General features: G+C 37.7%; 2 protein-coding genes across 8 annotated transcripts; both read right to left on the reverse strand.

The window, feature by feature from the left end:
• Positions 1 to 22,495: 22,495 nt before the first annotated feature.
• Positions 22,496 to 70,318, reverse strand: NDUFS4 (NADH:ubiquinone oxidoreductase subunit S4). Its single transcript, XM_026687391.2, has 5 exons — positions 70,133 to 70,318; positions 56,972 to 57,050; positions 35,130 to 35,302; positions 25,516 to 25,589; positions 22,496 to 22,710 (listed from the first exon to the last, which is right to left on the reverse strand). The coding sequence occupies exons 1-5, from the start codon at positions 70,255 to 70,257 to the stop codon at positions 22,607 to 22,609; spliced, it is 555 nt and encodes a 184-aa protein (XP_026543176.1). The 5' UTR covers positions 70,258 to 70,318; the 3' UTR covers positions 22,496 to 22,606.
• A 16,366-nt stretch (positions 70,319 to 86,684) lies between these two features.
• Positions 86,685 to 106,657, reverse strand: FST (follistatin). 7 transcript variants are annotated; one of them, XM_087958439.1, is made up of 6 exons: positions 106,205 to 106,495; positions 103,976 to 104,167; positions 101,351 to 101,569; positions 99,679 to 99,903; positions 91,959 to 92,189; positions 86,685 to 87,837 (listed from the first exon to the last, which is right to left on the reverse strand). In XM_087958439.1, exons 1-6 carry the CDS (start codon positions 106,284 to 106,286, stop codon positions 87,758 to 87,760), a joined length of 1,029 nt encoding a protein of 342 aa, XP_087814565.1. In that variant the 5' UTR covers positions 106,287 to 106,495; the 3' UTR covers positions 86,685 to 87,757. The 7 variants fall into 7 exon arrangements, with proteins under 7 accessions (XP_087814565.1, XP_087814569.1, XP_087814566.1 ...); XM_087958443.1 differs by having other exon boundaries at positions 92,034 to 92,189; positions 106,205 to 106,434; XM_087958440.1 differs by lacking the exon at positions 86,685 to 87,837 and adding an exon at positions 90,025 to 91,178 and having other exon boundaries at positions 106,205 to 106,657.
• Between the last annotated feature and the right edge of the window lie 21,041 nt (positions 106,658 to 127,698).

Genomic DNA, 127,698 nt, shown 5'->3' on the forward strand with positions numbered 1-127,698 from the left:
CACTCAGCTGAAATAAAATAGTACTAGCAATGGAAGGTTTATTTTAAAAGAGCAGGAAAAGAGGAAGCAAAACATTCCCATATGTTATTTTTATTTGCTTTTTCCCAGTGCTAAACTGATAATAATTCAAAGCTACAAAACAGTTGGCTGAAAGGGTACCCATTTCATGAATTATTTGCTACGGAATCCATTTCCTCATGAAATAAAAATTCTATTAGTGATCCCTGACATTTTATCACTGAAAAGAAGAACATATTTCAGTTGTTTCAGTTTATTCTTATACTGACAATATTTTATTTCTCATTGGATACCTTGGCTTGAAATTTGGGAATCTTTCTTTCAGTTTTCTAGCTTGATTTTTTTTTTTTTGTCTAAAACTTAGTTCGGCATGAGGCATGCAAAAATTTAACTCATATCCCCAAATGTTGGGTCCTGGAAGAACTATACATAGAAGATATACAGTCCAGTCTATTCTCCTTAAGCACAGTGAAGCGAGAAATTTCATTTTTCCTTGCTGAAGGCCTCAATGAAGAGCCACATCTTCACAGTTCTTTGAAACAACAGTGGAGTGGCAGCCATTTTCTGCCCATTGACAAGATCCTGCCTATCACTACATCCTCTGCCACATGCAACACCAAAAACAAGATGGTTTCTTTTCTTCTTCTTCTTCTTCTTCTTCTTCTTCTTCTTCTTCTTCTTCTTCTTCTTCTTCTTCTTCTTCTTCTTCTTCTTCTTCTTCTTCTTCTTCTTCTTCTTCTTCTTCTTCTTCTTCTTCTTCTTCTTCTTCTTCCTCTTCCTCTTCCTCTTCCTCTTCCTCTTCCTCTTCCTCTTCCTCTTCTTCCTCTTCTTCCTCTTCCTCTTCCTCACTTTGAAAGGAACCCATGTCTTCTAACTCCACAGTAGCAGGGATTCAAATAATCAGTTCTCAAAGGAAAAATATAATGCAGATTACAACTTAATAACAGTTGTTACTATCTTATTCTACCAAACAGCCCAGGTAATATTTATTGCTCTGCCTCATTAGCAAAATTGTACAGGTGTCCACCTCATCAAATGGGATATGTATTTCATGATAAAACTACAGCTTAATCTGTATCCATCCTAATTAATCAAATTAAAAATGTAACTAGGTGGTGTCTGCAGTGGTGCATTAATTTACAAATGCGTACTTAGTGCATAAATTCACAAATGTTTGTTTTGTTTGTTTAAACAAAAGAGGTGTCCAAATTCCAGTGTCTTTGAAGTTGCCCAGCCAAAATGTATTCAAAACATCAGGGGTTGGCTGCAGCTTTGCTGAAAGAGACACAACTAGCTAGAAGAACAGCTGGTTGGTTAAAAATAGGAAGATATCTAGAAATACTTGCAGAAGACAGAGAAGAAAGAAACAGGTCTGTGGTGCTAACATTGAGGTGATCTATCATTCAAATGACAGATGTTCTCTTTCTACCCAAGATATGTTTACTATAAGAATGGAAATCTTCTTAGTGGGCCCTTTTTCATTGAGATGTTTGGCCACCTAAACCTTAGTAATGAATCAAAGCTGCTTCACTTCTGTGCCTTCATTTTAGGTTTCTTTCTTACTCGCAAAAGTTAACTAGGTGCTTTTATTTTCCTGGTGACATGGACAACTATTGTTAAAATATTAGACTTGGAATGAAGACATACAGGTTCAAATCCAGCAATAGCAATAGTATTTATGCTATTGCCCCAACAATCTATTGCCCCATCATTAGCCATGAAAACCCACAGGGTGTTTTTTGGTCACCCCCTTTCACTTTAATCAATAGGGTTGCTATTACTGGAAATAAAATAATGTGAGTTGTCCATGGAATGTGCCTTAAGCTATTGATGAAACTGCATGATAGAAATCTAATAAATCTGAACTGCAAGCCACTAAACAGTGCAACAATGCAATAATAATGCACACCATGTCTAAATACATTCTTATTTCTTAGAGGGAATTAACAGTCAACCCAAAGCTCAGGAAACCCTAGAACAATGTTTTCCTCTTGTTTGGCAAGTTTAAGGTATGTGGAGTTCAACTCTAAGACGTTCCAACAAGTACTGAAGTCTACACACTTTAAACTTGCCAAATTTGAAAAGCACTGCTCTAAACCAGGGGACTCCAACCTTGGCAACTTTAAGACTTGTGGACTTCAACTCCCAGAGTTCCTCAGCCAGCTTTGAAGTCCGCAAGTCTTAAAGTTGCCAAGGTTGGAGAACTATAGGCAAGCATCTCAAAGTTACCAACTGTAAAACCAGGTTAAAGCAACAAATTTGGCAAGATGAGTTATAAACCTAACGACGGATACATAAAAATAGATATTTATGTATTTCCCATTATGGATAAACTCTGTGTTTACGGTGATCCCCTTTTCAATCTATGCATATGACACTATGTGTTTGCAGTTACAACTATTGTACGTGATTTAGAAGTGACTTGTGACTTGAACATTGTTGTAAAAAGGTTATATAATGGAAGCTTAAATATAGCAGATAATTGAAAACCCCTAAAGTTTATAGCAATTGCAACAGAAAAAAAAAGTAGCTTAAAAGGTGAAATGAAATTATTAAAGCATCGGTCCCCAACCTTTGAGGCTTGGTGGCCCGACTAGGTGGCGGAAGAAGAAAACCAGGCTGCTTGAGTAACAGGCCAGCATGCATGTGTGCATGTGCAGCTCAGCTTGTGTGAGTGGTGGGCCTGTATGTATGCACATGCTTGCGTAGCTTAACTTGCATAAATTGAGAAGTGCATGGATGCACATGCATGCCACTCTGCTGCTCATATGAGTTGAGCTATGCACATATGTGTGCACAACAGTCCACCGCTCATGCAGCCCAGTTGTGAATAGGCCACAGCCTGGTAGTGGGCCACGGCGTAGAGATTGGGGGCCCCTGTATTCAAGAACAGTCTGCTATAACTGTTGCATGGAAAACTTGACATAATTTGTTCAACATACTTGTGTGTGAGAGAGAGAGCATTTGTTTCATCCAAATTTTAATAAGGTTTTTATTTAGATAATAGCAATAGCACTTAGACTTATATACCACATTATAGTGCTTTACAGCCCACTCTAAGCGGTTTACAGAGTCAGCCTATTGCCCCCAACAATCTGGGTCCTCATTTTACCCACCTCGGAAGAATGGAAGACTGAGTCAACCTTGAGCCTGGTGGGATTTGAACTGCCAAACTGTAGGCAACTGGCTGCAGAAGTAGCTTGCAGTACTGCACTCTAACCACTGCGCCACAGAGGCTCTTATGAACATAATACTATGTTCATAGATTTAGAAATTCTGTTTCTTTAGAAAAAGAAAGAAACAAAGATCTACTGCTGAATACTCCATGTATTAACACTGGATGATTTTGGCAGATTTTTCTCTGGAGAAAGGAACAAGCCATTTCTTCCTGAAATGGTCTTAAGAGCTTTAGAGACAAAATTCAGTAATTTATAGATTAAATCTTCTGAGTATATCCAAATAATTGAAAGAGAAAGAAAAGTAGCTGTGATGCTGGTTCAGACATGTTTTATGTGAAAGTTCACAGTGTGTGATATTGTCAGTTAGGTAAAGTTCATGGACTTCTGCCCATAGAAAAGAAATTGTGCAAGTTATTGCACAAATGAAACAACCACATTAGATTTAAAGTCCCTTGTCTTGTAAAGTTTCTAAGCAAATTCTGACTCACAGTATCACAAATTATAAAGGTTAACTTTGTTACATCTTGCATAAGTTTCCTACAGAGAGAAAGAGTGTTTTTTCCCCTTAACCCTAGGAAGACTTTTGATCCCAAAAATGTTTTCTACTGGCTAAATAAGGGGAAAGGCAAGGTTTGCAGTTTTCAATTTTCCAGTGACTCTCAGAAACCAGTTGTAAGAGTGGGAGTGGTAGAGCTAAGGTCTGCAGAGGGAAGGAGAATTAGAAAAAGAAAAGAAAGAGAAAATGGATTTTGCAACCCTGATTGCCAATGGGGAATTTTGCTTGGACAGTTTTTAACTGTGGGAACAAAACATTGTCTCGAACTCATTGTGTTTTGCCCTGTTTCATCATAAAGTTTTAGAGTTCATCTGCCAGCTTTAATTCGAGAAAAACAGTTCATATGTGAGTAAATAACCAGTTAAACAATGTTGTATGTTTGAGAGATGCTTTTAAGAAAAGATTAGCGAAATATACTATTCACCTAGATGTTGTCATCTGATATGTCTCTTTCTCTAATAACATGCCACCAAAAAACAAAAAAAAATTCACAGTATCTGCCAGAAAAACTACATCTATTTTTATAAATTGGGACTAATCAATAATTAGACAATCTGAATTACTGTAACTTGCTAATCTCTTCATTTGAAATCCTGATAAAGTTCATTCATCAGAGTTTTAGGGATATTCCCAAGCTTCAAGGAGATATGAAATAATACTCATGCTATGCAAGAAAGTGTTAGAACTTTCTGGATCCAGGCTAACTTTTGGAAATCTGGGAAGAGGATGCCATTGCCTCCTACTATTTAAGGGGCACATTCTAGATAGTTTCTTTGGTAGGAGCTACTAATTATTTTGTTGTTAGAAATTGCTCTATAAAAGGCATCCGAGAGCAATTCATAGCTGTTTCCTTTTATCTGCCTTACCAATTGATGTCTATACAGAGCAAGCGAGGCTCCCTAAACACATCAGTCTGCCTCAAACACACAAGATTAAGTAGCAAGTGACATTCAGGACCAACCAGCCCACCCAGGAGAAGAGAAACCAGCGGAAAAGCTGTCAGATTCCCCCTTTTCTCCATTAATCTTGAAGCTTTTCAGTGCTGCCGGGTTGCATCTCCGTCAAACAGACTAGAAAGAGTGTTGGGGTGTTTTCTTTCTGCTCGCTCTCTCTTCTTATCATACTCTTCCAGTAACCCCTTTTATGCTTAACCCCTTTTGTTGTTAGAGAGCTCCCAGGCTTCCAAATTGCCTTTATTAATGAAGGACAGATTGTAATCAACGTGGACATCAAGACTGCAGAAAGTCAGTTCAGAAGAGAGTCTAGGAGGTTATTTGTGACATACCTATCTAGATGTGAAACAAAATGTGAGTCTCTACACATCAAGTTTTTTAGATTGTTTAGTTTTCATTTCTGATTGGATAATCCTATTCAGCTATTTCCGCCCCCCCCCCCCCAAGTCTTATTATGATTAAAACCTCAGTTCCATGGTTTGTTCCTTAACAGGAAAGAGAAAATAAAGATTGTTGTTCATTTAAAGAATTATTTAAATAATAATTTCCCCCTTTTAAAACAAGGAAATACTTCATTTGTGTTAATATTTTAATCTTTTGAAAGGAGGTGGTTTATATTGATAGTTAAGGGAATATTACAGATATGTGGAAATAGTAGTTGTGGATGTTGTTTATGGAAACTGAGATTCCAGTAAGATAAACACCTCCCTTCATGATCTCATTACGAGTACAAACTATCCCTAATTGGCTCTCATTAGATTTTATGTTCCACAGGCAATGAATGATGTGTGACTGAGGAGGCTGACATTGTGTTGCACCGAAAGGGAAAGGACTGCTGTGTATTCGACATGCATGGAAGGCAGCCTGTCACTGTGGTTATTTTACCCAGCAATAAAGAACAAAACATTAGGTTAATAGTTCAGATCAAAGAGTCTAACCCTACCCCTACCCCTAACCTAGTACAGAATTCCTGAAAAATCCCAAGTTAAACAAATCCTCATACTCATAGACATCGTCAATGCTTTCATTAGGCAAAGAAGCTCATATGGAAAGCAATAAGATTAGTTTCTAAGAAAGACAGCTGGTCATTGCACTCAAGGGATGGGATTAATGCCTTTCTGTTCAGGATCATTTGTGATCGCTACTATTGCATATAAGATAGTGAACATCAAACATAAAAATTTCAAACCCAGGCAGAATTTTAGAAGTACAGGAAAAGAAAATAGATGACTGCAAAAACAATTGACCTGGAAGCTCTGGGTCCTATAGAGTTCAACAATATATAGAGGCATGGCAATATTCTGATCTGGAAATATAATAGATGTTTGAAAAGCTAGAGCCGTGTTTCTCAGTCTTGGCAACTTTAAGATATATTGATTTTGACTCCCAGAATTCTTCAGTCAGTCTGGGGAATTTGGAAAGTTGAAGTCCACACATCTTAAAGTTGCCAAGATTGAGAAACTCTGAGTTAGAAAATAGAGCACTGTTCTTCTGCAAGAGCCACCAGCTCAACTTAAATTGACAGAGTCATATGAAGGTAGACGAATGATGGGGTTAGGTGGCAATCTGACATCTCAGCCACAATAGGAAATGCTGTAAGAACCTGGGTGGAAATGGTCCTGATAACATCAAATGCTTCAAAAAGCATTCTAGATCAGGAGCCCCCAACCTGTGGGCCATGGCCCACTCCCAGGCCATGGCCTGTTGACCATCAGGCCTGTAAGTAGCTGACAAGTGCACACTAGCGTTGTCATGAGAGCTGTGCAGCCATTACCTTTGCTGTGAGTGCCGCATGACCACTACTATCACCACAAGCATCATACATGCACTCATGGTCCAGTTTGCATGCACCATGTGTGCGTAAAGGCACCTGGCCCCCCTCCAGGCTACCACCCCAGAAAGGTTGGGGAACTCTGCTCTAGATAGTGATGTTTAATACCAATTAATTTCCTAGATTTTAAAATTGATTTGAAATCTCTGTATATTGAAAGCTCTATATATATTGAGAGCCAGTTTGGATGTAGTAGTTAAGTTGCCAGGCAGGAAAGTCAGACACTGTGCGTTCTAGTCCCATCTTAGTCAAACTCTCTCAGCCCAACACACGTCACAGGGTTGTTGTTATGGGAAAATAGGAGGGAAAAGGTGCATCGGATATGTTCACCACCCTGAGCTATTTGTTAAAAAATAATAAAGGTAGGATATAAACAAGCAAATAAATATTAACAGTTCCTAAGATACAAAAACTGAAAGCAAACATTGATTGTACTAGGAAATGTGCTACGACTCATGGACCATGGCTTGTTGCCAAGGCTTTCTGTATTCAATGGAACTCAAGGTATCCAGACAGTCCTGAAGCACTGTCTGGTAAATAGAACTCCAGGTACCATGGCTGAAATTTTATGTCAACGCTTACCTGAAGTTACTCAAGGCCAATCTTGATATTGTAAGAAATAAACTTTCATTAACTTGATGGCTCACAAGAATCGTCTTGTTTGAACCTCTTACAAGGCGAGCAGAAGACAGAGGTTCAAGCCTGCCAATTTTTTATAGTTTCCTGCTCAGGCACCCACATTCCACAGCGCCTGCTTCTAGTGTTCATGAGCCCATGCTCCATAGCACCTGTCCATGTCACCCACCCACCCTGCAGCTCTTACCCACAGCTCTTACCCAGTGGCCTGCTTGCTTTAATTTCCTGCTTCTTCCCATTTTGTGGTCATGTGAAGTCCTTGGTTAGTTACCTGTGCCATTTTAAGTTTACAACAGAAGCCAGGATTGCTGTCACTAAATGATGTGGTCACATGATATCATGCTTTATGACCGCATCAAGTAAGAACAGAAATTTTGGTCTCAATTGCTGTTGAAACCCAAGGACTACCTGAAAAGCAACTGCTGAAACATAGAATGAATGGGGTGCTTTTTTCAGAGCATTGAAATGGTTGGTAGGGAAAGGTTGGTTTGCATCCATTTTTAATAAGCATTCACAAAACATTTCCAAAATGAAATGGCTATGTGAAATTTACTTTATGTGAAAGATAATTACTAGAGTACATGACTGCATTTCATGAGTAACGGTTGCATTTTTAGTACCACGTATCTGTCAATCTGTGAATTTCATGGTTCCACAATTTAGAAAAATTGGAGGTCATAGGGATTGAAGAACAGACAACCCACAAAGTTAGTGATTACATTATTACTTTCAAGTCCATAGACCTGATGGGTTGGGTGAGTGAAGGAAACATTCATTTCTGATAATGAATTATAATTTGGAATTGAAAATTAGGGTAGCTTGACATGTTAATACCTTAGTCCAGGGTGTCAAACTGGATTTTTTTGAGGGCTGGATCAGCATTATAGTTCTTCTCTGTGGGCCAGCAGGAGATGGGGAGTAGTGGGGGAGATGAGATGGACGCCTCCCACAGAACCCTACCAGCCAAAATGCACCCCCCACCAGTTCTGGCTCGAATGGCTTTCTGCAGCACTTTGCTGGCCAAAACAGGCCATGTGGGACCTCACGGGGCCTCCATACAGCCCATTTTTGGCTGGCAGAGTGCTTCTGGAAGCTGGGGAGGCCAAAAACAGGCCGCACGGAGGCCTTACAAAGCCTCCGTGTGGCCTGTTTTGGCCAGCAGAGGCACTGCAGGCCAGTCCTTTGATTCTTCCAGGCCAGCCCCAAGGGCCAGATTTAAGTACCTGGCGGGCCAGATCCGGCCTGCGGGCCTTGAGTTTGACAACCTGCCCTAGTCGATGTTTTCTGAAATCATGTCAGACATTTGAATGTGTACGTTCTTTCAAATCACATGATGTTTCACGTCCCATTCACACTAAGGGTTAACTGTAAAGACAACATTTTGCAACAATCATTTTGTCCCCTGAGCTCTTTTGGTTGCTGCTTTTTAATGCAACAGAAAAAGGCTCAACAAAGGGAGTTTTGTAGCTTACATACCCTCATCATTTTATTATGGCCTTTGTTTCAGATGTGAAGATTCAAATTGCCTACAGGCTTTACAAGAGTACATGTGTGGAGCAGAACAGCAAGTTTATTCATCTTGAAGGGAATGTTTAACAATGGTGGGAGACTTCATTACCAAATAAAACAGATCTGCAAGAATCCTCCACCTTCATTAATTTTAATGTATTTTATTTCATTCAAATAATTACTCAATCCACAATTATAATGAATTTTAGAAAATTCTGAAGCAGTACTTCTATTTTTTTGGAAAGAAAATGTTGGTTGTTTTATATATGTTTCTTAGTTCCAGTTGCACTTTCCTTGATAACACTTTCAAACATTATAAAAAAAACAGGAATAATCCCAATACAGGAATGTCTGCATTGGGGGTGGTGGATGAGGGGGGGGGGGGGAGAAGTAAAACAAAAACAAAATGGCACCATGACCACATGATCAAAGCTCCACCTCTTTTTTGCAAGTTTTCAGAAATATATTGGATACAGCCAATAAAGATTCAAGAGAGTTTTGTGTAGGCAAACAGCTGACAGCTTCTCTATTGTCAGCGAAAGGACCCATCTGCTAACCAGACCCCAGGATCGTCATTTGAGAAAGAAAAGAAAGAAGTATCCACTGTAATGTATGTAAGGATACAATATGTTGGTTCTAAATAGCCAATAGTTTGGTAGCTGAAATTTTGTAACTCCATTCCTTTCTGTTCCATAAATCTTTTGGAAGAGGTATAAATTGTCTTTGGAAGAATCAAGGAGTTTGAATAGTTGACAGGCCTTTGTCAACTTTTGAGATTTTTTTTAAAAAAATTTCCTCTCTCTTCTACAAATTTAAAGATGGTTAAACAGGATGAATGAACAGTTTCTGGACAGTGAGTGATTCGAAAATATAGAAATCCTTTTTGCTACCACATGATGAGTGATAGCATATTTTCAGCTGTTTTGGGTAGCCCATGTGATGTATTAAGTGCATCCTCCTATCCTTTTACATTGACTGGTACTGTTTTTTATCCTTGATTTCCTGAACATGGGGTCTTCTAGATAGTTGGACTAGTTTCAGGAATCCTCCAGCAATATTGTTATCAAGCCAGAAACACTTATTTAAACAAAAAGCTGTTGCTATGTTTGTCTTGTGCAACCCTTATGCGGTTAGCTTTTTAACAGCACGAAGCCTAAGTAAGATATGATTTTGTGCCTATAATCTGTCAAATGTATCTAAATTGTATTGTTCATGTATATAGCTTGAATATATATATATATCTTATAGAAAAATTATAAGAAAAATCCATTATAATGTGAGTTTTGCGATTTTATACATAGGGCCTTGCATATCAAGGGGCCTCTGTTGAGAAAAACTGGATATTATGGAACAAAGAGATGACTGCCCAATATCTTTGGCTTGTGTATATATTTATATAAAATAAAGCCCTGAAGGTTTAGTTAAATATCAGTTCTACTTTTAGGCAATCCTTGGAAATGGGTGATTCAACCAACACCAACACCCCAAAATTGAAAATTTCAAAATCCGTTGTCTGATTTATAATGAGTTTTCGACAAATGAAACTTGGCTGAAATCAAGGGTGGGATTCAACTGGTGTTACTTCCAATTCAGTGACTACGTTTTGCGCGCGCATGCAAAAAACCTTAAGCTGTGCCACCTGGACAGCTGAAAAGCACTATGCGCGGGTGCACAGCATTTGAAAAGCCACTTTTTTCCTGCTTTTTCAACCTCAGCTGTGCTGCGCAGAGCAGCTGAGGTTGAAAAAGCAGGAAATAAAGGACAGGTAAGAGCCCGGGCAGGCAGGTGGGCCAAACAGCAGCAAACACAGAAACGTTTCGGTGTCTGCTGCTCTTCAGAGCTACCGGTTCTACAGAGCTGGGCAGAACCGGTAGCATCCCACCCCTGGCTGAAATGACAAAAGTAATGTATCCATATTAAAGTTGCAGGTTTTGTTTTATATCTAGATTTCTATGAATTGTATGTCTAGATATAGATTCATATTACCATGCTGAGATCATATTTTTGGTAATTCTTAGAGGCTTGGCCATAATTGTTAAGGAGCTCTGTAAAAGGGTCCTGTTCATGGCTTTTGTGTCAAAATCTATATTACAAGGAAGAAGTGCAAATTCTGAAATAATTTCTTTCTTGAAACTCCTCGTACGTGCTGGATGGTGGGAGTAACTTTTCATTAAGTAACTTTTAAAGAAAGTGTTGCTAGCAAATGAAGGGTAAGAAGTCACTATTCTTCTCTGTGGTCAGCTGTTAAACTGATAGTTCAATGGAGCCCTGTCTTGCTGAGTGAGACCCTATTTGCATAGACAAGGCTTCTTCAAGCTGGCAAAGCAGGGACAATCTGTTTGTGTTTCCTTTGTTTGTACAGTTGCAATTGATAGATATTCCTGCCACCTATGGCCTGGGCTTCTGACAGATTGCTTCCCTTTCTCTTTCATCCATTGGGTTGGTAATTACACACAAATAATAGTCAGATTAGCAAGCTGTATTGAAATGCTTGGCACCATCTTTCAGCTGGATGGAATGTAAACAATGCTGGCATAAGTCTCACCAGGAGAACGTTGTTCTCAGAAGATGGGGCAGAGAAGGGGGAAGAAGCCAGATCTGCTGTTACCTTGACCATTTGCTGCAATCTGTGTTTCCCTGGAAACTTACAAGGATTCAAAGAAATATCTTCAAGGCTTTTCCTTGGTTCACGAGACTGCTTGGCTCAAGTAAAGATAAATGTTTATTTTTGTGTGATATAGCAAATATCTATCACTACCTTGACCGGTTACTGAAATTTGTGTTTCCCTAGAAATTTACAAGAATTCAAAGAAATATCATCAAGGTTTTTCCTTGGTTAGTAAAGCTGCTTGGCTCAGGAGCACAGATATACACATATTTTTGTGCGATATAACAAGCGTATCACTAAGATTGGAAGATTGAAATTTAAAAGGATGCCACTTAGTGAAACTGGTTGAGATTAGAGCATAAAGATTTAAACCCTTCTGGATTGGGACATGGCCCATCAGAGATTAGCTTTTTCTTTTCTCACCAGAACTGCCAGCAGAATATAAATAACCCCTTTGCACAATTTTCTCCAGCATCTGATAATTGAAGGCACATTGCGCAAAAACTGAAGGTAAAGCTGGCTTTTCAAGACCAGGAGTTCTCCATGAACCTATCCTCTCTTTTTAAAGCCATCAGGTTAATGGCCACCATCATGTCTTCTGGTAATGAATTTCACAGGTTAACATGCAATGTGGGAAGATCTGCCACTTTCCATCTGTTTTAAATTTTCTTCCAATCAACTTCACTGGGTGGCCTCAACCCAAATGTTTTGAGAGAGAGAAAGAAAAACTTGTGTACTTTTTTCATGGCATGTCTCACCTCATTCACCATTTCCCAAGAAAAAGTTAATACTGGTGGGATGAAAATATCACCTTAAGTCCATTTATCTATTCCAGGAAAATATCTGATACAGGTAAGCCATATCTGAACTCCAAAGAAACCAGACTAAAAAGTTGAACTATAGATTTGTGACCAAAATGAAACTCCGCCTTAACAGGAAAGGTGAATTACCTCCATTCTTGCATTTTTTTGCTACTATTTAGATGTACAGCATCTTTGTACTTCCCACATGATTATCAAATGATACCCATACTTTGTCATGTGAAGTAATTAAAATGGCAAAACAGTTACTCTTTACTATAGCAAGCAAATATAGTCTCAGGAAAATGTTGAATTGCTACCCATAGCAGTCATACTACCCCAGGATACACAGTGGAAATAGATTTTGATTGTTCAGGTAGCTGCCTGTCACATTTCCACATTGCAAATATATACCCTCTCTCTATAATACACACACCCACACACGCTCAGGGGTGGGATGCTGCTGGTATAACAACCGGTTTGGTGATCACGCACCTGACGCGCACTGTGTGCCTGTGAACAACCTGCAAAAATCCTTACCTGCTGTGTTACCTCGAGGGAGTAATACAGCTAAGGAGTGGCAATCCGTTCTTCTGCGCTGACCAGCTGAGACGATAAAGGTCAGTACAGCACAGGAGTGTGTGGGCGGGCCCACATGATCATCGGAGCTAACCGGTTTGCTCCCAGCTTATCTTCGGAGCTAGGGGTTCACCCGAACTGGTCTGGACTGGCAGAATCCAACTCCTGCACACATTTCACTCTTTATAATTTCATGAATATAACATTTCTTTGAAACAATTTGGAAGTGATCCGCAATTGTCTTTGGGGATTTTAAAAACAAATCTAATCTAAGTACATGTCTATGTCAATGTGTGCCATTCCATTCTAATACTAACTAGGTCTGAATCTGCTCAGCTGTTGAACATCAGCGAAGGCCATCTAAGTGCTGTCACCTAGCTGGATTTAGACAGGTAACCGTTTGCTTATTAACTATTCCCCACAATATTTAAGAACAATAAATGCAATGAAATTTCAGTTCTGCAATTGCAAAAGAACAGTAAAAGATAATTCAACAGTTACTTCTGCATTTGTAGTATTAATCATGCTTACCTGATGGACAGCACCCCCAGAGGTTTCCTATTCCCATGCTTAATTTTATTTAATCCCAAATAGTAATAATAATAATAATCCAAAAATGTGCCTTTGACGATAGCTCCATGGCACTGAATGGCGTTCCATGGCACTTCAGAAGAGCAGAGGCCCAAACTTTGGATCCTTAGGAAACAGGCACATTCCAGGTGAACTCAACCAAAGTTTTTCAAACTCTGCTCTAGCATGGAATGCTAGTGGAACTCTAGCATTCCATGGAAATGTGATGGGGTTTGGTGAATAATTAAAAGAGTTCACTTGAATCCAACCATTTTCTATCACTAGAACTTTGTCTCTTGATTAGAGGTTTTAGGAACTGTTTTGAAAACAGTTTCTGTGTCTAGAAAAGATTGGAAAGCCCTTTTTGTAGACTACAATTCCTAGATTGGTTAATTGTTCACATTGACTGAACTTTTAACAGCCAGAAAGCACCAGGGGGAGGAAGCCTGTAGATTCATTGAGGCTAATTTAAGAACATTAAATTCATTTTTCACAGCAAAAGAGACATAAGATAAATTACAAGTGTGTTTGTTACTTCATCACTAGAGCCCATTGTAACTACATAGCCAAAAAGACATTAAGAGTTGTTAACCTAATCTTACGTAGCTTTTTCTCTGGTAATATTACACTAATAACAAATAATAATAATAATAATAATAATAATAATAATAATAATAATAATAATAATAATAATAATAATAATAATACACTATTATTATATTACATTAATATTAATATTACACTATGAATAATATTACACTATTACCACAAATAATAATAATATTACACTAATAAGCATACAAAACATTTGCTAGACCTATACTCGAATACAGCTCATCAGTCTGGAACCCACATTACGTATCTGATAACACAGTTGAGAAAGTCCAGAAATATTTCACAAAAAGAGTTCTCCACTCCTCTACTCGTTGCAGAATACCTTATGTCACCAGACTCAAAATTCTAGACCTAGAAAACCTAGAACAACACTACCTTCGGTCCGATCTAAATATAGTATATAAAATCATACATTGCAATGTCCTACCTGTCAATGAATACTTCAGCTTCAACCATAACAACACAAGAGCACACAATAGATACAAACTCAAAGTTAATCGCATCAAACTTGATTGCAGGAAATACGACTTCAGCAACAGAGTGGTCAATGTCTGGAATACTCTGCCTGACTCTGTGGTTTTTCCCCCCAAACCCCAAATACTTTAACCTTAGACTGTCTAATATTGACCTCACCCCTTTCCTAAGAGGTCTGTAGGGGGCGTGCATAAGCGCACCAACGTGCCTACCGTCCCTGTCCTATTGTTTCTTTTATATATTTTATATTTTTTATTTTTCTTATATGTATCCATGTATTCATAACTATGTTTTTTTACTTATACCTATTATCTTGTAAGCAATTGACAAATAAAAATAAATAAATAAATAAAAATAAATCATAGTGTGGCCAGTGTCCTAAATGAGCTATCTTTTCAATTTCTTACAGATTAACTAGTTACAGTGCCTTTTAACCTTTTTTTTAGTATTCAAAATAATAGCTGATTGTAAGAGCTCTGCTGAATCTGAGTTGTAAGCTTGCATCAGATTCTGAGTAATGGGCAACCAGAAGCCATGAGAAGCCTTCAAGAGGGATCAGCTATGGTATTTGTTTCTCTCCCTGTTGCTCTTTAGCAGATGTTCTGCAACAGAATGCTAACTTTGGGCCTGGAGGTTGCATGTCTTTATTTTGGCTAGCCTCTGTTAATAGATTTGTCCTTCATAAATTTGAGTAATCCCTACAAAACTATCCAAATTGGTAACCATTACCACATCTTCTGACTGCAAATGTTGAAGTTTAGTATTACAGCCTGACCGCAAAATGATTTAAAGTTTCGCCTCAAAAGGGAAGAAAGCCTTCTCCACGCTCTAAATATTGAAGTGGTTGTGTTCTTTCTTCTTGTCTCATATAGCAATTCCAGTAGCAGCCCCCCACCCCAGAAAAAGGCTTTTGTGTCTACTTCCAGATGGGCAAGATGGCCCAAAGCATCCCAGCCATGGGAATTGCAGCCTTCTCTCCTCTGCAAGTAGAATTTCTTGCCTTCCTGGCATGAAACTTCCTGTTGAGTTGGCCTTAAGATGTACTATCCAGTGGTGGATTTCAAATTTTGTTACCACTGGTTCTGTGGGCGTGGCTTGGTGGGCATGTTTTGCAGGCACACGAGTGCTTTGCGCATGCGCAGAGGGTTGCCTACTAACCTTCTCCAGCAATCCTGCACTCTCCCTGTGTCTTCAACGGCTGACGCATGGCAATCCGCTGTGCCGTGCGAAGCAGCTGAGGTTGAAAAGCAGGAAATAAAGATCAGGATAGAGCTGGTGCAGGTGAGAGGGCCCAGCAGCTGATTGTCAGAGTGAACCAATTTGCTCGCAGATGATCGTCGGAGCTACCTGTTTGGCCGAACTAGTAGAATACCACCGCTGGTACTATCATCTTAGAAATTGGATCTAAAACTCAGAAACTCTCTATAATTTAAGCGTATATGATGCTGTGCAGTTTGTAGAAGAGAATCTAAATAATTCTGTCAACCCTGAAGCGATCCTGGGTGAGGCCATCTTTGGAGCTTCATGGTTGTCACACAGCGGCAGGGGAGAAAGGGAGTGGGGGACTTTAAATAGCTCGGCTTTGTCATCAAAATAGAAAGTTTTTCTGTAGGAACCAAGGTCATTCCCACAGGTGGCTGAGAAGAGGAGGAGTGACGTTACCAGACAACCTTCTAGCAACACTATTGGACAATATGACCTGTGGGGAAGGGGAAAGTTCACTTTTTAATTAGGTGAAAACCGTGGGAACTTTAATAGTCGGTTTTCACTAGTTGTGCCAATATGATGTATCCAATAAATTGTTCTTTGAGGACTCTAGCTGCCTTGGAGCTCTGCTTTCAATAGGTGCATTACTTGGAACACTGACAACCATTCCTTATTGCGGTGTGCATAAAAGACTGTGACTTTTCTTTTAGACTATTACCAAATGCTCAGATATTCTCTTTATATTTATATGACCAGCCTGGGAATTTTAGAAATAGACACCTGTATACTAATGTATAAATTCTTATAGTGAAACATGGATTTATTGCTTTTTTTTTTTACTTCATAATGAAATAGATAATTGAAAGAAGCAGCAATGATCCACTTATACCAAGTTATATAACTTCAGTGGGATGTATTCAGCCTTACACATAGAAATAAGGCATGTGCAACCTTAAGGGTGTCAATAATGATGCAGCTTTATCTAACTCTGGATTACTAAAATATTTTATTTGTAAATTTAGACATCCAGCACTTATCTTCTTCTTGAAATAATAGAAATTTCTTCTATTTCTTCTAGGGATACCTAGAAATTAATTTTTTTGTAATTTTATCAGTGACATCTACGAATGAATGTGCTATTTCCACAACATTCCTCTCTTTCTTCTCTAAAGCTGCACCTTTACAAATTATTGGACATATCACAAGGGCATAAAGTATTTTTGGATCTAACCTCTTAAGCTTCCTCATCCCCAGCTAATATTTCTCCAACATTTACAAGCCAGAAATATTTTGGATGAGTTTGGATCAATACTTGGGTCCAAATTCCTCCTATACTTGCAATATGCTTTAGAACAGCGCTCGCCAACCAGTGGGCCACGCCCCACATGGTCTGCGGGAACCCTCCTCACTCACTCACTCCTTACCCAGCAAACTTGCCTGCTAAATTGCTCTTTTTCCAACCATCATCTGTTCTGCTGTGCTGGGAGATTTAGATTAGCTAGGAAGCAGGAAATGGTTGGATTTCTTGCTTTCTAGCTAGTCTTTAGATCTTTGGCTCTGCTTTTAAGCACAGCCAAACCCCCTTAGGACTGAAGGTTCTATTATTCAGTGCACACTCATGGCAAGCAAATTTTATGAGTTTGCTTGCAAGCAAATTTTATGTGACAGACTGAGCTAGCCAATGGCAGATAGATAGATTTCTGAATGAATCTGTGTTTCTGTGAGCAATTCAATCTACCTGCCTGCTTTTCCTGTTTTTGGGTAAAAGTTGCTCTTTTTTAAATAAAAAACTCAATATTTATATAAATACTTATAATATTTATACACAAGCCATGCCCAGCCAGTCACATGACCACCAAGCCACACCCACAAATTAGGCCACACCCACAGAACCAGTTAGTGGTCCCTGATATTTAAAATTATGAGTTTGGTGGTCCCTGAAGTCCAAAAGGTTGGCGACCCCTGCCCTAGAACAGTGTTTTTCAAGCTTGGGAATTTATAAAATTATTTGAAGGATAAGATCAGTTTGTAAACCATGTTTCTTCACTGGCATTCCTACCAGCTCCTGGGAGGATGATAGCTAAATAACATGATTTGTGGAAGAAAGATCAGTCGAGGGAAAGTCCTGTTCTCTTCACTTGTTGCACTGTTGAGTTTGCTATTTATCAAGGACTACACAATTTACACAATTTATACATTGTGCATTAGATCTTCTGTAACATCCAAGCTTCATTCATGCAGGGAAGAGAATGAGAAGTGCTATTTAATAACTGTACTTCATATTTGTCTTCTAACTGATTTCCAGCATTTCTTAAACCTTGCATATTGCAATCAACAGATAAATTTTAATCTACCTAAATAAATTAGAATAGAATAGAATAGAATAGAATAGAATAGAATAGAATAGAATAGAATAGAATACTTTATTGGCCAAGTGTGACTGGACACACAAGGAATTTGTCTTGGTGGAAATACTCTCAGTATACATAAAATAAAAGATACATTAATTAAGAATCAAGAATCATAAGGTACAACACTTAATGATAGTCATAGGGTACAATCAGCAATCAAATCATACTAGGAAACAGTCAATATAAATCATAAGGATACAAGCGACAAAGTTACAGTCCTACAATCACAAGTGGGAGGGGATGGGTGATAAGGAGTGATGAGAAGATTAACAGTAATAGTATTGCAGACTTTGTAATAGTTAATCAGTGTTGAGGGAATTATTTGTTTAGCAGAATGATGGCTTTCGGGAAAAAACTGTTCTTGTGTCTAGTTGTTCTGGCGTGCAGTGCTCTATAGCATCATTTTGAGGGAAGGAGTTGAAACAGTTTATGTCTGGGATGTGAGGGGTCTGTAAATATTTTCACAGCCCTCTTTTTGACTCATGCAGTATACAGGTCCTCAATTGAAGGCAGATGGGTAGTAATTGTTTTTTCTGCAGTCCTAATTATCTTCTGAAGTCTGTGTCTGTCCTGTTGGGTTGCAGAACCAAACCAGACAGTTATAGAGGTGCAGATGATAGACTCAATAATTCCTCTGTAGAACTGGATCAGCAGCTCCTTGGGCAGTTTGAGCTTTCTGAGTTGGTGCAGAAAGAACATTCTTTGTTGTGCTTTTTTGATGACGTTTTGGATGTTTTAGGTCATGTGATATAGTAGAACCTAGAAATTTGAAGGTCTCTACTGTTGATACTGTGTTGTCTAGTATTGTAAGAGTGGTAGTGTGGGAGGGTTTCTTCTAAAGTCTACCACCATTTATACGGTTTTGAGTGTGTTCAGTTCCAGATTGTTCCGGTTACACCACGAGGCAAGTTGTATAACCTCCAGTCTGTATGCAGATTCGTCATTGTCTTGAATGAGACCAATCACTGTTGTGTCATCAGCAAACTTCAATATTTTAACAGATGGATTGTTTGAGATGCAGTCATTGGTATATAGGGAGGAGAAAGCACACAGCCTTGGGGGGGCCCTTTGCTGATTGTACAGGTATCGGATGTGATTCTGCCTAGCTTCACCTGCTGTTTCCTGTCTGTTAGGAAGCTTACAAGTGTGTTCAGGTACCACTAGTTGGTTTAATTTATTTAGAAGAGTGTCTGGAATGATGGTATTGAATGCTGAACTGAAGTCTACAAAGAGGACCCTTGCGTAGGTATTTGGAGATTCAAGGTGTTGTAGGATGTAATGCAGAGCAATATTAACAGCATCATCTGTCAATCTATTTGCTCAGTATGCAAACTGCATGGGATCTAACAGCAGATCCGTGATGGTTTTCAGGTGGGACAACACAAGCCTTTCAAAGATTTTCATAACTACAGATGTTGGAGCAACTGGCCTGTAGTCATTCAGTTTCTTGATGGAGGGCTTCTTTGGCACTGGGATGATGGTAGAGCATTTGAAGCAGGAAGGAACATAGCACACCTCTAGTGATCTAATGAAGATTCGGGTGAAGATGGGGGCCAATTGGTCAGCACAGACTTTTAAGCAAGAAGGAGTTATCTTGTCTGGCCCTGGTGCTTTTCCTGGTTTCTGTCTGTGTAATAGATCTTGCACTTCTTTTTCTGTGATCACCAGAGGTTGTGAACCCAATGAGTTGGGGCCAGTTGTAGGAGGCTTGGCTGTTGTTGGTGTGTTTGAGATGTGGGTTGTAGAGATAGGTGACCTTCATTGAAAAGCTAACAAGCTTACATTGGTATTTGGCTGTAATCTAAAGATGTTTAGATTAAAAGTGCTTTTCTATATTTTATTTAGGAAAGGGTGTGTAAATCTATTCAGTTTATTTTAATAAACAATGAGGTAACATACTTCTTTAGATGAATATACTGTAGACAGATCTCTGTCAGATGTGGCAGGTTTTGGCTTTATTAAGTTGGACATGATTTCAGTGACAACAGAAGTCTAAATAGTTTATCAAATGACTCAAAGCTTAGAAACATTTGAACCACTCATGGAAGTGGAGCAACAGATGGAGCCACACATTTATTGTATTCCAAAACTAGATTCAACAGGAAATAATTTTGAAAATTCCAAGATTAGTGATTAATAATTTTAATGATTAAAATAGCTTTATCATCCTTGGTTCCTTCTTTGTTACTCTGACTAGTTTAGAGAAGTGCTTTGTTTTGTATGAAGAGACATGGTGGCACAGTGGTTAGAATGCAGTACTGCAGGCTACTTCTGTTGACTGCCGGCTGCCTGAAGTTTGGCAATTCGATTCTCACCAGCTCAAGATTGACTCAGCCTTCCATCCTTTCGAGGTCAGTGAAATGAGGACTCAGATTGTTGAGGGCAATAGGCTGACTATGTAAACTGCTTAAAGAGGGCTGCAAAGCACTGTGAAGCGGTATAAATGCTATTGCTATTTCAAAGTAAATAGGTTGATAATTTTTAGCTGATAGTAAATTTTGGTAGGTTGATATGCAACCAATATCTCATTTCTAATAATGCCACATAGTTCCACAAATATTTCATATCAAGCAATTCCTATAAAGAAATTAAAGGAAAGAACTTGATGTGACGGATCTAGCATGTGCAAGTGATGTTGTTACCTAACATTTAGGATGTTATCTAGTTTGGGTAATGAAACATTTGCAAGAAAACAACCAAGCTCAGAGAGGATCCTTCACTTCAACTCTGAGCTACAAATATTCTCCTTTATTTGAACTTGATGTTCATCTAAATTTGGATTTTTTTTTCTTCCCTATACCAATACCTTGAAGAAATTTCATTTGCAATTTCATTGAAAAGGTAGAGTTGTCTAAAATTGCTCATTAATACCTGAAATGTAATTATAATAATGCCATAAAGCTGCAAACCTTTAGATGATATGATTTAAATAGCTTTCAAAATTCAGAACCTTAAAAGAAGGAAATCTGCTTTTTCTCTAAGTTTGTCAATAGCACACAAGGAGTCTTATGGGAATTTTTTTCCTCTTGCAAATCAAGTTTGTTTAAATCTTTAACTTGACAAATGTAGAAACCATACCCGGTGTGTGATTCTTTCCAGTTTGAGACTGATGTGGATCACATGTGAGCTATTTACAACAGTTCATTTAGTGACCATGCAAAGTTACAATGGTACTGGAAAAAGTGACTTATGATGATTTTTCAGTTATGACTTTTGCAGCATCCAAGGTTGACTCAGCCTTCCTCAAGATTGACTCAGCCTTCTGTCCTTCCGAGGTCAGTGAAATGAGGACCCAGATTGTTGGGGGCAATAGGCTGACTCTGTAAACTGCTTAGAAAGAGCTGTAAAACACTGTGAAGCGGTATAAAAATGTAAGTGCTGTTGCTATCCCCATAATCACATGATCAAAATTCAGATACTTGGCAATTTATGACTGTTGCTGTGTCTCAAGGTCATGTAATCAACTTTTGTAATTTTCTGACAAGTCAAGTCAATGGGGAAATCGGATTCACTTAACAACTATGTTACTAACGTATCAACAGCAGTTATTCACTTAACAACTGTGGCAAGAAAGGTTGTAAAATGGGACAAAATTCACTTAACAAATGTCTCACTTAACAAGAGAAATCTAGGGCTCTATTGTGGTCATTAAATTGAGGACTACCTGTATTTGTAAATATTCAGCTGAATTCATTAGGCTTGCAAGTAAGTTGGCTGCCTTTGTATTACAAAAGTTTTTATTACAGACTTTATTACAGATGTGATTTGATTTTAGGGATTACAAGAGGCACTGCCTTCTTCCTGGTGTTCAGCATGACGACTAAGGCTTTGGCCCCAATTTTGAGGAGGAGCAGGAAAAGTCATAACTAATTTCCCCAAATCCCTTCTTCCAGATTTGAAGTGCCAGAAGGCTGCAGTGGCACTTACTCCTTGAGAAAGAAGCTGCTGAGTTTTACAAAAGCCATTTGTTGCAATTCTGTAAATGTCATGGTCTTGTATTTTGGTGCCTGCCTTGATGCTACACTGAGAAGCAACACTGGCCACTGTCTCTCTGAGAAGTGCTGGAATAAAGCAGTGATATTTTTGACTTAGTTGCAGAGAACTTTCCAAAACACCCTTAGCAATTCTTGACTGGAAAAGATGTCGCAATATTCACAACAGGGTGGTAGGATGTATCCTTTCCTCTTGTACTAATGGAACACAGAATTTTACTTGGATCCTGATAGGTTTTCACACTTACATATGCCTTCAAGTTCTGAATATAAAATCTTTCATCATTTTAAGGTAGAATGGCCAGAAGAATGTAAATTTGGGGGTGTGTATGTATGTATATATATGAATAGATATTGAATTATAAAATTATTCAAAAGCCAAGGCTTGGTCTTTAATGCTATGGCTCATTTCAAACATTCCTTTTAATGAATTCCACGTACAGCAATTTCCTAGAGGTATGAACACCCCAAATCTCCTCTCTAAATATAGGGAAGTTTGTAACAGGTTCAATTGGAGACATCAAAAACATTTTAAATAGACACCACAAGATGCATGAGTAGTTTAAAGGTCAAATTTATTAGGAGATTAAGAGATGTATTATACATGGACTATAAATACAGCACAGCTGACTTTATTCACAGTCAGATGCAGAGACAACCAATGCCAACCTATTTTGTGGACACCCTTGTTCTTTTGTTCCAAGAAAAGTTTGCGCCATAAGACTTGGATTTAGGTTTTGGAATCCTCTGCTCTTGAACATCATAGCTCCAGCCTAGGAAAAAACATGTTGAGAATTCTAAACAACACACATATAGCTGATAATACTGAGCAAGTGCAACACAAACAAAAGCAAGTTCAAGCTTTTAAGAGCTAACAGAGAAGAAATACCAACATATTTGATATACAATATGCAATTACTAGTTTATTCTATTGCAAAAGGCAGTGAACAATAATCCTTTAAGACAGATATGTCTTAAATGTGACCTACACCTGTTCCCAGGTTTGTCAGATCTCAGGCACTGTATGTTCCAACTTTCACCACTCCTGTTGATGGACCAGGACTGACAGTTGACACATGAAGGTCTGTAATCTTATGCATTCACACCTCTCTATCAGATGTCAAGCCAAGTTTTGGAAATATGCCTGGTAGCAGAGTACCCCAATGCCACAAGGAAGCAAGAAGGACAAAGAGGTGAGCTTTGGAGAATTTAGAATGTGATCCTGAATTCAGAATCAGCTGCTTCACATAACAGGAATCTTGCTAATTTTTCCATAGCTTCACATTTAAAACAAATGAAATTGCCTGATATAATGACTTTTAAAGAGTTGTTTTCCAGCTATAAACCTTATTCCGAATATATTTCTTTGTCACATTCAGAAAATGGATTTGCATGATGATAGCCATACAGAGGCAGAAAGGAATGGGCAGTCTGAGACAGAGACATGGGATCAAGGAAGGATAAATTGTGATTAATAGACTATTCACATCCCAGTAAAAGTGCAATACTGACACTCTGCATTCGTTTCTGAGAAAGCCACCTTTCTCAGGGAATGGGAATGAGAGAGGATATGATATCAATCTTTTTTTTTTTTATTCTCTTTTATATGCAAGACATAACCTAGAGAAGCTTCACAGTTTCAGACCTATATTTTTTGAGGAACAGCTAACTCCTTTCTATGAAAAACAAACAAAAACAGTCTTGAGTCAGAAGAAAGTATTTCAGAATATATCAACATGACAACTGTTTAATATGATTATTAATTGTATGCATAAAATATCTCCTACTTGGATCTCTTTAAATCTTTTGGCCTATATACTGTCAACATTATGTGCTATTAGGAATAATTTAAAGAAAATTTGTTCTGAAGTAAATATATATTAAACAAGAAGGCAAACCTAGGTTAGGCGCCTAGGGATAATTTCAACTTTTGACTCTAATTCAGGAATGAAACTGAATTTAATAACTGCATGTTTGCAGAGTGTTAGAAACAAGCACATAAAGAATCACAGGGTTTGGCATCATTTGATCTGCCTGAGAATCTCTGCACTCATGGGGCCTAATCATGGAATAAGTGAGACTTGTAAACCTAGATAAAGATGCCCTGGCACAGGCAGATGGTAAAACATCTCTCACTTGCATTCACTGGAATTAGGCCAATGTTCTTAGTTCTCACTTTAGCAAACTGATTTTCTTGTCAAATATTTGTAGGAAATGAGATAAAGTAAAATGTAGAGATTTAGTTTAACACCAACATTTATGGGATATGAATGCTTTATAAGAAGTACTCCCTAAAAGTTCTCAGTCTATTTAAGATGTCAGGCGTAACATATTCAATGTGTTTTAGTTAAGAGAATTGCTAAATCAACATTTTGGGTCCTGTAAAATGGAGGCAGATGACCCCCAGTTTAGATTTTGATCCAATGGCTGATCTTCTCACTAAAAGCAACAATATTTATTACAAATATTTATTATGCACAGATCAAATTACTTATTAAGTATTTGTTTCTTGGTGCTGGTTTTAATCTCTAAAGCCAAAATGGCTTTCTACCTGCAGGACCATTTAGTACCGATGGATCCTACCATACCCAGACACACCCCTTCCCCATGACCTCATTAGGGACACTAAGGCTCCTCCCTCCAAAGATGTAGGGCCAGTAAGAAATGTGTTTCTCAATACTAGCACTATGGCACAGCCATCCTGCCTATCTTGGTAAAATTGTGTCATAATTTGATGAAGACAATGTTGGATACAAAACCCCCATGATACCGAGCACCACAGCTTGGTATCAATAAAGGTAAAGATTTCCCTTTTCCAGTTGTGTCTAATTTTATGGGGTGCTCATCTCCATTTCTTAAGTGTTTTTCCAGACATTTCTATGATCATGTGGACAGCATGACTATACACCAAGGGGGCACAGAACACTGTTACCTCCCACTGAAGTGATACCGATTGATCTACTCACATTTGAAAGCATTTGTATGCTTTCAAACTGCTAAGTGTGCAGGGGCTGGGCAAGTAATGGGAGCTCACCCTGTCATGTGGCATTCAGGTTCAAACCTGGGCTGTCAGCTTTCCAGATGACAAACTCAGCATTTTTAACCACTGAACCACCACACCCTCTTTTGGTATCAATATTCCAGGATAAATCATATACAAGTGAAAAATCTGCCTAGGATGTTTGCAAGGTAAGACACCAATCACTCTTTGCCAAGTTAGCCAACCAGAGTAAGGATGGTTAAGAAAACGGGAGTGACATGAGTCTAGGAAGGGACACCTGAATAATTTTTACTATTGATGAGGTTCAATATTTTTTTATTATTAACGATATCTAGTGTTCATCCTAATTTCAATTTCAAACAATATAAGATAATGTTAATATTTGAATGTTCTATAGCAGTTCCTGTTGTGCATCACTATTTATACTAGTACTGCTACCCACTCAACAGAACACATCTGCCAAGATGAAATTTCAGTCCCATGCCACTGTCATTTTTTTCTGCTAGTAGCTCAAACTCCCCCTCTCATTCAATAAGCATGCACTCATCAATTGTACTCTGATTGCTGCTGTACATACCATTTTTTTCAGCAAATGCAATAGCATCTTCTTTTGTAGAGAAAGTTAGTTGCATATTGGATAGAGGATCCGCTCTGTAAGTAATAAAACATTATGGAAATTACATAATTACATAATGGAAATTGCAGGTAAAACATTTAAAAGTTGCACTATGATTTCAGAAAAACTATTAAGATCCATCTGTTTCTTCTAGTGCCAAAGTGGCACAGTCATGGCTCTGGCCTAAAGGAAATCCTCTTCCTATAAATTATCTTTGTATCTCTGAGAGAAAAGGCACACAAAGGTGCTTCTCTAAAAAACAACTGGACCAAAGATTCAAGACCTGAAGAAGCTTCTTGGATGAGAAGCGAAACGTTTTCAAGGAAAAAAAAACAAGAAAGTCCAACTGCCTTTCGAAAAAGCACTTTTGGTACAACCATGACCTGGATGACTGAGAATCTCCATAGAAAGTTTCAACAGAGATTCTTAATGGACAGACACAATAGTAAGATGCCACGTAGGGCTTTAATGAACACTCTGAATGGAGTTGGGAAATCAATGGGCAAACCTTCTGCTTCTGAAACTGAGTGGTAAAATTCACCAGTAAAATTCTAACAACCATATTCTATACTCTTTGAAGCCTCACAATATATTGCAATAATGCTGATGGATAGTTCTTAAACATCTCAATATCTAGATCAGGTAAGTCAAACTCATGGCCTATATGTCAGATGCATCATGCGCTGGCCACGCCCACCCCTGGTTTAGCGAAGGGGGAAAAAGTCACGATAAATCACATGACAACAATGTGACGCCACGAGCTTGACACCCCTGATCTAGACCATTAAGAAATAGCAAAAATGGGCAAAAGTATTTGGGTCTGTAATAACAGTACTAATGCTGACATACTGGGACCTTGAAGACAATCCTGTCCAGAATAGAAGTATTATCAACTCCACAAATACAAAAACTGTTAGCTCACAGCACTGTCATCTTCTTAGAGTTCAGTTTCTGTTTATTTGCTACCATCTAGCTCATTGTCAAATCAGCAGCTTCACGGCCTCACCTGACTCATAAGGCAAGGGGAAAGTGTCATCATATGCTGATCACATTTAACTCCAAATCCCTGGATGACCACATCCAGTAGTTTTGGAGAGTTGCTAAAGAAAAACAACAGATGGTACAGAATAGAATGGAAGCTTGTGGGCACAATACAAGCGTGCCTCAGCCCTGGCTGGAAATCCCAGAGATTTTTAAAACACAGATCTGGCTAGAACAACCACACAACCTTGCATGCATTCTTTTATCTATTTAAATTTAAATCATATTCTCTCTCCAAGAATTGAGACAAATTGCTAGTGCCTGCTTCTAATTCTGAAGTTTCACTACATCTTATGGTGGGTTAGAAATGCAATTTATTACACCAGAAAAAAAAAGAAACAAAAATAATCTAATTTTTCTGTGTGCATTCTGATTTTTGATTTCTAAGGAGGAGGAGGAGGCTGAACCACAAAAGGGCCAAGAATTCTTAGCCTTCCATTTTCTGAGTAAGCCAAACATCCAAACCCACAGTCCAGCCTGAAATGTTAAACATGTGCTTACTTAATTTTTCAGAATATCTCTTTCATGAATAACATCACCACAGTCACTAAAATAGAACATCTAGTACTACCAAGGGAAGCATGATGAATTCTCAGAATTTATGAGACTAAATCTGTTACAGCAGCTCTGAAATTATATAAAATGTGTCTCAAGGTCATAAAAGTGTGCAATTGCTTCCTCGCAAAAAGTCCTTTCCATCTGCAACTAAATCTTCATAAAATCTGCAGTACTTTCTTCACTGATGGAGAACTAACTTTCTGACTTTAGAAAGCAAGGAGATAGGTGACAGACAAAGACAGATTGTAAACCGAACAGCGTCTTTCATTGAGCCTTTGATATAAAATTTAATGAATTATTAAAGCACTATGGAGATACTATCACATGGTATTATGCAACAAAAATGCATCCACTCTCACACTGAGGTAATTTTGAGCTAAGAATCTAGGCAGTTATAATACAAGTGGGAAACTTTTGTTTTTTACCGATGTCCAAAATCCCTTTCCGCTGCACTAAGGGAAATCAAGATTGATTTGTTTTCTTAAGGAAGACACAAATCTACCTAATAAAGGAAAATAAGGTAAACCAAGAATGTTCCCAAAGAATTTGCTTCAGCCAGTATCTAAAGTGGCATAGTCCCCAAAGAAGAGGCAGCCTAATTCTAAAAGTAAAAGAGTCAAGGAACCTGGGCAATTACTTTAAGAACCTAGCTCAAATATTACCTAAGCTGGAAGCATCCCTACAGATACATATCGGCTTGTCACATCTGTTTGCAACTTTTAGCAATGCTTTCACTGGAATGCATGCTCTATCTGACTGAATTTATAAGATGAGGGGGGTTTATCATGTTTATCCAGTCTACAGATAAACCAAAAATTTGCTGGAGTATAAGGATTGTTTCACAGACATTGCTTTGTCAAATGCAAATCAGATCCTGCAAATTACCACATAATCAGTGCTTTATCTATAATTAGTAAATTATTATCTTTCATTGTAATTTATTTAATTGTTGTGAATTGTCCAGTTTCTGGGCTAAGATTCATTAGGCTATAGTAAATAAAGATGACTGTTTTGGCCTCTCATTTCTTTATCAGTAAAATTTAATCTAGCTTTTTTTTTTTTCCTTTCTGAAGCATTTTCTCATAGGTGCAGAGTCTGCTTTTTCAAATCAACTGAGTGTTGATCAATTGATTGGACAGGAACTGACGCACCAGGTTGTGGCTGGAGCCTGATGTCACGGGCTGAGAGAGAGAGGGCGTTGGTACTTACCCGACACACCCGTTCTTTTTGAGCTGTGAAGAGCATCCAGTAGTGGGAGGTGCTTCAGTCTCTGCATGTCTAGGCTGGGCTTAATTTGTGGAACGCTCCTCCTCCTCCACGGTACTCCTCCCCAGCGTTCCCCAGTTTTGGTGAAGACGAGAGAAAAAACTGCCCTCGTCCTCAATGCCCTAACAACTCGTTGGCCGAAACAGGACCCCACCAGATGGAAAAAAGGGTGGGGCTGGATGCTCTTCACAGCTCAAAGAGAACGTGTGTGTCAGGTAAGTACCAACGCCCTTTCTCCCATGAGCTGTTCAGAGCATCCAGTAGTGGGACATACCAAAGCTTGGCCTGTCCTACGGGAAGGACTCCGTCTGGTCTGGAATCTCCTCCTGGTCCCTGTGGACCCGTTGCAGAACTCTTCTGCCAAAGGAGGCCTCAGCGGATGCAAACACATCTATTTTATAATGCCTAATGAATGGTGATGGAGAGGCCCAGGTTGTGGCTCGACAAATTTCAGTTATTGGTGCCTGTGTGGCCCATGCTGCCGATGTTGCGGCGCTCCTTGTTGAATGAGCTGTTATGCCCCTGGGCACCTGCAGGGATTGAGTCTGATACGTTTTCGCTATCACGGCCCATAGCCAACGGCCTATTGTAGAAGGTGAGACCTTGCATCCCTGAGTGTTGGGCTGAAAAAACTTCCGATAAGGCCTCCGTTTTTCTGAAAGCCACTGTGCGGTTGATATATATTTGCAATGCTCGCCTCACATCAAGCCTATGCCATTGTAGTTCCAACCCTTGGGATGGTCTGGGACAAAAATTAGGAAGTATCAGCTCTTGTGCCCTATGAAAAACCGAGTTAATTTTGGGTATAAATGTAGGATCAGGACGAAGGACCACCCGGTCAGAATGGAAAACACAAAGATCTTGTCTGATAGACAAAGCTGCAATCTCCGAAATATGATGAGCAGAAGTGATCACTACAAGGAAAACTACTTTATACGTCAGAAATTGGAGACTTGACGATTTCAAGGGTTCGAAAGGGTCCTTAGTGAGTGCGACGAGGACCTTGTTAAGGTCCCAGGTGGGATAACAGTGTACCGCTGAAGGGCATAAATTTGTGGCTCCTCAAAGGAAACTCCGTATGCATGGATGATGGGAAAGAGATAGTAGACCTTCACAAGTGAGAACTGACGCCAAGGCCGCCACCTGTCTTTTCAACGTATTAGGTGATATTCCCTTGTCAAGTCCCTCTTGCAAGAACTCTAGGATTTGAGCCACAGATGGAGATATGGGATCAATTCGAGACTCGGTACACCATTTACAGAAACTGGACCATGTGGCATTGTAAATGCGAGTTGTTCAGGGGCGTCTGGCGGCTTGGATAGTGGTGATAACTCTGTTGGAAAACTTTTCACTCTTCAGACAACTCCGCTCAACATCCAGACGGTCAGGTGCAACCATTGAGGGTCCAGATGTTGAAGGGGTCCCTGGGTTAGCGAGACCTTGGCTGGCGGAATTCTCCATGGTGTTGATACGGATAGACTGCGAAGGTCTGCAAACCACGGCCATCTGGGCCAGTAAGGAGCTACTAGAAGTAGTTCTGCCCTCTCGTCTAGCAGTTTCTGGATGACCTTGGGAACCAGTGGAAGTGGCAGGAATGCATACAGAAGTCCTGGGGGCCAACGACAGCGGACTGAATTGAAGTTCTCTGCTCCTTGCGAGGGGTACCTGGAAAAAAATCTCAGGAGCTGAGCGTTGGGGGGGAAGCGAACAGGTCCATCACCGGCTGTCCAAATGTCCTGACCGCCTCTTGAAACAGGGTCGGATGGAGGCACCGCTCCGATTGATTGATCGTGGCCCTGCTTAGCCAGTCTGCCTGTGTATTCAACAGACCCGAAATGTGCTCTGCTCTGATGGAAAGTAGGTTGCTCTCCGCCCAACGATACAAGCGCTCCGCTTCTCGCATGAGATGTTTCGATTGTGTGCCCCCGTTTGTTTATGTGAGCTGATTGCGTACCTGTGGAATGAAGCTGCGGAGAGCCAGGTGTACTGCTTGAAGCTCCAGCCAATTTATGCTGCACGACTGTTCTATGGCGGACCAGTGGCCTTGGGTTGTGAGCAATTGAACGTGCGCTCCCCATCCAAACAGGCTGGCATCGGTGGTGATGGTAAGTCTGTGTGGCTCTTTGAAGAGGCAGCCTTTGTTGATGACTGGTCTAGTCCACCAGAGGAGAGATATGAGGACCTTTGATGGTACCCTGACCTTGTATTTGGAGTTGCTTCGGCCAGAGCGCTGGTACGGGAGCAGGAACCACTGGAGGGATCTAGTGTGGAGCCAGTCCCAAGGGATGATAGAGATACATGAGATCATCTTGCCTAACAATTTTGATAGTTCCGCTAGGGACACCCTCTTAAGATCCCTGATCTCCTTGATTAATTGCTGAATGCTATTTAGTCTATCTGGTGACAGGTAAACTTTGCCTTCCACCATATCTATGACTGCCCCCAGATGGGTTAACCAAGTCGATGGTGTTAAATGACTCTTTTTCCAATTTATTGAGAACCCGTGTTGTTGTAGGGATTGTAATGTGTTCTGAGTATCTTTGACTGCTTGATGAGCGGAAGATAACAAAATCAAGATGTCATCAAGATAACAATGGAGTCATACGGGGATATCACGGAGATGAGCAGCTAGCACTGCGAGAACCTTCAGGGAGGTCCTGGGGGCAGAAGCTAGTCCAAAAGGAAGGTCCACATATTCAAAATGGTGGTTATTATAACAGAATCTCAGAAATTTATAGTGAGAAGGCCGAATAGCAATATGTAGGTACGCCTCTGTCAGGTCTATGGACGTGAGGACGTCACCCTTTCTGATTCCAAGTAAGATAGATTGCAGGGTATGCATTTTAAACTTGCAATATATTAAGAAACAGTTGAGACGTTTCAGATCCAATATTGCTCTCCACCCCCCTGAACTTTTGGGAACAACAAAAAGATGTGAATAGAAACCTTGCCCTCGTTGGTTGGTGGCTACTGGCTGGATGGCTCGTATGTCCAGTAGGTGTTGGATAGCTGCTTCCATGAGATTACGTTTAACTGGATCTCTGGAGAGAGGGCATGACATGAAAAAATCTGGGGGAGTGGATTGAAACTCCAGCGCAAGTCCAAATCTAATCATGTCTCTGACCCAGGAATCGGAGGTTGAGAAGTCCCATTGGTCCGCGAATAATTTAAGGCATCCGCCAATGGGGGTCAGGTCCAGGGAGTTATCTTGGACACTGAAAGGACCTGTTTCCTGTCCCCGAAAGGATCTCTTGGATTGACCACCCCTTCTGCTCCTATCCCCGAAGTCGGACCTGTCTGGCTGCTGCCCTGGTCTGAATGATGGACGTCTCTGGTATCTGGGTGAAAAGGATCCCTGGTAAAAGGGCCAAAAGGATCCCCTCCAAAAGGACTGAGGGTTTCTAGAATCTGACTTCCGAAAAATGGAAGGAAGAATTTTCTTTTTGTTTCGGGTTTCAATTAGTAGCAGATCAAGGGAAGGGCCAAACAGCCTGTCTTCCACAATTGGGGATGAAGCCAGCTTGCATTTATGCTTAAAGTCAGCTTGCCAATGTTTTAACCATAGTAAGCGTCGCGCTGTGACACGTGAAGTGATGGCCCTGGCTGAAAACTTGACTGCATGATAAGTTGCGTCAGCTGAGAATTCAGCAGCTGCTATAAGATTAGCAATATCTTGGTGTGCTCTAAGGTTGGAATTAGGGACATGTTCCCGTAAGAGGCGGAGCCATCTGAGAGAAGAACAGGTGAAGAAGGAGGCGGCCATGGCTGCTCTGATGGCCCACGTGTCAGACTGATGGGCTCTACGTAGGGCTAGCTCGGCCTGTCTTTCCTCCAGCTTTAATGCCTCCAGCGCATCACTGGGAATGGAGGAGGACGCTAATCCCACTATAGGTTGATTTACCTCGGGAGTATTCAATAATTTTGAGAAATCAGGGGCCAAATTGAAATATTTCCTGTCATATCCTGTGGGGGCTGGGTACACCGTTGCAGAGGCCCACTGTTTCTGTACCAGGTCCAAAAACATGGGAGGAACTGGGATCACCTCTGCTTCGACTACTGGTTGGTTGAAAATTAGATCTTCTGGTCCTTCTTCCGAACGAGTTGGAATGGTAGAAGGGGTCGACTTGTTTAGGCATGCAATATTTTTTGCCTTAAACAAGAGAGATCTGAAAAGTTGTGGGCGGAATAAGCCTGTAAAAACAGGTTGGTCAGGAACAAGGCCCTCATCCTCAGACATTCCCCTTTCTAAGGGGTCTGCTTCTGACAGGGGCTTGCTGTCATGTATTGATCCTGATTCAATCTCTTCCATTTGATCAATTTGATCCACTTCTTCCTCCTCCTCCTCCTCCTCAGTCGGCCCTTGGAGGGGGACCTCCCTTTGTAAATGTACCTGGGTATAGTGCTGCTCCGACCTGGTCAATGACCTCAGCAATTGTGAATCATGATCGGCGATCACAGGATATTCCCTGGTCATAACTGCATGTTGAAGACCTGCTGCGATTCCCTGGCAGATTGCCAGCTCCATCCAGGCCTTCATCCTCTCTGGAACTTCCTCTGGAAGAATGTCGTCCTGACGAAGACTGGCAGCCGTCGGAGTGAATGTAACTTCAGGAGCCCTTCACGTGGTCGGTGGGCCTTGGGGAGCCAAGCTGCGCCAGGATGAGAGGGAAAGATCTAGGGGAGGAGGAGGGCGGGAAGAGGTAGATGGACCTGGACTGGAGGAGGGGAAGTCCTGTGAGACCTTGTGCGCCTCCCGTGTGCACTTATCTATCTGTTTTTGTAAAGCTTTATGGCACCTGATGGCATCCCTTTCTGAAGTTTTAGAATTCCCTTTAGCTTGCTTAGGTTTGTGCTGAGATTTGGCTTTGACTTTCAAGGATGAGGTCTGAGAGCTGCTACTGTCTGCCATTTCGATTGAAGTTGGAATTGCAGTATGCTTGTTATACAATGCAATACTGTGAAGGCGGTTGGCACGCCCAGGGGCCTGATCTGAGGACAGACCAGTTGCCCTGATGATGTTTTTATTGCCCCCTTTCCTCTTTTTTTTTTGAATAATACCTATCTATAATGAGTCATATCTCAGTAATAATATTTTATTAATATTAAAATATTATACCGAAGAGAAAATAATAATAATAATAATAATAATAATAATAATAATAATAATAATAATAATAATAAATTAATTAATTAATTATAATTATAATTATAATTGTATTATTATATAACCATATATATATATATATATATATATATATATATATATATATATACACACACACACACACACACACACACACACACACATATATGGCAATATGTATATGAATATTAATTAAGTGGCACGATGTTACATGCTGAGAAACCAAACAGCCAAATTGAGAACGCCTGAAGGCCCAGATTGATAAGGGTAGAGGCCTTCAACAGCTTCCCTGCACAGGCGGACACAGGCCTAGGTGCTCGCTGTTGTGCCGCTGGGTTGATTGGGCTGTGAGGGTTAAGCCAACAATTTAACTGTAAGGATAGCCTCAAATGTAGAAAAAAACCAAGACGAGGGTATAATGGTCCCCAGTGTTCCTGAAGGGAACCTCTGCTCAGAACAGAGTTACCTCACACAGCACGAAATGGAATACAGGAGCACGGCCACAAGGTCTTGTAAGAAAAGATGGCCTCCGGCTGTTAATCTTTTGGCGCGTTCCCCAGCAGCAAACTCCCGCCGTGTGAAGGAATAGCCTCCGATGGCTTTTCCTATAAGGCTAAACGGCGGGAAGGGTGGAAGGCACTAAGCATTTGAATCCTCCACCCCAAGTGGCCTTCAGAGGGGGAAGGAAGGTGATACGACTCTGTTGGGAGCAAAGAGCTCACGCCGCTGTTCGGGTAAAAGAAACCTTGCGGCAATCTGTTGGAATGGCAGGGGTAGAAAGATCGGTTGTGGGGAGGGGGCGCGGAACAGCACCAAAGGCTCCCGCCGCTTTGGGGCACGAATTGCGCTTCCTTGTAATGCGAGCGATCTCTGTAATGCGAGCCAACGTCAAGAGATCGCAATGCAATTAGAAGGCTAAAGGATTCTAAAGACAAGCTGATTAACTTTCAAACCTGCTTGCAAGGAAAGAATTTTTCCTGTTTCGGCCAAGGAAGAATCACAAGCACTGCCTATCTCTCACGAGGCTGAGCCAAAACGGGAACGCTGGGGAGGAGTACCGTGGAGGAGGAGGAGCGTTCCACAAATTAAGCCCAGCCTAGACATGCAGAGACTGAAGCACCTCCCACTACTGGATGCTCTGAACAGCTCATGGGAGAATGACTGGTCCTAAGTTACCCAGTTGGCTTTCATGCCTAAAGCGGGACTAGAACTCACAGTTTCCTGGTTTCTAGCCTGATGCTTTAATCACTGGACAAAACTGATTCTTATGTAATGGAGCTAATAACAACAATTTGATCTTGTCTGACTCTTAGAATTTTCATGGCCCACTTACTGCAACTCCACATGGTCATTTCTGCATTCGACCACCAGAGACTCTGTTTCTCGAGTGTGAGAATCACTCCAATTTCACACTTAGAAGTTAATTAAAAATTCTTAAATAAAAAAAAATCATCCCTGGCAAAAACATAATTTTATTAGCACTTTTAAAATCTAACCATGTTTGGTAAATGTCTGTATTAGTTGATCAAATAATAAACTTTGAACATGCTAACTATTTTATACTTACGAAGATGCCCAACCCATCAATGGGTTTTCCCAGCGCTCTCTTGTATCAAATTCCATTTTCCATTTTTTTGTGTTATTAACACCAGCTTGCATGGCATTACGGGCTGGAACAAAAATGTACGCTTTTCTTGTTTTAATATGCTCCTCTGGAACACCAGTTAGAGGGGTAATGTCCTATGAAAACAAGAAAGAAGACATAAACGAGTACATTTTTTTAAATGCCAATGATCTATACTTTGGAGAAAGTCAGTTTTCATTGAGAAAATTCATTCATTGAGAGGAATGAAATACGGCGTTTCCAAATCTATTCATCATTCATGTATAGGTTAATTCAAAAATCTTTTATGCATCTTACATAATCTTTCTGGAATTACAAATTTTCACTAAACAGAAAATATTTAAACCTCAGGCATGCTGTGGTACCTTTGCAATGCACTGCTGTAAACATTTCTTCTGTAGTGTTTAGGCTAAAACATATAGCTCTGTGTGGCGCCCCAGAAGTCTTAATGAAGCTTAACACCATGCATTTATCTCAGTGCCATGACTAAGCAGTTTTGCATTACATGTAGTCCTTGTTCCACCACCTTGTTGTGGCTGTTCACAATTACAATTGTGATGACTCCAAATTCTATATTTTGCCTCCAAGTTCTACACCATACTTGACTTATATTTTGAATCTACAGCTTTTGGTACCACCCAGTTGAATGAAGAATTCTGGAAAGCAAAAAAGCTTGCACATTTTTGTGCAATTTTGCTGATTGGATTGGAAGTATCAACTAACGTTTGGAGGTTAGTTTTAGTTCTTATAGGCCAACACAACTATTTCTGGTTTTAGCCAGTAATATACTGCATGAATGGAACTGCAGTGATATGATTAAAGCTCAATAAGCCAGACGTTTTGCATAGGTTTGAAGCAAGCCCTTGGTGATACAAAAGGTATTCTGTATAATTTGAATCCTAATCTTCTAACATCTGTTGACAAAAGCTCAGATTATCAAATGCTTCCTCCCAAAATGACCACATTAACCTAGCAGGGTAATTCAAAACTACCACCTACTTTAGATTTTTGCCTGCACAATGCCAATGGGAATGGCTTGGACTTCTTTCTTCTGCCTGTCTCCAAAACAAAGGCTGATCTGATCCAAGTCCAACTCTTGGCAGACAGAGGTAATCCAAACCAGTGATGACATGACTTAAATTTAAGGAGGCAAACAAATTTAAATAGCACACTGGGATTTTAAAAAATAAGCCTCCAGCTACCAACCTCAGTGTATCTGCTGTCAAAGACTTTAAAAGCTGCTCTCAGCAGACCATTCCTGGAAAAGGGGAGGCATGTCTTCCACTCCCCCCTCCCCTTTTTGTTTCACTTTATAAAATCAACTCCGAGAGATCAGTCACAATAGCCAAGTGTGAAATGTTTGTCTTGCATTTAGAACTAAGGGGGGGGGGGGACCCACAGGAAATTACAACAACGCATAAAAGCTGAGCTCAGACTACCTAAAGCAAACTGTCAAAATATTTTAACAATTTAATCATAAATGTTTTCTTTGAGTACAAATAGTGTTTATATTAAATTCCAGACTAGTCAAAATATGAAGACTCACCAATTATTTAGTCAAAACGTTGCAACACACAAAACTACACTCTCTTCCGACTGACGGGCATTTATTTGATTGCTTAAAAAGAAATATCACAAAGGTTGTTTGATTGGACAATCAATTGTAGTACTTCACACAATTGGTTTCCCCTATGGTATAAATAAGACGAGGCTTAACTGTTGCAGCTTGTCTGTTTATAAAAATCAACTGGCAATTTATTCACATTCACACAGATACATTCTTAAAGTTAGGATTTGTGTGTCTCTGAATAAATACGTAACTGACAAGAAAGTAGTTTCTACTGATTCTAAAAGGGATGCCACAAATATCCATTAAGGAAAAATGACAGAAAGTAACAAAAATAGAAGTATCTAACCTTCATACTATTTACTTTTGGAATTATGTTATGCAAAGTGTAGAAAAGTATTAAGAAATTGTAAAGAAAACAAAACCTAAACATGAGATGAGAAAAAGAAAATTAGTTAAATTTAGTTTACACCAACACTATTCACAATATTTCCCCACATTTTTCATTCTTCCAGAATGCCCTTGTACCACTTCATACTCTGCTTTTTTTAAACTTCTCATGCCCTTCTTTTGAAGGACCTCATCAACTCCATCCAATCACCACTTTCAAGTGGGAAGTAATTAAGGCATGAGTGACAGTGACCATGCCCATTTATCACTTCATATGTTGCTCTTTTGCTCTTTTAAATTTACCTCATTTTTATAAGATTAATCAGCTCCATCCCCCTATAACTTTTTGGTTCTTTCTGTTCTCTTCACTTATTCACTCTGCTTCCAGGTATTTGGTTTTATGATTCAGTCCTCATGCATTCTCTCTATATGACCAAAATTATGTCTTTGAATTAGTCACTCACTTTTCCTTCCTTCCTCCCTCCCTCCCTCCTTCCAAATTCATGTACTTTCTGTGGAAGTCAGTTAAATTGTCACTCTTTTTTTGAACTATTACCATCTGGCAGACAGTACAGGATAATAAAAACAAGAATAAATAGGCTGAAAAACAGCTTCTATCCCAGGGCAGTAATTATTTCAAATTCTATTTTACAGTGCAATATTAATGCAATATCGGGTTTTCAATTCAGTTGTATAGAATGTGAAGGATGTGTGTTTGTGTTTTATTATTATAGTTATAATGTACACTGAAGATGGTATTTAATTTTGTTATACAAGGTGCAATGACAATAAAGTAAACTAAACTAATTACTGTTGCTAGTCTTCATTCTCCTGTCAAAGCAACTATCTTGATCATTCATACATAATTTTCATACCGTACATTGCATCATATAATCTAACATTTCCTGCAAACACTTCAGATTCTCAGCCAACAATTCAGGATTCTCCACATACAGGTAGTACTGTCCATCCTACCAATCATAAAATACATAAAATATGCTTGGGATGCAATAGCCATAGATGTGTTCTTGGAAATAATGTGCAGCTGCAGCCCAGTGCATTTTTTTTAAACAGCCACATGCATCTTAAAACAATGAAAAGAAGAAAAATAAAGTTGTGGTGGTGAAGGCAGCTGCAAGATGGGGCTAGGAGCGGCTTCTCCCATTTGCCATCTGGTTAATGAGATTTTTATGAATGGCCACAGTGACAATGATTTTGCACATGTATAAGCCTCCTCGCGACAGAGTTGTTAAGAATTCCCATGGTATGATTCCAGATTCCAAATGTGTTTCCCAGCCTTCAAAAGCTAGTCCTTGAGACAGATTTGACAAAATGGGGAAACTTACAATTATCACTGATTGGGAGAATATCTACAATTAAGATGAATGTATTGCCTATAATTTTATATTTATTCCACACAATTCCAATCCAACTAGGGAAAGAGTTTTTTGAAGACTTAAATAGAATTGTGTTGAAATATATTTGGCAGGGCAAAAAAGCAAGAATAAAATTAAAACTGTTACAAGATGCAAGAATAAGAGGAGGGTTTACCTTGCCTAACTGGGAGTTGTATTACCAAGCGACAAATTTGATGTGGGTAAAGGAATGGATAACATTATGGAACAATAGACTATTGACCTTAGAAGGGCATGACTTGCTGTTGGGATGGCATGCCTTCCTTTGGTATAAGGGAACTAAAACACAGCGGTATTTTAGAAGACATTATATTCGAGAGGCATTGTTTTTGAACTGGGAGAAGATAAAAAGACAATATTATTTAAAAATTCCATTATGGATATCTACCATTGAAGCCTTTTCTTATCCAATAATATATAAAAAGGAACAAACAGTTAGATATGGTGAGATATTGAATGAAAAGGGTGAACTTAAATCTATGCAAGCATTGGAAGAAGAAGGTGTAAAAATGAACTGGTTTTCATATTTGCAAATACAATCTAGATTTGATAAAGATGTTAAAACAGAAGGTATTTATGAGAAGTTGACTGATTTAGATAAAGTTTTGATGGGTACTGATGAAAAGGTAATTAAAAAACGTTATGGACACTTATTAGAATTTAAATTGGAAGAGGAACAAGTTAAAGAAATGATTGCTTGGGGGAAAATTTTTGGATATGGGATTGATTTAGAAAAATGGCAAAAATTGTGGTCACAAAATTATAAAATGACAATGTCAACTGCATATAAAGAAAATCTGTATAAGATGTTTTACAGGTGGCATCTACCCCCGATGAGACTTGCGAGAATGTTTAAGAATAAATCGGATAAATGTTGGAAATGTCATCAGATACCTGGTTCATATTACCATATGTGGTGGACATGCTTGGACGCAAAGAAATATTGGACTAAAATCCACACAAGGTTGGAAAAAATGATAAAACAACATATAGACTTTAAACCAGAGATCTTTTTATTGGGAATTATACTGGACATATACAACAAAGACTTGAAATATTTGATTGTAAATGTATTAACAGCGGCTAGGATTGTATTTGCTAAGAATTGGAAAAACAATAAAATACCTATGCTGGGGGAAGTTATTAAGAAAATTATGGACTGTGCTGAAATGAGTAAATTGACATTTGAAATTAAAGAACAAGAAGATAAACAATTTTATATGATATGGGATTTGTTTTATCAATGATTGGACAAAAGACATGGTAATGCAATAGACTAGATAATTCTGTGATAGAAACTTAATAGATTGATATAAAACATAATATAGACATATATAACCATTGGTTGAAAGCATAACATAAATTTTAAGATAAAATTTGGAATATCTCGTATAAAATGATGGAATAAATAGTTTAGTCATGGATGATTAATAACTGATAAATATACAAGCATATGTTAGTTTGACAATGTGAAAATTGATATAAACTGTGAGTAAATGACTATAAAAGGATAGCACAAAAGATTTGTAACCAACTGACACGCTGTACGTATGTAAAATGGAAGATGGTTTTTATGTTTTTATGTCCTGTATGTGTATGTTTGTTTAAATAAAAATAAAAATTCTTTTATTAGAAAAAAGCTACTCCTGCAAAAATCTCAGTTCTTTATTGACTCCAGAGATATATTTGGACAAATGGGATAAGCCATCAAGGAGCAATTGCAACTTCATTTTACATATTTCTGAATTTTCTTCCTGAACCAGAAGGAGAATATTTTATAAGTAAATGTAGCTCATTTAGGATATATGAAAAGTGTAATTCAATGAGAATATCTCATTAAAGGAAACTAGACCCCTACTTGAAATAAACAAGGAATGTATTAGGCTGTTTTACCTCCATGGTCTATCCATATACTTGGGTAATAACGGGTTCAATCCACAATTTCCCTGAATTTGTGTCCAATGGATGTTATGAGGAAATAAGACCATTTTGACTAAAATAGACACAATGAGGGAAAACAATCATTCCCTATATTTATTTATTTCTTTATTCATTCACTTAATGAAATCTTTTCTGTTTTTTTCAGATATCATCAGGACACATTTTCCACAGGGCTTCACCCAGGACACTTACAAAGAAAACACTGAAAACAAGTATTATAGGATATATGCCTTACAAAAATGCTAGCCTTAGCAAATTATTTTTCAATCTCAGTTTTCACTCCACTAAATCAATTTGCACAATGGATGCAAATTTAAACATAGTGGACCACAATGTTAAGACACTTAGGCCTATAGGTTATGCTTTGCCAAATAGCAACCATGAAGAAGTATACATTAGAAACTGCAATTTAGCAGAAAAAAACAAATGTGAGCCACCATTTCTTCCATGGGAAAAAAAGAACATAAAGACCTATTTTGCAAGGCTGGAGGGACTAATCTGCTTAATTACCGTAATGTGTGTCACTCAGGAGCATTTCATGACCAAAAGCCAGACATATGAACATTATTAGCCTGCTGGAATAATTTTCATCTTTTAACATAATAAATACACTTAACTTTTAAATAAATATTAATCATGCTCTTGTATTATTTGACAAATCACTAATAATAATCTTTTCTTCCATTAGAAAATTCTATTGATCTTGAATACCGAGAAACATGTTGAATGGACATGTTCATTTTCCTTTAATTATTGGCAACACAGAATGTGTGGGAATTCTTTGATACACACGGATGTATATGTATATTTCAAGATGTTTAATGAAGAAATGGGAAAAGATAAACTGGGAAAACTATATATAAAATGAATTAGTATGGCACATAATTCTTTCTATTTTGAAGCTTACTCTTGGATGTAGTGATATAAAGGAGAAATTTTAAATATTTCTTTTTGTCTTCTTTATTAAAGAGTTAAATATTCTATAATAGAATTCTTGGAGATTTAAAAACTTGTATATGGAGTTCAAGTCTTTCTACCATATACTTCTCCAAAGGAAGGGGGAAACCAATGGAATTACTGACTAAAAAACAAACAAACCAACAGTGGAATAATAATGTCCATTAGTATGATCTTGCTTTAGTTCTCAAGTAGCTTTGGCCAACTTATTATGGCACACAAATTCACAAGGTGAAGTATTATGTAACATGACAGAAGTAAAAAATAAGGCAGAATAAAATTTTGTTTCTGTCCCAAGTTATTTATGAACATTTAAGTGTCAGCAGTTTGTGTTTCAAGAGACAGAAATATATCCAAAATTTCCATCTGCACAATCCCAAAGAGACTATATAGCATCCATGTGAGCAAGTAGCTGTTTAACATTTTCCTCCTCTCCAAATAAAGGAAGCTGGGAACAAGTGATGGGAAGTTGATGTCAAAATGCAGAAAACCTCCCAGCAAGCTCCCAGCAGCCACCCAAGATTCTGAAACTTGCTAGCTGCCCTCTTTTCAATGCCAGAATTTCACACATTTCAATGACCATTATGACTTCAAAGAATCAAATTTTCATCATTGTCCATCATCTGCCAGTTGATTTGTATAAAAAAAATTCTGCATGCACTCAAGACAAAAGGTTCCTTCCTTCCATGCCTATGTATCAAGTTTAAAAGTACTGTTTGTGACAGTTGTTTCTGTGGTAAATTGGGATAACACTGAAGAAGTGCAGCTGCTCTGCAGGAGTCTCCTTTTTGGCTGCATTTCAGTTAAATAAAAAAGGAATAATTAGTCCCTGCTTTTATTAAACTGAAAAAATGCCAGTGACCTTCATAATTACTTCCGGTTCCCTAGCCTACTTCAACTCCACAATAGATCCTTGGATTAAAAAGAAGAGGGATTAAAGATCAACAACCTCCCATATTTTTTGACAAAGAGTAGTCCAAATATACAAAAATAAAACTGAGACCACAAAGGTGATACAAGTTCACTTTGCTAGGATGGATACCTGAACAAAGTGAACATTAAACAAAATAATATAAACATTTTTATCTGTCGAGCTTCAAAAATACTAATGTGAAAATTTGGGCTGCATTAGTTTAGTTGCTTTTCCCATTACATTGCAGCCTTCTCCTACCCTTGATAGATCTCCATCATTTCCAGCTAGGATGGTCCTGTTGCACTTAAATTTAACTATAGACTTGCTGGTTAAAAGCAGAGGAAACTACAGGCTCTCAAGACCTGGCTACAGGCCTGGTGCTCCCAGCAAGCAGGTAACTTGCTCAGATGGCTTCACTGTTCAGGTATTCATTGTTATCCTCCCTGTCCTGGTTTTGTTTTTATATTTGTGAACATGGATTTTTATTTTGTTGTTTTTATTTGTTGTTTTTTGTGTGATTTATTTAGCTTTATCATCTCTGCCCTGTACTCCCTTCACTGGCACTATAACTAAACTATAAAAACACTCTTAGAACATGTATCCTCTGAAGCATTTCGATACAGACCAATTTCTTCTTCACATTAATTCACTATTTGTGCATTTATCCACAAGTGCATTAAATTCCACTAATAAATTTCATAGAATCTTAGGGAGGGAAGAGATCTTGGCGGTCTTCTAATCAAGCACCCTGCTCAGGGCAGGAGTCTTATACCATCCCAGTCAAATAGCTGTCCAGTCTATTTTTGAAAATCTGCAGTGATGGAACACCCACAACCCCAGGAGGCAAGCTGCTCCATTGAACCTTACATTTTCACTTAAAAATATACCGACTTGGATCAAACTGATTGAGAATTTACAACTGTAAGAAAGTTTTTTTTTTTAAAAAAAACCTTTCAAGGAACTGCAATGCTCCAACGTATCTTTCATATTGGGTTTTAAATCAGCCAAAAACTGCTGGGTGAAGATATCATGAGATTCGGACTGAAGTTGCATCCGTGATACCCAAGTATCTCTCATTAAATCCAGATGATCTCAATTAAAGCTTGAAGAAAGGCTAAGAAACTAAAATCCAATATATGTAACATGAAAAAACTGTTTGCAGATGGTTTGCCTATCCAATTAAATTGTACTTAACCTAGTTATGTTCCTAGAATAAAATAAAAAAATCCCATCCCAAATCTTATTTCCTTTGGAACTCTTATAAAATTTGTAAGATGTTTATTTGCTGCTAAATTTTGTTGGCAAATCATGCTACTAGCATTTGACAGCAAATGGCAGAGAGCTCTGCCTACTGCAAATAGGCCTTAACACATCAATATATTACACCAATATTTATGATATCATTAAACGTATTTATTTAGTTACTGGATACTGGACACACAGTGTATACAGTACACACAGTCACTCATGCCCTTGTGACCTCTCCTCTGGATTACTGCAACACATTCTGCCCTTGAAGATATTTGCTTCAACTGGGGCAGAATGTAGCTGCACTGATAGTAAAATGGGATCAGATATTCAACACATCTAACACCACTGCCATGTGGACCTCATTGGCTGCCAGTGTGCATCCAGGTGCAATTCAAGGTGCTGGTTATTACATTTAAATATTATCATGGCTTGCAGCTTACTTAAGGAACTATCTTCTCCCAGTCATTTCTAGCCATCCAATTTGGTTTGGCATGTTTCAGGTCCTATCAGCGAAGGAATGTTGGATATTGCAGATCAGGAGATATGCCCTCTGGAATATTCTCCTGTCAGAAATTAGTATGACCTAAATCCATTGGCCTTTTGAAAGCTGGGGAATTCTGGGAGTTGAAACTGAGACATCTTAAAATCGCCAATTTCAAAAGTCAGGTGTTTAAGCATGTAATTTGTTACAGATAAAGGGATTTGAATATGAATTTATTTCTATAATTACAACAAATAGGTAGGTTCAAGACCCTGATTAGATAGTCTTCATATAAATAGGGGCAACAAAAAAGAATGCCTACTGTTGCTCACCTTTATTTATTCCTTCTATACACATATTTGCTCAAGAAAAATAGAGAAATAGGCTATGGCAGAGAAGGAACATCTCCCGATCTGCAATGTATAAAAATTGTATATTAATTTATTTGTAGATACATGTTTATAAATGTAAAAAAAATGTGAAAGCTGCCAAATATGTCATTTGTTCAATTAAATAATGTCAGGTTATATGCTTAGAAGTTGATAAGCCTTCTTAATATTCTATTAATACTGGAATGTTCTCTTAATACTGGAAAATTATAAGAACAACTTCAAGAAATTACGGTACTTGCCACTCTTTTGCAAAATGTTATATCAGAAGATAAGTTTTTTTATTTGTGATGTTAGGGAATAGGGAATGTTATTTTTAGTCCTGTCATGATCCAATCATTCTCTAGCCTTAGAGTTCTCTGTAGCTGCTTTTCACCACAGGAAGTTGGGGCCTATTAAATTGCTCCACCCTGGGAGTCAATAGATCCTGTTGATTTCTGAGGGAATTTGGGGTTATCATCCCTGAGGCTCTGATGTGCTGGTTGCCTGAGGCCTCAGATATGAGGACTCCTTTTACATGTGGAACCAAAGAGCCCTTTGGTTTTCTAAGGATTTCCGCAAGATGAAGTGGCATCAGATATGCTTAAGCACTGCTGGAGGAAAATGAATATCAAATCTGATCAAACAAAAGCAAAATTTTCTATTAAGGTTTCCTTCATGGCGATAAGAACAGTAAAACTTATTTTTCCAATCACACTACAGATAGCCAACCAGTAGCTTGTTAATGGTACTGTAGATCTGATATTTCCTGAGGAGAAAGTAGGGAAAAATCTACAAGATTGCTGTAAAGAATATTTTTAAAAAGCATTTATAGAGCCATCAATCTTATAACCAACTCTGGACAGCTCTCAATCAATATTCTCAGCCTCTGTAAAGAAAATTCACTGAGATCTGTTTGATTTGGTTATCTTTTGGGTTTTGATCCTTGGCTCTTTTCCAATTGCTTGAACATTGCCTTTAAAAGTTGCAATTAATCAGTTCAATACAAGTAGTTCTTAACTTACGATCATAATTGAGCCCAAAAATTCTGTTGCTAAATGAGACATTTGTTAAAATGAATTTTGCCCCATTTTACAACTTTGCTTACCACAGTTAAGTGAATCACTGCAATTGTTCAGTTAGTAACATGATTGTTAAATGAATCTGGCTTCTTCACTTTTCTTGTCAGAAGGTTGCAAAAGGGATTACATGACTCTGGGACTCTGCAACCATCATAAATATGAGATTTGCCAAGCTTCTCGATTTTGATTACATGACCATGGGAATACTGCAACAGATGTAACTGTGAAAAATGGTCATAAATCACTTTTTTTTAGTACCATCGTAACTTTGGTCACTAAATGAACTATTGTAAGTCTAGGACTACCCATACAAGAGTGCAAATAGGAGGAATTCATAAAATCAGTAAAGGAAGTTGAATTGAATATGCTTAGTAAAATGAACTTTCACAAGTACAAATTTAGTTTCAAATGAATCAAACCCAATTATTCCTTCATTTAATTATTATAATTAAAACATCTGAATAACATATCACTATTTCTATTTAATAGGAAGACAATCTAAAAAAGCTTTAAACTAAAAAAGCAGTAAACATGACAAATTCTGTTGAAATACTTTAAATACATTTTGCCAGACATCCTCATCGAAAAGTTGACTGACTTGAATTTCCCTTCTCTCACCTGTGATTAGATTAAAGACTTTCTGATGGACCGGCCACAAACAGTGAAAGCTGGATCTTTCACATCCTCCTCCCTGAAGCTCAGCACTGCTCTTCTCAGGGCTGAGTGTTCAGCCCCTCCCTGTACTCGTTGTACACATATGACTGCATATCTTCTAATCCATCTAACGTGATAATAAAGTTTACAGATGATACTACCGTACTGGGTCTTATTACAGGAGACAAATTAGCATACAGGGAAGGAGTCCAGAAATTATCCACATGGTGCGCAGAAAACAACTTGCATCTAAACACCAGCAAGACAAAGGAGATGGTGCTAGGCTTCCGGAAACAGAGAGAGGAACCTGCCCCACTCTACATCAAGGGGGTCTTGTGGAGAGGGTCTCCTCTTTCAAATTTCTGGGAGTCCACCTTAGCCAAGATCTCACCTGGAAAAACAATACAATCCAGGTGGTCAGGAAGGCTCAACAGAGGCTCCATTTCCTTAGGGTCTTGCAGAAATATCAGGTGGAATAACGACTGATGACTTCCTTTTACTGGTCTACAATAGAAAGCGTATTACATATTGTATTACGGTATGGTATGCTGGTTTGACAGCTGCGGACAAAAAGGTATTACAGAGGGTGATGAGCACAGCACAAAAATTATTGGCTGTCCCCTGACACCACTGGATGAAATCGCCAGGACCCACTGCCTCAGCAGAGTGACGAAAATCCTCAGGGATGATTCACACCCTGGTCAGCACTTCTTTACTCTCCTACCATAGGGCAAAGAGATATAGAAGCATAGCCAGTGCAACGAATAGGCTGAAAAATAGCTTTTATCTGTGCTGTCAGACTTCTGAATGCAACATAAACACCACAATTAGGTTTAATATGATAGACTTGCAGGGTCAGCACCAAGGAGGCTCATTTCAATTTCATTGTACATATGTTGTGCATTCACAATAAAAGTTTGATCTGATTTAAAAAATTTTTTGTCTAACATAGAATTTTTAAAATTTCTCTTTAAAATCTAATCAAGCAAATAACCAGAAATGGATTCTGAAAATAACTCACAAGAACACCATGATCTTTTCAAACTGTGTTGATAGGCCTACAAACAAATTAGTAGATATTTACAGATTCAACAGTAAGCTAGTTTACTTGGTTTAAAGTTTTGGGACATTGTAATATCTTTTATTATGCTTGATTTTGGTTAAATATGAAAAGTTTTCTTAGCATATACATCAATGCAATATAAAGAATCTGATTATTGTTATTGTTAGTTACTAGTTTGTTACCATAACATAATTTAAAATAAACACATTTCAATGAATGAGTGATATTTAAGTGGGAGAAATGATTCCAGATGAAAAAGTGACACAAAGAACTCTGAAATAACTTACTATAAAGGATATGTATATCCTAATTTGTTCATAATTTATCTGCTAAATTAACATTTTTCTTAACTTATCTGTAAATCTTATGCTTGATGAAATTGCATTGTTTAAATATTTAGAAACACATTTGTGTTTATACAGTACACACACACACACCTACATTTGTTTGTACATTCTCAATTTTTATTTGGTTATTTTTATATATATACTGGCTTATTTTTTTCTTTTAGTTTTATGTTTTAAAAAAAAGATACGTTGTGTTTTTCTTTTAAAAAATCATCAGAATTCCCTCTTCCTATAACTCCTAAATAGAGTATGTGTCATTATCAGGCATTGTTCTTCAAATGTAACCCTACTGTGAAAGGCTGCAGATTGCAGATAACAGAAAGAGGCCCCTTTTTGGGGATAGCAGTCTTGTGGGGAAAATGCCCTTCCTAGATAGGATCTATCTGAATTTTCTTTACTACCAGGTAAAAACTACTGCTTTTTAGTATGAATTTTGAGGTCATGGCTTCTTAAAATGTTAGACTTAGTTGTATTTAATTTTACTGCTTAAACACCTTTACAGATACTGTGTTTTATATTATAATAGAATCTTTATTGCTAACTTTTAATTGTATTAATACTTAATTTTCCACAAGTTATGGATTATCACAGAAATATTTATAAATAGCAAAGTAAAACACAAAAAGTAACAGACGTCTTGCAAAATACATATTTCATATTGAACAATATTAAGAACTAAACATATGTATTCAACATTAAACATTTAAAAGCCTGCTCTGAACTGCCATCACACAGTACTGTCTGAGTTATTCTTTGATGTAAAGCAAAGAAACTCATGAATTAAAAAAGACTCCAGTCTGCCCTTCAAAGAGAAATATCCTTTGACCCAGTGCTCCAGACTAAAGCCTTGAAATATCTGCACAAGAACCTTCTATGAGAAAAATCCAGACAAAACAGACACTTGAGGGTGATTTTTTTTTTAAAAAAGCTCAAATTTAATTTGTTCCTATACCCCAAGAGATAGCAGGGCCAATGTGAAATTGAACAGGCAAAATCAAACTTCTGTTCACTTTGCAAACCAAATGCAAATATAGTATGCACGAAAAATGTCAAGTTAGTAATTCAAAATAATAGTTGTATCTTCTGAAAAATCTGTCAGATTAGTTTTTTCAATGGAGAAGAAAATGTGCATTTCTTTTATCACATTTTCAATTAAAATGTATTCCTTTGAAACAATAAAACTCTCTCTCTCTCTCTCTCTCTCTCTCTCTCTCTCTCTATATATATATATATATATATATATATAAATTTTGTTATTTGAACTGCGACAGTTACAGATATAGTCTGTCGTCTAGCAGAATACTCGCCGCCTGCAGTCATTTTACAGAAAGCTCTGTATCACTAGCCAGTTAGCTGAGCTAGCTAACACTGCCACATGTTTAATCACAGTAATTACTTACAAAAGCAAGTGGCAGCAAGCACCGGAGGCTGAATTGAGATATGTTATTCTAATTAAAGAGGGAATTAATTGACAAGTAATGAATTGCAATGAATTAGCGATCTTTTTTTTAAGTGAATATATTTATCCAGATATAAATATGCATGCATTGGTTTAAAGGATGGCTTTAATACCTGCATAATTATCATGTTTGTTTTTCTTTTCTTAATGTTACTTTGCAGTGTTTTCTGCAATAGACAAACATTTGCAAGTTACAAGCAAGCTGAAAGAAGTGTACATTATGTCAAAAGGTAGTATTCTGATAATTGCAATTGTTTTAATATCCATTTTAAGACTACGCTTGAAAATTCATGACAGACAAAAACCATGTGAAATATTGTACTACTTCTACTAATAAAATGTTTGGTAAACATACCTAAATAACTATGCCCCTAAATGATAGGTGATATCATCGAAAAGATAAACAGAAAAACAGCTATAACTAGTCCTTGCTTACTGACCATTAGTTCAGAAACTATCTGAAGTTGTGATGGCGCTGAACAAGTATACTTACAACTGGTCCTCAAAGTTCCAGCTGTTGCATGTGATTGCAATTTGAGTGCTTGGCAATAGACTTGCACTTATGATAGTTGCAACAACCCACAGTCATGTGACTGCTATTTGTGACCTCTCCTCCTGGCTTCCCACAACCAAAGTCAATCAATCAGAATAGAGCTAGAATTGACCTTGGAAGTCCTCTAATCCTGCTCATGCAGGAGACCATACCATTTCAGACAAGTAACTGACCATACTTTCCTTAAAAATCTTCAGTGATGAAGCACCCACAACTTCTGAAGGCAAGCTGTTCCACTGGTTAATTGTCCCCATTGTTAAGAAGTTTCTCCTTAATTCCAGGTTGCTTCTTTCCTTGATTAGCTTCCATTCATTGTTTTTTGTCCTGCCCTCAATGGGGAAGCCAACAGGGAAGGTTGCAAGTTGCTTGGGTAAAACTTCCCCACCTGGCAGCAGCCACCGTTAGGATTGAAAACATTTAACCATGCCATTACAACCACCTGATGGCAGCCAGTTATCTGACTGCCAACCTGATTGCAAGCCACCTGGGACTTACAACTTCTCGCCAGCTTCCCCACTAACATTATTTGTTGGAAGCTGTACAAAGTTGTGAGAAGGTCCTCCCTTAATGATCTGCAATTCTCACTTAAAAAGGGCAACCGAGACTATGTTGTTGCTAAATGATGTCACCTGACATTGTGCTTTGCCATGGCATAACTTAGTAATGAAAATTCCAGTTACAATTACTATCATTAACTGAAGATTACCTGCGTTAACAGAGCCTTATTTGTAAATAAATTTTACTTCCACCTTTCTGTCTTTGGTTTCTTTTCTGCAATTATTGTTACAGCAGAGATAAAGCCAGTTCCTGGTCACTCAATGATTCAGTCTTGATGGGATTCAACTTCTGTTTTGTTTTTCCTATCCCAAGTCTTAAAGCCTCCAGGCATCAGGTCTTTTATTGCATCTATGTCTCAAGTAAGTATACTGAGAGATCATGAGTTGATATCTAACTGTACACTGAAAGATGGCTTAGCTTTTAGCTATGGATCAGTTGGGTGATTAAAAGATTAGAGCAGATGAGATCTATATTCAAAGCCTGAATTTTGTCTCATTATTAGCAGGGCATTATTCTTATCATATAAGGTCTTCTATCCAAAATGAATGAAGATCTTGCAACTACTTTTGATCTAATTTGTTTCTTTTTCTTTTTTTCTCCAAGAATTCTTTTTTTAAAGAAACTTAACTAATCAGTATCTTATGACGGACACCCTCACAATCCAGTACACAGATTAGGTCTAAAACAGTGATTAGCACTAAGCAAGAATAGCAATATTCTTGATAGCTCAAATGCTATCAAATAAACCAGTATGTCTCTAGAGATTGTTAGTCATCCAGGTCATGGTTGTCCTTAAGGTGCTTTTTCAAAAGGCAACTGGACTTTGCTTTTCCTTGAAGATGTTTCGCTTCTCATCCAAGAAGCTTCTTTAGTTCTGAAGAAAACTGAAATAGTTTCTTGGATGAGAAGTGATATGTCTTCAAGGGAAAACAAAGTCTAGTTGCTTTTTGAAAAAGCATCTTTGGGACAAATAAACCAGTAACTTTAAGAATCTTGCAAAAGAATGACTGTTGCTGCAGGAAACTTGAAATCAAGTAGCAGGAAACAAAGGTAGCCAATAATTTTTGAAGATTAAAAATTAGGCAATCTCACAAGCATAACAAACGTTTACAAATATTCCAAGAACCGAGATAGAGAAATTGTTAGGAATAAGGATTTATGATTGTTAATTCCAGCTATTTGACTACATCTTTGAAATGTATTTATAAGTAATGCTTCTCAAACCACTTCCATTCCAGATTGTTCTACTTCTAATAATTTAACACTGATATTTCTTTGTTTTGTAACCGGATTTACAAATTCTGTTTCTGGCTGTCAACACTGTCATGACACTTAGCTGTCATGAAACTGGGGGTGGTGGGGGGTGGTAATTCCGGATTATTCAAGATTAAATGAGACACAGAGAAATGGTATAAAAATTATGTAACTACACAAGAATCCAGGAACTTCTGATGCTGATTTTGTTAATACAAAAAAGCTAGGAAACTATTATGAAAGAATTGCAGCAACTGTTCATTATCAAGTTCTATTTTCTAATTAAAAAATTGGGGGAAGGGGTTGTACCTTTTTCTTGTCTTTTTGCAATAAAGAGTAATTCTCTTTTAGATAGGATTTTCAGTTTCTACCCACCCACCCACCCACCTTTTTTTTTTTTTTTTTTGGTAAAAGACAGATCTAGTATCAGGTTTACTTGAGAACTATGGTAACTTTCATTGGAAGACAGACATAATTCTTAATTAAATTTCTCAGATTCAACTCATTCAGAAGACAGAAAACATTCAGAAATTTCCCATTGTATGTGTGTGTGAGAGCGAATACCCATATTTATGCACTGTATTTATATTAGAAAAATGGGGAGACAGAGAGAGAGAGAAAGGGGGGGGGGGACAGACAGACTGACTGACTGACTTACACAGACATTCCATAAAATTGGCCAGAATAGAAAAATATTGTTAATAAAGTGTGGCAAAAATGCAAAACTTGTTTGAACTTCCTTATGTAAATATAAGAATTACGTTGAAATAAAACAATAGAAATAAAAATAATTTAAAAGTTCTTTGAAAATAACCAAAGTTGCACTCTCATTTGCCAATTTATTTCACAAAGACTACACTTTTTTCTATATATTTTTTCAGTAAATCTTTGTCAGAGACAAAGAAGAAAAGACTCTTTTGTCAATGACACAACCTTCAATTTAAATGCAAAGCTTTGGTCATAAGGTTATAATAATCTTTCCACTGCCTGTGTCCAAGGTACAGCTGTCCTCAACTATGCTTTGAACTGGTACAAGCTACAAAAATATATTTGGATGGACACAGAACAGTAAAACAAATCTTCAGTAGCTAAAAAGGGAAAGCAAACAGAACTCTTCATAACATAAATTAAGCAACAACAATATTGTTCTTGGCTACGCAAGGTACTCTTGAGGAGTGTTATTCAGTATAGGGATGAGTAGCAAGCAACAGCATTACAGCATATGTAGTTGGATTGAACTGGACAGTCCATTTGAGATAAATCTTCAGTAATATGAGTGGCTTGGCTTGCACTACTGGAAGTAAAGTAGTAGTACAAAAGTCTGTGGCCTGTTCCATATTTAGACTGTTAGGTATCATCAAATGCAATCTATTTGTTTCCTATCCATGTGTCTACATTTTTGTAATTCTGCTACTTCACATCACATATCTGATGGCACAACATAAGTTAATTTGCATACTGTATTGTTTCCAAGGATATTTAAGGAATAACATGACTCCAAGAATTTCATTGACGTATTTGATTTGTCCCACACTGGGGATGGAGAGGTGGAGTGTTCATTTGTTTTACAAGATTTCTAAAGTTCTCTAATAAACGTCATATGCAAAAGCCATAATGTAGTTTTTCAAGAACAGAATGTTTTCTGAATATGTTCTGATTTTGAGTCAGAAGAAAATAAAGCCCCAAATTCTAAATCATAAAAACCCATTCCAATTTACTTATCCTTTTCATTTGATAAGCTTAATTTACAACCTTTGACAATTGGTAGCAAGTTGGTCCTTACTCCTTCAATTTCCTAATGGTAAATTGGTCCAGTTTATGTTATCCTTGCCTTTTTCAAGGTTATCAGTGTGGATTTTTTACCAAGAAATCCACAACCATTAAACTTAAAACAACGAACACATTTTATTACATTATCATGTCACTAAGCTCTAGAACATTTACTGAAGTCTACAAGAAATTCCCAAACAAAAGTCACGATGAACTTTCTTTTTGGGCCTCTAAACAAAACCAACCCAAGATAAAGACAAATATTTCAACTGGCAATATACATTCATCTGCAGGCTGAGGTCAAGCAGATCAAAGAAGCAAGGCTTTCAGGACCCCCACAGGAAGAGAGACCATGAAAAATAGTCTTGCATTGCTGGTCCTCACTAACCACTATGGGTGGACAAACCATAGATTAGAAGAGAATAAAATTTGTCTTCTCCATTCTATGAATAAAAGCTGAACTGAACTTAGTCATCGTCTAAGATAACTTGAGCTGAGTTAGTTTAGCAAAGGTAGCCTAGACTGTCTGAGACTGAACTACACAGATGGTATACAAGTGCTAGTATCTATTATGAAGTATTATAATATCCTTCCTTTTATACACTAGATCCATGATGGCGAACCTATGGCACACGTGCCACAGGTGGCACGCAGAGCCATTTGTGACAGCACGCGAGCCGCAGGCAAACTTACCTCACTGCACATGTGCCTACCTCTCAGCTGATTTTTGGCTGGTTTGAGGCCTTTTTCGGCCTCCCAGGCTTTCATCACTTCCTCTATTTCTGGAAATACCAGAAGTGACAAAACGGGCCTATTTTTCAGGCTACAGAGGCTTTCCTCAATCCTGGGACATCAAAAATTAGCTGGGAGGTGCAGTGCAGGTAAGGGGGTGGATTGTGCGCATGTGCCTTCTGGATGTTGGCACTTGAGCGTGCACAATTTTTGGCACAGGAGCTCAAAAAGGTTAGCCACCACTGCACTAGATCATACATTGTTGTGATTAACTGGTCAAATCTACATCAGAATATTTTCTGACTGAAGTCCATAATGTTAGAAAATGTTTTCTCTCTTTTTTCCTTGTGGAAAAGTAGAGCATTAGGGAAACTAGCATGTTAAGAATTCCACTTTCAATATTATATGAAGATTTATCTAACACAATAATTTACAATCATATTTATGATGTAATAATAATTTTAGTAATAATTATACACTAATATTATTAAGAACAATCTCATAGTACCTACTACATACATGTTATTTTAGAATAAAACTGAATAAAGACAGCTACTTCTATACGTTTCTGGTTTTAAATGGAAAATAGTGAGATAATACTACCAACAAATTCAAAATTTCAGCTGAATTAAAAGACCTACTGACATGGTGACTCAGGCCAAAAGTCTGCAGAAACAGTTGAAGGAAAACCATATGTAACACACAAGGAGAAACATAATTTATACAACAGCATTGGAACTACTTTTGTTTCATATGTGAGACAATAAATAATTTTAAGCTTCACTGAGGGAGATCACCACTGAAATCTCACATCAGTAACAGGGTAATTTCCCCAAACAGAGAAACCTTACAGGAGCCACCTGTAAGTCTCAAAAGATAAGATCAAATAACTTTCAGCCACATCTCAGATCTCTAGAACTCCAATTGATGGTTTAGATAAAGCTTGCTGTTAAGTAGTATGAAATGAGAATGCTATGTAGGATGGTACTATATTAGAACTCTTCCACTTTAGCTTCCTAGACATACATACATAAACACAGGGAGGGAGGGGGAGGGGAGGGAGGGAGGGAGGAAGGGAGAGAGAGAGAGAGAGAAATGCAATCTGTGGATTAGCAAGTTATTAGAATGTTTAAAACACTCCAACTTAAAATGTCTATGGAGATTCTTAATCATACATTTCATGGTTTTGCCAAAGGTGCTTTTACAAAAGACAAATGGACTTTCTTGGGTTTTTTCCTTGAAAATGTTTCGCTTCTCATCTAAGAAGCTTTTTCATTTCCTCGACCTTTGGTCTAAATTAAAAGATATGCAGAATTTCATAGCAAAATAATTTTCTACCAGACATAGAATTCTATTATTTAAATTGAATGAAAGCATCCAACAGAAAATATCATTGGCAAAATAGAGTCAGTCGACATTTTGATTCATAATCTAGCAGTTATTACAAAATGTTGCCTCATTTACTAATTCTAAGAATTACTACTATACAGAAGAAAATAGGAAAAAATATTAGTTACAGCTAGTAAATAATTCAATTAAAGTTATAAAATACATTGGCTTCAACTTGAAAAGTTGAGACTGCAATTGTTAAAATATTTGAGAAAAAAATAAAATTTAACTGAAGTATACATTATTAAAGAGATATGTTATATATTTAATTAAACTGGCACCTCTTTTTTATTTAATGCCCAAAAGATGAATAGGAAAAATTTGTCTACATCAATTATAACAGTGATAAATTCACACAAAGAAATAAACTTCCCTTAATGTTAACTATTTTCCTTACTTTCGTGCAACTCAATCCAGCCATCCTAATAAGATGAAAAAATAAGAACACTTCCTTCTGCTTTTAACTTTAAATTTATGGAATGGCAGTTGCAAATAATCACCCCTGCCAATAAAAATTAGATACAGTCCTGAACTTGCATTGTGTCAAAATAGTAGTTGAAAGTGACAAAATTATCCCTGCCAAAAGCTCCATTATTATTGTAAGCTTTTAAAACTCGTTTTTTAAAAAAGAAGTAAAGTTATACAGATCTATTCTAAGTGTGTTTTGTATTTGCCTCGATAGAGATTTGTTACTATTTTTCACCTCCAAAAATAAAACACAATAATGTCAATGGAGATTATTATGAAAGCCATGATACATCAAGTACCTACAATGCTTTACAAAAAAAAATCCAATTAATGAATAATATAAGCATAAATATTAAAGCATCACTGTTTTGGCAATAGGCCACACATTGTAATATACTGGAACTTAAAAACTGCCAAAATTATGAACTGGTAATGATTAACAAAAGAATGCTTTACAGTTGTTTTTAATTGTGATCCTTCATGCACATTTTGACAGAATATATGAGATTTTACAATCAATTTATAAGGTTCATTTTTATTACATTTCTTTAAAGAGGGTCAATCTAACAATAGTTATTTTAATAACTATTATTGAATCATATATGACTTTATAATTTCATTCAGAGAAGTATTTCAAATGACACATTGCATATTAAAACATTGCTTCCTAAACATAATGTAGGTATAGTGGTATGTCAGTACTCAACTGCTTTGAAACTCATTGAATTTGGTACTTGACACATTTTGACATGAAAATGTTGTTCCAATACTCATTTGTTTGATACTCAACGAGCAAACTAGAACTTGTCGGTTGCCTCATGACTAATACATTATTCCTTATGGAAAAAAATTGTTTGGTATTTGTTTTTTCTGGTCCTTGTCATGCTTCCCGGAACTAATTAATAACAAGACCTGAAGTACCATTGTACTTATAATGCTTAATTTCATAACATATGATTAAATAAATGGAGTCCACATATTAAGCCTCCATGTACCCTTATGACCATTTTTTAACTTGAACACTTTTTGATAAGTTACCACACTATGTTTTACTTGAAGAACTTTGATATCTGGCAATTGCACTTACATTGATTCTCAACTCCAGTATACAATTTGTAGAACCTGATACACAGAAATATCTTCAAGGGAGTATATGCATCAGAAAAGCCTTACCAATTTTTGATCAACTGTGATAAGTTGTGTATCTTGGGTTTGGTCCTGTGCCAGCTGCCAAGTGGAAGTTTTCAAAGGCCTGCAGTGCAAGATTTAGAGTGAAAAATTGGTTTGTCCAATGAAAAAACAGAGTCAGACAAATGCAGTATTATATATTTTGTTTCTCTGTGGCATCCTTGATATATACCATGACCTCCTGTTACATGTTTTTCACCTGTGTGCCCCTTTCAAATGCCCTGGGGTTCTAAGGAGGCCATATGACTCACAATTGAGAATTGCTGACCTAGAGCAGTACTGAAGCAAGATGAAGAACAAATCCTACTGGGCACAGATAAACATCTACATTAGGAATTATTTTTGGTAATAAAAATAGTGAAATGGGCTTAAATCTCCGTTCTAATGAATCTGATGGTAGTGATCTGTAGTCTTATTTCATATGATCAGATCCCTTTTGGGTACAAGAAAGGCTAGGGAGTCCTTACTGGGTCACTGTGTGGACTACTAATCTGTTAGCTAAAATTTCTCAGATTCACTCTGAGTTGAACTCTGGCTGGTTCTATAGAGGTGACTGATGTCTGATTTTGTTCCATTATCTGGGACAAGTTCCTGCTTGTTATTCCTGAAAAAATAGATAAGAGTCCTTGACATTATGATCTCTACCACCTGAGTTCTGGATTTATGTCCTGCCTGGTCAAGGCCTCCAGAACAGTGTCATGCAGTTGGTTCCAAATGGCGGTTAATACCTCTTTGTAAAAGGGGTTTGCTCCACTTGTTTTGAAGTAGGCAGTGGTCAACCCCTCCTTAAAAAACAGTGTTTGAAAACTGCTATTCAATCTCTTTAGAATTTCCTTTTTAAAATAAAATTGTTTAGAGGCGCTAGATGCTCAGTTCAACAAGTCCTGAAGGAAGCAGTTATCTAGAGTCTTCAGCCAGGGTTTAGGCTGGATCATAGAGCCATAACCATACTGGCCACATTTGCGGATGACTGTTTATGGAGATTCTCAATCAACCAGGTCATGGTTGTCCCAAAGGTACTTTTCAAAAGGCAACTGGACTTTCTTCAGTTTTTCCTTGAAAATGTTTCATTTCTCATAGAAGACAACCCCCCCCCCGGTTGCCTTTATAGTCCAAAAAACTAGGGAGGGTACCTTCTGAGATGTTTGCCATGCCCACATACCTTCTGCAGGCTAAACTCTACCACCTGTCTCCCAATGTCATTGCCCTGTACCATTACAACTCTCTTCATCCAAATTTAACATCTACCAGTAGGCAAGGTTATTTATTGGCACAGGAAAATTCATCATCAAAATTATTATCAAACACTCAGCTGTACATTTTTAAACCAAGGGACTCTGTTGAGAAATTTATCCAGTCTGCAGAATTTCAAAACCTAAAAAGGGACAAGCAGACCATGACTCAACCATAGCAGGTGGGAGTAGTCTTCGGGTCCCCTGAATCTGCGGGTTTTTCATTTCAACACTAGATTGGATTTGTAAGTCCTCCTTTTACTTGAAGAACAGGCGGCAACTAAAGTTTGAAGGGGGGGGGGGGAGGCTGCACAAGGAAGCAATTCATTTTGTGTGCAAATTACCCAGTTTGTGGGCTGGGAAGTCCTGCCCACAATTATTCATACCCCAGGGACTTTCCAATTGGATTGCTGTTATGCATTCTACAGGGAGCTGTTCTTTACAAACACACACAGGTGTTCTGGTAAATGATATGCATGTTTCAGGGGTGTTCTCAGTCAGACCTTGGCAGCACGATTGGTTGCTCTTATTTATTTAAATTGTTGTCAACTGCTTGCAGTCACTCACTCCTATAAGTCTTTCAAATTAATTAAATAACTAAAATCAGCCTGTAGATGAAACGGCTTAAACGTATGAGATTGTCTCTTTCCACTGAAAGGAAATCTTGCCCAATTGAGAGCAATAATAAAACCATAACTTGATCTTATCATCCAGTGGAAATCCAATCATAGCTTGTACTATAAGAATCCCTTGGCAATTAATTACATTCTGTGAGGCTCTATATGGTAATAAAGCTCCCTCATTGATGCAGTTTTCTTGGTAAGGATATGAAGTGATTTGTCTTTTTATGGGGATTAAAAAACAACAACTTCCCAGTCTAGCCTATAGCCTTCAGGTTACCGGAGGGTAGGTCCTCCAGGTAATAATCAAGATTGCCCTGCCTTGCTTTCTTTACCTACATGTATGTAAAAAGTGCAAGACATTTCGAGGGTGCATGTATTGTATTCAATGTACCTTTTCACTCTGAATTGCTTAAACTTTACTGAACATCCAATGCTTCACTATTATTCCTGACCAAAGCACCATTATTTCATGATGACATGAAAAAAGTTGACATCTAGTTCTTGATGCTGCAAGTTTTAACTGTAATTTAGTTTTCCTAAATTACATTAGGAAATGTGATGCACACTGTCCAGAATCATGATCATACAAGTTGGACAGTAATATAAAACTTCTAAATAAATAAACAAAGAAACATTTAAAATTGCTTTAATATATCTGAATAATGAGCAGATTATATTTTTCAATAATTACTGCTTGGAATCTTGCTCACTGGAATTCTGAAAAAAATGGTGACAGTTTCAGCTGAAGTTGATGAAAAATTACTAAAATGACTAAGGCTTAATGAGGTTCAGTAAAACCTCAAAAATTATTTCAGAGAAGACCATAATATGAACCATATAAATGCATTAAATCACAGAATGTGAATCACATTTTCAGATTTCTATTAGCATTGTTGAAGTTGGGTGTATGAGAGCGAAAAAGGAGCCATTTTAAATTAGAAGAAAAGAATTTCTGGTTAATTCTTATTTTAATGTCAAAATATATTTTCTGTGGCTCTCTCCAAAACTCCTATCAAACATATAGACACCTACTACTAGCATTTAAAATTAACCATGGTTCAAATCTCAAATAACAGATTTTCAGTGCCAATTACACTAACTGAAGTTACAGAACTGTTTTTAAAACCTATCCCATCTAGAAACAATTACAATAGTTTAATCTAGAAGTTTCTAAAGCATGGACAATTGACATCAAAATTATCTTTTCCAGCCATAGCAGATAAAAACCATCACCTACAGAACACTGAAAAGGGCAAAAACCACAAAGATACTGGAGTGGAATAGAAAGCATCTATACCGGAAGAGATTTTTTTCAACTGAACATTTTCAAAGAACATGAATAACTGCTCTGAAAGTCGCCATGGGCGAATAGGCGGCAATATAAATTAAATAAATAAATAAATTTCTGGTGTATTTCTGAGTTCTATTCTACCTCCACCATTTTTAATTTCACAATAAGGCATTTATCAACTGCTCTATTTATCAGATCAAAAGTGTTTTGTGGTATTAAATATTTAAATTTAGATTTAAATCATTACCAGGAAGACTTCGTTTAATGATTTAAACACTCATAATCATATTTTGCAACAGTATATATTTTTTCATTTGATATAACATCAATATTATATTATTCAGTATTCTAGATGTAGACTTTTTAGAGGGTATATATCATATATAGTAATCATTCACAAAATGCTTTCAAATTAATTTTTATCAAAACTTGGAATAATCAAAGAAATAATTAACACATCCCATTTTAAAGTTAACTTACCAATATTGTATTTTATACAAATGATCAGACTCTTCCAACTTCCTTTTCCAAATATGTGAAAGATTAAGAGAAGAATATCTATGCAAATTACTATACTATACCTACACTGTATGAACTATGTAAGCATTTGGAAGTGAAGCATTCCTCCATTCATTAGCTATACTGATGATATCTTGTTCATTCCAATGTGCAAAAGCAAAAAGAAAACAAAATATTAATTCAGGCAACCTTCCCTTGACACCTATCACATGATCTATCTTAATATTTGGTATACAATTCAATTCCTTTTGACTTCACTGATTTCTCCATAAAATTTTATTATAATAAGATAGAAATAGTTTCTTTTTCCAGGATATTTTTTTTTATTTCTCAGTCTAGTCTACAACTATAGTATCCGATGGAGTCTGCCATCCAAACACCAACCAAACCTAATCTCACAGTTTCTCAACTCAGTTTCCCAACTAATTTGCATGTTGCCTCCTGCTAAAAGGTTTTTTTTTCTCTTCTAGAGTTAAAAAAAAGTGAAGTGTTTTGAAGGAAAATTGGATTAAAACCATGGACTTGAAAAATAGTCATATATTGAACTAGGTAATACCGAGTATTTAACACTCTCTTTTTCGTCCTCTCATACACATACCCCAAACAACACGAACAGAAGAATCCTCTACAGTCACCTTTTAAGACAACATTAGATTGAAAAATATGCAGCTGCTGCTTTTCCGAGATGTAAATAAATACAATAAAATAAACCTAATTTTAACATTGGCTGTCAAAGGTGAAGAACATACATGGTCTCATATATCAAAGCCAATTAGTATAGAAAGCTCACCTGTCTTTTGTAATTGAACTCATGACCCCTCAAGTACTAAATACATTATTAAGAAAGCACACTATTAAAAGACATTCAACTGGATATTACAAAAAACTTCATAAAATTTAAAACTTAAGCTTTTCAATAGAATAGATGCCATTAAAGAGGTTTAATTCTTCCCTAGTATCAGATGTCTAAATAATTCACCATCAATAGTCTTTATGCATATACTTACTTATAAAAAGAAACACAGTACTTAAGAAAAAGCTACTTGCTAATATCAGACCAAGAAGCAGCTTTCCTAACTGGATTAAGAGGCTGTGGCCTCAGTTCCAAACTTTCTTTAGCCAGAATATGGAAAGAATAGAATTCATATGGTAAACAAATTAAAGAGAACAATTATTGTGCTCATTAAACAATTTCTTAACTACTGACTAGTGCTGGATTTCTGTAATTGTGGGCTGACTGCTGGAAACAGTGAGAAGAATGAGGGTGGAAGTGTTATTTGCAGAACACCACAGGTGATCCCATGCTTTGCCCTGAATGTTTTCTGAAATGTCAAATGTCTCCCCACAAATATATTCAGATCATACCAAGTGTGCATTAATTATCATAACATAAATCAAAGTTAATAAATTATTTAATTCTAGAAGTGTAAGGAATGAAAAGCTAATGTTCTACAACCCACCTCACATTGGAAAAGGCTATGTCCTTTCACTGTTCAGTGCTTTAAAACTGCTACACTTTGTTATTTATTTTAAGTAATCTGCCAATTATGAAAGATATATTCATCTTTTAAAACGTGAATGCTAGATACCAAACTAACCTTAAGCCAGATGTTCCAGTTGGTAATTGCTGATCAACTGTAGGCACTATCAAATGGGAATGATTTTCAGGATCTATTTTAGATTGGCTTCAGGACTGTTTTACAGGATAAACTGTTTTACTTGTCATGTGGGGTAACCTATGCTGGAAGCATGATTGGTTAGACATCTTAGATTAAGTTAAATGGTATTCCACTTATGGGTAGAAATTATGATATCCTGAATTATTCATTACTGAAGGCATGAATGAACTGAATGGGTCAAGCTGACCTAGACATAAAGTCATAAACAATTCTCATATTTCAATATTTTTAATTTATTTCTAAATATAATATATAAGGCTCCTTGTAACAGTACCTAGCAGGTATTGGTTGACTTTGATAAAAGCTGTAAAGAGTCTAGCCTGATTAGAATTTCGATGGAAGACTGCCAGAAAATTGTTAAGACTCAGACTAGATTGGGAAATTTAAAAAAAGAATGATGAAGTGGTGATAAAAAATATCTGATTTCCCTATAATAAAGAAAGTTATTATGAATATGTTCAGGTAACCACAGACTCCCCCACCCCCACCCCCTTGTGGTAATATCTCATCATAATGGGTGTGGTGGTGGAGATAGGTGTTCCTAGGGGGGATGAGCAAAAAATCCAGGGAGTGTTTGACAAGATAATATATTCCCAGCAGGATCATTCAAGGTTTGAAGATTATTTTGGCTACCCAGCTAAAGCAAGCAAGCACAGCAATGTAAGGAGATGCTGAAGCAGATTATCATTTTAATAAAAAAAACATTAATTCATACTGTGCGGAAAAAAAGCAATGGTAAACCTCTCTTGTATTTTTATTAGGAAAATCACATAGATAGAAAATATACGATTGACAATATAGGGCCACATGATAGGCCCTTTCAGTTCTATCATTAGACTAGGAGCCAACCTGTGAAGTCAAATTTAAAAGAACCTCTTTTTCCACACTGAAATCAGTTTATACACTTTAGGGATTAGGCCACCTTGAGTTGTACAAATTAAAATTGTGGGATATAAATCAAATAATTAAATATGTAAATTGGGACAGATAGGTTGATAAGTGGAACTATTAAAAACAAATTATGCCACTTAAAAATTATTGGATGTTGAATGCTTATGAAGTCAACTCAAATTATTACTTACTTGTTTATCAGAAAGAAAGTTTGTCCTCCATTAAAATACTCAGAATATATGAATCATCCCTACTAGGGTCCCAAATTAATGACAGGGCCTGGATATTTACAAGTGAAAGGGTCTTTTCAATTATAGTCTTCTGTCCCTAGAATTCCTTCTACTAAAAAAAACATGAAGCCTATGTTTTGATTTTTCAATACCTACCCTTTTATTTTCATATGCATTTGAAGAATAAATTATTTGATATCAAATTATTTGATTTAGAATTGGGATGTTGGAGGGGGGGAATCAAGAAACCATCAAACCACTTCAAAAATGCCATGGATATGTCCATGAATCATCAGGAATCAAAGTCAAATTGAAGAAGACTTTAAATTTAATCTGGATTTACTCATTAGTTCACAACAATTGATGGAAAATTTACAATAAGTAAAGCTAAGTATCATTCGAATATTGTTTTGTTTCAAGGTTCCTTAGACTGATGGCTCTTTTGAATAAACAGTTTGTGTAAATTATTCCTAATATTGTTAACTTATAACTTATATACCTAATATTTCAATGCTTTTAGCAAGCCACTGAATGAAATGCACTTGATCCATTTTAAGTGCTACATTGAAAGACAATTATTATTCTGAATAACAGAATGGTGAGAAGAGTTCATGGATCAAGTGAATTTTATAAAATATAAGCTCGAGTTAGCAATAGCTGGCTGGGCATTTGTAGTTTGATCTAAAATAATTACATTTTAATGTAAAAGTTCAAAAACTATGTAAATATAATTAAGTTTATTTCCTACTTTCAAAAATATCTGTGTTATCATCAAGCTTACTGACTGAAAAACTAATTTCAAATACTGTTTGAAAATACCAGTTATTTTTGGATACAAAGATGTTAAAGCTGGGGTTTCTCATACCAACAATCAAATATGTGTTTTGATATGAATAACATTCTTGGAATGTCAATGACTGGTTGAGATATAACGACTGGTTTAAAAAACCAGATTGGTCAAAGAGGACTCTTTGCTGCAGAACAATACTGTCACAACTATAAGAATAAAGAAATAACACTTTGTAGAATTTGGACTGCAAATTAATTATATCCATGATATATTCTTCATAATATGTTCTTCTGCATTTTGATTTAATGGATACTTGGCAGAAATTAGGGATATACTACCATCTTAGATTTGAAAATGAGCATTCTATCTTGCAAAATGATGAACTAGCTTTTAATTAAGAATAGCCACCCCTGAAAGGACCTAATGGTAAAGACTGCAACGACGACACCATTAAAGCCAACATCTTTAACACATTCTTCGGCTCAGTATTTGTAAACAGCAATGGATCATGCCCAGTATTTCCTAGTCGAACCACAGACAACTACAATGATATAATACATATCGATTTTACAGAAGACAATGTTGAAAAAGCACTACGCAATCTAAAACCATCTCTATCTATTGGACCGGATGAAATATGTGCCTACTTCTTAAAAAAGCTATCCACTGCCATAGCCGAACCTCTTAACATAATCTTTGAAAAATCTTTCAGGACCAGCTCCTTGCCAAACCTATGGTCACAAGCCACAGTCATCCCCATCTTCAAAAAGGGAGACCCAAGCCTAGTTGAAAATTACAGACCAATCTCCTTATGCTGCGTCACCTGTAAAGTCATGGAATCAATTATTAACCAATCCATCATCCTCCACTTAGAGACAAACAACCTACTCTCCAATAAACAATTTGGTTTCAGAAAAAAACTATCCTGTAATGTGCAACTCTTACACTGCAAAAACATATGGACAACACAACTCGACCAGGGCAAAGCAATAGACGCAATCTACATAGACTTCTGTAAAGCCTTTGATTCAGTGCTACACGACAAACTACTCCTAAAAATAAAATCCTATGGTATCTCTGGACAACTGAATAACTGGATAGAAGCATTCCTGGCAAACAGACAACAAATGGTCAAAATTGGGAGCGTCCTATCAAATTCTGTACCTGTCAACAGTGGTGTCCCTCAAGGCAGTGTTCTAGGACCAACTCTCTTCATACTCTACATAAATGACCCCTGTAATCATATTAAGAGCAACTGCGTTCTCTTTGCTGATGATGTAAAGCTATTCAACACCACAGACAATACTGCTACCCTTCAAAAAGATCTTGACTATGTATCAGAATGGTCAATCAAATGGCAACTTCAAATCTCAACAAATAAATGCTCTGTCTTACATATTGGCAAAAAAAATCAGAAAATAAAATACAAGCTGAATAGTCAAGACCTTGTTGATGATCCAAACTCTGTCAAGGACCTTGGAATACTCATCTCTAATTGCTAGAGCCCACTGTAACTACATAGCCAAAAAGGCATTAAAAGTTAACCTAATCCTACATAGCTTTTTCTCTGGTAATATAACTAACCAGAGCATACAAAACATTTGCTACACCAATACTTGAATAGAGCTCATCAGTCTGGAACCTGCATTACGTATCTGATGTTAACACAGTTGAGAAAGTCCAGAAATATTTCACAAGAAGAATTCTCTACTCCTCTACTCGTTGCAGAATACCTTATGCCATCAAACTTGAAATTCTAGACCTAGAAAACCTAGAACTACGCCGCCTTCGGTCCAATCTAAGTATAGTATATAAAATCATACATTGCAATGTCCTACCTTCAGCTTCAATCATAACAATACAAGAGCACACAATAGATACAAACTCAAGGTAAACCGCACCAAACTTGATTGCAGGAAATACGACTTCAGCAACAGAGTGCTCAATGTCTGGAATACTCTACTTGACTCTGTGGTTTCTTCCCTAAACCCCAAAACTTTAACCTTAGACTGTCTACTATTGACCTCACCCCTTTCCTAAGAGTTCTGTAGGGGGCGTGCATAAGCATACCAACGTGCCTACCGTCCCTGTCCTATTGTTTCTTTTTATTTTTCTTATATGTATCCATTTCATGTATTCATAATTATGTTTATACTTATACCTATTATCTTATAAGTGATTGACAAATCAAATAAATAAATAAATAAAAAGTATGCTTCTAATGTCTGATTTTATACTACTTAAGAGATGTTAAAGAATATTACACAAACAACCACACCAAATGCTTCTCTTGCAAGGAATTGCTTAGCTTTTTAGCAATGGAATGAAACATAATGTACAATTTGCATTATGAAAGACATCTCTTTCATTAATGTAAAGCAGGGGTGTCAAACTCGCATTGTCATGGCATCATGTAACGTATCATGACTTTTTACCCTTCGCTAAACCGGGTGTGAGTGTGGCCAGTGTGTGACGCATTCAGCCCGTGGGCCACGCTATTGTAAAGTATCATATTGTATGCAGGCATATACAATTAGGGTGTTTTTACAACTTTCCAAATAACACTGGGATATACATCATGTTGTGTACTAATTTTCAGTAATAGAATACTTGGAGCTAATTGGATTTTGGCTATAAATTCTTCAACATTGTTTTCAATGGTCTAACATTTCTGAAAACTTTCATTTGGGAAAGTTAAGAAAAATAGTTTTACACTCTGGGTGGAGAGAATTTTATTGCTAATTGTATCTAATTTTTATGTTGAAATAAAAAGATCATGAGTCAGTTTGATGTAAAGTTTAAAGCATCGGACTAGAAACTGGGAAATGGTGAGTTCTAGTCCCACCTTAAACACAAATCCAGATGGGTAACTTTGGGCCAGTCAATTTCTTTCAGCCCTAGGAAGGGGTCAATGGCAAACCACTTCTGAAAAGCCTTGCCAGGGAAAAGGCAGGAACTTGCCCAGAAGTCTTGGAGAGAATTGGAAATGACGGAATGGAAGACAAAATCATGAACAATATTGTTCTAGAGAAAAAAAACAATGGTCTATCTATCATAGCATCAGAAGCATAAAACTTCTTGTCTACTCAAAAACTCATTTCTAAATACCCAAACTTTTGCAGTATACTGTCCATAAATAACAGACCAGCTATTTATGTGAAATAATTGATAAGCTTTTTATATATGCATTTTACTTTCTCTATATATATTTCTCTATATATATATTCTGAACAAAAATCTAAATCTATCTAAAGAGAGGCCTGATGCCTTAGAAACTTAACCATGATAAAAATTATTAATACCCCTTATATGTTTTGAAATTTTAAGAGTATCATTTCTGCAGATGAAACTTGATTCAATTGACTATTTTATTAAATTGTTATGTTACCCATCTCCCCTATAAGGTGACTCTGAGTGGATAGTTATTACATCTAGGTAGTTGTCACTTTTTCATACACTCTGGAATCTAAAAAAGAAAGGGATCTGCAAATTTCTGTAGATAAAACTTGATTCAGTTGGCTATTTACTAGAAAGAATAACATTTTATTACATTTTTATGCCGCCCATCTCTCCTACAAGGTGACTCTGAATGGATAGTTATTACTTTCAGATAGTGCTCACTTTTTTCACAAGCCCTGGAATCTAAAAAAGAAAAGGAACTGCAAAAGTCTGCACTACTATTAATCTTCTCATCACTCCTTATCACCCATCCCCTCCCACTTGTGACTGTAGGACTGTAACATTGTTGCTTGCAACCGCACAATTTATATTGACTGTTTCTTGGTATGATTTGATTGCTTATTGTACCCTATGACTATTATTAAGTGTTGTACCTGATGATTCTTGACTCTTGACAAAAGTATTTTTTCTTATGTACACTGAGAGCATATGCACCAAGACAAATTCCTTGTGTGCCCAATTACACTTGGCCAATAAAGAATTTTTTATGTATATGTATGTATGTATGTATGTATGTATGTATGTATGTATGTTATTCAGCTTTGTTTGGGTATTTTCCCACGTCATTATAGTTGTGCTTTTAAAGTTGTAGCGATGTTTCGGCAGGATCTCATCTGCCATCATCAGGCTTCTGTATTGTGTTCGTCTGTGAGTCAGACCCTTACAGTTGTTTCAGTTTTAAATTTGGGGCTAGCCTACTGCTGTGCCAGAATGGTTTTTTTCTTCATCCTGATTGGTTGGGAGTCTTGGTCTGTGTTTATTGGTCTTGGAGTTTGCTGTGTTCTGCTTGATTGGTGTTTCTAATATCTTCTGTCTGTTTTGTGGCTTTTTTTTTTTTGTCTTGATTGGCTGGCAACATTGTGTTCCTGTATTGGAGGCTTTTAGTGCAGCTTAGCTCCGAGTAAATGGACGGCTATTATTTATTAGGAAGCTAGGTTTCATCTGTGTGCCTGGTTGGGTGTGTTTGAGCTGGAGGTATCAGGGGGGATCTGTTTGTGCGCAGGTGTTTGCCTGGCTTGTTGTGTGGAGATTTTTTTTGTTTGTGAGTGCAGGCTTCCAAATAATTGACAGTCTGGTGGAATCATCTCTTCTATTCATGCTTTCAGGTCTTTTTTCAATCTCTATGGCTTCTCTGATGATTCTGTGGCTGGGGTTTTCTATAGTGGCTAGGGTTTGGGTGCCATTGAAGTTGATGCTATGACCTGTGGCTTCCATGTGTTGGACTAGTGAGGAAGTGTGTTCCAGCTTTTTGACTGCATTTTTGTGTTCATCCAGGCGGGTGCTTATTCTTCTATTGGTCTGTCCAATGTATGTGGCCGGGCATGATGCACAGGGGACTTCGTATATGCCTTGGTTTTCCAGGTCAATTTTGTCTTTGGGGTTTCTGAGGATGGCTGCTATTTTTCTGTCTGTTTTGAAGGCAGTCTTGATGTGGTGTCTGTATAGTATCTTACTAATTTTGTCTGTAGTGCCTCTTATGTAGGGCAGGACAGCTGTTCCATGGGTCTGTTCATCTTCTGGGTCTCTATTATGTACATATACATAATATATACATATATATACATACATACATACATATATATTATACACACACACACACACACACACATATATATATATATATACACACACATACATATATATACATATATACATATATATATATATTATTCAGCTTTGTTCGGGTATTTTCCCACGTCATTGTGGTTGTGCTTTTAAAGTTGTAGCAACGTTTCGGCAGAATCTCATCTGCCATCATCAGGCTTCTGTACTGTGTCTGTCTGTACAGAATACAGAAGCCTGATGATGGCAGATGAGATTCTGCCAAAACATTGCTACAACTTTAAAAGTACAACTACAATGATGTGGGAAAATACCCGAACAAAGCTGAATACCATACATGTAAGTACCCGCGAAAACTTAAGTTTTCATTTTTTTCTCCTTCTGCAGAGAATCAGACAAGGTAGCACTATCAGAATGACTGCTGTGACCATCCGATTTGGACTGATGACGACACAGCCCTATAGCCTCCATTGCGTAGATTTCAAGGTTCCCTGTTTCAGCCTGCAACCACGTGTAGTAGGAATCCGATCAACACGCAAAACGTTTCACGCACGCCTGAGAAATTCTACTATTTAGGAGCATCCCCGCCTGGTTTCTACTCATGATGCCGCATCGTCCGCTTTCTTTTGACAGCCTGCCTTCCGCTACCCCTCCCTCCAATCTCAGAGGTGGCAGAGGGCGGGATAAAGTCCGCTTCGCCGGGGGCTCCTGAGGGGATTCCAAATGGGGAACGCAGCTTTTACAGCCGGAGAAACGTTGCCGGTGCGGCTAAACGCCTTCACCTCTCCGACTTTCGCGGGGCAGGCAAAGATGCGATGGGGGGGGGGGATCCGCTTACCCAAGGAGCCACCCTCCCCTTCTATAGATACCTGGCTCCAATGGCGAGGACAGCTTCGCTCCTTCTTCCTCCTCCTCCTCCTCCCCCGCGCAGCAGGTGTCTCGCCGCAGCCGTTGTCATTGAGGTCTCCCGCAGCAGCAGCAGCACCGCCGCCATGATGGTGCGAACAGCTGCTTCCGGGAAGGAGTGCCGCTAGGGACAAACTATCTCCGTCCTCGTCAAGAACGCGAAGCGAGGTCACTGAAATCTCCGGCGCTGGCCGAGCAGACGAAGAAGGCGGGTTTGGAGGGTGGTTACGGCCAATGCAAAATAAAGGGCGGGCTGATGGCGGGCTGGGCGATGTATGAGGACAATACTTCGGGGGTAATATAGCCTTGGGTAGAAGGCGAAGCTTTAGGAAGTGGTTTCAGAAGTCGGGGAATTAAATCATTACCCACGATTCTTGCAGCGCCCCCGAAAAGAAGCAAGTTCGTTTTAGGCGTTCTGGGTGTTCATAATAATCTTCCTGTTATGTCGGTTTACAGACGAATAAACACTTGCATTTTATGGGACCTCTTCCATGGAAGACGCGTATAGAATTGCAACTAGGGTAGCTAGATAGGTACCTCAATTATTTTTGAAGGAAATGCATCAGGAAAATATCATTTGGCATAAAACGTGCATACTGTCTACCACGAAATGGTGATGCATGTTGCTAGGAACAGAAATGTGTATTTTGTCGTAGGGAGAAAACTGACTTTCCTGTACCTGATCCATTCCCTGCCTAGGAGGAATGGTTCCTTATATTTCGATTTGATTGCACTGCACTTCTGCATGTGTTTATTATTTTAACTGCATCCATATTTTATGAAATAATTCTGCAGCTCCTGGGTGGTTTTCTGAATGGTGAGGTCAGAAGAAGAGAAGATAGGTTTGAGGCTATTCCGTTTAATTACCTGGTACAACTGGATGATTTTAAACCCAGATCTTGAAGAAATTGAGATGCAATGTAATCCTTCAACTGAGGAGCACTTAATATTTATTCCCTCTAAATATCAGTCATTATTTTATAGCTGCTTTCTGATTCAGCAAATAAATAAAACTTTTTGTCATGAGTGATAACATAGATCAGACATTGACATTTTATGCCCCTCTCCCTGCCACATTTGCCACTTTGACTTTCCCTAACTGGCCCACAAGGTTCAATCGAAAATGAAAAATCAAATGTAAATAACTACACCATGTGTGTATTCCTGTTGGTTCAGCCCTGTACAACAGTCCAGTTTCTCATGTGGCCCTTTGGGAAAATTAATTGCCAATCCCTGATATAGATTAATACTCACAATATTGCAATTTAACATTTTAATTCATAAAATTGAGTTTCTTGTGTGTGTGTGTGTATTATAAATATAGAGGGAGAAGTATATATAATTTATATGCCTACTTAAGGCTATGAACCACTTTGACCTTCCCAGAAAAGGACACAGTATTTTAAAACTAAAATACTAAAAGGAGCATCTGTAACCACGCACTCTGCATCCCTACTCAGCTACTCCTGTGTTATTAAAATTATAAGAAAGGATGCTGTAGAAATAATTAAACATTGTGGTCTGCTTGTTGGTGTGATGCATGAACACGATCACCCTGGCTATTTAGTAAATAAGTAGCTTTGGTTGAAACATTAAATTAGCAAATCATTCACTTTGTTTCCCTGCCTCTCGACAGCATACAATGCTATATTTCTTACTTTTAGGTTAGATTACACACCACACCACGTGTGAATATAGCCATTTTGGTTTGTAACACATACCCTAGTAGCATATCCAGATGTGGTTTGGATTACACTCCAAAAAGAGGAATAAAGCAAGGATAGAATCTAAAATTGGTTTTGTTTCACTACATTTAGTGTTGATTGAAACTAAACCAGTTAGTACTGTATAATTAGTATCCAAATTAATAATTTTCCTATCATATTGCATTTTTTAAATTCATATTTTTGGAGGCTGTCTCCCAGTTATGACAGGCCCTCAGACTGGGAACTTCTGATTTACTGTGTTATGTAAATACAGTCCTGTTCTCTGCATGTACTGGCAGAATTGGGCTGCCAGTCCTTCCTATATGCCTTTGTACTACAACACATACTTTATCAAAAGAAGATAATATTTACGCTGAAGATGTTACCAGGTTGGGTAATGAAATGTCTGCAAGAAAACAACCAAGCTCAAGGATCACCTAAGACGCCATATACTGTATCATTTGCCCCTTTTTCTTTCCTACTCCAGATGTCCATGCTAAATGCTGCTTGAAGAGACAATGCAGGTAATCAAATACTATTCTTAGGACCACTTCTGAACTCGCAGTGTGCTCCCAGTTCATAACAGTTCTAGCAGGCCTAAAATTCATAGAAATAGAGAAAACACCATTTAATTCCTCAAATTAAGGCAACAGGATAAGACATCTCTCCAGCTTGTGAGAAGCCAGAGACCTCTGGTTTAAACATTGTGACAAACAAACTATTGAATTAAGATGACTCTTGGGCTGATTCAGCAGAGTTATTTGTATGTCCTTAGCCAGCGAAAGGGAGTTCACTGCTGAATACATCCAGTGAAGGGGCCCTAACTACCTCTCTGGGTAATTGTTTCTGCTGTCAAATTGCTCTACTCTTAGGAAGCTTTTTGGAGTATACGTTGCTACAGATCAAACTGTTGCACAAGATTTGAGAGAAAAAATTGGCCACTGTCCCTGGCATGTTGACAGTAATTCACTATGATATTTCATGAGCTGATTGATGAAAGTTATGCAATAATGAAATGTTTAGTCTTGAAAGATTTGGTGTGAACTTTATTTAAATAGCACTGGACTAGTTTGCTGCATATTTAATGAAAGTTCAACTGAATTCTGTAAATATTTTCCCCAGTATCTTCTAAACAGTATGTGCATATGTACCTGCTGCATTTATTTTTTAGAGTAAGCCTCAATATGATTAACTGGAGCTGTTCCCAACTAAGCACCTTTAGGAAGGATGGATGGATGAAAGGCAGATGATAGATAGATAGTTAGATAGACAGACAGACAGACAGACAGATGCATACACATACAGACATAGATATAAATTGTACACATAGACACAAACAAAGCAAGAGCTAGAAACCAGGAGCCTGTGACTTCTAGTTTTACCTTGGGCATGAAAGCCAGTTAGCTCTTTTAGCTCATGATGTCAGGATCAGGCAACAAGCCAATTGGTCAATTCTGTTGTAACCAACACTTGATTGATCCAAAAAATAAGAAAGAAGCAGTCCTTTTTTTTACCACTTAGTTACTTCCACATGCAAAGCTATTTTTCCTGACTCTAAGAATTTCAATAAAAGAAAATAATAACTCTTTCCCTTGCTCTTTTGGATTTTTTAAAAGCCCAACTGAACTTACTTTGCAATTGTGTTAGGTAACAACAGATCTTATTTTTACACTCATACAATTTGCATAATTCAAAATAAATGGGGGTAAGCATCTGATATTTTATTTATGATTTTATGTACTCTCCAATAGTCAAAGAGTGTATGGGAATGGAAGGGAGTGGGAGATCTGTTAAGCTTGCTGGACTGCATATTAAATTTACCATGAAGTCAGAATTATCTGGTTCTAATTTTACTACACACACACACACACACACACACACACACACACACAGGGAGAGAGAGAGAGAGGGAGAGAGAGAGAGAGAGTCCCTTTTGTATGATTCTTCCATAAAATATCACAGTCCATGGAGGAAAGGAAAAATTAAAAACAGGCAACTTCTGCTACATTGTCCATTTCATATGCAACCAAGCATATGGCATAGTCTTGTGAGAAAATTCCTCCTTTCCCCTGAGTCTGCCAAAGAAAGTAAAATATAAAATACAATTCATTTTAACGTGCGTCATTTTGAAGCCACATACATATAAGCCTTTCAATCATAACCTTTCTCCCCAAATAAGTCAGAAAAGATCGCTTTAAATAGCAGCTTATTTCCAATTTTTGTAAAAGTCCACCTTAACAGGCAGTAATGTGGAAAAGGGTATAAATGAAATGGAATGGAGATTCTTCTGAATATAACAACTGTGCAACATCTTCAATGAATCATAGCAACTATCCAACAATATTAAATCATTTGAGTATTGCTGACAACAAAAACCAAATAACTGTGATTTGTATATCAGCTATAAACCCACCACATTTTATTAAGCAACAGTGGAATAGCATTTAGGAGATATATTTTGCACTCTTTCAGGAAACTGTTTTCTGATGATGGTTGGAGGTCCTTCTAACCCAGCTTCTTTTACTCTGACCAAGAATAGTTCTCCAAGATCGAATATAGATATAGAAATTCTTAAAAGTTCTGGAGACTGAGCAAGTTTGTATCAAAAACATGGCCTTTTTTTTTCTTCAGTCATGATCCCATCCCTCAATACTATCATGGAGCTACATGAATATTCTGTGTTATGGTCCTACTCCTTAGTTATAGTTCTAATCTCCCTACTGAATGATGAACAAACAGCAGATCATCAATATGTAGGTTTTTTACAATTGCTGAACTTCATATGAAATAAGTTGCATATTTTTATAATGGGTTTAAATGTTTCAATTGACTGTTTTTCCAAAATATATATTTCTTCCACTGTGTATTTTATAACAATATTTATTCAAATAATTTTAGGCCATTTTTTTTGGATAGGGCCAATACAGGAAGAACTTAACTTACAACACAACTGATACCAGAATTTTCATTTAATTTCAAGTCAGGCGGTTGTTAGTCACATCTAACTTTTTTGCCACAGTTGTTCAGGAAATCACTATAGTTGTTAAATGAATCATGTGATCATTAAGCAAGACAGTTGGGAAAGTCACAAATGGTGATCACATGACCCTGGGACACTACAACCATTATAAATGCATGACAGCTGCAAAAGATCCAAATTTTGATCATGTGATGGTGAGGATGCTGCAACAATTGTAAATGTGATGACTGGTTATTAGTCATTTTTTTCAGGGCCATTATAAACTTTGAATAGTCACTAAATGAATGGTTGTAAGATGAGGACTACCTGTATTGGGTCAATTGATAATCACAAATGCCAGTTCTAAGTTCTTACCTCTCCTTCTCCACAATAAGTTAACAACATTGCACATAACCTGAAGTGCTCAGGTTTTTCAGCAGCAGCCAGTAATATACAATGTTAAACATCAGAAAACAAAATTATGACACATTATGGATTGGAGCAGCTGTTGTTATGGCACGAGTGCTTTAAGCTGTAACTACCTGTATTTGGTTCTGCTTATAATGCCGATCATTTATGTGAAGTTTTTTTGCTATAAGCAATTGGGAAATGCAAAGGAGTTGCATCACTAGTTTTCTTCTTGGTACAATATTCATATGCTACAGTTGATCACTTAAAAATAAAAAGTGAAAGAAAGAAAAGAAATTTTCGGTGTTTAAAGATTTTAAAATTGCATTTCTTTGTTCCTGATACTTATGTACTGTTAAAAAAATAGGTTTGTTGACATCTACTATTTTATAAAACAATTCTGAAGACCTCCCCACCCCAGTTATGTTTCTATGTTTATGTCTGTCACTTTTTATAAAGTTTAGGAAGGCAGCTAAAATTCTTTTATAAACTAATATTGCTGACCTATCAGGTACTTTTTTCCACTTCAAACCAGCAGGATGAGTGAATGGTGGGCCACTACAGTTTCCAAAGTTAAATTTGTTTCAGGCTTGGTTAGTGGTTGACAGTATTTAGAGACTGTTCACATTGTTTGATGTAAGGCAGGGATTTACTCTTTTCTTTTTTCTTTTCTTTTTTTCTCTTTTCTTCCATTCACTACACAAACAAGCCCCCTCTTTCTAATAGCTTCTTCCATGGGGGTATATTTGGTTATGTTTTCCCTGAGGAAAATGAGGTAGAACAGATTTTTGTCTTTGAATTTTTAGAACCATATGCTCTAAGTTCTTTTTTGAGATCTTGTTTTTTAATATCTTGGGCGTGCCTAAGTCAGACTTGAGCCCTGTGAACAATAAGAGAGAAGCTACTCATAATGGCTCTTGTGCCTCAAGCAGCGTAAATCAGACACAACTTGGTAGATAATAATGTTAAATGCTAATCGTTCTTTGCTGAGAAGAAAATCTCTCTTTGTTGTTCTTTTTGAAGTCTGGTAGTAGGAAGAAACAGAGACTTTTCAAACTGGTTTAGCAAAGCCCCAGCATATTGTACATTTGACGGATGCCTTGTCTACTAGAGCTCCCAGCTCAATGCTAAATAGACTCTCTTTTCGCTGATCCATCTTTAGAATGTCTGATATTTTCAACAGTCTGTTCCTTCCCCCTCCCTTTTCCTCAAGGGCTGTCAACAGGCCATCAGCACAGCTGTTGAGCCAAAGATCTTTCTTTGCTGTGTTACCTGAGATGCCCATGTTTGAATGTGGTGTCTCTAAGTTTGGCTCTATTTCCTATTAGCACTAAAGGTGAAGGCTTATGTAAACATTTTCAGAGCGCTAGGCTTGAGCTGGAAACTTGCATTACCTTTCACTTCCTGGCTTGAGCTCTGAAAAGAAGCCTTAACAAATTTGCAATAAAAGCCAGCTGTGGATAGTGCCGATTGGCTAGTACATGTGATGTCCCCAAATCCCCTTCTAATCTTGTTTTTCAAAACAATCCAGCTTAAAAAAATGGACAAGGACATAGACAAGTAGACAGAGTAGATAAATGTTTGTTGCTATTTAATAGTCTATTTATTGTGATCCATCTGTAAATTGTTTTATTGAATAATTGTCTAGAAGTTTCAAATGAATGCATAGTTTTAAAAGAGAAGCAACAGCAAACAAGAAGTATGTGAGAAAAAGCAACTACCTGCTGAACCACTGTTGATTTGATATTGTATGAAGTCTCAATGCCTTGAGAGTCTTGAAAAACACGCTGAGAGAGGTTATTTTTAATTGTAAGTAAATCTTCAGCTGCGTTAGGATATATTTTAATAAATGAGTACAAAAATCCAGTTCCTATCCTTTGGTTTAGGATTAAATCATGTAGCATAAAGCATCCTAACATTCTAAAATCATCAGTCTTATTTCTAAATTACATGAAATTGTTTCTTAGCTCCATGAAATAACTCATCAGTGATCTTCCCACGCAATCCATAGTTCAGCATGTTGCTATTAGATGTTCAAATAACATCCTCACCTCACTCAAGGCGCAGTAGACCTTAATAGCAATTTGTGTAATCTGGCTGTTACTGCATTCTTCGGTGAACTTTGACAATAATTAATTAATGCAATGTTTTAATCTATACTTGTCAGGTGTGGCTAGCAATGCAGCATTGCTATCTATGCTATACGTTTCTCCATCAGATGGAATAACCACTTCAAGCAGGTTTTTCCAAATACCACCCTTAGGGAGGTGCAGACACCATCCAGGGGAGATGTGAAGAATTTTTTAATTACATTGTTATAATAAAATCCATCTTTCTTGAATTTCCCATTGTTCATTTGTGTTCATTTTAGTGTTGGGATTTTTAGGAGAGATGTGTATGTTAAGATTATATAAAAGAGAGGTGTGATGGCAAAAGTTTAGGAACTCCTGATTTAAAGGACTGCTTTTGTTTGCAAACGATAAGAACAGTTGTATAGTGCAGGTATATATTTATACGATTGTTTTTAATGTTTCAGAAGCAGTTTCAATCTGCTTGCCATTCCAGTACATTGCATTTTGTTATATGCCTTACTGTAGTTACCTAAAAGGAAGACAGTTTATTTTCCAATGATTTATTTTTTTTAAAAAAAATGTAAGTATATTTTGTAAATTCTTGAGAATATTGTATTGGTAATTTTTTCTTTCTATCTATTTTTGAATAAATATGGTGTTCTTGACTTTTGTATTTGTTTCTTCTTATCAGGCAATTAGGCAACATATGTTAATCATGAAGTGCAGGATATAAATTAAAATGGAAATATGTCATATCTCACCTCTCACATTCCAGCCTTTAACACCCCTAACAATGTATACTTCTATTGAAAAGTGAGACATATTGAATTCATTGAAGTTTATTCACCAATGGAGCTATCTTTTCTTGTGATCTCCTAAACCTGAAACAAGTTGGGTGGGTGGGCAGTTATTTTTGCTAGCCATAACTGAATAGCATCTTAAGGTTCTTGGATAATCTTCAGTTTCCTGAGAAGCCACTTTAGGAGGATTGATTTTTGGACACAAGTATATGATTGCAACTCTTTGCTGCTGTCATGTCCTACACAATAAGCTCCAGAAAATCCATTGGATCTTCTGTTTTGGCATTGTCTAGCGAAATACATTGTTGGTTTACAACCCAAGAAATTAACTAGATCCACCTGTGTTCTTAATTAATAAGGAATTCCAATTGTCCAAACATTCATTATCATTCTAACCATGCAATAAAATGAAATGTGGGGGAAGTATAATAATTATTATACTACTATACCGAAATACTATAAATACATTACCAAAACAACAATATATAAATGAGATTTTTTTTGTATTTTACAGTACCTAAGTAGAGATCCAAACTTCAAGAGTAAGTAATAATCATGTGATTCTTCTTTTTTCACAGTGAAGTGAAATTTATACTTCACTACAGAAAAGTAATCTGATAAGCTTATCAAAAAGTGATTCCATTTTTGTTAATATATATTAGATTTTAAATTATATCAACTTAAATTATACAAGCTTACATTTCTTTAAGTCAAATTATAAACCAGGGAGAGAACAGGATGGTGGTAGCCCATGCTATTAAAAGGCTTAGCATATTAATAGCCCTTCAACATTATCAAGCATTCAGCTGCAGAATTCTGTCATAGAGAAGAAAAGACTTCTTAACCCAACAGGAAGCATTGGCAAAGCAAAAGTGACATTAATTCTCTAGCCCATGCAATCAAGTTCTTGTTTTTGAGAGGCACCATCCTTGAAAACACCTTCTGCAAATTATATTTTGCAAAATCTATATATATCCTAGACAGTATTTCTTTACCTTATTTTAGGTTTACCTTATTTATTTCTGTCATTTTAATCTGCAACATGAGAATTCCTATTACAATACAGTTCACATCACAACATGTCATCTTTTACAATTACAAATGCACATTTTTCATTATTCATTTATCAAGGTTTCCTCTGTCTGCTCATCAATAATTTGCCTAAACTGATTCTTCTGGTCAAAACAAGTTGTAATTTAGGCGTTCTTGTTAAAAGAGTGTTAATTGCATGAGGCAATGTTATTTTTTAATACTACTATTCCAAATTTTATCAATGGAACTCTGGGGAAGTTATGAAGTATCAATTTTATTTAAAAGTGTCTTTCATGTATGCATTATTGTTACAGACCTGTTCCTATCATAGCTGTCCTATATTATTTACATTGCAAATTATTTTTCCCTTTCCATTAATATTTCAAAAGAAGTCAAACAAACATTTAATACTGATCACCACTTCTGTAAAAAATCAGAAAATCAGACTTAAATAAGACTGAATGCATCAAAGATTATTGTAATTCCCATTAGTTTATGAAATTTATAAAAAATAATTATGTTGCTCTTTTTATTGAATTTATAACTTTAGTTTTGCATAAATGTCATTTAGTTAATACAGTAATTTAAATTACCCATGAAATTACATTAGTTAATATGCAGCTGAATTAAACATTACTGTACACATCCTTTATATTTTCAACTTTAATGACATTAAAATTTCTTCGCCAATCTAGATGAAAATACATCCAAATATATGAGTGACAATCAGCCATTTTCCCATGCATAATTGAAAACGCTAGTTATAATTTCTAATGCCAGATGCTTAGGATCATGGAGTCTGGAAAACTGCATATTCTAACACCATTTCTTCCTGATCTTTCAGATATGTGTAAAGATGCTCTGCTGTCAAATGTTCATTGCATGAGCACATGGGAGTCTTCTTAGATATGATATTCAGCCTGGAGAACTCCCTAACAAAGGATATTAAACTAGGTCCTAAAATGACATGCTTCCATTTACATTCAAAACAATTTTTTTACTTAGGTAGATCTTGATGTATAATCTGTTATTCATGGATTTGTAGAGTGAAACTTTAAATTCCAAAAGCTACTTATGTAATAGAAGTTAATTTAGTCTCTTAAGAACAAATGTTAAATGTACTTATATAAAAAAATGACTATGTTACATGAAAATGGTCACCTTCACTTTGCCATAATGAAAGTAGTTTATGTTTCTGTCAGATCTATTCTTTTTACTTATAGCTCTTATGTACCTTGGTCTGAGATGGCTTAGGAGAATCTGGACCACCTGTGGTAGATTCCCTTGTATACGTGCTGGAATGGAAGCATTAGGCAGTGGTTCCAATCATCCTTTCAATTTTTCCTAGTAGTGAAGAACAACGTTTGATTGGTGGCACTACATGAAATTAAAATAATGGGTATATCTACTTGTTTAGCATTGCTGAGAATACCATGAAGGAAAAATTGAGGGGGACCACATTAACAATGAAGTTTGTTAGAAGTCTAAGCTTCAATTATTTTCTTTTGAAGAGTAATAAATGTAGGTGGCAATGACACATTAGCCTGCTTTTCTGATCTGGAAAATAACAGTGGCTAGGACTACACTTAAGATTAATAGTTTTTGCAGAAATAAACAATAATTATGGATATCAGGCCATAAATTCTGCATTTCTGATTAAACATGCATAGATTTGACTTATTCTGCAGGTTGACTCTTCAAAATGAATGCAGGAAAGCTTTTGGATTTACAAGATAGCAAAATAATATTGTATAACAAAACAAAACAAACTTTCTAATGCGTATATCTTGCCAGATATACTTTGGGTTCATTACACACAGGGCTCAATTTAAAACAGGATATGGGCTGAATTTGTTTTCAAGATTAAAAGTACATTTCTTTAAACCATATACTGTATATTGCTAAAGTTTAAGATTAACTCCAAGTTTCATATTTTTCCTGGCTTGTGGAGAAAGACTATTATAGCTGGAAGACCAAGAAAAATGGGGGAATTTAGAGGGGAAAGTGACATTCTAAGTGCAATAGAAAAAGAATTACTGACTTTCTTGGAAGGTTTGCCCTTGTACAAACAGGGTTCCTTTTTGCAGATGAACAGGGCTAGATTTAGGCCGGCATCTGACTCCAGTGTAGCTTTGCCAGCCTGAGAGGGCACTGGACTTGGAAAACACCTGTTGTGGAATGTGCATGCAACCATCAATTCAACAGCTGAAACAAATGGTACATGCAATTTATCTTTATTTGTAAATCTGGCAGCACCTGTCTGTCTGCTTTCAACGTCCTTTTCTTTCATTTTTGAAAAAAAAAAAGATTTGTGGGAAAATGTACAGATTTGGTGACCATGCAAAAATCTTATGAGAGTGAATCAGAGTCTGGCAAACTATCCATTGTCTATATTTAGCAAGCCAATTGTGGATCAGAATATTAAAAGACCACAAAAATAATAACAATAAGTAAAATGTAATAAATATTGAAAAAACCAAAGATACTTTCCTGGAACTTTATATGCATTTTTTTCAACTGTTGTTCTCCAAATAAGCCAGGTCGGGAAAATAAAAAAATCTCAGCTATCATGGCCTTGTGTGAGTGGACTATTCTAAGGGCCTTATTTATGATTGTGATTTTCAGTAAATGTTGACTGCTGGCAATGGCCTGGACAAGTCTGCAGTTCTTTAGGCAAGATTTTTCAGATGTGGTTTGCCATTGCCTTCTTCCTGGGACTGAGAGGGTGTGACTAGCCCAAGGTCACCCAGTTGCATTTGTGCCTAAAGGAAGACTAGCGCTCATGGTCTCCCAGTTTTTAACCTGATGCCTTAACCACTCACCAAATTAGCTCTCTTCTCAGTAGTACTTATTATTAAACACACCGTACATCCGGATATGTAAACCCCATCAGGATAAGTCTGCCATTAATATTTTGCCATAATCCAGACTAGCATTATGTTTTTTTACATTCATTCATGTCTGATTCTCAGACATTGCCTGGACAAGTCCCTGCAGGTTTTTTTTGGCAAGGTTTTTCAGAAGTGGTTTGCCATTGTCTCCTTGCTAGGGCTGAGAGAACATGGCTGACCCAAGGTCAGCCAGCTGCTTTGTGCCTAAGGCAGGACTAACTCTCTTTCTAAGGACTTGCAACCACACTATTATTTTCTTCCTATATTAGTAATTCTGATCTTCATTATTGTCAACTTATTGACACCTTGCTAAAAACTTGACTTTACTGGGTCTTACATATGTTTTTAATGAAGATCATTTAATAGGAAACAATGTTCTCAGTAAAACAAAACTTTTTTATGTATGTATAGAATACTGATATTTTTTTTTAAAAAAAATTCCCCAACCTCAAGTGCAATAGTAATAAAATACAGGAGAAATTGCATGCAAATCTTCCTTTAGCATCTAAAATCTTCCTTTAGATTTAGTTATTTATAGTTATAAAATATTTATAACATTTATTTGCCGACTATCTTACCTCAGGGTAACTCTAGGTGGAGTTTAATTCTAAATTGGATTTCCTACTACTAAAAATATGACATATAAAACAGACAAGGTTAATTAACTTCAAAATTTCACCAATAAAAGCCATACTGTTTACTAATAATTAATGGTATATTATATTTAACATCAAAAGGAAGCAAATTACATATTCATCTTTCCGAGTCTGTTGAATAATTTGTTACTATACATTTAGAAATACTAGCATTAAAATTGGCAGCTTTTATTTTATCCTGTCTAGCATCCTTTGGCTTGGACATAATCTCTTCTTGTTAAAGTTTCTAAAAAGAGGCAGGAGAGAATAAAGTCCCTGATTTGTATCCTAACTTCATTGTGATCTGTCTGTCAGTTCACTGGATTCAAAATCTCCCATCACAATTAGCACCAGATTTCCTTCTCCTTGAATGCTCACAAGGTTCTCCAGTCATGGTTTTTCAGTGTGAAGACCTGGAACAAGAGGATGAATTCAATAGCAACCCAAATTGGTGAATGAAGACTATTCTCAGGCTATTGTGCTGGGTAGTAGCATGTGGGGAGGTAATAACAGGGTATTATAATCTTCCTTAATGTCTCATCTACATATCAGTCTCTTGGGAGCTAAAACCTTTTCAGACAGAGCTTTCCAAAATAAGAGGTATAGATTTCCCAGGACTGCCAGTGTGAACATTAGTCCTATAAAATAAGTAAAAACAACACTTAAACAACACTTGCCTTTTTTACTTCTTGTTCCCCGACCTCAAAACACTTGGCATATCTATAGCATCAAGGATCAAGCAGAAGTAATGATCAAAAAATAGGACCACAAAACCTAGTTTTAAACATAAACAATTCTTTTTAAGGCTAGGTTTTGTATATAACTTGTTTCACGGCTTCAGAGATGAGTAAGCAATCCCAGACTCACATCACATTAATTCAGGACTTTCAGGTCCTGAATTAATGTGTAATATCAGAACATGGGTAATTTTTCTGTTAATTTAAGGAAAGCAAAACAAACTACCCAAATCCTCTCAGTTATAAATCTGGCTCAGACAAGAAAGGCCCAGCTTAGATTGGGCCAAATGTTGCCCAAAGTATTTTATTTAGCTATAGCTAATAATAAAAAAAGTATTGTTAATGCTTAAGGTAGATATTTTTATTATAATGACAAAATATTGACAGTCACTTAAATAATCCTTTTAAAGTATGAGCCTCCAAACTCTTCAGCTCATTGACCATATTGGTGATGTTTTAGATTGTTTATCTACCCCAAACATTTATTATGTACAACTATTTTAATAAATACACTTTTAATTAATTGTATTACTGCTAATAATAACAACAGTAACAGATAATCCGCTGACCCTTTGAGATTGATATTGAGTATTGTGAAGGATCATGCACCAAAGTCTGCTTATTGATATATAACTCTGTATGAACAATGTTGCACATACATAGGCAATATTGAATTGGCCATTTCAAAGCAAAATATTTCTCCATTTCCCATTTATTCTATACAAATTGTATAGGTCAACCCGGGTCAGGCCTCACCTGGGGCCTTGCCCGGGGGCCAGCCCAGGCGCAGGGGGGGGGCGCGGGCGCAGGCCCGCTGCAGCCGGTACTTTCCCGACAAAGGGGCCGGAAATAAGGGTCGTCTCTTGCTTGCCTTTTGCAGACCCTAAAGGCCACCTGGTCTCTTTCCTGCCCTTTATCTGGCACGTCTGGGGTGGGTGGGGCGTCTGTCTTTGGTTGGGCTGTTTATTGATGGCTCTTTGGATTCTTGATTGGGTATGTTTTGGTCTGGAGCAGAGGTGAGATTCACAGGGCCCTGGAGAACGCGGCACCACCTCGCGGAGCCCACCCCCCACCCGAACCACCACGGGACCTGCCCACGCCGGGGCCTTTGGGGCGGTTGACCCTGCATGTTGTAGGCGCTTTGTGCTGTAGGGCAGGCTTTCTACTTGGCGCCATCGAAACCGGTATCTCAAGTGGGGACCCCGCGCAGTGGGGGGCTTCGCTCATTCTTTTTTCCCTTTGTCCTCTTAGTTGTCGTCTTTGTTGTTGAGACGAGTCTTTTTTTTCTTCTTAAAAATCCGAAAAAATAGGTCTTTACCAACCTCCTAAACAGGACACACAAAACTGAAAGACAAGAACGGTAATGGGAGTTTTGATGTAGCAGGACATTTGGGCGGCGCTGGGTGACACTCCTTTCCCCACCAGCCCCGGACCACACTCAACCCTTTGAAATTGTTTTTCCCCACGGCTATCATAAATTTTGTCCGGTCTTTCCTTTCGTCCAGATGCACAATATTTCATGTTGGTATATTTGATGTTGCCTATTTCAATATTCATATAAGTATCTTTAAATATCATGCTGTGACATTACAGACAATTGTATAACAACATATTAAAAATGCATCTAAAAGCATAATACTCTTTAGTTTTCCCCAGCAAAATTCATGCAATTACCGTATGAATATGGATGCAACATGGAACAGTTGGCAGGTTAACACGTTTATACATTTTAGCATGGACACCTCATATTAAATTCATCTGCAGCTTTGTTACCTCCTTTAATCTGCCTTGTTTATGCATTCAGCTAGTCTCCCATAGGAATAAGTGTCTCACACATTCCTTGCATTTCTGAAACAGAGTGGTATCTCTTTAAACATGTGGCAGACTTGATTTCATAATGGGACTCAACCATTCCAAACTCCACAGCTTCACCTACCAATTGCTATATAATTTAGCTGCTATAATGATTATGAAATGCTTTGTTTTTGGTTGCAGTTCTATGAAATATAATTACATGCCATTGTGGAGGAAGAGATTACTAATAGATCCTGTTTTACTTTCTCATTTCCCAGAAAAGGTGTATACCAATTGAAGTTTCATTGATCAGAGAGTTAACTGTTAATCAGAATTTTCAAGGGTCCTCAATTTCACTAGCCAGTCCATTGGGTTTGAAGGAATGAATCTGTTAACTGTGAATTCAAATTGTAATTGAATTAGATAGCTGCCTTCAAATATTAGTTATTTGCAAAGGTTTTTGCTTCTCCCCAGATCCTGTCTGATTATACTGCTAAATTTCCATGGCATGATTGCTGCAAAGAAGTAGCAGAATTCCCACTATATTAAGACAAAAAAATGTGAACCTGGGTAAAGTACTAAAATGGAATTAAAAAGCAAACAAGCTCTGAATCTTGAAGGAAATTAAAGAACCATGTCCCATTTGTGCATTGAAATGACTCTGCTCACTTTGCATCTGTATTCAATCTTTTTTCAAAGAAATATGAGGCACACCATGTGAAAAATTGTATAATAAACTTAATCCATATTAGTGATAAAGAGCCCCCCCCCATCTCAAATTCACACCTGTTTGATTACAAGAGTAATCAGTATATGCTATTCAGTCTCAGATCAGTGGTCAATATACAACCTCAACAACTTTTTCTTCAGCTGACTGTCAGATACTTTGGGGCTGAGAGAAGTGCAGATTGCAGAAGCATTATTAGATAGTGTTTTATCTAATGCAGGTCCATGCAGGTGGGAACAAAACCTGCAAGAAGGCAGATGTAATGTCATGATGCAGCCCCACTTCTGATGTTCATGTGACAACATTGCTTGTACCCTGAAAAGGGAAGAGCTTGTATCCCTTGTGTTCCATCTTAGGTTTTTCTACTCTACAGAGCTTTAGAATATAAACATACTTGTGTGTGAATGTGACTGCATGTTTATGAAATTTACTATGTATGCTTGCATATTGCTTACTCCATATACAGGCAATTATAAAACAAAATCTAAAATCTATCAAATTATTCAACTTGGCATTTTAAGGGAGGAAAGAAGGTTTTCAAGCCATAGCAGATAAGGACTGGATAACACTTTAGCTTTATCTCTTAAGTGAGGCATTAGGCCATTCCTTATGGAATCTTAGAGAAATCTGTGGATCTGTGAGAACATTCAATTCAAGAGTTGCTATTTCAGAGGAAGCATAACCCTATCTAGAACCATCATTGACACCAAACCGGAATGCTAAATGTTTTCATAAGAACAATATAAACTTGTTTGGGATTTAACCTGGTTAAATCATTTTATTTGGAACATCACAGCTTGCAGGAAACTATCTCCATTACATCTCAAATTGATCTTGGAAAGGTGATATAATAGAGATGTATTTGACCTCTCTCAGAAGTATCATGTTAAATATTACAGCATCATCACAGGATCAACTTCTCTTGTCCATGACAATGCCTGGAACTGCACAGTTAGGAAGGAGCAGACCCATTGTAAAAAAAGTCTTTCATTCCCCAAACCTTACAGGGAGTCCAGAGAAATATTATGGTCAATAGCAATGAACAAGACCAAAAGTGACATAGTCCTTCCTTTCAGGTCTTAACAAAATTAACCCACTAGAGCAACCAGTGTAGCTTTGGTCCCAGACCTGCATCTTGAATGGAGGGGATCTAGATAATTCACTTTATCTAAGATCCTCTGATGTCCTTCAATAGCCTCCAAAATATTTCCCTAAAGTTGAAGATTGGAGACGAGGCAGAAGTTATATAAAGGAGCTGGATTGAGAGACTGTGCCCTTGTGGCACTGACAGGAGAAGACATGACTTTGCCTTCTTTTACGGCAGTTCGCATTTCTTTTTCTCAAAGAAGCATTGATCATTTCCTGAAACCAGACACATATGCTTGCTGTCTAAAGGACCCAAATGGGGCATGAGTGACTGAGTTCATACCCTGAAGAGAACCCTGTCTATTTCTTCACTAGGTTAAATGAAATCCAGATACACATTATAAGATAGTGCCCTGGTTGGAGTTAGACTTGGTCCAAGTGGCATCTAACCAGAGTAAATACAAATTATTTTGTCTGCAAAGAATCTTAACAAATGTTGCAGCCTCATCTTTTCCTCACATCCTTTCTGGGAAAGGAATCAGTTTTCCCTACTTGATATTCTCCAGATGTGTTGGATTACAACTCCCCAAATGGCCACTCAACATGGTCATATGTAGTCAAATACATTTGGGATTTGGGGAGTTGTAATTCATCATATTAATGGGCATAAGCTTGGAGAAGCCTGCAACATAGCATTTCTTGGTAAGGGAAAAGATCTCTGGAGCCATTTTTTTTCCTTCTTCATCTGAGGAAGCCAGAGCAGCATGCAGAATGGATTCTTTTCCTTTTAATCACACCACAATCCAGTGATCTAGGCAAGGCTAAGAGAAAGAGAAAGAGAGAATGACTGAGTGAGTAAGGGGGAGAAATCATTCACTGAGAGGAAGTCTATATAGCTTATCGAATCCACACTAGCATTCATTCAACTTAGAACATTACCCTACATTTTTTTTCCTACCCATCCTCATGTACCTTGAAAGAGTTTCCTACAGTGTGAAGTTCTTGCATTGTTTTTAGTTATCAGGTGACTAAGAGGTGCATGTGTATATCTTCACTTTCTTTGGACCCATCCTGTCTTCAGCTAAATACCAAAGGAATAACAGAATAACAGAGTTGGAAGGGATCTTGAAATTCTTCTAGTCCAACCACCTGCTCCAGCTGGAAACCTTATACCTTTTCAGACAAATCGTTGTCCAATCTCTTTTTTAAAAACGTCCAGTTTTAAAATTCTCCCAGGAGGACATCATAAGGGAGTTCTTCCCATAAGGCTATTTCAGAAGTGTCAGTAGCCAATGATTGGTGTAGACTGATCTTCAAAAAATACCACCAATAGCACCCTTCACTATTTCTAAAAAGGAAAATGTACTCAAAAATATCATCTGCTTTCAAGCTCCCTGATAGTAAAGGAGTAGTGGCAGAATGGTAATCCAATAAAAATGGTATCAGAAAGTCTTAAGGAACACTTGGATCTGCAAAATGATGGGCAAATCATGAGTAACTCATCTCTGAATTAATCTGATAGAAAGAACCTGCAAAATTTGAGGAATTCTGTAATGAATGTCATGATTATCATAAGCTAAATTGCTTTGAAAAAGCCAAATGGAACTGACTACAGTATATGCAGACTTCCGATTTCAGAGACCGTTTGCCTGTGAATATCAGCTCCTGGAGAACAGTAGTGGAAAAAAATTAATTACTTTTATTTTTGCTTTCCAGAAATATTCAGTTGGTTGTAGCTGGGAGATATAATGCTGGATTACATGTTACTATGAATCAGCAGGATCTTTCCTATGTTTCTTATTCATGGCCACAGTATGTTTTTTATAGAAATCTATTTACAATTATATCTAAAATAATTAGTCCACACTAGGTAAAAATTAGTCCACACTAGGAAAATTGAATGGAGTAATTTATATAGTTAGATGTATTTAATTATTGTAAAATGTACTGACATCAGCAAGTATTGCGGGTCCAATTGGCAAAAGAAAGTTAAAGTCTGTATTTTTGGAAACAAACAGAAGAGGCCTTCATTCTGCAGTGGATAGACAATGGCTAAAATGATTATGGTGATGATGAAGATGAAGATATAATGATGGCTTGTGCATTTGAGTGAGCTATCATAGATTAAATATAAAATATAAAAATAATACCATCTCAAGCAGATACTTTTCAGTAATATTAGTGAATACATTCAGCTGTAGGCCATCAAGAACAATGAAATTAATTTATTATTTTAGGTTTTCATAAAATTGTTATGTGTAAGAAATATGCAAGAGCAATTGCTCAATAAAAAGGCTTAAATGTATAATTACAATTTCAAGATTCTAGTGTCTGTCAGAGAGAAACTTAATTATCATTTTGGAAAAATACCACTCTATAGAATCTCATGATTATATGAAACAGAGATAAGTTCTATGACTCTGGAGGAAGTTTAAAATTGCAGTGAAATTTTAAAGGTATAATGCGACACAAATAATATTGTTTTATTTGATTTATATACAGTATTTTTCTTCCTCTAAGAAACAGGGAAATATATATAATTCTGTCCTCTTTGATTGTATCCTCACAACATTCCTGTGTGGTTTGGATTTAGAACCTTGATTTCTCTAGTCCTTAGTCAACAACCAACCTGTATACTATATTCAATCTTATTAGTTTCAATATGAGATAGTGAAAACATAATAAGTTGGGCTAGAGTCCTTTAGAGTATAAAAAATACCTTTACATTAAATGTAATATTTACAAATGCCATGGGGCAGAATTTTCCTCTCATCAAGATTGAGTAATGAGGACAGATTAAAAATGATTGAACCTACATTTTTTAGCACATTCCCAGACAACTACTAATTACAAACTCAATTTTTCAGCATACAAAATCTTCGTTTCCTTCTGTGTATTACATAGGTATCCTACAATAATTCCAATTTAGTCACCATAGATCATCTTGAATCTGAATATTCTTGGCCACCAGCTTAACTCAACCAATAATTGAAATCAATATACACAGGTTTGGGGGAAAGGATATCCATTTTTTATTTTTTTCACTCATAATTATTTACAAATACACATTATAACTTTTATATACATTGCACATTTACATGGTAGAAAAGTACAAAACTATATATTTAAATGAATTTATATATAACTTGTCATGTTTGAAAATATAAAATTGCCTCAGAAAAAGAAAGTATTATGAAAAGCAAGAAACTTGAACTGATAAAGCTTTGATATAATATTCTGTTAACATTTTGAATGTGAAACAAAAAGAATGTTTAAAAAATGGAACGGACCATCTGTGAGGACAGACCTAATAAAACATTGATGTTCATGACAATGTAATTTCATGTTTCTTCTTTTTCTTAAAAAAAGAAAATAATGCTTTCTTTACATTTAGCCACATAGCAACTAAAAAAACCCTTCATAATCCGATCTTTGGGTTTGAATTCTCATAGTACAATATAAATGTTCAGGATTTTGAGATCCCTTTACTACATGATACAATCAGAGAACATAGCCAGGGAAAGAGGTTCTGTTACAGCTCTCCCTCTTTCCACCTCAAATATATACTTAACTCAGTTTACAGCGCCTTTTGGTCAGTCAAGATTCCTTGTAAACAAATATCCGAGGGATCATGTATTTATATACAGAATTGGCAAGAAGGAAACACAATAAATAGAAAATGTAACTGAAACTGTCATGCAAAGTTTTGTTAAAATGGAAAAGAGTTAACATTGGCAGAAATAAGGAGCTGAAAATTGTAATTGGGGAGGAGGGTTAGGCTCTAAGGAATGGATTTATAGTTTACAAGAAAAAAAGCTTTACTTTACAAGCAAGAGACCTCACAATAAATAACACAGCTCATCCCATAACGATTACATTTCTTCTTCAAAAAAAAAGGTGTACAGTCAATCAGACTTCTTTAATGTATAAATTATAAAACATGACACAGTATAAATAAATGTCTACAAGATTCAACTATATGTATACTTCTTTCTTCCCCAAATAAATAAGCATACACTTATGTACAGTATGGACATTGTAATTCTTGCCCAATGGCTGTTTCAAAAGTGATGGAAATTTTACCACTCTAGAATGGAAGATATAGGAAAGCTGTAGTCCTGGTCATCCTCTTCATCCTCTTCCTCGGGCTCTTCATTGATGGCTAGATAGGAGAATACAGGGGAGCTCTTGTTTAAATATGGATGACAAAGCGCAGAAGCTGTCTGTGCATGTTTTCAAAGCCCCCTGCATAGCCAAAATAGGATGTGGCATGTTTTTTAAAGCGTAGATTGCAGTTAGGTGCACTTTGGCACCTGTGGTTATTCAATAAAGTTGATTGTGGGTTTTGGTTTTTTTGTTTGTTTGTTTTTGCATGTAAGTGTAAAGTGTGTGTTACATAATCTATGAAGTCATAACTGCAGCAAGTTCTGGAGACTCAATGGCTCAGGTTTATTTGGCAGATTCCTGAAATTAGATAAAAAGTGCTCTTGTGTTCTAGGTTTTTAAACTGCTGTTGAGTCCTTCATTCAGAGGCCATTGTGAGCGGACAGCAGCCCACATGGTTAAGGGTTAAGCTAGTTTGGGAAGGGTTGAGGTGAGGGAACAATTAGATTATAGCCAAGTGTTAATAAAGCAGGCAGCAAAGCACACTCAAGCAAACAATATTAACGGAAGGCAAGAAACAGCTAGGAAGATGCATTTAAGGCAACTTTCTGTTGTTAGACACTTCCCTAAAAAGAGAAAGGACCCTCAAACATTTGATTTTTCTTCTCATCAAGCGCAAGATTTCTGCATAATACATAAATCTTTCTACATAAGATCTCACTACTGCATAGTTTTCTTTCCTGTTTAATAAAGGCTTCCATCCTCACCTATTCTAAGGATTTTTGTTTGTTTGCCTTCAGAAGATTAAAGTTCCTGCAAGGTTAAAAATCTCACTTACAGTTGCAAGATCCTGGGTGTTTTACTTCCAATAGCACACCCAGGGAACAGGCTGCTTCCTTCATGGCACACTCACTTGGATAAGTGGTGTTATCACTGGCACAGACAGCTTCGTCTGATTTGCTTTCTGGACATAGCTCATCACAAAGGGCACACCGTCCTCTGCCCACTCTGGAATCCCACAAGCATTTCTTCCCAGTGCTGCACTGAATGTCTTCACAAGATTTGGCTTCTATAAAGGGTTTTCATTAAAGGAAAAATGGGAAGAGATAAGGGTTAAAAGAGCAAAAGGAAAACAATGCTCTAAAAATGTTGGGATGCGTAGTGAATCCACCCCCCCAATAGAGTGAAGGCAAAGGTGGAAAATTTGAAATATCACCAAGTGTTGGGGTAGAGGATAAGGTCAAGGGTGGTACTAGGAAAGGCAGTTTGTGAAGGTGGTTAAATTCTTCAGCTGAAAAGCAAAATCACTGTGACTGCAAACTCTATGGACAACACCTGAAATGTTGTAGAAATGATGCCCAAACTTCAAGACAAGATGCATAGTACCCAAGACTAGTTCCATACTTGGTATAGAATGAAATATAACACTTCTTCCTATTCCCTGCTGGTATAAATAGTATTATCTGGATTTAATTCCAGCCATGCTTGATGTACAACCAGCAGAATTAGTGGGACTTGAGTATGACTAAAACTATTATCCAACAACATTTGGAGGGTTATCCCAAAACCATGCAATTCAACATATTTCCCAGCCTTAAGTTGGGGAGAGACCTCTGATGGGAAATAAAATGTTGAGAATCATCTCGTACTGCCCATTAGCTTCAAAAGCTGATTCTTTTTGACATTAAAAAGTAAAACCTTGGAAAATCCAGCTTTACATAGGAACAAAAGGACTGTTGACTGTGTTTTTTTTTTTGCCAGATAGGAAAGAAAATTCATTACAGCAAAGTCCTTTTAGCCTAAAACATAAGCCCAAGTAGACATATAACCTATGTTGACTTGAAATTAATTTATTATTCCTTTCTCTTAATTTCAGCTGGAGATAATTCTTTTTAAAATGGTTGGAAAGGACAGAAGAGAACTTTAAAAATCTGCTTAATTTTTCTGCCCTTGTGGCAGTAATAATGCAATATATATTTCTCAGAGTTGTTGACATTAGAGTTCTTCAGGTGGATGGATGGAGGGGGTGCACTTTATTATCAATAATCATAAACTGGTAGCATCTTGTGGTTCAAGGTAATTCTGAGAGCACTTGTGTATTTTTTTTTCCTGACATGTGCACATACAGTAAAAAAAAACATACTACTCAAAGAAACCAGATATAATTAATTTAATGGCAGGAATGTTCCTAAAAGTTGAAATAGCTTATCTACTCTCTGGTGATGCTTTCTTTGCTTTTGTTGGTGTGTGTGTGTGTGTGTGTGAGAGAGAGAGAGAGAGAGAGAGAGAGAGATATCAGGCTACAGAAAATTGGTAGATTGATTAATTCAAAACTACTTTATGTGAAGAGCTGACTTTTAGCTATAATAGGACAGCACTCATACATAGTTATACTTTAAAAAGTGGCATATACATGACATGACTTAAGTGTAACTCTTTGACCTAGGAAAGGGCTTAGGATATCGAGAGCCAACATATTTATTTTCCTATTTATTTATTGTCACCTAAGCCAATGTCACTGAACACAATAACAGTTATGTTTGAATAGACATTTAGAATTTAGCCTACATGATTCCTTATTTAATATTGGATTTCCAAGCTGCTAGTCAACAAATTTCCTGCATTGCATAGTGCTAGAGCTCACTCAATCTTGGATGTCAGTGCTCACAATTTAAAAAAACACACAGAATTTTTAAGTGAAAGGCAGCAGGAAGAAATGTTTTGTTTCTTGGGGAAAATGACCTTTTTTTCTTATCAAAGATCAGATGTCCTAGTGTGCTGGCTACACAATCTAGATCTGCTTTTCCAAACTGGTGCCTTTCAGTTGTGTCTAGACAAGAACTCTCCAAAATCCTGGAGGTCATTGAGATTGGGATTTCTGGAAATGGCCTTTCCAAGGCCTTCCAGGGTTGGATCCAAAGAAGTGGATATAACCTGACATTATATAAAAAGCCATTTATAACATCTGGAGAAATTTATCTATCTGTCATATAATGATGGTCAGATAACAGAGATCAGGCTTTTATATCCCACTGAAGTATTAAGTTAAGAAAGATTGTGATATGAATAATCTGGTGAATGACTTCTGGGCTTATCTCCTTGCATTGAAATCTCACAAGCTGAACCTCACATATCAAGGCTCTCAGTTTATTTTTTTATTTTTTCCTGTTTCTGAGAATACCATTTGATACAACAAACACAAACATAAATGCAAGAATATTACAAACATAATACTTTGTTTGATTTTGAATTCAAAAGAAGATTGAAAAGTTGCAATAAATGGATAGATCAGCCTTTTGAAAAATCAGTCTATAAAATCATCCTATTAAGTTTATCACTACTAACCTAGAATTAAGAGTAGGAGTTGTAAAAGCACAACTGTTTTGGAAAACTGGATATGATTCATCAATGTGCAGCATTTTAAAAGTAGGTTAATTAAATGGGGAAGTTAGGCATATATTTAAATCTGTTCCCCTGAAACCAAAGGAACATAGAAGCATGTTAGAACATAGATAGCAATACTTATAGCCTGTGCCTTTCGTGTTAGACTATAGAATCTCTAGGAGTCCTGTTTGCTATATTTGCTTAGTTTCTTCCCAAATCAGTTGGGGTTTACTGCCTTCTTGCTTCTAATAGTGAGGAGAACAATAATATCTTCATTGGGGCACAGGAAATAGGTTGTGTGTGTATTTTTGTGTTATTGTGCACATGTGCAAATGCTTGCTCACATTACAATTAGACACAGAAATATTCAATCTGAATCCTCTGGGTTTCACAGGGTCCCTAAAAGCTGTGGGTTTAGTCTCTAGAACTCATGCAACAGTTGTCGCTGAACTTTAATATTTAATGTGACAGGTGATTGCTCACCTGGGGAATACTTATATTAATGTTATGATATTAAATTACACAGCATTTACTCTTCTGATGGTCCTGCTTACATTGTGGAATGTCTTTCCTGGCTCCGCAGAGCATTCAAAGAAGAAGTAAACTATTCTAAAGACTTGTTTTAGAGGAATCAAGTCTTAATCCAAATGTAATTGCAATGTTTTTGATCTTTTACTGAAAACATTATTTTATTTATTTTCTATTTTATCAATTTATAAGCCACTTCAAGATGCTGATACAGTTTTGAAGATTATGTTTGATCATGATTTTAGTATTTGCAGATGTCCAGTACACGCATGATTTATTATTTGTAGGGGAGAAAAGTGGTTTTGGATCAATCCAATGTGTGTTTCCTAAGCTTTCTTGCCTAGCAAAATGTTTCCATTGGAATCTAGTTGAACTGAATCCTAAGCCATGTGGTCAGAAAACTTCTTCAAAGACTTGGTATTCACAACTATCACACATTCCAGTGGAATGAAGGCCAAAGACTAGTCTTCAATAATTGTCAACTGGATTTGGTGGAAAGTTTTTTGACCAAATTCTATCCTTCTGGATCTGAGGATTACATTCCTATGAGTTTTTGAAATATAAATTTGTATATAATAGCATTTTTCCATAGCAAGGAAGTAGCTGTGATGTGGCAGATGTGGAGTGGAATGTTTTATGCAAGAGCTGTGCCAGCTTTTTTTCCCTTCTATTTTAATAATTTAAAGTCAGAACTAGCAATTTTTGAAAATATCTACTTTTTCTTATCATGTTTGCCTCCTACTATTTATTAGGAATGGTTTTAATTCATCTACTTCTTTCCTTATTCCTAAATTAGTTAGCCAGTCAGAGATGGTATAATAGTTTTATCTGGCTTGTACGCTTTGACTATATAATGCCATCAATGAAGACAAGTTAGATAAATTCAGGATAAATAACAGCAATAAAATAAATATCTATACAAATAATTTTAAACATTTTAGGTATTGGTAAATATAATAAATTAAAAATGGAGATTATTAAATATGGAAGAACATATGCAGATTTATAAATATGAAATGAATAATCTGATTGAGTATAACTGGCTGTAGTGGAATATTTCTATCTACCAGTGTCAATATAAATTATGCAAAAAATCCCTCACCCCAATTAACTAGCACTGGATTATTTAAAAATCAGGATACTTCATTCATTTCCAGAAAATAGCTAAAATATTTCCAAACCCAGTCCTGATACATTATTGAGATTGTGACAGGGAGTGACTCATTTCCAATCTTTTGGGTAAACATCCAGAACCTATGTATTCACCGAATCAACTTCTTCTGAATCATTTGAGTTTATTGCTGCTCCATCAGCAGCCTTAAGAGAACAAAAGAAGGGAGAGAGAGTGTTTGTCATTCCTGGTTTATCATTCCTGGCATATTGCTCTGGCTGTATTTCAGTGGACTAGAAGTTATATTGCTCAGTCAAACAACAGAAATGGAAGAAGTAACTGAAACCAGTGACTGTGACTGATGAGAGTTAAAGAGTGGCTGAAAATATGTGGATCAGGATCTATTAAGATATAGAGAGAGTAAGGAAGAGGGGGAAAACATCAGACTTGCAAGATTCTGCTAGCTAACGAGAGCTTGAAATAGATCTATACTAGTCTTCCTTTATTTCTTTGTCGGTAAAATATAAATATTCCTGGTCTAATTTATCTAGTGGGGCTGACATCAATCTTGCAAGCCTTATTGTACTTTAGTTCTTCCCCTTACACTCCATTAAATTTGAGAGGCATTTCCCTCAGTAACTTCAGAATATTATCTCAATCTCTATGATTTAAAGAAGGGTTCAGCTCTCTTTGGCTAAGTAATACTTTTTGTGTATTTCTGTCAAAGCCTTGTATAGGCCTTTAATATTAGCTTCTTGTTATTTTTAATTATTTATATTTATTGGCTGCCCAACTTCAGTGGATTCTGAGAGATGTACAAAACTAGGGAAAACACATTTGAGGGAAACATTATGAATCTTCAAATTTCATATTGCTTAAAGTTGGAAGTATGGATTTTGCTATCACTTCAGGACTAAGAATCTTGTGGCCTTCTAAAAGTTACTAAATAATGTTTCCCAGCAATCCTAGTCAGCACAATTAATGCTAAAGTATTCTGAGAATTGTAGTTAGCTATATTATCCTAAATATTGCTTAAAGCACCACCTACCATCTTCTCTTTTGTTTTGAGAAGACTGCATTCTACTTGAGACTGTTAATTAAAGAGACGTGCTACTGAATCAATCTACATTTGATAAATAAACATAATAATGATGTATTTGTAATTTACTGTCTATAATCTGAGATAGGGGCATAAAGAGATTGCAATTTTTGGTAATTTAAACAACCAAGGAGTTCTCTTGGCAACAACATGTAAGTGGTTTTCCACACATAGAAGTGGGTTGAAATCAGATCTCTGTTAACTTACTGACCAAACTATCTTTCTGTTTTAATTTGTCATTTTTAAACTGGAAGTAATATTTCAGAGGAGAACATGAGCACCAACACCAAACCAAACAAAAGAACCCCTATATAAGCAGTATGGTTTTTCCTGAGCTGGTGCAAATAAGAGATTGAGCTAGAACCAGAAAGCTTCTGATTTCAAACTTGCTTCTGACTGTTACTCACTTTAAGGGCCTTTTAGTAAATCACCCTCTCTAATCTGGTAAGATAATAACACCAATGGAATTTATGGCACAGGGTAGACCTTCATATGTGGCTGAATCATCACTTTCAGCAGCCCAAACCAACAGAGTCAATACTGAGAAAACTGGAAATTGAGTACATCACCATCTGGCGGGACAACTCATGCCTAGTCCTCATGCATAACTCTTGGATAAACTACCTTTATTACCACTGCCGCATTTTCAATACCAAGAAGTTATATATAAGTATATCATCTTAATAATGTCTCTTTTGTTTTTAGCAGCATTAATTAATAACTTTGGGGGAAGAGAATTTCGCTTAAGAGTTTTAGTTTATTCTGCATTATTCCCATTACTAGCACAGAGTAGAACTAAAACTGTCGCTATCTGGTAACATGGCTTCTTCCAGCTTCACTCTCCATCAAGACCTTTACATAAATTGTCTTGACTTTTTAACTTTTTAAAACTATTCTTAAGCAGTGTGTTAATCAGCTCTAGAAGTTGTAAGAGGAGGAAGTTGTACTCGTGGTTACCTATACGGGAAGCACAGAGAGCAAACAAGCATTGTAATGCCACAATATAAGCTCTGCCTGTTTCATACATATATTGTGACATCTCATGGATGCATGTAAGAGGTGGATCTTGTGTCACAATATTGCAACTTCACCATTCTGATAAAATTGTCAGATAATGTAGATCATTTGGCTATACCATGGAGCTTCCTCTATAGCCTTAAGTTACCTTCTGGTGCAATGAGGAAGCTATCCCATTGCCAGTACTGAGATGCAGTTCAGGCTCTGTATAGGTAGTTCTTTTTTAACAGGCATTTATTTGTTCAGCAACTGTTCAAAGTTATGAAAGTGCTGAAAAAATGGTAGTAACGGATGATGCTCCAGGTTTTGGCTGTTCAATTACCCCACATTCAGGTGATCAAAATTAGGCTCTTAACAGACCACCTTCATCAACAATAGCAATTCCCCACACTGGGTTATCTTCTCCTCACCTCTGCCTTTTGGCCACCCAAAGGCATTGCGAGGTCAACTTGATGCTTTGCAAACCCACTCCAGAGACTAAGGAACTCTTTTGTGGCATTGCAGAGATCTTCAAAAGGCCAGCAGCTGCCTTGGCTGGGTATGCTTCATCAGAACAAGATGGTGAAGCTGGGACTGCTGGGAGAAAGCATGGGTAGATGGTGGTGGCAGAGTGCAGAGTGGCCAAAAGGGTAGTGATAGGAGCAGAGATAGGCAGATGGCGGGAACTGAAGTGGAATCCCCATGGCAGAGCATGGGGAGTGTGTGGTCCTTGCCTAACGACTGGAACTATTAGAAATATTGTCACTAAGTGGTAGAATTATGTGATGCTTTGCCTAATGACTGATTTGCTTAGTGATGGAAATTCTGGTCCTAGTTAAGGTCATTAAGCAAGGACTATCTATGTGTGTAGTGAAAGGATTCCCATTTGCTGCTTGGCCAACCCTACCTTCAACTGCTCCCATGTAACATACAAGATCAAGAGCCATTTCTCTCATAACCTTCCATCTCTCCTTTTGTGAGACCCTCCAGATGTGGAACAATCCAAGCAACAATTCTCAGAAGCAAGGTAAGAGCCAGTGGTTCCTGGGGCAAAGAAGTCAGTTATATAAATAACCAATAATAATTCAGCTTCAAGGAAGAAGAGACATGGATTTGAACCACTAAAGTAGGAGTTAAAAGATAATTTGCCCCTTAATTCTGTTGGGGGCCAATCAACTGCTGCTTTATTCTGGTAATGCAAAAAAAGATTTGTATCTAGCCATGCCACATCATGTGCCTGAGAGATTCTAGTGGCTGTGTTAAGTCAAGGATCCTGGAATTTCTGCTAAGGTAACTATTGAGAAGAACAGCCAGGAAAAGACTGAACTAGGTTTGTGCTATGAAATAAGAATTCCGGATCAGTTTGAAAAAGCTTTTCCCTTTGTGTATTTCCTCTCATTTTAAAAATAGAGCTGTAATCCCTTGTTCCATGGTACTTACTGACACATTTTCCTTCATAGGCTAGGCCAATGGATCTTCCAAGCAGGCAAGTAGCTTTTCTTAGATGGCAGGCACTTGCGTATGTTATTCCATCATTTCCGCAGAGATACTGTTCAGGTAGAGTTGGCTCAGGGCAAATCCGATTGCATGTCACACAGTTGGCATTATTATTTTGATCAACCACGCATGTGGAACTGCCTGGGCATAAAACATCCCTACATGTCTCTGAAATAAATGGTAGGGAAAACATTATGTGAACAATAAGAGCATCTGTGCCATCAGTATAGACACAAATAGCAAAAACTGAAAAGCTTTGATTAAACTAAGGCAGTGAACTAGCAATCTTTTGAATTTCCAGTTAGTTTATACTCTGGCTACTATAAGGATGACCTACTAATTGTACGGTTCTGGACTTGGGATCAATGATCTACAATCTAATAACTCTTATGATCATCCTAGAAAAAACATTAGGACTTGGCATCTGTCAAAATGCATAACCTTGAAGAAGCCCACTGTCAATGTCACAATGGCTTTGCCATTGTCCAGTTTGCTATTTCCACTTCCTTGTCACCTACTCCGTAGCTGACAAGAATGAGAATCTGTCATTTCAACTGCTCCAAACTATTCCACAGCATCCGGTAGCAATCAGGAAGACCTCCAAGGAAGGGGTTCTCATGCTAAAAAGTGGCTTTTTCTGCCTCCTCCAAGTATAAAACTGGCATGTGAGCAAACTTTCAAGACTGCAAATAGATGGGAAGGACTTGTAGACCACCGTTTGTATCGCCCAGTCCACAGATTAATTTTCAATTTTAATAGGAGGGAAAATAGGTTGTGTACTTTTTGAGAACCGGTATAAGAACTGCAGATTTGTATTCTTGGCATGTGGGGTTCCCCCACCCTCCTGCATAGTTTAATGATGGAATCCACTGGCAGAAGATGCAGTGCAACTTGGATGACTTCAAGGAGGTATTAGATACAGGGCAGCCAAGGTTATCAGAAAATACCATCTTCATGGCTTTGAATTATAGCAAATGTTGTAGGCAGTTACTTGGAAATGTGTCCAGGATGCTATTATTGCTTTTGTATGTTTGCTACTGTGCCTCTATGAGACATTTGTGGAAAGTGAATGCTGGCTTAGACAGCCCCTGGATCTGACACAATTTACTTGCAAGCAAAAAGGCAGCTAATTTACCAAGGAGCAACTATCTAAACTTTTCCTCATTTAAAAAAAAAACACTTGCAGAACATTTATGATACAACTTAGCCATCTCAGGATTTTCTGTTTTGTTCTGCTGCAGAACTATAAATATGTTCTATACTAGGAATGGCTTTTGGTTACTCAGTAAAGCCTTTTCTAATCAGGGCATTCTCTGGATGTTCAGATTTCAGCTCCCAGGAATACCTCAGCCAGTGTGGAATTACTGAAGATACTGGGAATTGAAAAGCACACTTCTGAGGGCACCAAGTTTGACAAGACTGGTAAAATTGCCCATTCCATCCTCTGTGTTTAAAACACCCCTTTGTGTTATTATTTTGTGAACGTGAACACAATTCACAACCTGTTTGCTCACTGGGTCCTACCATCCTTCTGCAGAATAAGTGGTATGAGCTTTTCTATACATGCTTTCTATCCCTGACTAGGATTGAGAAAAGAGAGTTACTGTAAACATACTTTTGCATTTGCCCTGATACTGGATTTCAAGATCTGGTTGTTCTTTACATTTGGCTTTTAGAAGAGCACACTCATTCTTGTAGGTTTTCCCATCCAAGCCACACACAGGTCCCTTCCAGGTGATATTTGAGCAATCTGGAGCACAGACACAACGAGGTTTGTTCTTCTTGTTCATTTTACATTTCTTCCCAGGTCCACAGTCCACATTCTCACAGGTTTCTAAAGAGGAAATGGAATGGGAACGGAGAGAAAAGAGTTGGGCAGGTGACATAAAACCCCAAAACATTGTCTAAAACTCCCATCACAATTTAATAGGCAACGGATATTGTTGACTCACAAAATACTATTTTTTCCAGGAAAGCTATATATTAAAAAAAAATCAAACACACAGGCCTTCCATTTTCTGAGCAGGATGCTTGCAAGAGGCTATGAAAACTGCACTAATAATGTCTACAATGATGCTGAAGTCACAAAATAATGACAGTGAACTTCCTAGAAAATTAGTCTGTTAACTTGCAATGAAATGATATGCAATTTTACCTATAAAAACTGTAGTAGCAGTTAAACTTTAAAACCTCTTTAAATACACTTTGGCTCAGGTCACTTTGAATTAGCATAATGTGGTTTGTTTGACTTTGATTTAGAGTGTTGTACAAATCCAGCTGTTACAAAGTGCAAATTATGGTTTAGACCATCTTACTCTTGACAACTTTGAGACGGCATGGGGAAATATGAGAGTTAAAGTCCACAGATCTTAAAAGTCAGGGCTGAGAAATACTGGTTTAGAGGTTATCATATTGTGGGAACTCAACTTTGGTTTGTTCAATAAACTATGGCTTAGCAGAATAAGTGATTCAGACTTTGAAAAGATAGAATAGATTAATCTCTCATTGCGCTGGTAAGTACTGTATATGTCAAGGTGACTAATTTCCATCAAGGAAACACGCTGTATTCCAATCGGGAGAAAGGATACCAAAGCGGTCTTGTTTTTGTTTCAGCCGCCTCCCCTATCTACCCCATCATTCAGTGCAATAACATCTCTGCTCATATGGTGCCCTTGACATAAGCAGAGTTTGTTCTGTAACATCCTTCATGCTGAAGGTTACTGGAGCAGAAATTTCTCAATGTTGCAGGGTGAAAAGCTTTGGTTGCAATACATAGTTTTTACTTTTAGCAAAGCATCCTGTTCAAGATGCATGTGCCACACCAAGTTAAGTGACTTCGGAATTGCATTTCCATTGTATCATCTCTTAGCTTTCTTTGGCACCAAGGACACACCAATCACAATGTTCTCATATACACACCATTCTGTATTTCAGCTAGGTCTGAAATCTGTTTTAAATGCTAGCGCACTTAGACACAGGTAGAAGGTTCTTCTTTACGTCATCCTCTGGAGGGCAGAGGCACTCTCCTTACAACAAGCTCTCTGATGCAGCTGGAAGCCTATCCTGTTAGAAACCTTGTTTTACAAAACTTAAAAAGCCCAGGCGCTGTGATTAAGAAAGTCACAAATAAACCTGCCTGAGAAATAGGATACCTGGAGAATAACCTGAGTGAAGACAAAATACCTTTCTGGGTGAGTATACCAAGGACCAGAATGAGGGAGCAAGTCAAGTCAGTTGAGCCATTCAATCAGTTGAGCCATGGAGGGACAATATGTACTTTGAAATAGCCTTAGTTATGATAAGGAGGAGAAAACATTCCACTCAAATTACCTTTTAATTTGGGCTCAGTATTTGAATACATTCTTTGCATGCAGAATTTGTGAGTGTAGGTGAGAGGAAGGTCTACTTCCAGTTTGATTACTGGTATCTAAATGGATGCCAGGTCAGTTGGGCAGGTAGAACACAATCAAAACATTTTGAATAGGTTTCTTGACAACAATACCTTGTCTCCTTGGATAGCCTCTGTTCTGTTTTACTTCCAGTCTTGTCTACAGCTCTGGCATTCTCTGTAGCCCCTCATCCAAGTAGTAATCCCTTCTGATCCTGTTTCTGATCAGCCTAGAAGTTTTTTGTTTTTTGTTTAGATCAACTAGTCCAGGGGTCTCCAACCTTGGCAACTTTAAGACTTGTGGACTTCAATTCCCAGAATTCTGAGAGTTGAAGTCTACAAGTCTTAAAAGTTGCCAAGGTTGGAGACCCCTGAACTAGTCAACTAGTGTTACTAGACAGGCTCTTGGAAATTCTAAAATCCAGTGCCATTCATTGTAGACAGATAGATGTGATATAACAAAGAATCCACTGTTCTAATAAATGCTTTTTTTTTTTTTTTATCTGACTACACTTTCGGGTTTTCCAATGAAGAGAAGAAATCCTCAAGCACAATTTCCATCCATTCCACTTGCTTTTGTATGCTTAATGTACAGTCCTTAGCATTGAAAATAATCTTGCTTATCCTTTCCTTATGGGAGGAGACAGCAATTCAACAAGAGTAGTTTGACATCTTCAGGGACAGAGACTGATACCCCTCATTGTAGAGCTAGGGAACTTCTGTATCTAATGTTACCCGTGTAAAGGCATTACTAGATTGAACAAACCAAGGTGCTTGAATCCGTCTGAAGCAGCTTTCCTCTCTTAACTTACAAGTGCTTCCCTGAACCAGACCATTGTTAGCAGCACCCACCTTTGCAGGGGATGCAGTTGGGGGCCCCTCCGCTAAAAATCATCCATTTTAAAAGCACGTGGTCGCTGACATCCTCCTCCGTCCAGGCAGTGGTGAGCCTCCCTGTTTTGCAGCACTCTTCCTTGCTGAGGCCGTTTTTGTAGAGGACCTGGCAGCGACCGTTCCTGGCTTGCCGGAGCCAGCAATTCCCAGCTAGTACAGGAAGAGAAAGAGGGAGAGGGAGACGCAGGCAGCTCAATGTCAGTTACCAGTGACCCAGACACAACACGTGAGGGTTTAATTGACTTTTACTAGACTGTTTACTTTTTATTTGCCCCGTTTCATAACCTGAAGCTACTCCTCTGAATCAAACGGAAGCACCGTTTCAACAACTTGATCAAACCCGTTCGACGCCTTGTTATTCCACCCGGGGAAGGGAGACAACTGTAAGCAATTTCAGAGGGGGGGGGGGGTTAATCGCGCACCGCAGGGTCTTGAAATAAGACCTGGAGCATCAAAGTGCGTGTATCTCTCGGTGTGTGTCTGTGCGCGCGAGAAAGAGTTAGTGTGATTGACGAACCTGTCTTCCTACCCATTAGCTGACCTCGTCAACCCAGCTCCTCTGTTTTTAAACAACCTACAACGATAAACATCTTTTTAACACTTAAAAAGAAGTTTGCACAATAAACTTACGGGGAAATCTCACTACAACTCCACCCCCCAAGGTGGAGGTGTAGGAGCGCAAGTATAAGGGACTTCGAAATATTTGAATCTCCATTTCAGAAGAAAAAAGAGAGAAGAGAAAAGAAGAGGAGAGGAAGAGAAGAGAAAAGGCAGAGGGGGAAATGAGCACACGCACTCCAGCAGCGATTTGCAGCTCTACCGGGGTAACATAGAAGGACGTGGAATAGACAAGTTGGCGTGGACTTTATGGAGAAAGCAGCAACACACGCGCACTTAAACGCACACACTGACACCAACAACCTTGAGTCTGTCTGTTACTGTGGGAACCGAGCCAAAAACACTGATCTGACCTGTTGTCCTATTCCTTGAGATAATCTAGACAATATCGTTGGAACCAGTTCTTCGTGAATCATCAGTCTGACCTCCAACAAATGCAGATCAAATCGAATTTGTTTCTTTACATCACAGGATGCCAGGCAGAACCAACACCGCTCTCGCGCGCCAAATCCACCCATTTTAAGATAGTGGCGGCAATAATGTCAGCGGTACCAAGCGATCCATCAGTTAGGAAGTTCTTTTCATTACTACTTGCTTAAAGTTACAATAATGTAACATGAAAGATAAATGTATGGATGCGATGTAACAATAAATTGTGGACCTAATGTCATTAACCTCCCTCCTAGACAACGCAAACCAACTGGGGCGGAGGGGACTATTTTCAGTTTCCAAAATGTTGGTTTCGTTTATCGTGCTTTAAACGAAGCCCCAAGTTCCAAACCTTCTTCACTCGCTTACCTGGAAGCAAGTTCCACTAAACTGAAGGGGGGGGAGGGGGGGGAGGAATTTATTCTGGAAAGGCTCGTCTTGGTTGGGGTTGCAAGTCATGCTTGCAGTTGTGAAATCCAGCCCTCCGAAGTTCATTCCCGGAGTGACATGAAACGAGGAGGCACAAAGAAAACCCTTCAAACTTAAAATCTCTTTTCTTCTCCCTTTTATCCACTCCACCTCCCCCCGAATCCGCACGCCCGGATTTGTGAGACCCAATGCGAAGATTATTTTGCACCCGTAGAAGGAAGCGGGCTCAGTGATTTTTAGAAATGAAAATACGCGGATAAATCACAGGCAGGATGGAGGAGGAACCTCCGTGGTGACCAAACTCGGAAAAGTTCTTAGCTGATGCTGGAAGTTTAAGCCAGGCAACAGCGACGCCAGTTTTTTTAGAAAGCCCTTTTAGAGCTAATGATGGAGAAGGTGATGAAGATAAGGCTGACGGGAAGAGGGATTCTCTGTCCAGCGAATCGTGGGTTTTCCTTCTCCTCAGTCTCCGCATTCCCAGAAAGCCCCCCGATGCAAAGCGATCCCAACTAAGCGCGTTTCTTCCAAGTTGGAAACCTCCGAGACTTCAAGTGGGAAGCTCTGTCTGAGTTTAGGACTGGAGCTTTAAACGCCTCGGGGTGGGTTGAAGAAGGTAAAGGCGCCGGGTGAGCTAGAAAGGAAGAGCTAGAGGGACATACAGAGATAGACAGAGTCACACCAGCAAGGAAATGTGTGAATTATTTATCTTACCTTGTGCGGTTTGATCTTCTATGAAGTGGCAGAAAAACATCAGGAATAAAACCATGCCTGGAAAGATTCTCTGGTTTAACATCCTTAAATTACTTTCCCTCCAGTGAAAGAGACGAACGCAACCTCGGAGTGGCAAGAGTCAGGCGAGGGAAAGAAAGAGCGAGCACGCCCGTCACACAGCCTGCTTCTGATCGCTCTATCTATTGAATGAATGTCAGCCTCTGAATGCTGTCTCGCTTTAAATCGAATGGGGTCTTAGTTCTGCGGTGGGCGGTCTCCTAATGTGTGTGTGTATGTGTGTGTGTATGTGTGTGTGTAGGGGGGCAGTATGGGAGAAAGGGGGAGGGAGAAGGGTGTGTGTATGCGCGCGCGCGTGCTTGGGTGGTGGGGGGAGATTTAAAAAACTTCGGCGTGAATCCCTTTCCGATTATTTGTCTCCCAAGGTGTGCGCGCACGCGCGTGGGTCCATCCCCGGCTTCCACTCACCCACCCCCCCGCCCCTCCCAACACCCTTTCCCGCTGCTTTGCTCAAATCGACCGGAGAATCGCTGAGGCTCTGGCACCCAGCGGGTCGGGAAGGGAGAAGTGGGTTTGCGCTCCCTGCCAAGTGGTGGGTTTTTTAGGGGAACTGAGTGTGGGAACCCAAAGCCCAGGCTGTCCGCTTAAAGAGGAAGGAAGGAAAGGAAGAGAAACGCTTTCTCCGCTGTAAGCGCTGTAAGCTGGGCGCGCGGAGACGCAGGCGAGACCCTTTCCCTGCAAGGATTCCCGGGGCTGTTTTCATTTGGCAACCGCCAGCCTCACTTCGCTCCCGTGGGAGGACAGAGGCGCGACCCAGACTATCCCGTCGTGTTTTTCCCTCGCTCTCTCCCAAATCTCGCCGTCGGGGGTCGGAGGTGCCGCGTGATACCATTGCGGAGAAGGTTCCGCGACTGCACCTATAGTCTGTAGGGGCTGGGATGTCCAACGACCCACGCTTCTAATCCGGCACGGAGCCATCCCCCTGCGCCCCTTTTGCCCCCCGGGCGCCCTTGCGAACGGGCTCCCTCCCCTTTGCACCCCCGCTCCCCGCCCAAATGTTGTGGCTACTCCTCGTAAATCTCCAAGCCTCACACCTCCAAACAGTAGTTAAGTGTCTGGCGCGCCCGCATCTCCCTCTCTGGGACTCGTCAAAAACAAATCAGAGTTTAATGCCCGGTTTAATGTCCCGCGTGTTAGCCTCTTGACTCGAGGGCGTCTGGAGCTGGAGCCGGGAGGCGACGTAGGCGGTCCTTTTCGCCTCAGAATGAAATAATAAGGATTCTCGGCCATTAGGAAGGACGCGCCTGGAGCGGGCCTAATGAACTTTTGCGGCGTTGCTCTATTAAGCGCCGTCTGGCAACTCTTCCCTTCTTTCAAGAGAGTTGGCGGGCCCGGTTCTCCTAACAAATTTTTTGGCACTGCTGAATGAAACCGAATAGGAGATATTTCCTTTTTATACCAAATGATTACTTAACGGTGGGGGGGGAGGGGGGGGAATTGGGGCGTGTGGATTCAAAAAGCCGCCTTTTAAAATAAAAAACAATAAAGTAGAAGGGGAGGGGAATGAGGAGGAGGAGAGGAAGAAGGCGAGGAAAAAGAAGGAGACTACTGCGTGGCCGCCTGCTCCAGAGCCCCTCTGCTCCCAGCCGCTACCAACAGGCAACAGACTGCAAATTATGCAGACAGAAATTCTTGCTTATTGCCAGGTCACGGTGCTTTCTTTCTCCTGAAGTCCGGGTGACCCCCCTCTTCCCCTTCCCATTCAACCCGGTCTGCCCCCCCTTCCTTACTCCGGTCTCCCCAGTCTCTCTCCTAACCCCCCCCTCAAACGCCCCGCCTTGCAACTGCAAATAACTCAGTGATAACAGATTTTTTTCCGCCAACTGCAGGAGATAGTGCTAATCTTTTAATAAAAGATCCCATTACAATAGGATCTGTCTGGACAGACTATAATAGATCTAGAAATACAGCCGTGCTAATATTAGAAGACAGTTGTTTGGGTGCTTCAGACTTGCGCTTGTAGTCCTAGCTTTGAAAATGGGCAAGAATCACAATACAACGCCCAGCACCCACAGTCAAAACCATTCACAACCAGACTGGTAAATGACTGATCTGTTCTTGCATTTTTGGGGGTGGGGGAATGGGATGGGGTAGGGGGTATATTTTGTGTTTGGGGGAGACAGATATTGTGACCTTTCCTATCAAGCTCCGGAGCATTTTGGTTACTTCAGAAGCTTCTTAGGAGTTTACATCCTTTTTTCATCTGTCTCTCTCTCCTCCCCCACCACATCGGTCTCTCTCTCCCTCCCCCCCCCCATTTAGTACCACTACTCTCTTCCATAGAATATTAGCCTTAATGTGGGGTTCTTGGGCGCCCTCTTATGGTAGATGGCATTATCAATTAATAAGGGGAAAATAAAACCCACCATCCTTCTGTTGAAGCTATCACATTCCTGCCCCCAAAAGAATAAAAAGCAGTGGTGGGGTTTGAGATTTTGACATCCTAGTATGGTTTGAAGTCCAACTCCTGACTTTCCTCAGCAGGATGTAAAGAATTTTTTTTTTTTTTAATCTGCAAGCCCTGGCTGATTACTTGTAAATGTATTTCATTCTGTAGCAATAATGCCTTAATTTTCTGATTTAGCTTTATGAACCCCATTCCTAAGTTGCTAGGGCTCAATGGCAAATGTTATGTATGGACGTTCTGTTCTTTCTCCAGGTTCTCTTGATAAAGGCACAAGAAGCAGTTTATGTACCTATCTAGACGTTTGATATCAAGAGAGCAACATGAGATGGAAAGTCTGCAAGTTATTCCCGCTCTCCATCACAGACAATAGAGGCATGGCTTAAACACCTATATCTCTTTCCTGTTCTATCACCACCTCCAAATTTTCAATTATCTTGCCTAATGAAGAATTCTTGAAAGATTGCATGTTAATAAAAATACTGTTTTATAATAATATGTATTATCTTCACTATGGCTGTTTTTGCTTTACAGACATCTCCATACTTATTTGGAAGTAATTAATTGAATTCATTAAGGTTGATATTCAATGAAGAATGCAGAAGAGATAGACAGACAGGCTGTTTGATTGAGCTCTGAGCTTGGCAATTTGGTTGCAAACATTTCATTACCATTTGAAGAGACATTGTCAGGGTGTTTTGAATTATAGATAGATAAAATGATCTAAGACATTTTATTGCCTGAAACAGATGCCTCCACTTCCTTTCAAGTATGGTATAGGTGGATTGGTAGCTGAGGTTGATTTAAATACTTGCATCTTCCATGCATCTGAAAGCAATTAACTAATTTAGAAGGGCTGTGTGAATATTTGATATGGAAATTCAGTTTGCAGACAATTCAATTGAACTCTTCAAATTTCTGAATGAAGCAGAAAATTGATACCAATTATTGCATCAAACAGGATGGCTCTGGGTTGATATGGACAATTTTGGAAACTTCTGGGCATTTGCAGAAACTTTTTTTATGAGTTGATTGGGAAATCAGATTGATTCAGTTAGGCAACTTGATTCATTTGATTCAAATGTCCATTTTTCAGTTGATTTATTGAATCAATAATTCAAACCACATTTTGCATGCTTTATGCAACCAGAATTCTTCACTCTGATCATGCTGAATGGAGCTGCTGGGAGTTGTGGTTCAGCATTTCTGGAGGGCCATTGTTTCCCATCCCCAATACAGAATTTTAACAAATGAGTTTCTGTCTACTGGAATGCAACTTTTAAAATAGTAATGTCAATAATCCTGCAAAGTAGAGTTATCATTTAGGAATTTGAATTAGAATAGGAATAATAAATAGGAGCTGCTTCATGGCTTTACTTGATTTTTTTGGTTCATTCTTCAACATAGTGACTACATTAGTAGACCAGCAAAATACTGTGGACATAATACATTTAGATTTCAGCAGGGCATTCGATAAAGTAGACTACAACCTACTTCTTGGTAAGCTAGAAAAAAGTGGAATAGATAGCACCACCACTAGATGGACTCTCAACTGGCTGACAAACCATACTCAACAAGTAGTCCTTAATGGGTCTAAGTCTACATGGAGGGAAGTAAGCAGTGGGGTGCCACAAGGCTCTGACTTAGGCCCGGTACTCTTCAATATCTTCATTAATGACTTAGATGAGGGAATAGAAGGGGAACTTACCAAATTTGCAGATGATACTAAGTTGGCAGGAATAGCTAACACCCAAGAAGATAGGCTCAAGATTCAGATGGATCTTGACAAACTAGAACACTGGGCTGTATCTAACAAAATGAAATTCAATGTAGAGAAAAGTAAAGTCCTACACTTAGGCAAGAAAAACCAAAAGTACACATATAGACTGGGTGAAACAAGGCTCAATAGCAGTAACTGTGAGAGGGATCTTGGAGTCTTAGTGGACAATCAGCTAAATATGAGCCAGCAGTGTGAAGCAGCAACCAAAAAAGCTAATGCAATCCTAAATTGCATTAACAGAGGGATACAATTGAGATCAAGTGAGGTACTAATACCACTCTATAAAGCCTTAGTAAGACCACCCCTAGAGTACTGCATCCAGTTTTGGTCACCACATTATAAAAAAGATGTTGAGGCTCTAGAAAAAGTACAGAGAAGAGCAACCAGGATGATTAGGGGACTGGAGGCTAAAACATACAATGAACGGTTGCAGGAACTGGGCTTGGCTAGTCTAGTAAAGAGAAGGACCAGGGGAGACATGATATCAGTCTTCCAATATTTGAGGTGTTGCCACAGAGAGGAAGGGTTCAAGCTATTTTCTAAAGTGTCTGTAGGCCAGACAAAAAATAATGGATGGAAACTGAACAAGGAGAGATTTAACTTGGAAATAAGGAGAAACTTTCTGACAGTGAGAACAATCAACCAATGGAACAGCTTGCCCTGGGAAGTTGTGGGAGCGTCATCACTTGAGACTTTCAAGAAGAGATTGGACTGCCATTTGTCAGAAATGGTGTAGGGTGTCCCGTTTGGGTGGGGGGTTGGACTAGATCACCTACAGGGTCCCTTCCAAATCTGATTATCTGTTGTCTGTTATTTTTTTTAATTACGCTATGCCAGTCTGTTACAAACAATAATCAAACTTGAAAGCCTGTTTAAACATTTCATTCATTAACTTGGGCAAGGCAAATTTGTAAATTCCAGCAGGTGAAATCGGAGTTTGTGCACTGAAAATGGTCCTAAATCTGCCCTTTCCTACATTCCTTATCCATTATACCACTGTTGGTCAGCTGTTGATCCAGTTCTACAAGGACTCTTTACCTTCTTATGCTCCTTTGGTTCATATGGACAAACGGAAAAACAATAAAGAGTCATCATGGCCCACAGAAAATAAGACCTCTTTGCACATTCCAGTTTCTAGCCTGGTAGTTTAACCTCTACACCAAACTGATTTTATTGTTAACATACTAATATCTACCTTAAATCCAACCACCCTAGAATGAAAACCATTCCCTTTTATTGTTTTGGCTTCTGGAATAACTTTCCACAGCCTGAAGCCCAACTGGTATGGTGCATATGGAACTTTCTGCCTCCATCTGGTAGGCTTTCTGGGAGCCATGATCCTAATACATCACCAGGTTGAGGAAAATTAAGTTAAATATTCAGGTTTGCCTGTATCTCAATGTTAGGGACGCATTGTATTTTGTCTTTTTGTAGTATTTTATTATTCTTTTGTTTGTCAACCACAAAATGCAAATTGCAGTAAAACCCACTCTAGATGCAATTGTCCAACAGGATACAAGAATGTCACTATGCTCAAGACTACTTTTCTTCCTAAAAAGCAAGCTTGTTTGGGAAATTTATACATTTTAATATGTCTGGCTGGATTGTGAGAAAAATACAAGAAAGGCAATGTTTTGTGGGAAAAAATAAAGTGGAATCATAGCCAATATTTCTTTATAAGGAATCTTATTGTTGAACTTAATTAGCATTGGCTTTAAGAAACAATAAGAATTTTCTGCCCAGCTGTGTCATGACTTACAACAGCGTGACAATTGTTTTTGAAAAATTCTGTTTCCTTGGCACTTTGCTTGAGATTGGTTATATCTTGTTTTACTAAGAACAGTTTGTAAACACGAGGTGTTTTTTTTTTTGAGAGCAGAAGGTAAGGCAAATATTCCTGCTCACTTGTAGAAATTCCAGAGACACCTAAGAAGATATTTTCTTCTTAGGATAATTTATCTGAACTTACTTAATATTTGCCACAAATGTTATTCCTCCCCCTTTTCATCCACAATAATTAAATCCAAAACCAAGGTAGGTAATCTGTGGATTATTTAATTGTGGGCAGTGGGAAGAGTGCAGAGGCAATTATGTTGGATAGAGGCAGTGATAAAATATAGGTGAGGGTTTGTCACTTGCAATGAGATTAAAATTTGGCTTCCCCCATTTTTGCCTTTCAAATAATATGAAAACTATTTTGGAGTATATCTTACAGATTTATGTTTCCTTCTTCATATACTGAAAACCAAACTATTGATTGATTGGCAGCATGATGGGGTGAGGTGACAGAGTCCTCAGATACAGGTGGTCCTTTACTTACAACCATTTGTTTAGAGACTATTCAAAATTACAATGGCATTGAAAACAATGTAAAAAATGATTCTTACACTTATGATCATCACAACATCCCTAAGTTATGTGATCAAAATGTGGAAGTTTGGAAATCAACATGTTTTAATAATGGCTGCAGCATCCTGGGATCATGTTATCACCATTTGTAACCTTCCCTAGGGGCTTTCGACAAGCAAAGTCAACGGAGGAAAGCTGAATTTGCTTAAAGATTACACGATCCATTTAACAACTGCAATTTTCTTAACAACCACAGCAAAAATAGTAATAAAACTGGACACAACTCATTTACAAACTGCCTTGCTTAGCAACAGAAATTCTGGTTCCAGCTCTGCTTGTGAGTCAAGGGTTACCTATACTTCAAATTGCAGGGTGTCCAAATATGACGGATATGAGTCACATATCCTACATTATAAGCTGTCATATTTTGTTCTGGCTCAGTTCATTGACTAGTTTCAAGCAATTACGGCTTCTAAGCCATAATTATGATTTAGCATTGTGTATGAATTTACATGTGGCTTCTTAACCATAAGAAATTGCTTTCAGATTGTCCAGCAATAACAAAGTTAAAACTCAAGGGTACATAAACAAACAAACAAACAAACACATACACGGTGTTGCAGTAGCTCAGTGGTAAAGACACTGGGCTTGTTGTCTGGAAAGCCAGCAGCTAAGATTTGAGACCCAAGCCCATCCTCACCCCAGCTCCTGTCAACCTAACAGTTCAAAAGCATGCAAATGTGAGTAGATAAATAGGTACCACTATGGTGGGAAGGTAACTGTTCCATGATGTCATGCTGGTCACATGACTGCAGAAATGTCTTTGGACAGAGCTGGCTTAATGGCCTTGGAATGGAGATGAGCACTGCCCGCTATTGTCGGCAATGACTAGCAGAGTAAAATCCACTCCTTCCTTTACTACACGTGCACACACACACACACAGTTCATATCGAAACCAAATTATTTGAGAATAACAGACACTTTCCTATTTGAAATGTGTTTAAAGTGTGCCTTGATGGGCTCCATTTCCATTTAACATTTCCGCTAATACTCTGAATGATGCTGTATACCAGGTGTTATGGGAAATAGCAGTCCAGATATTAGTACTGATGAGTACTGCTGGAATATTGGAGACCTGGTTGCCAGATGACATATGACTATTTGAATTGTACTAAGAAGAGGAACCTACTGACTAGAATCATCATTTGAGAGCTGCTACTCAGGAAAGTGCTATAAATGGTGTATTCTATTAGAGTCTCTCCCAGCGGTCAAAAAGTATGAAAAATACCTTTTCATTATACTTTTAAAGGGTGGTGGAGGTGAAGGAAATGATTCATGGATGCATTTCAAGCACATTCTGACATCCTTATCATATAAGGAGATTCCAAGGAATATCATCTGTACCAGGAATGTATACTCCTCCCATAGCAATGTTCCATAAGACGAGGGTGAATCTTGACCCCAAGTTCCTCATTATGGCTTCCCCATTGGCAGGAATAGAACATACCTCATGATAAAATATAGGTAGAGTTCTCGACTTACAACATTTAGTGACCATTCAAAGTTACAACAACACTGAAAAAAGTGAGTTATGATCATTTTTCACACTTATGACCGATGTAGCATCCCCTTGGTCATGTGATTTACATTTGAATGCCCGACAACTAGTTTGTATTTATGATGGTTGCAGTGTCCTGGGATTATGTTATCACCTTTTGCATCCTTCTGACAAGGAAAGTCAATGGGGAAGCCAGATTCACTTAATAACAGTGTTACTAACTTAACAATTGCAGTGATTCAATTAACAAATGTGGTAAGAAAAGTTGTAAAACGGGGCAAAACTCACTTAACAAATTGCTCACTTAGCAACATAAATTTTGGGCTCTATTGTTGTCACTATTCGTCTAAGTCTAAGACCACCTATACATGTTCTCCTTATGCAGAGTTGTGTAGAGATTAGTAGGAACCAAATATGGGCAAAGTCATAGATTAGACATTCTATCTTAAAGTATCACTGATGCTATTAATGATCTGTTTAGCAAATAGATGATTAGATCATATTTTGTAAAAAGAACCACGGCAAAGTTTAATCTCATCTTCATTTTTGCACTGAATTTTCCAAAGCTTTTCTGGGCATATTTGGTCATACTTTGGTCTCAACGGAGAATTGTAATCTGTTATGCTGTTGAGGAAAATGAGTTATCTTATTTAAAAAATTTTTTTTTTTAAAAAAAGAGAAATGTTGATGCATTGATTTAGAAATTCCAGAGAATGTCTCCCTCTCTTCTCTTTCTTAGGAGTTCTGTAACCAAAAGGCTATGACAAACTTTACTGTGCTGGCTCCAAAACTCTCTATCACTTTGTAGTGGCTTTATTAGACCAGCTGTCTCTTTTCTGTATTTGGTTCATCCTGAGCCAAAGGAAGCGCTGAGAGAGGGTGCCATGTCTGTGACCTTAAGCAGAAGCAGCCTCTTGTGCAGCCCTGTGAAGCTTTGAGGACTATGGTGACTGTGTGTGGTTAGACAAATGCTTTATGTGGATATAGTTAAAAGGGCTCAAGAGCAGGTGACATTCCCAAATGCTTCTAAATAAATCTGCACATGTTGTATAAGGTCAAACTTGCCCATGCTTGAGGTTTATTGGAAGCTCAAATAGTAATAACAGACTCTTGTGTCCCTACTTGAGGTCATAGATTTGGACACACATAGTTAACACTGAGACAGTGGAGGAAAATATGAACATACTGGACTCTTGCAAGAGGCTTGTGAAGCCTTTTGCCCCAAGAAATACCAAATCCTGTCACAAAATAAGAAAGAAGCGATGGCGGAGCAGAATAAAGTATTTTGAAATCCAAGAATTAAATGTTTTAACCAATTTCTTGGTTTTGTTGATGAACTATTGCTGTTTGACATTTTACAGCAACTGCTATGATGTGCCTGTTTTGAGTAAGGATCTGGAGTAGGGATCTACCTTTTCCTGTCTATCTACTTGTATAGCCATTTCCAGAAGGTGGTGCTGAGGGATTATTGCTCTGTCATTCAGCAGAGATTTTAGTATATTTCCCATATAATTTAGTATTTCCGTGAAGAAGCTGTCTAGATCAAAGGGAAGGCTCTCTAGATCAAAGAAGTACCATGAATCAAACATGACATCCAAATTTATCTCTTTTCTTCCATCCAATCCAGGTGAGGCAGTGTACAATTGTAATCGACAGCCAAATTAGTTCATGACTGGAGATCAGCCTGTATAAATTGTAGCTCAGTTTAGAAAAGATAAGAGCTACCATTTGTGCCATAGGTGTTCACTGCTAACCACAATAAGAAAGTGAATTTATGCAAACAATGGGATCTTGAAGCAAACCCCACCCTTTTTACTTCATTCCTTAATACCAGGCACAGTCACCTAAATCTTGAGTTTGCATTGTGATGATCTTTCACCACCTCTTCCCATTCCTGCTGAGGATGCTTATGCTTATTATTGGGATGGGTCATCAATACAGCTGAATGACATTCAAACTCTTTGGGGGAAGTTTTCATTTTCCTTGATTTTTGGGTGCAGTTCTTGAGGTGCTAAGAATTCATCATTATCATAGGAAGTGTAGCCTTGATGGTTGGTAGCACATTTTATTAGCTAAAATAAGTGCTGTATTTCTATTTGGAAAAGTTTAATAATTCTATCTACAACACACTGAGTAACCCATACATGTGGAGATGGACTACCAGAGAATAATTTAAATCAGATCAAAACAATTTAAATCAGATCAAAACAAACCTTCTAGGTTGTTAACTGGGGCTGACTGATATGACTGTATGATTTCAATATGTCATCAGTGATTCTACCTTTCATTCCGAGATTGCTTTGAAACACCTGTTGTAGATATTAACAGTTCTACATTTCTTGTAGCAAGAATAATCTACACTTTCTTTCTCTGCTCTGCTCTGTTTTGCTTATCTGTATATCTCACCTAAGTGATACCAGGTGGTTCACAAAGTTGTTTTTGGAGGTGGCTCTGCCAATTAAGGTAAGTACTAAGGAAGGAGGTTGTCTGGATGGTGTTATGCAAATTATGGAAAACCTTCCTCCTTTAGGATCACCTAATGCCCACATCTTTCTGACAAAAATGCTTCTTTTCCCAGTAATGCCCATTTTATGTTATTGTGGTGATGTTTAAATTTGTTGTCTTTGTAATGTATTGCTTCTTTTTTTTAGATTTAGGTAATGTATCTAGAGTAACTTTATTAATGTGTGGAATAAAACATAATTTGTTAATTTTAAATTAATTTAATGTTACTGCTTATTATTTTTAATATTTTTTAAAAAATGAACCTAGAATCACCTCCAGGCAAGATGGGTGGCATATAAGTTGAACACAATGAATAAATAAACCCAGTAAAGAAAACCAAAGTACATTTATAGTGAAATCCAAGTGGCCCCTCCAATGGAACGACTTTTGCCAATGCAACGGAAAGGTGAGTGATTCCCTCTCAAGCAGCCTGTTGCAAGGGGAATTTGCTGGATCAGATTTCCAAAGAGCGCAGAGGCAGAGAAAAGAAAAGCTCCATTGCAAAATAGAATGTCACCTTTTACTTACAAATCAGATATGACTCAGGCAGGTGGCTCACTCTTAAAGGCCATACTTGCTTTTCAAATATTAGAACCATGATTACATTCATATAGAATGTCTAAAATGTATGTTGTGAATATGGCAAACATGGGGAAAAAACTTATATCAGAAAATATATACAACCTCTGCATATCGCCAAAGAGCAATTACAGGGTATAAATACAGCTGTTGGAATTGGGAATTCAGTTCTAAATTTCTAGTCAGTCACAAAGCTCAGTGGATTACTTGGGGCAAGAGGTTGTCTCTCAGTCTGATCTACCTTCATGAGATAGTTGGTGAGGTCATATCGAGCTTGATGGTGAGAAGAACTGGGTACTATCTTCAGCTCATCAGGACAGAGGAAAGATGGGATACAACAGTGAGTGGACAACTTTGTGATCTGTTAGGTCATCCTTTGAGAGAAAGGTAGTGCAGTTTGATGGGTCCAGAATGTACATTAAATTTTAAATTGATCATTTTTTTTAACCCAACACTAGACAGTGCCATGATCATCTAAAAGAAGTATATCATAAACATAAAACTAATTGTAATGGAAATGAATTTCAACAATAAGTCAAAATTTGTTTACCTAAATAGGTAAACAGGATGGGCAAAAAAGCAATGAGAGCAAGAGTGACTTCTAATTTCTTGCTGGCTTCCCAGTTGACTGTGCTTGTAGGAAGCTGGCAGGGAGCATTGGAAATCACAATCGTGACTATGGGGATGCTACAAAGGTGATAACTTTCTGAATAAAATTATCTTTGTACTGTGGAAATTTTAATTCCATAGGAGAGTGGGTGCTGGCTCTTTATGCATTCTTTAAGTTAGCAGATTTTAGGTATCTTAACTCAAAAAAATTGTTGCAGTTTAAGTAACTGATTGTGCTTACTTGGGGGTTCAAACAACAAATATATAAACACAATGAGAGTTTTAGTAATATTCAGATAAATTGGGGAAATTATAGCTTTCTTTGCTGACTTGCATACAGGTGAAACTAAAAAAATTAGAATATCGTGCAAAAGTTCATTTATTTCAGTAATGCAACTTAAAAGGTGAACCTAATATATGAGATAGACTCATTACATGCAAAGCAAGATAGTTCAAGCCGTGATGTGTCACAATTGAGATGATTATGGCTTACAGCTCATGAAAACCCCAAATCCACAATCTCAGAAAATTAGAATATTGTGAAAAGGTTCAATATTCTAGGCTCAAAGTGTCCCACTCTAATCAGCTAATTCAGCCATAACACCTGCAAAGGGTTCCTGAGCCTTTAAATGGTCCCTCAGTCTGGTTCAGTAGTAATCACAATCATGGGAAAGACTGCTGACAGTCTTTGACTGACAGTTATGCAGAAAACCATCATTGACACCCTCCATAAGGAGGGAAAGCCTCAAAAGGTAATTGCACATGAAGTTGGATGTTCCCAAAGTGCTGTATCAAAACACATTAATAGAAAGTTATGTGGAAGGGAAAAGTGTGGAAGAAAAAAGTGCACAAGCAGCAGGGATGACCGCAACCTGGAGAGGATTGTCAGGAAAAGGCCATTCAAAAGTGTTGGGAACTTTCACAAGGAGTGGACTGAGGCTGAAGTCAGTGCATCAAGAGCCACCACACACAGACGGATCCTGGACATGGGATTCAAATGTATTCCTCTTGTCAAGCTGCTCCTGAACAACAAACAATGTCAGAAGCGTCTTACCTGGGCTAAAGAAAAACAGAACTGGTCTGTTCCTCAGTGATCCAAAGTTGTCTTTTCTGATGAGAGCAACTTTTGCATCTCATTTGGAAACCAAGGACCCAGAGTCTAGAGGAAGAATGGAGAGGCACACACTGCAAGATGCTTGAAGTCCAGTGTGAAGTTTCCACAGTCTGTGTTGATTTGGGGAGCCATGTCATCTGCTAGTATTGGTCCACTGTGCTTCATTAAGTCCAGGGTCAACACAGCTGTCTACCAGGAGATTTTGGAGCACTTCATGCTTTCTTCCGCAGATGAGCTTTATGGGGATGCCGACTTCATTTTCCAGCAGGACTTGGCACCTGCCCACACTGCCAAAAGCACCAAAACCTGGTTCAATAACCATGGGATTACTGTGCTTGATTGGTCAGCAAACTTGTCTGACCTGAAACCCATAGAGAATCTATGGGGCATTGCCAAGAGAAAGATGAGAGACATGAGACCGAACAATGAAGGCTGCTATTGAAGCATCCTGGTCTTCCATAACACCTCAGCAGTGCCACAGTCTGATAGTTTCCATGCCACGCCGCATTGAAGTAGTAATTGCTGCAAAAGGGGCCCAAACCAAGTACTGAGCACATATGCATGCTTATACTTTTCAGAGGTCCGATATTGCTCTATGTACAATCCTTGTTTTATTGATTGCATGTAATATTCTAATTTTCTGAGATTGTGGATTTGGGGTTTTCATGAGCTGTAAGGCATAATCATCACAATTATGACAAATCATGGCTTGAACTATCTTGCTTTGCATGTAATGAGTCTATCTCATATATTAGTTTCACCTTTTAAGTTGCATTACTGAAATAAATAAACTTTTGCACGATATTCTAATTTTTTGAGTTTCACCTGTAGTGGCAGAATTAGGAGGACCTCAAACAAACACCCAAAATTACATCCTCCTTTTTCTCACTGATTCCATCAAAGACATTTAGACATTCCTGCCTGTTGGTAACAGAGTCACAGATATTGGAAATTCCTGCAATGTGTTATTTTAATATTTTCCACAACATTGCTTGGAAGCCCCTAATAAAATCATACATTGTGATTGGAAACTTGTTCTGTTAGTCATATTTATCTCTGCATGCTTGAGTCTTTCTTGAGACTTTCAAGAAGAGATTGGACTGCCATTTTCAGAAATGGTGTAGGGTTTCCCACTTGGGTGGGGAGAGGGGTTGGACTAGATGACCTCTAAGGTTCGTCCCAACTCTGATTATCTGTTATCTGTTAGCCTGGAGCAATAAAGCATTTCCCTCCACACCTATTCCTCTTGAAATTGGTCTGTTTCAAAACAGAATTTGGGATTCTGTTGAATCTGCTATAGGCTTCTAATCTTTTTGCATTCCCATGGTATTGCAGGAATTCACATCCTTGCTCTGCAATTGTTTTGTTTTCCTAACCATGGCTTAAAACTACTCTTAAAAAAAAGCAATTGACTCATAAAGCAGCTTGTTGTCAGATGTTCCAGTAGCTGGGAGGTAACCAGTGCCAACATGTATTTACAATGAATTTTCATATTATTACAGAAAAACATGTGCCACTTTATGCAGACAGCAAATGGAAATACAAGATTAGGAAATGACTGTAATGGGAACCATAAGCACTGTAACTGTAAAAGAGTTTGTGCCATTAAAAGTGTGTAAAATTGTTTTTATGAACATCTCTATCTTTTCAGAATATTAAACCTACTGCTAATAAAGCATTTAAAGTAATTGATTCCTATAAAATTTAAAGATCCTGACATTTGTTTTGCAAACTAAAACTAGAAATAATAATTCATGTATGTTATGATTAATGTAACTTCCAGTTGCGAAACAGTGATATGCTAAGGGGAAGAAAATTCAAACTCTGTATCCAGTAATATCTGTATTAGAACAAAGCACATGGTACAAAAAGAAGTGCAAATTTTCAAGATCCCTGTAATTCTTAGGGAATTGCTAAATAATTTGGTAAGAATCATTCCAGAACAGAGAACACGGAGAGAAGATTTAAGCTATAGGAAAATAGATTTCAATTGAATATTAAAATAAATACCATAACCAAAAGAAGATATGAACTTGCATTCATTGACTATGTTTAAAAAGAAGCAAAACAGCCATATATTTTTATTCAGATTTCTCAATAATTTCGGGGATGGGTGGCCTATTCTAACTCTAAATTCATATAATCCTATAGTATGTGCAATGCTTTCTTATTTCATTCATATTTGTGGCTCAGAAGACCTTGTGTAAGTCTAACCTTTAGTTAAACAAATAACACTAATAAAATAAATAAAAGTAAAAAAATTAAAAGTAATGAATATGAACTCTGATTTCTTGATGGTACATCTATGAATATGTATTCATTCAAACAGAATAATGATGTTGATACTCTGTCCTGGACTTCTTAGGAAATGTATATATGTATATAAAACCCTGTGTGATATGGAACATCTTAAGAAAACATTGGGCTGTTGGTTTAAGTCTAAGAAACATTTTTAAAATATTAGGATATAAGCAGCAAATACAGGAAGGCTTATATGTTAAGGTACCATCACTTCTTCTAGCTGCTCTACCTGATAACCAACTATATTTAAATCCCTATATTTTTTATTTCCAAAGCCCATGATACTGATTCTGTTGGTACACTACCTACTTTATTGAATAATAGCCTGATTTACAAACTGATGGAAAAAGACCTCAAGTCCTTACATAGACTCACTTGTAAAAATCAGCTCTGTATTCATGACCATTGTGAGCTTATTTCAATTTGTATCTGTCCCATATAGACTTCAGATGTATTGTTATCTGAATCTTTTGTCCAGAGGTGGTATTCAGCAGGTTCTGACCAGTTCTGGAGAACCGGTAGTGGAAATTTTGAGTAGTTTGGAGAACCGGCAAATACCACCTCTGACTGGAGATTTTACAGTATCCTTCCCCTGCCACACCCACCAAGCCATGCCCACAGAACCGATAGTAAAAAAAAATTGAATCCCACCAGTGCTTTTGTCCTAGACTAGTAGAAAATTATTTTGGGGTGAGATGAGAAGGTCTACTATTATGGACAGATTATAGTCTGCTGAGTGTTACATTTGTCAATAGTTCACCTATGCAAAAATGGCGAATATTTTCTCCTATGAAATCAGGTGGTTTGAATAACATTCACCTGATTTCTCCTATGAAATCAGGTGAACCTCATTAGTCACAGCAGATCTCCCTCCCTTATTATAAAGAATTGTCAACTGGCAGACACCTGAACGCAGGTTTGAGTATCACCATCATCTAACCCTTCCCACTTCAGACTCACCAACAGTAGGCAATTCTCCTATACTTATCTCAATCCCTCCAGGCCCACCACCTCTGGTAATCCTAGAAAAAGATGTGTGAGGTCTATTGAAACAACTTGCCTCCAGAAGTTGTGAATGCTCCAATACTGGAAGTTTTTAAAAAGATGTTGGATAATCATTTGTCTGTAGGGTGTAAGATTTCTGGTAGGGGGTTGCACTAGATCAGGGGTTGCCAACCTTTTGGACCTCAGGGACTGACTCATAATTTTAAATCCTGCGGACCAGAGACCCTGGGAAAATCCCCCCCAAAGTCTGCAGGAAAATTCCCCACCTCGTTTTCCTACTGATCGATTCTTTATTTGGGATTGCAGGATACCGTCTCCAGCTCTGTTCTCAGGGGGAGAGAGAGAGAGAGAGAGACTTTTGGCTTCATGCAAAGAAAGTGGCAGAAACAGCAGAAGTTGTCTTTCTTTCTCTCCCCCAAACTCTGCCAGAATGGCACAGCCTCTTGGAGCAGGATGCCTTGCAGGGTCCCAAAGACTCGTTTCTGGTGGAGTTTGGAGGAGAGAAAGAAAGACTTTTGCTGTTTCCTTGCATGCAGCCAAAAGCAGAAGAAGAAAGAAACAGAAAAAAGCAGCCTGGTGGCCAGGCAAGGTGCGTGGAGCGCATGGGGCAAGTTCCCCCCCTCTGCCATTTTCCCCCTCCCCCCACTACCTTGTGCTGTTCGCAATCAAGCGATGCAAGCCTTGTGTTCCCACGGGCCATGTGGGCAGTGCAGCCTTGTGTTCCTGTGCATCCTGGATTAATTGCTTTGGGGGATGTTTTGGAGGTGACATTTCTCTGAGGACCACCAAAATGTTCTCGTGGACCACCAGTGGTCCCCTAGACTAGATGACCTCCAAGGTCCCTTCCATCTCTGTTATTCTATTTTATTCTACTCTACTCTACTCTATTCTATTCTATTTCATAGGCATACGGTGGGAAAATCTCCAGGCCCAGATGGAGTGATTCTTTCTTGCTTGAAAGCCTGAGCCCCATCTTCACTCAGATTTTTAATAAATCACTGGAGATGTGTTATGTCCCTTCTTGCGTCCCTTCCCAGTTCCTAGGAAATTTTCCATCAGGGAGGTGAATGACTACAGATTGGTTGCTCTGACATCCATCATGGAGACCTTTGAGAGATTAGTTCTGGTCCACCTGAAAGTCAACATTGATCATCTGATAGATCCTTTGCAGTTTGTATACTGAGCAAATAGGTTGGCAGACAATGCTGTCAATATGTCATAATGCTACATTCAACCCAACAGTTTCATAAACTGTTGAATGAGTTAAAATCGATCACATGAAGTTTGTATGTGACTGACTCTGGACAGGAATGATTATGCAGCTGATATTAAGCCTAAGGGCTAAAGCATGGTAACTTTGTCAGGTAAATAAACCAAAATTGTTTGCTTTTATATAATACAGTAAAGCAAAATCAAGCAAACCCCATTATGGTTTCACAAGAAGTACGATGCAAGTTCATAATATGGAATATATTTAGAAATATGAAATACAAGTAAATAAAATAATACCAAGGTAGAATTATTATCAATCATTATATATAATATCTATTAATGGACCATTAAAAAGCCTACATTAAAAAGCATAGTATTTGTCTAAGATTGCATCATACTATAATTCAAAGGCAAGTTGGAATATCTTGATCTCAAAATTTTCTTCCACTTAAATTAGTCCCTTTTTTTAATGATATGCTAGTTTTCTACAAGCATTTTTGACAGAGAAGAACATTCAAGCTTATTACTTGAATTCTGAAGTAAATGCTGAACTGAATTATGCCAAGATATATAGATGCAAATGAACAGAGCGGACAGTAAATGATAACACTCATTTAAACTATCTATTCTTCTCTTGACTTACAAACGTATTCTTCAAATAAAGATTGTTATGCTGGAAGAAAGACTGAATATGACATCAGCCTTCCTCTGTCTACTCCTCTTTACATGTGCTGAATGACATCATGCCTTGAGGACACCAGGGTTAGGAAAACTCTTACACATATCAAGAAAGAAGATTTAGATATAAAATTGAAAAGAAAACCTCAAACATGGAAAATATTAGAGAAGAAGTCGTACCAATCTGAAAGTACTGTAGTATATATTATAACCTTTACCGATTGAAAGCTTGCAGCCAGCTTTATACGGAGAAGAGAAAAAGAGTATGGGATTTGTAAATGGTTCTAAGGCTGCAGTCAAAGCAGAACACTATGTGTCTTTTTAGTATAAACTCAAAAAGCCTAAAGAAGACAATCAGAGGTGACAGTTCTTGCTGATGAGAGTGGCAGACAAGGGTGAGTGGAAAGGGCATATTTTTAGGAATGTTGTTATCTAGACAGAACTGACAGGCTAAGAAAAGAGTCTGAATGTGGAGGGAAGAAACAAAGAAATGCAAAGATGTCAAAGTGGGGAGCTCAGGAGGAGCTGTTGTCTAACATCAGACAGAATATATTTGGAATGAAAAGCTGCATTTTATTAGCTGGACTTACAGCTGCGCTCAGCCGTATTTTTTTGAACTAGAATTTACTGAGTAATTCTTCATTAATGTGCTTTGCAAATTATCTAAGTCAGATAGCATGGTTTACAAAGTACAGTGGCAGAGGCTACATAAAACACAAAGCTATAAACAAACTAGTGTAGCTTAAACCCATGTGTAAACCAACCTGTAGTATGTATAAAGGACCATCCAGAGAGATGAGTGGAGAGTGGGCGAATGATGACATATATGTGATAACATCATCATCCAAATGCCATGTCTTAACTTGTATCAGATGTTAGGATACAAACCCATAACGGCAGCATTAGTGCCCCAACTTCCACCGTGTCTGCGTTGTCAAACTGGATTGTTCCTGTTTGCTGTAGACATCAGTGAACAGCATAAACATTTTAGGTCCTGTAACTTCTTCACTGTTTTCAATGCACAATTCAAAATAATAGGCTTTTTAAAAAAAACCATAAAGGAAGAGAATATCTGTAGCTGAGAGTTGAACTGTGGGGTCCCTGCTGCCCTCTGAGCTTGGTTATGTTCTTGTAGACATTTCACTACCAAACACTGTGACAGGGCAAGCCACTAGTATATCAAACAAGAGCAAATCCCATTCCCTTTTAGCACTGATAATGTTACATAGTTTGGTAGTGAAACGTCTGCAAGAAAACAACTAAGCTCAGAAAGGACCCACAAATCCACAAAGCATTAGAAATGTGTTGCAAGAAAATGAAATGGAAAACACAAAATGTTGTTATTTAGTTCTTTATAAGAAGGGCAGCAGATTACATCCTACTTTAAGAGAACAGGTTCTCAGAGCTATTTGCTAAGGACTGTTGTAGCGTGTGGCATCTCTTCATTCAACATAGGCCTTTCTACTCATTCTTTCTCAGTGAAAACCTCTGAAGGCCTAGTTGTTATTTCTTACTTTGTAGTTCTGCCCTAGTTGGGGAATTGTCGGAAATGGTCTAATATATCTGGGGGCACCAGACTGAAGATGACTACTTAATTTCAAAGCACATTACAAAGTCATATTTTGGCTTCATTTTACTTGCAGGTTTCTTCTTGGTTGCCTAATTGTCAATTCCTATAATTTATAAATAAGAGGAAATTTTAAATTGGAATCAGTACAAAAAGCAAAACAAAGAAAAATGTAATGAGAAACACCAGACATCTGTAATAGGAACCCTGAGAATAAGCAGCAGCGGATTACCTAAAACCTAATGCATTATTTTCCAGCTGAAAAACAATAACACAAAACAAATTTACACAAAACATTTGTTTTCACATTGTAAATTAGATTTTGTAGAAAAGAAAAAGGTTTATTTTGATAGAATTACTATCAACCAGTGACCTAAAATCTCATTTAGTATTTAACTATATTAATATAAACCAGACATTTTGAATTAAATAAGCTAATGTGCTCAAAATGGGAAATAATCCAATCTTCCAAGCTTTATTTCTTTTTCTTTTATGAGCCTCCAATAGCTTCTATTCTATCAGCAGAAAATTCCTTTTTCAAATTATACAGAGTAAATATTCGCAGTCTTTTAAAGTATCTAATGCACGTACTTCTTGGTTTTTGTGTGTTCTATAATGTTCCTTTTTTTAAAAAAAAACCTTAGCTGAATTGTTCATCTATAATAGAATCAGATGGGTCACTTGGAGATATGGGACACATGAGGTTATGAGGCCAATTTGGAACAACAGCCTGATCACCAGTGTACTTTCTTTTGATCACAGTATTTCCAATAGCAGGATGTTAGTTTTATCAAATAGCATGTTTTAAGTTAAACCAAGAAAGGAGCTGAAACCCTAACAAATGTTCAAGGTTAAAATAAATGCCCAATGGTAATCTAATGCATTGTTCTCATAAAGCAATCAATGATAGTTTATATGCAGTGAAAATCTTGAAAGATGCCCCTGTTGAAGAAAGTTATTAAATAATATATAAATTTGCTTCAAAGAATGTGAAGGAATAATAAAATAAACTCTTCTTGAAATATGAATCAGAATTGGAATGAACTTACTCCAAATTCTCAAACCAATTCTAGATTATCTTTTTAGATCTTGTTTTACTATATTAAATTAGATGATTAAACTTGCTAATTCCTACACATATAAGGGTGATCAAATGGGCTTAGTTTTGACTCATTCCAATATATTGAATAACCATACTCATTTATTAGAAGAGCTGTGGTGGTGCTGTGGTTAGAATGCAGTATTGCAGGCTAATCCTGCTGGCTGCCGGCAGTTCGTTTCTCGCTGGCTTAATGCTGATTTCAGTCTTCCATTCTTCCAAGGTGGGTAAAATGAGGACCCAGATTGTTGGGGGAAATGTGTTGACTCTGTAAACTGCTTAGAGAGGGCTGTAAAGCACTATGAAGGAGTATATAAGTCTAAGTGCTATCCCAATTGCTACTGAGAAATGTACCAGGAAAGGAAGTTTCTGTTCTATTTATATATATTAATGTATCAACATATAGTACAATCTTATATTCAATTTCCCCTTCTGCAATATTTTCAGAATTATTAACAGTACAAGCAAAAGTTTACATAGTCAAATTGAAAACAATGGGAAAAAGCACCCTTGTCATATTCTATTTAACATATTTAATAATGATTTTCCTTTATTTTCATTATATAGAGGGATAAAATAAAATAGATTACACCAGAATATAAAACTTTGAAATATGTGGATGTGGATCAAGACTTCCTTCAGAAATCCATAGGAA

The sequence above is a fragment of the Notechis scutatus genome, chromosome 2 (genome assembly GCF_049901735.1).
Source record: "Notechis scutatus isolate UNSWTSFEM ecotype Mainland chromosome 2, rNotScu1.2, whole genome shotgun sequence".
NCBI lineage: Eukaryota > Metazoa > Chordata > Lepidosauria > Squamata > Elapidae > Notechis > Notechis scutatus.

Coding starts and splice junctions, on each gene's coding strand:
- FST (XM_087958440.1), bottom strand. CDS start 106,286: ATGTTAAACCAGAGAATCTTTCCAGGCATGGTTTTATTCCTGATGTTT. Junction 101,570..103,975: donor CAACTGCATCCCCTGCAAAG/GTGGGTGCTGCT, acceptor TTTCCTCTTTAG/AAACCTGTGAGAATGTGGAC. Junction 91,179..91,958: donor ACACCCAGGATCTTGCAACT/GTAAGTGAGATT, acceptor TCTCCTATCTAG/CCATCAATGAAGAGCCCGAG.
- NDUFS4 (XM_026687391.2), bottom strand. CDS start 70,257: ATGGCGGCGGTGCTGCTGCTGCTGCGGGAGACCTCAATGACAACGGCT. Junction 35,303..56,971: donor TCACAGTTGATCAAAAATTG/GTAAGGCTTTTC, acceptor TTGTTTTCATAG/GACATTACCCCTCTAACTGG. Junction 22,711..25,515: donor TGCATTTGCTGAAAAAAATG/GTATGTACAGCA, acceptor GTTTTTTCCTAG/GCTGGAGCTATGATGTTCAA.